The 139,260-nt window shown below is 30.8% G+C and overlaps 17 protein-coding genes and 1 non-coding gene across 18 annotated transcripts in view; 7 read left to right on the top strand and 11 right to left on the bottom strand.

The window, feature by feature from the left end:
- Positions 1 to 7,184: 7,184 nt before the first annotated feature.
- Positions 7,185 to 8,621, bottom strand: LOC137829102 (MLP-like protein 43). The gene is made up of 2 exons (XM_068635900.1): positions 8,366 to 8,621; positions 7,185 to 7,681 (listed from the first exon to the last, which is right to left on the bottom strand). Exons 1-2 carry the CDS (start codon positions 8,550 to 8,552, stop codon positions 7,410 to 7,412), a joined length of 459 nt encoding a protein of 152 aa, XP_068492001.1. The 5' UTR covers positions 8,553 to 8,621; the 3' UTR covers positions 7,185 to 7,409.
- Positions 8,622 to 10,800: 2,179 nt separating this feature from the next.
- LOC137830807 (MLP-like protein 43) lies at positions 10,801 to 12,281 on the bottom strand. Its single transcript, XM_068638287.1, has 2 exons — positions 12,035 to 12,281; positions 10,801 to 11,254 (listed from the first exon to the last, which is right to left on the bottom strand). The coding sequence occupies exons 1-2, from the start codon at positions 12,219 to 12,221 to the stop codon at positions 10,983 to 10,985; spliced, it is 459 nt and encodes a 152-aa protein (XP_068494388.1). The 5' UTR covers positions 12,222 to 12,281; the 3' UTR covers positions 10,801 to 10,982.
- Positions 12,282 to 27,183: 14,902 nt separating this feature from the next.
- On the bottom strand, positions 27,184 to 28,379 carry LOC137811454 (N-terminal acetyltransferase A complex catalytic subunit NAA10-like). The gene is made up of 2 exons (XM_068613222.1): positions 27,959 to 28,379; positions 27,184 to 27,671 (listed from the first exon to the last, which is right to left on the bottom strand). The coding sequence occupies exons 1-2, from the start codon at positions 28,256 to 28,258 to the stop codon at positions 27,396 to 27,398; spliced, it is 576 nt and encodes a 191-aa protein (XP_068469323.1). The 5' UTR covers positions 28,259 to 28,379; the 3' UTR covers positions 27,184 to 27,395.
- A 10,421-nt stretch (positions 28,380 to 38,800) lies between these two features.
- Positions 38,801 to 40,356, top strand: LOC137811446 (MLP-like protein 43). Its single transcript, XM_068613210.1, has 2 exons — positions 38,801 to 39,051; positions 39,943 to 40,356. Exons 1-2 carry the CDS (start codon positions 38,865 to 38,867, stop codon positions 40,212 to 40,214), a joined length of 459 nt encoding a protein of 152 aa, XP_068469311.1. The 5' UTR covers positions 38,801 to 38,864; the 3' UTR covers positions 40,215 to 40,356.
- An 11,663-nt stretch (positions 40,357 to 52,019) lies between these two features.
- LOC137811437 (MLP-like protein 43) lies at positions 52,020 to 54,168 on the top strand. The gene is made up of 2 exons (XM_068613198.1): positions 52,020 to 52,386; positions 53,629 to 54,168. Exons 1-2 carry the CDS (start codon positions 52,200 to 52,202, stop codon positions 53,895 to 53,897), a joined length of 456 nt encoding a protein of 151 aa, XP_068469299.1. The 5' UTR covers positions 52,020 to 52,199; the 3' UTR covers positions 53,898 to 54,168.
- Positions 54,169 to 57,070: 2,902 nt separating this feature from the next.
- LOC137811430 (MLP-like protein 43) lies at positions 57,071 to 59,407 on the top strand. Its single transcript, XM_068613186.1, has 2 exons — positions 57,071 to 57,309; positions 58,767 to 59,407. The coding sequence occupies exons 1-2, from the start codon at positions 57,123 to 57,125 to the stop codon at positions 59,033 to 59,035; spliced, it is 456 nt and encodes a 151-aa protein (XP_068469287.1). The 5' UTR covers positions 57,071 to 57,122; the 3' UTR covers positions 59,036 to 59,407.
- A 9,214-nt stretch (positions 59,408 to 68,621) lies between these two features.
- LOC137809399 (uncharacterized) lies at positions 68,622 to 69,941 on the top strand. The gene has a single exon (XM_068610521.1). It carries the CDS (start codon positions 68,622 to 68,624, stop codon positions 69,939 to 69,941), a length of 1,320 nt encoding a protein of 439 aa, XP_068466622.1.
- A 2,110-nt stretch (positions 69,942 to 72,051) lies between these two features.
- Positions 72,052 to 73,173, top strand: LOC137809391 (uncharacterized). The gene has a single exon (XM_068610513.1). The coding sequence runs from the start codon at positions 72,052 to 72,054 to the stop codon at positions 73,171 to 73,173; it is 1,122 nt and encodes a 373-aa protein (XP_068466614.1).
- A 5,580-nt stretch (positions 73,174 to 78,753) lies between these two features.
- On the bottom strand, positions 78,754 to 80,598 carry LOC137811423 (MLP-like protein 43). The gene is made up of 2 exons (XM_068613173.1): positions 80,372 to 80,598; positions 78,754 to 79,228 (listed from the first exon to the last, which is right to left on the bottom strand). Exons 1-2 carry the CDS (start codon positions 80,556 to 80,558, stop codon positions 78,957 to 78,959), a joined length of 459 nt encoding a protein of 152 aa, XP_068469274.1. The 5' UTR covers positions 80,559 to 80,598; the 3' UTR covers positions 78,754 to 78,956.
- On the bottom strand, positions 78,793 to 78,874 carry TRNAS-GCU (transfer RNA serine (anticodon GCU)). The gene has a single exon. It is a non-coding gene; the product is annotated as a tRNA-Ser (tRNA).
- A 4,978-nt stretch (positions 80,599 to 85,576) lies between the features above and the next one.
- Positions 85,577 to 87,513, bottom strand: LOC137811416 (MLP-like protein 43). Its single transcript, XM_068613159.1, has 2 exons — positions 87,184 to 87,513; positions 85,577 to 86,048 (listed from the first exon to the last, which is right to left on the bottom strand). The coding sequence occupies exons 1-2, from the start codon at positions 87,368 to 87,370 to the stop codon at positions 85,777 to 85,779; spliced, it is 459 nt and encodes a 152-aa protein (XP_068469260.1). The 5' UTR covers positions 87,371 to 87,513; the 3' UTR covers positions 85,577 to 85,776.
- Positions 87,514 to 95,559: 8,046 nt separating this feature from the next.
- On the bottom strand, positions 95,560 to 97,369 carry LOC137811409 (MLP-like protein 43). The gene is made up of 2 exons (XM_068613147.1): positions 97,025 to 97,369; positions 95,560 to 96,048 (listed from the first exon to the last, which is right to left on the bottom strand). Exons 1-2 carry the CDS (start codon positions 97,209 to 97,211, stop codon positions 95,777 to 95,779), a joined length of 459 nt encoding a protein of 152 aa, XP_068469248.1. The 5' UTR covers positions 97,212 to 97,369; the 3' UTR covers positions 95,560 to 95,776.
- A 3,163-nt stretch (positions 97,370 to 100,532) lies between these two features.
- LOC137811401 (MLP-like protein 43) lies at positions 100,533 to 102,914 on the bottom strand. The gene is made up of 2 exons (XM_068613136.1): positions 102,567 to 102,914; positions 100,533 to 101,041 (listed from the first exon to the last, which is right to left on the bottom strand). Exons 1-2 carry the CDS (start codon positions 102,832 to 102,834, stop codon positions 100,770 to 100,772), a joined length of 540 nt encoding a protein of 179 aa, XP_068469237.1. The 5' UTR covers positions 102,835 to 102,914; the 3' UTR covers positions 100,533 to 100,769.
- Positions 102,915 to 106,037: 3,123 nt separating this feature from the next.
- LOC137809379 (uncharacterized) lies at positions 106,038 to 106,639 on the bottom strand. The gene is made up of 2 exons (XM_068610503.1): positions 106,301 to 106,639; positions 106,038 to 106,118 (listed from the first exon to the last, which is right to left on the bottom strand). The coding sequence occupies exons 1-2, from the start codon at positions 106,637 to 106,639 to the stop codon at positions 106,038 to 106,040; spliced, it is 420 nt and encodes a 139-aa protein (XP_068466604.1).
- A 971-nt stretch (positions 106,640 to 107,610) lies between these two features.
- LOC137809373 (uncharacterized) lies at positions 107,611 to 108,701 on the bottom strand. Its single transcript, XM_068610496.1, has 4 exons — positions 108,466 to 108,701; positions 108,194 to 108,378; positions 107,779 to 108,107; positions 107,611 to 107,706 (listed from the first exon to the last, which is right to left on the bottom strand). The coding sequence occupies exons 1-4, from the start codon at positions 108,699 to 108,701 to the stop codon at positions 107,611 to 107,613; spliced, it is 846 nt and encodes a 281-aa protein (XP_068466597.1).
- A 13,230-nt stretch (positions 108,702 to 121,931) lies between these two features.
- On the bottom strand, positions 121,932 to 124,854 carry LOC137824223 (acid phosphatase 1-like). Its single transcript, XM_068629758.1, has 3 exons — positions 124,310 to 124,854; positions 123,717 to 123,926; positions 121,932 to 122,227 (listed from the first exon to the last, which is right to left on the bottom strand). Exons 1-3 carry the CDS (start codon positions 124,729 to 124,731, stop codon positions 122,050 to 122,052), a joined length of 810 nt encoding a protein of 269 aa, XP_068485859.1. The 5' UTR covers positions 124,732 to 124,854; the 3' UTR covers positions 121,932 to 122,049.
- Positions 124,855 to 126,283: 1,429 nt separating this feature from the next.
- LOC137809364 (uncharacterized) lies at positions 126,284 to 126,994 on the top strand. Its single transcript, XM_068610489.1, has one exon. It carries the CDS (start codon positions 126,284 to 126,286, stop codon positions 126,992 to 126,994), a length of 711 nt encoding a protein of 236 aa, XP_068466590.1.
- A 9,438-nt stretch (positions 126,995 to 136,432) lies between these two features.
- The window catches only part of LOC137830899 (MDIS1-interacting receptor like kinase 2-like), a 3,647-nt gene continuing 819 nt past the window's right edge, over positions 136,433 to 139,260 (top strand). Inside the window, exon 1 of the mRNA XM_068638301.1 lies at positions 136,433 to 139,260. This exon is cut by the window's right edge and continues 90 nt beyond it. Within this exon, the coding sequence (XP_068494402.1) occupies positions 136,482 to 139,260 (2,779 nt within the window). The 5' untranslated portion in view covers positions 136,433 to 136,481.

The following is a 139,260-nucleotide window of genomic DNA, read 5'->3' as shown; positions in this document are numbered from 1 at the left end:
AAGGAACATTTGTCCTAGCCGTAAACGCAACACAAACCATAGCAAAATCACATTCCAGTCAGATATTAGTAAGCCTCATCTTTTGAGTTTCCTCCATAGCATGTATAACCCCATAAAACTCAGCAACCATAGTAGTCTAAACTTCAAGAAATGCAAAAAAACACTTCAAATAAATTTCCTCATACTCCTATGAAAAATACCTCCACAAGTAGCAAGACCAGGATATCCCCTAGCAACCCCATCAGTGTTAATTTTAATCCAGTCTGGTGAAGGAAACTCTCATATAACAGGAAGATGACGTAGAACTTTACTAGTACGAGTGTTAATACAAATAAACTTGAGCACATTGAAATCGAACATATCATTCTTCATTGAAGCTTTAGACGAATTACCCACTAGACAAGTTAAATCTTTAATAACCAAAATAGCCCTAGAAACCTCAATCTTATCCTGAAAACGAGCATAATTCCTTATACGCCATATCATGCAAATAGAAAAAGTTATCGCAGCAAGCTTAATCAATTTAACCAACAGGCTACCATCACTCTTAATAAAAGAAAGAAGGTCATCCTTATTAGAGAAATAATAAGTAGGAAAAATGTGTCGAACTCAACTCCAAATACGCAAAACATTAGCACATTCAAAAAATAAATGTTGAATAGATTTATTGTGTTTTTCACAAAGAAGCGTACACATAAAACAAATATGTAAACCTTTATTTTGAATATGTTAATTTGTAGAAAGCCGCCCATGAAAAACTTTCCAAAGGACCAGAGTTTTGGAACGCGAAATATATGAAGACCAAATAAATGTTTCAGATAAGTTTTTTAATATTTTTTATTAGTATTTACATTCACTTACACTATTATAAAATTATTAAATAAAAACTAATTTTAAAGATTAAAAATAATTAGTTGCTATATTGACTAAATTAGATACTATTTTAGACACTAAAAAATTATTAGTTTCTAAATTAGTTTCTATTATTCATAAATTGTTTCTAAATTGGTATCTAATTAGCTACCAAGGTTTTTCTACCAAATTTAGAATTCAAATAATTGGTAGTTAAAATATTGGTAACTAATTAGATACCAATTTAAAAATTATTTATCAATAATATAAACTAATTTAGAAACCAATTATCTTTTGTCTCTAAAATAATATCTAGTTTAATTAATATAGTAACTAATTATTTTTAGTCTCTAAAATTGGTTGTTATTTAATAATTTTTTTTAGTAGTGTTATATTTGTTTATTGAATGTGTTGTTTTTTAAAATTGTAAAATTTTGGGTAATGTAGATTTATATACTCTGTTTTTTATTTTTTTTGTATGGGATACATCTAGTAGCTATTTTTGTATAAGAGTTTAATTATTCAATCTTTATTTGTTATAAAAAATGTAATTTTATTAAGAATTTTTATTTTTATTTGTATGTTTTGTGTTTATTATTGATCTACCATTTTAAAATTTTAGTATGAAATTAATTACTTTATTTTCTTAAAAAAAAACATATAAACAGTTTGTAGGAGTAATGGCCACCGACAAGAGTAGGTTTAGATAAAGATTTTTATGAATACCATTAAATTTTCTAAAATTGTGTATTAAATTAAATTAGTTCGATAAGACGTTTTTCCTTCGTATTTTTTTTTCTAAAATAAAATAATTTAATATGTATGCCAACTTTATTTAATTCAATTATTTAATTGGACTTGAAAAATAAAATATAATGTTTTTAAGAAAAATAAAAAGGAATAAAACTAAGTTGTTAGATAGAGGGAAAAAAGAGTACAAATGAATTGTATTTGATATTTAAAAGAATCCTATATCATTTATGTGTATATAAATAGGATTACACCTTCCATGAAAGTTTTTTATAAAACAAAGAATTACACTCTTTTTTTCTAGACATTTTATGTTTGTTCAATTTCTTATCATGTATATGTTCAATAAAAAAGTAAGATTATTATATTTTTATTTAAGAATAATAAATATATATTTTTCCTACATTTTGAGCTATGGAGGAAGTTCAAAAGATGGGGTTTACTAATGTATGGCTTGAATGTGATTCTGCCTTGGTTTGTGCTGCATTTATTGTTAGTACCAATGTTTCGTAATCGATAGAATACTTGTCTTAATTACGGTGAGAAAATCAGGTTTAGGATTACTCATATTTTTTTCGTGAAGGAAATGCGTGTGCTGATAAGTTGGTTAATTTATGATTTATTCATAGAGAATCATTTCATTGGTATAATAGGTTTTCATCTACTATGTTCTTAGAATTCTTTATGAATAGGTATAATATACCTATGTATCATTTTTGTTAACATATGAGTTTTGGTCTAACCCCCATATTTATTTTAATAATATATTTTCATGTAATAACAAATGATTGTTGTTACTTGAGGTGTCAGCCTAGCTGAGATGTCAGCCTAGTCTCTAAAATTGGTTGGACTCTTTAGGTTGGGCTTAAATTTGGCAAGCTTCTTAAGATGGGGTGAGTTGAATGAACCATTTGGCTTCTCCTCTCGGTCTCTCACAGGTGGGCACCAAAATGTTCCTGTAGAAGGGGCCAAAAACTATTTTCAAGTTGAGTACGTTAACTTCTCTGATCAAACTCTTGAATTGGGCTCTTCAGGCTGGACTCTCGGGATGGGCTCTTCAGGTTGGACTCTCGGGTTTAACTCTTTAGGTTGGGAAAATGTGATGATGATGAGTTCCAATCTCAACTCTTTGAAAAAGTAGTAATTATGAATGCCATTAATAAATTGACGCCTAGCACCTCCATATATTCTTCTCTCACCTCCATAAATTTTTATATTTTCAAAAATACCCCTTTGTAATATTCTGGATTACGTAATTCAGAAGTCTTTTTTCAAATTCATAATTAGCTTCCAGATTACATAATTCTGAAGTATTTTTTAAGATGCATAATTAGTTTTTGGAGTATGTATTCCGGAAGTCTTTTTAACTTCCGGATTACATAATACGAAAATTATTAAGATCAATTATCTTGAGTTGACCATGTTCAATCCTTCAATAAATATATGATAATAATAATTAATAATATTAATAATAATTAATGATTTGAATAATATATATACTAATATAAAAATATTATTATTATTATTATTATTATTGGTATTATTATTAATAATAAAAAAATACTAATAATAATATTAATATCAATAATAATGCTAAAAATATTAATAAAATAATAATAATAATATTAATATTGTTAATAGTAATATTAATAACAATTTTAATAATATTACTAATAGTACTAATAATATTAATAATAATAAATAATGTTAATAATAATTACTAATATTAAAAATAATATTATTATTTCTGTTACTGAATTAGCTTGAAATTAGGATCACTTTTCATATGTTAAATTGGTATCTTTTATTTGGCGTGACCGAACTCTTAACAACAAATAATTTGGTAGCTATTTAACATTGAAATACAAATTTATCACTAACTACTTTGCAACTTGATTTTTTTTCTCCCATATAATTTTGATAACTAATTTAATCACATATATTAACTTTTTTAGTAGGGGTGTTAAAGTGGGGCGGGCCGTGCAAGCCGATCCGTGGTAAAAAACATGGGGTGGGCTGACGTTTTCAACCTGCATTAGCCTGTCCCGCATAACCCGCGGCCGGCGCGGACAAGCAGCGGAGCGAGGTTGACTGGTTTGCTAGCCCGCAAAACAAAAAGTAAAAAATAAAAAAATTAATTGATTTGAGAGAAATGGTCGAGGAGTGACAACAGTTATACTGTTCCAAAAAAAACACACACGACGCAATCTCTTTTGCAGTGTCGTTGCTCGCTATGCTTGCTTCTCCGCGTGGCTTCGCCTGCAACTATCGCGCGCTACTGTTTCACACCGCCCTACTGCCTCCACTCCTCCTCGTTCCAAAAAAAAAGTGGTTGGTCCGCAAGACTGCAGGCCAACCCGCATGCAGGACGGATCATGAAAACCAACCCGCATTTTGTGGGCCTAAACGGGGCAAACTGATCCACTATGCCACTCCTAGTTTTTAAGTTGTTTAGCTACCAATAAACGTTTTCGCTTAAATACATTTTTTATTTATGTAACTACAAATTTGGAAATTTTTTGTTTTCTTAATGGTGATTTTTTAGCAATTCAAGCTATTTGTACCAAATTGGAATTTATTTGGTACCCTCTCTTTTATTCAAGATTTTTTTATAAATGGATTTCTTCTTGTTTTCCTCCTGTTTTTTTTATACTATAATATGTTACAAATGAGTTAAAACGTCTATTAAGAGTGATAATACGAGTTAATCTGTCTCATATTGACCCATGAAATATGGGTTGAGTTGGGTCGTCTTGCTTAAGAATGTAGATTAATTATATTAGTATGTCCTATATATGGGATGTACTACAAGTCAACCCGCATAAGAAAATTAAAATCTTATTAAAAATAAAAAAAATATTAATACACTTGTAATATATATATATATATATATATATAACACTCGTTATCTTGTTTTGTAAATTGCATTATGGTAGTGTTGGCGTAACAATATTCAATTTTACATTCTCCTAATATTCTTACCACACTACAAAATAAAAATTTGTTTAAGGTGAAAGAAATGGCAAGAGTCGAGAGAGCACGTGGGGTGATTGAGGACATGACATTGATGAGAACCAAAAGTTGGAGTAGAAAATTTTGTATTTTTTTATTAAGGTGTTTCTTCCTGCACCCATCAAATTTCCTACTGCACCCCAACTAATTTCCATAACATAAAAGTAAATTTTGAAATATGAAATTCATAAGTGAAAAAAAAATACTCCAAAATAACTTTTTTTGTGACAGAAATTTTACCTTTCAGAATTCGATTTTTAGAATTGATAGGGTGTAGGAAGAAATTTGATGGAATGCAGAAAGAAACACCTTTTTTATTATTATGCAGGCTAGCGAACTGATGTGCCTTGTTCTGTATCTGACCCGCTCGAATTACAAATCATGCGAAACAAACTTAAGTGGGTCAACGAACCAAAATAGTAAGTCTGTCGTATATTTTTCATAACAAACTTGGGTCGACTAGCATAATCCACTTCAAATTATCTCTCCTAGTGTGAACTATATTGATATGTTAAGTAAGTAACTTTAATTGTATGCTATATTAGATAAATTTCTCTTACACCTTCCTCTACCCATGTGCATATCATATCTCCAGATTTTATCAATATTTATATATATTGTGAATAATTTTAACCATAATTTTTATTTAGTGTGAAATTTTTTAAGAAATTAGTTTGAAGGCCAAAATTTTTAAATATATCTATATATGTGTGTGAAAGGATTTTCTTAATTAATATTTAGTAAAAATAATTTAAGAAGAAAGGTACGTGGTATTATATAGTTTGGTAGAAAAATTTAAGTAATTATGTGATAACGGCCACCTACAATCATAAGTACCTTTGACATTTGATGAAAATCATTTATCGATATCCATTTAATTATCATAAGTTTGATTGACCCATTTTAATTAATGTTTGAATGATCTCCGTTATAATATTGATATGAAATATTTAATTATTAATTTAAAATAATTGATTATTTATTTATAAAAAAAATTCAAAATAATTAATTATTATATATCTAATCCATTATATTAAAAATTATATATATATATATATAATCAATTATATTAAAAAAGTTATCAATTATTTTACCTGATACATCAAAGATTTCTCTTCAATCACTCTTGCTCTTTTATCCTCAAGCTACCAATGGAAAAAAAAAAACAAATTATACTTTTATTTAATTATAAAAAATATGTGATGATGATTCCAATCTCAAATCTTTTGAAAAAGTAGTAACTATGAATTCCATTAATAAATGCACTTGTCCCCTACATTATCGGTTTTTTGGAACTTCATATAAAAGAGAATACTTCTAAAACACACAAGTAAAGAAAAATATTTAGAGAAATAAGTTTTTATTTTATTCAAACTTAAAACAAATAACGTTTGTGAATTATTTTATTTTAAATTAACAGTTATTAGAGTTATCGACCTATATAATATAGATACGAACAAGAACACATATACGAAAATATATATATTATTTAAAATGTAAGTTAGGAAAACACGTATTTACATATAATTATATGTAAATTAATAATTATCCAATTATATGTAATTATTTTATGTAATATTGTACGATATTGTACCCAATTATATGCAATTAATTTAATAATGATAGAATATCATGATTAGTATCCTACCTAATTAGATGGTAACTTGGAGAGAGAAACTCCCTATATATTTACTAATGTAATACATAAGAGAATAAGAAACATCTCTTCTTCTTACCATTTTTTATCATTTTCTTATATGGTTCTTATATGGTATCTGAGCAATTTCGAGTTGGTAGCTTCAGCGTGAGGAGTGTGTTGGAGATCCCACATCTTGTTGATTTTGGCTTAATCCAAGTCCCACATCGGTGGGTTCATTGTTTGGGAAGGAGGTTTGAGGGTTATAAATTAAACTCTTCTCTTCACTATTATATATCCCAATTTGTAATATCTTCTCTCATAGTAATAAAAGTGAGTTGTTTTTGCTGTGCTCGGAGATTAGGCTAAACAGGCCGAACTCCGTTAACCATTTTCGGGTGTGTTCTTTCCTCTTATCTCTTTTATTATTCCGCTTTATTTATTCAATATTACAAATAATTTCAAACAACCCAAGACGAACCTTCGGCTCTTGATACCACTTATTGGGACTTGGGATTAAGCCAAAATCAACAAATCTCCACCTTGGCTTAATTTCATGTCCCACATCGGTGGTTCATTGTTTGGGAAGGAGGTTTGAGAGTTTAATTTATAACCCTCAAACCTCCTTCCCAAACAATGAACCCACCGATGTGGGACTTGGGATTAAGCCAAAATCAACAAATCTCCACCTTGGCTTAATTTCAAGTCTCACCTAAAACAAATCTTCTCACAACGACTAGAGATTAAGACATTTCATCGTATATAAGTGGGTGCAACCCTCATCCTATGAACTGGTTTTATGGGGTTGAGTTAGGTTTAAAGCCCACTTCTTAACACTATAAATAAATTATATAAATTGATAATAAATATTTATGTTTCGATAGGTATGTTTTGATGTTTCGATTTTTAAAATCGTGTTAGAAATGTACTAGAATTATCATAAATCTAACATTTTTTTTATTTATATATTTCACCCTTAGAAGTGTCAATATCCAATACAAACACACAATTACACAAACATTTATTTATATGCATCACATGGAACACTACACATTTCAAAGAACAGATACTTTTTGAAGTTTCATTATTTCTTGCAACATTGACCTACATAATAACAACACTTAACTCCATTATTTCTTCTTTTATTTTCTTCTTGGAGTTATTCCTTAAGAAGATGAGCATCAATATCTCTGGTGCATTTGTGGAAGTACTCGACATAGCCATATGGAGGATCCACTTCTTCACCAACCCTCTCATATTCAAAGGTCCATTTTACAATAGCACCACCATTTTCCTTATCAATTGCTTGAAATATGAGCTTAAACACCTTAAAACTGTGCTCTATGTCTTCTCCGAAGAGCTTGTAGTGGATTGTTTTCTTCTCTTCTTCAACAGATTCAATTTTCTCATGAGCCTTTACAACCTTACCATCTGTTCTTTCACAACCAATCAAAAGTTATATGAGTAAAACCAACAGAATTTATAACTTTAAATAGATTTTACTCGCTATATTGACTTAATTATATACTAATTTAAAGACTAAAAATTATTAGTGTATAATGTGGTTTCTATTATTAATCAAATATTATAAAATAGTTTCAAAATTAATATCTAAATTAGTTACCAAAATTTTAGTTAGTAATATTTTAGATTTTAAATTAGTCTCTAAAAAACCAAATTTATAAAGTAGTTTCTAAATCGATATCTAACTATTAATTACTAAGGTTTTAGCTACTGATTACTTATGTTCTAAATTAATCTCTATTAGTATTTTAGAGACTAATTCAGAATCTAAAATATTAGTAGCTAAAACTTTGGTAGTAACTAATTTAGATACCAATTTAGAAACTATTTTATTAACAATAAAAATCACATTTTAGATACTAATAATCTTTTAGTCTTGAAAAATATCTAATTTAGTCAATATAGTAACTAATTATTTTTTGTTTTTAAATTTAATTGTTATTTAATGATTTTCTTGTAGTATTAGATAAACATGATGGTGAAATGTTTTGTTGAAATTTTTTCAATAATCTATTTTTTTTTTAAAGAAAAAAGATATTTAATCTTACAAAAGATGAATATCTCCCCTATAAGTTTTGTTTGCATACTTACCTATGACATAAGTCCAGTGTTTGATAGTCTCATGGTGATGCCAGTCTTCACCCTCATGCAGCCTTGTTTCATGAACATGATCAGTTAGGTGTTGAACCTGATGCAGTTGCGTTAATTGGAAGTTGAACCACTTTGCAGCAGTTGCATGAACTCCAATTTCAGTGCTGATTTTGCCAGAAAGAGTCATGGTGATGAAGAAAGAAGCAAGTGATAATAATGCAAAGAACAAGGATGAGGGATGGTGAAGAATGATAATGCCACCATTTATATAGTAACACAATTCACCTAACTCTTCAAAAATAGTTGAATTGGGACCTCTTTCTCTTAACTTGGAAAAGGATGTGATTTTTTAATTTGAAAACTTGTTATTTATATTAGTTTGAAAGAGAAAAAAGAGTTAATCAATGATATAGTTGGTGACTCATCATCATTATATATGTTTTTTTTAATGGATATATTATTTTTATAGTTTTTATTAGTATTTACGTTTATTTATACTATTAAAAAAATTATTAAATAGAAATTAATTTTAGGAACTAAAAATAATTAGTTGTTATATTGACTAAATTAGATACTGGTTTAGGGATTTAAATTAATTTTTATTATTAATAAATAGTTTATAAATTGGAGGAGAAAATTTTATATTTTTTTATTAGAGTGTTTCTTCCTGCACCCATCAAATTTCCTACTGCACCCAACTAATTTCCATAACATAAAAAGTAAATTTTGAAATTTGAAATTCATAAGTGAAAAAAAAATACTCCAAAATAACTTTATTGTGACAGATATTTTACCATTCAGAAATCAATTTCTAGAATTGACAGGGTGTAGGAAGAAATTTGATGGAATGCAGAAAGAAACACCTTTTTCTTATTATTATGCAGGCTAGCCAACTGATATGCCCTGATCTATATCTGACCCGCTCGAATTACAAATAATGCGAAACAGACTTAAGCGGGTCAATAAACCAAAATAGTGAGTTTGTCCTATGTTTTTCATAACAAACTTGGATCGACCTGCATGATCCACCTCAAATTATCTCTCCCAGTGTGAACTATATTTTAATGTAATTAACTTTAATTATATGCTCTATTAAATAAATTTGTCTTACACCTTCCTCTACCAGTGTGCATATCATATTTATAGATTTTATCAATATTTATATATATTGTGAATAATTTTTATTTACTGTGAAATTTTTTAAGCAATTAGTTTGAAGGCCAAAATTTTTAAATATATCTATATATGTGTGTGAAAGACTTTTATTAATTAATATTTAGTAAAAATAATTTAACAAGAAAGGTACGTGGTATTATATAGTTAGGTAGAAAAATTTGAGTAATTATGTGATAACGGACACCTACAGTCATAAGTACCTTTGACATTTCATGAAAATCATTTATTGATATCCATTTAATTATCATAATTTTGATGGACCCATTTTAATTAATGTTTGAATGATCTCCGTTATAATATTGATATGAAATATTTAATTACTAATTTAAAACAATTGATTATTTATTTATAAAAAAAATAAATAAAAATTCAAAATAATTAATTATTATATATCTAATCGATTATATTAAAAAATTTATATATATATATATAATCAATTATATTAAAAAAAATTATCAATTATTTTGCCTGATACATCAAAGATTTCTCGTCAATCACTCTTGCTCTTTTATCCACAAACCACCAATGAAAAAAAAACAAATTATAATTTTATTTAGTTATAAAAAAATATGTGATAATGATTTCAGTTTCAACTCTTTGAAAAAGTAGTAACTATGAATGCCATTAATAAATTGACTTGTCTCCTACATTATCCTTTTTTGGAACTTCTTATAAAAGAGAATACTTCTAAAACACACCAAGTAAAGAAAAATATTTAGAGAATATTTTTATACTAGTAATTTTGATATAAATATAAATAATTAAAATACTTATGTAACAGCTTTTTCTGTGAAATAAGTTTTTATTTTATTCAAACTTAAAACAAATAACGTTTGTGAATTCTTTTATTTTAAATTAACAGTTATTAGAGTTATCAACCTATATAATATAGATACGGACATATGTAAAAAATATATATAATATTTAAAATGTAGGTTACGAAAACACGGATTGAGATATTATATAACTATGAATTTTATAAATTAATAATAAAGATTTATGTTCATAAATATATTTTAATTTTTTTTAATAAAGAGATGATTTTTATTATTGGTTAAAAAAAATTATTTTTATTTTTATAATTATAATAAAATTTATACAATAAATTTGTATTTTTAGAAAATTAATGTATTTCTCTTTTTAAAATCGTGTTAGAATTGTATTAGAATTATCACAAATCTAATATTTGATTATTATATATTTTACTGATACGTATGTTATAAATACGTATGTTATAAATGTTCAATATCCAATACGTGTAAACACATCAATACACCAACATTCATTTATATGCATCACATGGAACACTACACACTTCAAAGCACATATACTCTTTTGAAGTTCATTATTTCTTGCAACATTGACCTACATAATAATAACAATACTTCTCCTCCAACATCACAAAAACTCCATTATTTCTTCTTTTATTTTCTTCTTGGATTTATACCTTCAGAAGATTACCATCAATATCTCTGGTGCATTTGTGGAAGTACTCAATGTAGCCATATGGAGGATCCACTTTTTCACCAAGCCTCTCATATTCAATGGTCCATTTCACAATAGCACCACCATTTTCCTTATCAATTGCTTGAAATATGAGCTTAAACACCTTAAAACTGTGCTCTATGTCTTCTCCGAAGAGCTTGTAGTTGATTGTTTTCTTCTCTTCTTCAACAGATTCAATTTTCTCATGAGCTTTTACAACCTTACCATCTGTTCTTTCACAACCAATCAAAAGTTATACGAGTGAAACCAACATAATTTATAACTTTAAATAGATTTTACTCTACAAGAAAAACATTAAATAGTAATCAAATTTAGAGAAAAAAAAACAATTTAATCACTATATTGACTAAATTAGATATTAATTTAAAGACTAAAAAATTATTAGTATCTAATGTGGTTTCTATTATTAATAAAATATTATAAAATGGTTTCCAAATTGGTATCTAAATTAACTATCAAAGTTTTAGCTACTAATATTTTAGATTTTAAATTAGTCTCTAAAAAACTAAATTTATAAATTTATAAAGTAGTTTCTAAATTGATATCTAATTATTAATTACTAGGGTTTTAGCTACTAACTACCTATGTTCTAAATTAGTCTCTATATTAGTCTTTTAGAGACTAATTTAGAATATAAAATATTAATAGCTAAAACTTTGGTAGTTAATTTAGATACTAATTTAAAAACTATTTTATAATATTTTATTAATAATCGAAATCACATTTTAGATACTAATAATTTTTTAGTCTTTAAATTAGTATTTAATTTAATCAATATAGTAACTAATTATTATTTTTTTTAAATTTAGTTGTTATTTAATGATTTTCTTGTAGTATTAGACAAACATGACAATGAAGTATGTTTGGTGAACATTTCGAAATATTTTGTTGAACATTTTTCAATAATCTATTTTTGAAAGAAAAAATATATTTAATCTTACAAAAGATGAATATCTTCCCTATAAGTTTTGTTTGCATACTAATTACCTATGACATAAGTCCAGTGCTTGACAGTCTCATGGTGATGCCAGTCTTCACCCTCATGCAGCCTTGTTCCATGAACATGATCAGTTAGGTGTTGAACATCATGGAGTTGAGTTAAGAAGAGGTTGAACCACTTTGCAGCAGTTGCATGAACCCCAATTTCAGTGCTGATTTTGCCAGAAAGAGTCATGATGATGAAGAAAGAAGCAAGTAAAAATAATCCAAAGAGCAAGGATGAGAGATGGTAAAGAATGATAATGCCACCATTTATATAGTAGCATAATTCACCTAACTCTTCAAAAATAATTGAATTGGGATCTCTTTCTTTCAACTTCATAAAAAAATAATTAATTGTTATATTAACTAAATTATATACTATTTTAAAGATTAAAAAAATTATTGGTTTCTAAATTAATTTTTATTATTAATTAATAGTTTATAAATTGGTCTCAAATTAGCGATCACCGTTTTTAGTATTAAATTTAAAATCTAAATAATTGATAGTTAAAACATTGATAACTAATTAGATACCAACTAATTTAGAAACTAATAATTTTTTTAGTCTTTAAAATAATATCTAATTTAGTTAATATAGTAATTAATTATTTTTAATTTTTAAAATTAATTTTTTTAATAATATTTTTTTAGTGTTATATCAGTTTTATTGAATGTGTTGTTTTTTAAAATTGTAAAATTTTGGGTAATGTAGATTTATATTCTCTGTTTTTTTTTTTTATGGGATACATCTAGTAGCTATTTTTTATAAGAGTTTAATTATTCAACTTTTATTTGTTATAAAAAATGTAATTTCATTTATAATTTTTATTTTTATTTGTATGTTTTGTGTTTATTATTGATCTACCATTTTAAAATTTTAATATGAAATTAATTACTTTATTTTCTTAAAAAAAAACATATAAATATGGTTGAATGGAAATATACACTTTAATACTAAGGGAGTGTTGCATAATATCAAGCTATAATGAGTTTGATCCATTTGGAGTTGAAGTTGTTCCAGAAAGATCTTCTTGGAGTAATGGCCACCGACAAAAAAAGTAGGTTTAGATAAAGATTTTTATGAATACCATTCAATATAACAATAAATGAAGTTCAAATTATTCAACTTTTATTAAATTAAATTAGTTGAAATTTTATAAAATTGTGTATTAAATTAAATTAGTTCGAGTAAGATGTTTTTCCTTCGTAAAGTTTTTTCTAAAATAAAATAATTTAATATGTATGTTAACTTTATTTAATTAAATTATTTAATTGGACTTGGAAAATAAAATGATAATGTTTTTAAGAAAAATAAAAAGGAATGAAACTAAGTTGTTAGATAGAGGGAAAAAATAGTACAAATGAATTGTATTTGATATTTAAAAGAATCCTATATCATTTATGTGTATATAAATAGGGTTACACATTTTTTTCTTGTTATTTTAGGTTTGTTCAATTTCTTATCATTTATATGTTTAATAAAAAAACCAAGATTATTATATTTTTATTTAAGAATATAAATATCTTTTTTTTCTTATAATATTTTATTTTAAAATTTGATGGCTAAAATTTTGATAATTAATTAGATATAATTTGAAAAATTATTTATTAATAATATAAATTACTTTAAATATCAATAATTTTTTAAGTTCATAAAATAATATATAATTTAATTAATATAATGAGTAATTATTTTTTATCTCTAAAATTAGTCTTTATTGATAGTGTTAACTTGGATAATATATAACTATTATACTAATAATTGTAATAAAAAAAATGACTTATTTAATAGCTTTTTCTGTGAAAATAAGTTTTTGTTTTTATTAAAACTTAAAACAAATAATTATTGTGAATTATTTTATTTAAATTACCATATATCATAATTATGCAAGTCTTATCATCAAAACAAACTAAAATTCATGCAAAAGTATTTATTATCAATAACAAAAATATATACTTAATAGCAAAATACTATGGTGCTCCAAGTGGTATACAAAGTAAAAGTATATAACCAAAAGAGAAAAGCAAAAAATAGGAAACTAAAGGACTACATTGTAAATCAAACTATGACAAAACCATCACTCCAAAACTAACCTAGCACAAGACAAACTATACCTCTAGCCAAAAAAAAATTATCCATATTTGGGCTACTTACATATATGGCAACATAAAAAAAAAAAACCCTATCTAGTAAAACTTATAATAACATTTAAAAAAGTAAAAGTGCATTGTGATATGTGAAATTTTGGTTCTATTCATGGATATGTATTGCCTCTTTTAAACTTTTTTTTGTTTCATTTGATGGAGAATTTTTTAATGTACTTTGTCCTCTTGTCTTGAAAAGGTTTCACCAAATTTTGTATTTATTTTAATAAATATATATGGACAAGTTCTATTATATTGTTTTGATATGTTTTTATTGCATATAATCACTTCTATTATTTTCATTTTATCAATTCAAATCAATCGTTTTGTTTCATACAATCACAATTAATACTATTGCAATAAACATTGGAAAACATCTCATTCAATAATCAGAGAAAAGACATATTACTTTCATGTTAGACATCACTATGCAATTTAAGATCTCAGCTAGACTAACACCTCAAGTAACAACAATCATTTGCCATCACATGAAAAAAAAGTATTATTAAAAAAAATACAAAAATACGGGAGACTAGACCAAAACTCATATGTTAACAAAAACGATACATAGGTAGACTATACCTATTCATAAAGAATTCTAACATCAGACAAGATGAAAGCATATTATACCAATGAAAAGTTTCTCTATGAATAAATCCTAAATTAGCATACTTATCAACACACGTATTCCCTTCATGAAAAATATGAGTAACCCTAAACCTAATTTTCTCACAGTAATTAAGACAAATATTCCATTGATTACGAAGCATCAAAGAAACATTTGTCCTAACAGTAAACGCAGCACAAATCAAAGCAGAATCACATTTCATCCAGACATTAGTAAGCCACATCTTTTCAGCTTCCTCCATAGCATGTATAACCCCATAAAACTTAGCAACCAGAGTAGTCTGAACTTCAAGAAACGCAGAAAAAGCTCTAAAAGATTCCCCCATACTCCCACGAAAAATACCTCCAAAAGTAGCAAGACCAGGATATTCCCTATCAACCCCATCATTGTTAATTTTAACTCAGGCTCGTGAAGGAAACTCCCATCTAACATGAAAAGGACATAGAACTTTACCAGTACGAGTGTTAATACCAAAAAACTTGAGCACATTGAAATCAAACATATCATTCTTCATTGAAGCTTAGACGAATTACCCACTAAACAAGTTAAATCTTTAATAACCAAAATAGCCCTAGAAACCTCAACCCTATCCTGAAAACGAGCATAATTCCTCATACGCCATATTATCCAAATAGAAAAAGTTATCACAGCTAGCTTAATCAATTTAACCAGCGGACTATCATCACTCTTAATAAAAGAAAGAAGATCATCCTTATTAGAGAAATGATAAGTGGGAAAAATGTGTCGAACCCAACTCCAAATACGCAAAGCATTAGCACATTCAAAAAATAAATGCTAAATAGATTCCTCGGACTTTTCACAAAGCATACACATATAACAAATATGAAGACCTTTATTTTGAATATGCTTATCTGTAGGATATCCTCTACCAAAACTTGTGAAAGTTTGCCCTACTTTCTGCACTTTTTATTCTGCGTCCGTATTTTGCTGAAAAATTTCACGCGAGTACTTTCATATGTTTTTTGTACCCAGGTAAGGAGGCACGTCTATAAACAAATCACAAAAAGAAGATAGGGGAAGAAAAAGACAAGACGTGTTGATTTTGGAAAACCAGTTTTGTTCACTCTCGGTCTGGGACTTACTGCGCCATACTCCTTGGGTGTTCCGGTCTGAAATTTTTACAAGAAGTTCGTCACTGTGTCTATTGAGTTTTGGCTCAAATTTGAGCCCCAGATTCGTCCCACAAGATTGGCAATAAATTTTTTATTGATCACTGTCAGGGCTGAAAGGAAGGTTCGTTTGTGTGTGAAACTGTTTGATTTTTTTCGTGGGTGAATACTCACCCATTTGACCTTAAATTTGTCGCGTTATGTCCCAAATTCAATGGAGATTCTTACGTGCTATTTTTGGAAAAAACTATTTAGGGATAATTTTTCAGAAATTTTCGTGCAAACCAAGTCTATCCGCTACCAACACCTGTGAAATTTCGCCCTACTTTTTACAATATTTATTCTGCATTCGTATTTTGTTGAAAAAATTCAAGTGAGTACTTTCATATGTTGTTTGCACCCAAGTAAGGAGGAACGTCAGTAAACGAATCACAAAAAGAAAAAACAGGGAAGAAAAGGCAGGACGTGCTGTTTTCGGAAAACCAGTTTTGTTCACTCTCGGTCTGGGACTTACTGCGTCTTACTCCTTGGGTGTTTTGTTTGAAATTTTTACCAGACGTTCGTCACTCTGTCTATTAACTTTTGGCTGAGATTTGAGCCCCAGATTCGTCCAACAAGATTGGCAATAAATTTTTTATTGATCACTGCCAAGGCTGAAAGGAAGGTTCGTTTGTGTGTGAAACTGTTTTATTTTTTTCGTGGGTGAATACTCATCCTTTTAACCTGAAATTTGTCGACTTTTGTCCCAAATTCAGTGGAGATTCTTACGTGGAATTTCAGGAAAACACTATTTCTGGAGAATTTTTCAGAAATTTTCGTGCAAATCAAGGCTATCCTCTACCAAAACTTGTGAAATTTCGCCCTACTTTCTACAATTTTTATTCTGCGTCCGTATTTTGCTGAAAAATTCACACGAGTACTTTCATATGTTGTTTTCACCCAGGTAAGGAGGCACATCCATAAACGAATCACAAAAAGAATATACGAGGAACAAAAGGTAGGACATGTTGTTTTCAAAAAACCAATTTTGTTCAGTCTCGGTTTGGGACTTACTGTGCCTTACTCTTTGAGTGTTCTGGTCTGAAATTTTACTAGACGTTCGTCACTGTGTCTATTGAATTTTGGCTGAGATTTGAGCCCCATATTCGTCTCACATGATTGGAAATAAATTTTTTAGTGATCACTGTCAGGGCTGAAAGGAAGGTTCGTTTGTGTGTGAAACTGTTTGATTTTTTGTGGGTGAATACTTATCCGTTTGACCTGAAATTTGTCGCGTTTTGTCCCAAATTCAGTGTAGATTCTTACGTGAAATTTCAGGAAAAAAAATATTTCGGGAGAATTTTTCAGAATTTTTCGTGCAAACCAAGGCATCACCAAAACTTGTGAAATTTCGCCATACTTTCTACAATTTTTATTCTGCGTCCGTATTTTGTGAAAAAATTCACGCGAGTACTTTCATATGTAGTTTGCACCTAGGTAAGGAGGCACGTCCATAAACGAATCACAAAAAGAAGATACGGGGAAGAAAAGGCAGGACGTCTTATTTTCGGAAAACCAGTTTTGTTCACTCTCGGTCTGGGACTTACTGCGTCTTACTCCTTGGGTGTTCTGGTCTGAAATTTTTACCAAACGTTCGTCACTGTGTCTATTGAGTTTTGGCTGAGATTTGAGCCCCAGATTCGTCTCACATGATTGGCAATAAATTTTTTATCCATCACTGCCAGAGCTGAAAGGAAGATTCGTTTGTGTGTGAAACTGTTTGATTTTTTTTCGTAGGTGAATACTCATCTGTTTGACCTAAAATTTGCCGCGTTTTTTCCAAAATTCAATGGAGATTCTTACGTGGAATTTTAGGAAAAAACTATTTCGGGAGAATTTTTCATAAATTTCCGTGCAAACCAAGGCTATCCTCTACCAAAACTTGTGAAATTTCGCCCTACTTTCTGCACTTTTTATTCTACGTCCGTATTTTGTTGAGAAAATTCACACGAGTACTTTCATATGTGTTTTGTACCCAGGTAAGGAGGCACGTCCATAAACGAATCACAAAAGGAAGATACGGGGCAGAAAAGGCAAGACGTGTTGTTTTCGGATAACCAGTTTTGTTCACTCACGGTCTGGGACTTACTGCGCCTTATTCCTTGGGTGTTCTGGTCAGAAATCTTTACCAGATGTTCGTCATTGTGTCTATTGAGTTTTGGCTTAGATTTGAGCCCCAAATTCGTCTCACAAGATTGACAATAAATTTTTTATTCGTCACTGTCAGGGCTGAAAGGAAGCTTCATTCGTGTGTGAAACTGTTTGATTTTTTTGTGCGTGAATACTCATCCGTTTCACCTAAATTTGTCGCGTTTTGTCCCAAATTCAATGGAGATTATTACGTGGAATTTCAGGAAAAAACTATTTCGGGAGAATTTTTCAAAAATTTTCATGCAAACCAAAGTTATCCTCTACCAAAACTTTTGAAATTTCGCCCTACTTTCTACAATATTTATTCTGCGTCCGTATTTTGCTGAAAAAATTAACGCTAGTACTTTCATATGTTGTTTGTACCCACATAAGGAGGCATGCCCATAAATGTAATACAAAAAGAAGATACCGGGAAGAAAAGGCAGGACTTGTTGTTTTCGGAAAACCAGTTTTGTTTACTCTCGGTCTGTGACTTACTGCGCCTTACTCTTAGGGTGTTCTGATCTGAAATTTTTACTAGATGTTCGTCACTGTGTCTATTGAGTTTTGGCTTAGATTTGAGCCCCAGATTCGTCCAACAAGATTGACATTAAATTTTGTATTGATCACTATCAGGGCTGAAAGGAAGGTTCGTTTTTGTGTGAAATTGTTTGATTTTTTTCGTGGGTGAATACTCATCCGTTTCACCTGAAATTTGTCGCGTTTTGTCTCAAATTCAGTGGAGATTCTTACGTGGAATTTCAGGATAAAACTATTTCGGGAGAATTTTTCAGAAATTTTCGTGCAAACCAAGGTGGTACCAAAACTTGTGAAATTTCGCCCTACTTTTTGTACTTTTTATTCTGCGTCCGTATTTTGCTGAAGAAATTTACGCGAGTACTTTCATATGTTGTTTGCTCCCAGGTAAGGATTTACGTCCATAAAGGAATCACAAAAAGAAGATACGGGGAAGAAAAGGCATGACGTGTTGTTTTCGGAAAACTAGTTTTGTTCACTCTCGGTCTGGGACTTACTGCGCCTTACTCCTTGAGTTATCTGGTCTGAAATTTTTACCAGGCGTTCGTCACTGTGTCTATTGAGTTTTGGCTGAGATTTGAGTCCCAGATTCGTCCTACAAGATTGGAAATAAGTTTTTTTTATTGATCACTGCTAGAGCTGAAAGGAAGGTTCGTTTGTGTGAAACTAGTTGATTTTTTTCATGGGTGAATACTCATCCGTTTGACCTAAACTTTGTCGCGTTTTGTCCCAAATTCAGTTAAGATTCTTACATGGAATTTCAGGAAAAAACTATTTCGAGAGAATTTTTCAAAAAATTTCGTGCTAACCAAGGTTATCATCTACCAAAACTTGTGAAATTTCGCCTTACTTTGTGCAGTTTTGCCCATGAATAAAAGGCGTAATATATGAAGACCAAATAATTTTACCCCAACCATAATAAAGTCCTGGCTCCAAGAAAAAAGTATGATTTAAGAGTGAAACGACGAAACTCATCTAGAATCCAATTAGAAATATCTTGTTCTGCCCATATTTGTAATTAATACAATTTCATTTAACTTCCACTTAAAAGGTGATAACATATATTTATTTTTCTAAAAATTTTGTCACTAATTTTTCATCAACTTATTAGCATTCTTCCTAACTAATTTCTTTAACATTTATGAGGCAATAAGACATTGTTCTTATTCTTTTGTATGTGAAATCGGTTCGATCTCAACTTCCACTTCATCAACATAATGAAAATAGTTATAGTGGAATGAGCCTACAATCAAAACAACTAACAATTAACAAAAATAATAACAACTAAAATTAAAACTATATGGACTAAATTCAACAAGAGTTAGATTTTCTTATTCCCCAGTTTTTAAATCGCCAAAATAGTCTTTCTTTTGTTCTTCAAGGTGCTTGCTTTTAGAACCAACAATCTTTTGCCACAACCACACATTTTGTCCTAAATGTGAATATGAAGATGATGTTGTTGTTGAAAATTTTGATTTGCAACTATTTTGTGTAGATTAAGATGAACAAATTTCATTACACAAGTTTAACCTAACACCTTTTCGAGCATGCATGTCAACCTTTTTGTTAGGAAACCCAAGAACAAAAAACAAGAAGAAAAAAAAGAACATGAAAGAAGAAGAACAACAACAAGTTACCACCTCAACAACAAGGACAAATATGTGAAGTAAAAACCTCAGCTAAAGAACACAAAATAGCAAAGTATATGGAGGCACAACTCAACAAGAAGGGGTCAAATCTTTCATTTTAGAAACTATTCTATTTTTTTCAATTTATTAATATGATAGTATTTTAAACTTTTAAGAAAATTAAAATACATTTTATTCCTTTTTTATATTTCATGGTTGTTAATATTTTCTAGAATTAATATTGTAGTTGTTTAAAATTATTGCAGAAATCTTATTAAAAGAAGAAGCAAATATGTGGCCTCTGAACTTTGACTTCACTACAACATCTGTCATATTAAACACTTATTTGCTACCATCCCTTTCACATTAAGATCTCTGTCCCCACATGCTCCCTGAAATATCTACAAATTTTATAGCTATAGTTTTATCTTATATATTAATAATACCTAATTTATAAGATAATTAAATTATATTATAAGATTTTTAGATATGGTTAGGTACATATATAAATTTTAAAAGCATAGAATCGAACGAAAAGCATAAATATATTGTTGGTGTGGTTAAGCTGTGCATTTTTATGATGAAAAGGTTTTAATGTTTTGAAAATTCTTTAGATTTAGCTTGGTTTGAAATTTGAGTTGTTAGGTTTAGTTTATATATTGCTATGAGATGTAAGTTAAGGTGAAGTTCAAGTTTACACTAACTAAGTTTGGAACTTTTGATGTGGTTGATAAAAACTTATTTTATTTGAATGTGTGGAATGACAATATAAAATAAAATAAAAGTGTCAGTAATAAATAAACATTTAAATAATTTATGTTTTTATAGAAAGAAAAATTAAATCACTAAAATATAAACATTAAATATATATCAAATTTAAAGAAAAATAATAATTAATTATATACTATTTTAGAGACTAAAAAATTATTGATATGTAGATTAGTTTATTATTAATAAATAATTTTTAAATTGATTTCTATTTACCTAGATTTTAACAACTAATTATTTAAATTTTCAAGTTGATAACTAAAATCTTAGTAGCTAATTAAAAATTAATTTAAAAATTATTTATTAATAATAGAGATTTTTATTTTTTAAAATATTTCATTCAATATAATAATTAATTATTTTTTATTTTTAAAATTAGTTTTTGTTAATGATTGTCTTCTCGAGAATTTTTATAAAGTATTTGTAGATAAAAGTTATCGTTGTCATTATTATATAATTTTTTAATACTATATTTAGGTCGAATTTTTTATAATGAATAAGTAAGCTTTTTAGTGGAAAATAAAACTTCAACATGTAATAATATACTTCAATAAGTGTTTCTATGTAATTAAGATTTGTAAGAAAATTAAACCTATCTTTAGTTTTCCATGAAATGAGATAAAAGGTGTACTCTGCCAGAATTCAGGTAGCTGGGTGGAAGAACCTAATACGATAAAGGAGATGGTCAAAGAGTTTTACAAGAATAAAATGACTGCTATCGATGACATTGGAGTAAGGTTGGATAATGTGGAGTTCAAGGAGTTATCTCATTATGACAATAGATTCTTGACTGAACCTTTTGATGGAAAAGAAATAAAGGAAGCCATTTGGAATTGTGATAGCCATAAAAGTTCGGGCCCAGATGGTGTAACCTTCAGCTTTATTAAAAACAACTGGGGTCTTCTTGAAAAGGACGTGGAGGGAGCAGTGAACTGCTTTTACAGAGAAGGGAAGATACCGAAGGGTTGTAATGCTTCTTTCTTAACGCTGATCCCAAAGACTGAGAACCCCCAATCTCTAGAGGAGTACATACCCATTTCATTAGTCGGTTGTGTGTACAAGATTCTGACCAAATTGTTAGCAAATAGGTTTAAAAAAGTTATTGGGAAGGTGGTAGATGGGACACAATCAACTTTTTTGTCTAATAGAGGATTATTAGACAGCGTCCTAGTGGTGAATGAGGTTATAAACGAGTTGAGAAGAAGAAAAAAGAGCGGGGTGGTAGTGAAACTTGATTTTGAGAAAGCATACGACTCGGTGAGTTGGGAGTTCTTATTTTACATGATGAGAAGACTAGGGTTCTGTGAAAAATGGATCCAGTGGATTAAAGCTTGCCTAGAATCTGCTACTGTTTCGGTTTTAGTAAACGGTAGCCCAACTAAGGAATTCAAACCTTCTAGAGGTCTTAGACAAGGGGATCCGATGGTACCGTTTCTGTTTTTGATCGTCGCACAAGGATTAGTGGGTCTAGTAAAAGAAGCGACAAGGAAAAATATGCTCTCGGGAATTAAAGTTGGGGGGAAAAAGGTGGATGTGAATTTACTCCAATTCGATGACGACACCCTTTTTGTCTGCGAATCTAAGGTACAGAATATCATTTACATTAAGGTTATTTTGAGATGTTTTGAATTAAGCTCTGGTCTTAGAGTCAATTACCATAAGAGCAAAATTGGCGCAATTGGGGTAGGTAGGTTTGAGATGAATGTGTACTCGAAAATACTTCACTGCAGTCTAATGAATATACCCTTTTACATATTTAGGCCTACCTATAGGAGGTAATCCATCTAGATGCTCGTTTTGGGAGCCGGTGCTTTTAAAGGTTAGAAAGAAACTTTCAGTGTGGAAGGGGAGGAACCTGTCTTTCGCAGGAAGAGTATGTCTTATAAAATCTCTCATCAGTGTCATACCACTCTTCTTCCTATCCTTTTTCAAAGCACCGATTGGAGTGTGTAAGGAGATAACGACACTACAAAGAACTTTCTTGTGGGGTTGGGGAGCGGAAGGGAGGAAAATCGCTTGGACAAGTTGGGAAAATATTTGTAAGGAAAAAGAGGAGGGAGGTTTAGGTATTAGAAGCATTGAGTTGTTCAATAAGGCACTCCTGGAAAAATGGCTATGGAGATTGGGATCTCAAGAGTCTGGACTCTGGAAGGATGTTCTAGAATCAAAGTATGGCCAGTGGGGAACGATGATATCATATGCACCAAATCGAAAGGGGTATACATCTAGATGATGGAGTGATATAGCCAAGGCTAGTCTTTCTGACCAAGGGGCCAATTGGTTCAATCAGAATTTGGGTTGGAAAGTGGGTTCTGGGGAGAAGATCAAATTTTGGGAGGACGAGTTGTTAACCAATAGGCAACTCAAAACAAGATATGAAAGGTTATATAATAACTCTGAGCTCAAAGACAAGTATATTGGTAGTTGTGGAAGCTGGACTATAGAAGGGTGGGAGTGGAAATTCAGTTGGAGAAGAGATTGGTTTGAGTGGGAGAAAAGCATGGTAGAGGACTTCATGGCAATTATATCTCAAGTGATACTACAACAAGAGGTAGATGATATACGAATTTGGATCGATTCTCCGTCATATACATTCACGGTGAAATCAGCCTACAACAGGTTAGTAAAGCATAATACAGGGGGGGTTGTGAAGGTGTTCGAACTACTTTGGAATTTAAAGGTCATGCCATCAGCCAAGTTTTTTTGTGTGGAGGGCACTATCAGATAGATTAGCGACAAAACAGAATTTGCAAAGAAGGGGTGTGATATTGGGGAATATACTATGTGTGTTTTGTGGAAAAGAGGAAGAGACATGTTCACATATCCTTGTTTCATGTGAAGAATCAATTAAAGTATGGAACATGTGCTCTAGTTGGATGGGAGTAAGTTCGGTGAACTATAATGTATTGAATCATCATTTTGAATAATTTCCTGGCATATGTTCTAATCAAGAGGGCAATAGGTTATGGAAAGGTCTTTGGGTATCAGTTGTTCGATGTATATGGAAGCACATAAATAGGATTATCTTCAACCAAGCCAAGTTAGATGTGGAGGAAATTTTCACTTTGGCACAAGTACAATCATGGGTTTGGATGAAACACAAAGAAAGGAAAGTCACTTTTTCATTTTCCGATTGGATTTTATCTCCTATAACGTGCATCAATATGGTTATTAGATAATGTTTTATATTGTTATTTATATCATGCATGTTGGTTGGCTGCTGCAACAATTATAAAATCAAATTGCTTAAGACCTATGGGTTGGATCTGGTTTTGTATATCTAAGTTTTGATTAGGTGGGGAAGGTGTTTTTTCTCTTTATTGCAGGAAAATAGGGAGGATATCAGATAAAAAATCAGCAGATATTCCTATTATGAAGTGGTAAATAAAGTGTGAATGCTTCCTATCTTTGACAATTTTTGCATGCAGGGTCGGTTGTTGCAGCAATTATAAGTAAATTGATTAATACCAATTGGGATGAAACTGTTTTTATTTACCTATGTTACTGGGAAGGTGTTTTTCTTGGTGCAGGTAAACGGGAGGACAACAACTAACATTTCCAGATGTTAGAGGATTATGGGAAGCGGAAGAGTGAAGAATGTTGATGGAAGCTGGGGCATAGGGAGATTATAGAACAATCACAATCTTAAGCAGTTACATATTCGGTTAAAGGAGCTACCTTAGAAGTTAGAATTTTGGAAACCAAAACTGGTTTGTGCAGATGGTGTGAGGTTCTGTAATGCTAGAATGTATAAGTGGCTTGGGGGTTAGATTTATGCAGCTGTCTTGTTTAAGGTTGTGTGGATCTACCTGTTTTGTTAGTTTGCTGTCAGGATTTTATAAGTAGCTGTAAGAAGGTAAGTTTTCTTTTTCTTTCTTTTTTGTTTGATTTTTCCTTTTTCCTAACCCATTTTTAGTGGGTTTGTATAAGAGTGGACATCCCTAAAGTGTTCCATTATTTTATTTAATTCTTTGAAAAAAAAAAGTTAATAATTGTCGACAAAATTAGTTCCAAATATTTGCAACATTCCAAGAATAAATTTGATTTTTTATGCATAACTAATTTACATATACATTTTTAAAATATAGCACTGAACATGCTTTTTATATAACTCATTTTCGGAAACTGTATCATATGATTATTTTTTAATAATTTCCACTGAATGACTGTATTATAAAAATTGATTTTCAAATTATATTTTCTAGCAATATTGATATTTTTTTTATGTAAAATAACCCTTCAAGGCAACAAAATTGAACTAATACTTAAACTACGAGTTCAAACAAAAATAAAGAATTTCAAAATTAAACTAAATATAGTCAACATAATATTCATGATTTCTAAATCTAGTTCATTCAAATTTAACGATAAATTTTTTAAAATTTTGAAGTTTGTGACTATTTTTATAGTTCACACGAATTCCTGTTATAGTAATACAATTGTTTTGACAGGTATAAAATTAAATTATTATTGAATGTATTATTAAAGAGTCTATGCATCACCGCCAAACCTCTGACATACCTTTAATGGAATTAAATTAAAATATAGGTGTGGAAGAAAAAATCAATATTTTTTATCTCCGCAAGACTTAGCTTAAAAATTATCCTCGCAAATGTGAAAATTACCAATATATAAACTTCAATAAATTTATTAAATAACAACTAAATTTAAAAATTAAAATTAATTAATTATTATATTAATTAAATTAAATATTAATTTAAAAATTAAAAAATATTTGTATAAAAATTTAAATAACAACTAAATTTAAAAATTAAAATTAATTAAATTAAATATTAATTCAAAAATTAAAATATATTTGTATATAAAGTGGTTTTTATTATTAATAAAAATTTAAAATATAATTTTTAAATTAATATTTAAATTATTTATGCTAATTTGTAGACAGAAGGTTTCAAAAGTACCCTTTATTTCGGAAATAAAAATCCAAAATAAAAAATAATACATTTCGGTTTCAAACGTGTTTTCTTCTCAATTTGATTTTAGTGAGAGTGGCATTGACTTGATTAAATTTGTTAAGAAAACTACTTGAGGTTTTTTTTTTTTTTGTATTTTTTTATTCTTAGTTTTTTATTATTGTAAATTATTGTTATTTTTTACTCTATATTAATGAGTTTTCTTTGCCAATGTCATGATACTTTTTCTCATATTTGAACTATATTTTTTTATTAATGTTTGTAGTGGTTTATGTAACACTCTAAAATATACAAAAATAAATAAATTAAAAGGGAATAAAATAAAGTCATGTTTATCGTAATTCATACACAAATAACAAAGAGTAAGTTATTAACACATGTAAGCACTTTAATGTCTAATTGAACAACTTTCCCATCAAAATACAAAATTATTTATCTTAATATATTTCCATTCTCCTAATAATTGGTCAAAAAACATTTATCCAAGCTGAACCTATCATAGAACTTTTTAAATTTTAAACGCCTTGTTTGTTCATGAGTTTACCAAGTTTGGTTCAAGCTATCATGAAATTCCACTTGATCAAAGCCAAATTTAGGATATATTTAGCAGAAACCCGAGCAAGCCTATGAAGTAAGAAAAATCAAACAATCTAAGCACTGCAGGGTATCTGCAACCAAAGAAGGAAGAGCTACTAAGTTCAAGAAGACCAAGAATTTCAAAAGGCAAGAAGAATCAGGGGAAGTGCATGTCTACAACTCCAAATTAAATTATGCTATCAAAGTTAAACACTGACACTATCAAAATTCAAGTATTCTCCACCAAAAATTGTGTCCAAGCACTGAAAGCTTAGAACTAGCTTGGAAGTAAAGAAAAACAATAAAAATAAAGTACAATCAAATAAAATAAACTGCAAGGTAATTCAAAACTCCAACACTAATTCAATGAAAACCAAAACACAAAGATCTTGAACCGAATTTTAAAATGATAAAGTGGCACAAAAGATACCTCTTTCCCAGCAAAACTGTTCGACAGTGGTGGTGACCACAACAGGTGCAGCTATGCTAGAACCATGGTGCAACACAAATGAAGCCCCAGTAGAAGATAGATGCCGCTCCACACGGCTTGACACCATTCAACAGTGCCTGCAATTAACTACTCTCCACACAGAAAGTCCTCAAGTGAAAATAAAAGAAATTCCCATGACAAAACAACAAAGACACCGAAAGGCAACAATCTTGTTATTAATTCAAGCATCATGAAGCCGAAGGAGTGTCTATACTCACCAAGCCAGCAAAGCAAAAAAATCTAACAAAAATAAGACAACACAGCCCAATAAATCTACAAGAAGTTTGCACAACACAATTCAACCACAGCCTACTATTTCAAGCCAAAGTCTCGTTTCTTTCCAACACTCGTTAACCCTTCAATCAGGTGGCTTTGGCATTCCCCTTCACATCCCCAGAACAACACCCACCCCCATGCTCATGGTGGTGATGGTGGTGGTGGTGATGGTGATGATGATGATGTTGGTGGTGCTGCTGCTTCCCTTTAAGCTGCTTCCTCATGTCATAAGCATCTTCTCCGTCCGCATAATACTTAGCCTCCACATCATGAATCTGGTACCCCAAGGTCTCGGTGTACAAATTGAAGGCCGCACGGTTGCTCTTGCGCACGTGCAGGGACACATACTCCGCACCAAACACCTGTGTGGGAGAATCCAACATAAGACAGCAAATACAATTGCCTTAATTGTAATATTTTCTCGCAATTCAGTTAATTAAACTCTGGTTCTTCTTTAACGCAATTTCCATCTCTTAATTTTCAACTATCCACAAAATCGTTAAACTTTCAGTTCAATCTTCAGTAACTATTTTGTGAGTTTGATAAGACACTTGAGAAAACACATCATGCTAGCATGTCACAAACCGAGAAATAATTAATTATATCTTTAAAACTAAAAATTGAACAAAATTATTTATTAGCGGCGGACCTGTTCCATGGCGTTCTGGGCGGCGGTCATGAGTTTGGTGGCGAGACCGAGTTTGCGGTGGGTGCGGAGGACGGCGAGGGAGGTGATATGGCCGTGGCAGTCGGTGGTCTCCTCCTCCATCTTGGCGAGGACGTAGCCGACGATGCGACCGTTGTAGTCTTCGGCGACGTAGAGGAGCTGAGGCCAGGAGAGGATGTGGTAGAGGTAGTACTTCATCTGGTAGTTCTCAGGGAGGCAGAAGAGGTTGCACGCCTGCATCGCCAGAAGGTCCTTCACCGTCGCCTTCCTTATGCACACCATTTTCCCCCTTCTCCCTCTCACTCTCACTCCCTGCGCTACCTATGAATCGATTCAATTAGGGTTCCACTATCCCTTCTATTTTATCAATTTTTTAATTTTGGGTTTTTTCTAAATACTTTCATTTACAATTCTTCACCATTATATTTTATTTTCAATTTTTTAAATATATTCAATCTGTACCAAATTTTCATCACAAGTTTTTGGCCTGTTAATTTATTATTTAAAAGTAGAAATTGACTTGATATTAAAATTAAAATTACAAACAGCTAAAACTTGAGAATCAAAATTACTCATAAAAGTTCAGGAATCAAATTAGCATTAATTAAAGTATTAAAATTAAAAATGGAAAAAAAATTCAAAATTATAGATTTTATAAAATTTATAAGATTTAATTGTCTTATTGCTTCCAAGGCATGTCAATGTACTTTTTCCAATTAAATTCATCATAGTGTTATTATACTGACATTTGATTGATGATGTATTATTTATTGTCTCTGTCATTTATTAATATCATAGCGTTGTTATCATTGATTTGATATAAAAGATTACATTAACTAGCTTTTAAAATAAATAAAACAAAATTGAAACAAACCAATATAGGAGAAATAAGAAGATTATTAAACCATTTAAAAATCTAAAAAAAATATTATCTCTACTTTCTTATTTTGGTTAAATAGATTTTTAATTCCTATATTAAGACAATTTTTTTAGTCTCACGGTTTTGAAAAGTCTTAATTTGATCTTAATTTTATATAAAATTAATTAATGTGATTCTTTTAGTTAAATTCACGTTAACTTTCTTAGTTAACTTTCTTAATAAAGTCATGATATGTTACAATAACTATTCAATATGATAGATAACAACGATTTTAAAATGTATAATCTCCCGCAAGATATCGTTTTTTACTCACACAATCTCTTATTTTGAAAATTATTTCAATCTAATTGATTCACCCTTTACATAAGCTTAGTTAGATTCACCCTTTACATAAGCTTAGTTTGTTCAATCGATCTTACTCTCACCACCAATGGTGGATAGCAGGGACGGGGTGAGTCTCGACCCTTCTTCATTGTCGGATCTATTGCTTCTGACATTTCTTCCTCTGAGAGTAAAGACAAATGTTAATGTTGTTGGTGATTAAAGAGAATGTAGTTATTTCGTATCCTTTATTCACATACATGAGTAAGCGTGGTGAAGTACGCATGTGGGAGGACGAGAAGCTCATCCATGCTACCTTTCAACGTGTGAAGAATGAACTGTAGTTGCTTTGGATGAATATTGAACACTTATAAGTGTCATATTTCAATAATATTTCATATTAAAATATAGACACTTATGAATTTTTATTGATAAAATAGCTATAATTTAATCATTGATTTAGGAATTTAAACATTTTTACATATTTTGTTATTATAAGATGAATGAGAACAATTTATTTTCAAATTTGTGTTAATTTTAGGATTTTATGGTAAAATGGAGATGAAAGGGCTAAAGGAGAATAGACAAGATGAAAATGAAAAGTTGGAATATTGGAAACTCACTCAAATCTCATCCAAACTGACCCAAGCAAGATCACTCAAGAGGAACTCGTTCAAGACTCTCCCAAGCGAGTTCACTCAAGTGAAGTTGAATTTTTTCTCGTCAAACTCGCTCAAGCAAGTAATAACTCGCTTAAGTGAGATGTCACTTAGCTCAAGCCCAACTATGTTAAATAGAAGGCATTGAGAGAATAGAAAGAGATAGAAAACCCTAAAGGAGGCAGTCGTCAAGGAGAAACATCCTAGATCTTCTTTTCTTGCTTTCCATGCTTGTAATGATCAACATAAGTGACTAATTCTTTCCTTTGGGATTGAGAGTAATTTATTTAAACTCTTATGTATTGAGGTGATATTTCTTTATAGTATTTAGTTCTTGATTGATGATTGGTATTATCATTTTATTCTCAAAGCTTGAATTATTCATGATTTTGATCCTTAGATTTGACTACAAAGTACTTCTAAGCATTTGATCCAAATGATAATGCTTACCATATTTGAATGCTGGGAATAAATTTGAAATGTTAATTGCTTTATAACATTTGTTCGTAATGATAAGGGGTTTTTATGCGAGAAATTGATATTTAGGAGACTCTCTTAATAATTTTGTATGAGAGGAATCGATATAAATGATTTTTATATGTGCATCAATATCAATCCAAATTGAATCTTATAATCTTTTGAAAAAAATACAAACGAGTGAGAATGATGAACCCTAATCCCAATTTTTCCAATTGACTCACATAAATCTTTTACTTTGCTTTATTTAACTTATTGAAAATTCATCATACACGGAACTTTTCAATAAACTTTCACATATTGTTTTATATTTAGTGAATATTATACTTGAGAATTTAATTGTTCCTTATGGGTTCAATATTTGTTTTTAGGGACATTATTACTTTTGACACGGTTCACTTGCCGTAAAATAGTCTTCAAACACCAAAACTACGTGTAGTTTGAGTATATTATTTTAGTCCCCCTAAAATAATTGGTTAAGATCCACCACTAGCCACCATAACATTTCCCCGTACATGTACTCCCTCATCCTTTGCTCTCTCTTTAGCTACAACTTGTTCTCCTACACCCCCTCCCTCTTCCACTCCATTATGCAAGACAACATTGCTTTCAATTGCCCCTCCATTAACCTCCTCCTCCATTCTTTCGTTCTCTCCTAGAACTTGAATGTAGCTTTCCAATTACTAAATTATATGGAACACTTTCACCTTGATCGCACCACAATCTACAACTCCCCTATCATTACTTTACTCACAAAAATCTAACTTTTTGTTAAGTTATCCATCTTCTTCAAGTTCTTTGACAAGATGGACTCGAAATTCATTACCATCAAGGCCAAGTTCCTCTCTGTCTTTGTCGGCTTTTCCTACCTCTCTTCCTTTTATGCCTCCTTTTTATTATCCTCCATGTCTCTTTGCTACCACTTTTTATCTCTTGATCCTCTAATACTTATTGATCAACCTCTTCTTCTTTTTTGACACCTTCATCCTTTACAACTACCACATTTTTGGACTTTATTTTCTTGATGTCATTTTCATCATCAATCTATGTCATTTTCATTGTCTCTACGATGTTTGATGCTTATTATGCCACATCCCCACTCTCACAATGACGTTAACTTGAATTTAGTAGAAGTTACATTGCCTCATTTTAAATAAAAGTGAAACCAAATTGAGACCTTTCAAAATCACAATAAAATGTCACTTTATACAAGGTATTAAGTGGCAGGTGTAGCGACAATTCGTATAATCGTTATAATATAGTTTGTGACGCCCAAATCTATGGCGGTATACGAAAACGTCACTCACATATCTAACAACATTTGAAAACCACAATATATATAAAAATAATCACCACCACAAACACTATTTTTTTGTAGTGATATTTAATCTTAATCATTCAAATCAATATGTATATATGTATATATGTATATATGTATATATGTGTACTGTTCGGTTAGTTCGATTTTATGGTCAAACTATTGCTTCTTATGATGAGGCTTGTTGTACTTCGGAAAGAGAACTCTTATGATACATGTTATTCTTCGGAAAGAGAACTCTTATAAAACATGTTATTCTTCGGAAAGAGAAATGTAGTGTTCGATTAGGTCAGTTTGGTAATTGATTTAATATTATTCTACCACTTTGGTAAGTGTACCTAACAACATATCAAGTATAACCACTTTTATAAAAAAAATGTCTTGGTTTTAGGGTTCTTTCAGTTAAAAAGGTATTATTATATTTAGGTATTTCAAGTAAGGGAGAACTAAGTAGACGATACTTGAAAGAAGGTGGTGGGTGAATCTATAAAGATTCCACAAAAATAGGATAGGGCAACTCCATAGGAGGAGTGGGTTAGCAATATAAAAGGGGAAAACACACCCTCATAAAGGGGACACATTTTTTAGGAGGGAAAAAGGAGAACAAATAGAGAAAAATAAACACTTTGATGCTCTCGTTAGCTTGATCGTTGTAATGCATAGAGAGAATATTTTTAGGCTTTTGATTGAGAGATTTGGCAAGAACAATATATATATATATATATATATATATATATATATATATATATATATTCCACTTATTCACATCAAACTCACAAACTAAAGCATGGAAAGCCATAGGAACCATCTCTACTAATCTAACTTCAAAACTCAATTTAAGAAACTATATATATACTTTAACATGCCTAATCTAGTCAATATATCAACTTCTCAACAAGAGTATCCAATTCAAAACATTATAAAACAATCATCCATTAACCAAAACTTAATTTGTAACACTTAAACAATTTTCAAACAAAACACAATCCCTGCACAGAAACCAAAATTCTTGTGACTAAGTCACACTCACATCTGAATCATCCATCCTAAAGTTTTATAAGAAACATAATAACTTCTCTTAGCAAAATTTCTAAGCATAACCAAATTTCAGTATAAGGTTAACCAAGTTGAGATGATATTTTTTTAACCAGTCCTAAAAAAATTGATGGAAAATAAAAAAGAAAAGAAAGCAAGTAATTATTTTAATGTAAACAAAAATTTGCCCTGATTAAAAATTTGATAAGTTAGAAATGATTCATTGCTCCTCAAATAGTACAAGTGAACTACAAAGTGATATCACATCCTGAAAGTGATAAGGTTTGGAAGAAAGAATTTAAAGAGAAGAAAAAGAGAATATTTTTGAGAGAGAAAAAAGAAATAAAGGTTGAAGGGGAGAGAGAGGGGGGTTTTACAATATTAAATAAATATTTTATATCATTTATAAAATTAAATTATTTACTTTTTTGTACTATAATAAGAAAATAAATAAATTTCTTAAATTATAAAATAAAATAAAAATAAAAGTTTTTACATCAATAAAATAAAATAAAATATTATTCATAATAATATTTATTAATTCACGATAATGATAGATTAGACATTTTATCTGAGAGACAAATTATAAATTAAATTTCAAACATAAGATTAATAATTTAAAATATATAAATATATAATTTAAAATTTAAAATTATAAAATAATGTAATAGGTTTCTTGTTAGTTTACCAAATGTAATAAAGTATAATGAAAATAAATTTGGTCTGTATAGTTGCTTATTTTAAACTTAAATGACTGAAAGAAATAAATCAAATATATCACCTGTTTATAATATTTTCATAAATATATATATATATATATATATATATATATATATATATATATATATATATATTAAGATATAACAAGATAATAGATAGTCGCAAGAATTATTAAATACAGCGAGACTCTAATTATTTTTCTGTTGAAATCTCATGTAATGGACTCTCCACGGAAAAATGATATTTTAATAACCACGTTTTTCTTAAATAAATATTCAATACACTTTTCAAATAATAAAATATTATTTTTAAATGATAATAATAATAAATATAAATAAAATTAAAATATAAAAAACATCAGCATATCATACCTACCAATTTAAATATGAGATTAGGAGAAATATCTTTTCGAAGAGATGCATCAAGATTTTGGCTATGAAAGTGTTCTTACATAGAAATATTTTATTTAAATATTATGTTAGACATTGCGCCATTGTTATTACATTTTTTTTTTTAACCACTGTTATTACATAAAAAAATATTTTAAACAATAAAAAGAATGCAAAGTAACTATGAAGAATTAGGTCAAATTCGTACATATATAAGAAAAAAAATTTAAATCTAGATCAATAATAACATAGGATTTAAACATCCTTTTAGAAAGAGCTTCAAAGAGAAATGATGAGACAAACAAAAAAATTAAACCAACAACTACATATATACATAAAAACTTACACAAAACTCATTTCTTCTTGGTAGGTTTCTTTCTAGGACACTTAGGCCTTCTAGTAGTTTGAACAACATTGTCTTCATTATCACTAAGAGAGTCTTCCATATTAGCTTTACCCTTCAAATACTTAACAACAATTTCACATTCTTTTAGGAAGTTTTTTTCCAAAAGACCAACAACATCCTTCACCAAAGTCGCAGCTGAAGTTGGGACAACATCAGACTCTAGAGCAATATCTGCATCAGGTGCAATAATCAAAAGAGGAGTAGACTTCTGAGCGACAACTACATCAGACACAACAAGAATAGTAGAATCAGAAAACACCTGTGTTCTCGGACTAGTTGCAACACCCAAAGTAACATCATTTAGATCATGAGATGCAACATTTTTATTCAAAAGCCAACTTAGCTTGAATATTGTAACTAGTCATTGCCACTACATTTTCCAAACCTAAAAGGGATTCAAAACAATGTTGAAAGGCCAGATCATTAGAAACAATTTTAGAAGAAACAACTCGTTTGTCAACAAAAAAATTATTAGTTGCAGACTTAAGTTGAGTGGATCCTTCAATAGATCGCAAATTATCAATAAACAAGATGTCATTTCCTTGTAGCAAATCTTTTTATTCATGGACACTCTCCAACGAGGGCATATCATATTATTATCCTGAGATATAGACTTAGTCCCTATATCATCAATAAGGCTATCAACAATAGATAAATCTTTATTAACTTTATGAACAACAAATCAACAGAAGCAACAAGAGCTACAACAATATCCGTAACAGACACAACAACAGAGATTATAACATTCTCAGCGAATTGTTAAATCAACTTATCCCCCATTTCCCTCTTTTGAGAAAGTTATTCATGTTGGCTATTATAGATGTTAGCTTCCTTAGACTGAGCAATAACAAATTTATATTGAACAACCACAAGTTTAGGCAAAACATTTTTACTTGTGTTATAATTGATCTCCGATCGGGCTCACTATATTGTGTTGGGACTATGGCCTTATGAATTTTTAACATGTCATATATATGCAAGTTTTGGATCTTTTTTTGGATTCTAAACTAGCATATTTTGTTATAGACTAATGATTGGTCCATATTGGTAAGAACGTGTTTTTTCTAGATTTAGCTTTTTTTTATGGATTACGTGCAATAGCTTTTTTGCACAAGGGTTGAGGTATACCTTAAATATTCATTTTTATTCCATTTATTCTTTGTTGATAAAAAATAATAATTGGTCTCCGACTATCTCCTACTGTCTCCTACATTTAGATAAATCATGACCAATCTGAGAAGCAAAATGAAGGCAACTTCTCATATTCAATATTTGCAATAAAAGCAAAGTTTCAATATTGGATTTTGATCCAACCTTTAGTTCCAATATTCCAAAGGAGAACCTTGAATCTTAATCCAATATTGGATTTTGATAAGTTTCAAGGAAGCATAAACAAAACCTTTAGTTCAAACAAAATCTCTCAAAATCTTCAAATTGAGATTCCAAGATCCCAACATGAACTCTTCTCATATCCTCAAGAAAATCAAAATCAAACTTATAAAATCATTTTTCAAAAGGAATGATCCCCACGGACCTAACAAATTCCAAACAATATTAATTTTTTAAAAATATATCTAAATGAATTAGAGGTTTTTTTTTTACCTATAGTTAGAATAATCTTATAATAAAAATGTTTTTTTTCAATATTACAGACCAACCAAATAAATATTTTTAAGAATTTGAACTGCAATTAAATCACTATTAATACACAAATTGACAATTGCAAAAAAAATGGTACAAACATTATTAGATGTTTAGCTACTTATTTAAAAAAGAATATTATTCTTTAAGAAACTCCAAATATTTTAAAATCCCAGAATTGTCGTTACCTATCTTACCACATAACAAAAAAATATTCCACACAAGGCAACCTGTTAACGTTAGCCTACAGCAAGCAAAGTCAACTAAACAGCCACGTGAACTGCGGACTGTAGAAACTGCAGGCAGCACCCAGCAATCCACGTCAACCAACACGCAAGGCCAAGTTCTGCATGAGAGGACTTCTCACCTATCTCACCTATCAAGTTCGGATACGTTTTTTAAATGGTATATCCCTATTAAATATATATATCAAACACGATATTTGTACAACACTCGTAAAACACGTGTTGATAAAATGTATAATTCAAAAAATATTTGTTCAATTTCTGACAATTATAACGTGGTAATTACACAATTTTAAAAATGAGAAATACATTAATTTTTTAAAAACTCAAATTTATTGTATAAATTTTTATTATGATTACAAAAATAAGGAATAAATGTTTTTGAACCTGCCATAAAAAATATCTTTCTGCTAAAAAAAATTGAACATACTTGTACACACAAATCGATATTATCAATTTATATAATTCATAATTATATAATATATAGATCCGTATTCTCATATCCTATATTTTAAATATTATACATATTTTCGTCTTTATATCTATATCATATTAGTGTCTGTGTCAGTGTTACATAGACTCTCACCCAACCCTAAGCGTTGTCCAAACGCACAACACCAAACCTTCCAGCTTATGTAACACAGATACTGACACAGGACACTGATACGACATAGATACAAACACGGAGATACGTATAATTACTAAAATGTAGTTCATGAGAATACGGATGTATATATTATATAATTGTGAATTATATAAATTGACAATAAAGATTTACGTGCACTAAGTATGTTTTAGTTTTTTTTACAGCAGAAGATGTTTTTCATGACTAGTTCAAAAGGAATTGTTCCTTATTTTTATAATCATAATAAAATTTAATACAATAAATTTTGGTTTTTAGAAAATGAATATATTTCTCCTTTTTAAAATTTGGTTAGATCCATGCTAAAATTGTCAGAAATTTAACAAATATTTTTTTGAATTAGACACTTCACTAATATATACCCTAAGAGTGTCATACAAATATCGGTATCCAATACATCTATCTAACATGGAAACGCTATTTAAGAGAAGTGTCCCTGTGGAAGCCTATCAAATCGTAAAAATATTTAGTTATAGTATTAACACGTGGTTAAGGGAAGAAGGTCTTATCTTTATTGTACTAGTTTTTATAGCCACGAGATGCATGATATTTTTTTTTATGTTGCACAACAAATTAATTAATATTTAATTCTCATATTCATATAGTTTAAGAAAAATGACTTTCGTAATCAATATTTCTAATGGAAGTTAAAGAATTAAATATTTTTTTAAGAATTTTGCATTCTAATAAGTATTTCTTGTTTCATACACGCACATATTAATAATTATTTTTTGTCCTGTTAGTTTTTTCATTGTGTTAACCTTTAAAACATTATCTAAAATTTCAATATTTTCATTAAACTTATATTCTTCTACAAATATGAAAATAAGTAAAGAATTATAGTGCGCGTAGTTCGGATTAGAAAAATGTCCCATTAATTAATATGATTCATTACATGAATAAACCAAAATCAAATGCTTAAAGTGCCTCTAGTTTGGATTAGGAAAATGTATTAAAACTTTTGTTCATTATTTTATGTATAAAAAATATAAAATAATTGCTCAAATATTATACATTTTTCTTACTATTGTATTATAATAACAACAAGTTTAATAATGTTGAAAACTAGACAATGATTTTATTATAATTAGTATTAAAAAATGCTCATTTAATTTTTTATATAAAAATAAATATCGTATAATAATAGTGGCACAAAATAAGCATCTTATATCATGCCTGCCTATTAATTTTAATGTAAGCATATTCTAATATATATATATATATATATATATATATAATATTAATATGTTAAATTCCTTTAAAATTAATAGTTGGTATAAAATCTCCCACATTATATTTTCTCCAAAAACAAAAGGCGTAATAAAATAATTCTTCAAAACTACAATTCAAATACTATTATAAAATATAAAACATTAAAATTAACTTGAATACATTGTAATTGTATATATAAAAATAAAAAGTTAAGCTCACATTTAATAATATATCATCACATAATTTTATCTAAAATAAAGTATATCAAAATATAATCATTTAAAATTGTTCTTAAATAATCTCATTCCTAATCATGGATTTACATTAAGCTTCTTCTTCGTTGTTTCTCTTCACAGGATCTTAGTTTTAATAATTGTGAATGATAAATATTATTAAAAAATATAATATTTATTGTCCTAAAGTCAACTTATTTATATATATGCATTATGTCCAGGCAGGAATGGACGTGAATCAATACAAATATTATAATTAAGTTTGTATTAGTTTAATTACAGTATATTAAGTTGATTTAGAATTATTGTAGCAATCTTTTTAATGACTTCAAAGGTTGCTTCTAAAACCATTTTAATTAGTTCTAATTATTATCCACCAGATGTGGACTTCTAGTCTTCCACCATATATGATGAAGAAACAAATTAAAATTAAAAAAAAAAATAACTACCGATAATTTGGAATTCATTACAAAGAATATTAAAAAATATATCACCTTTTAATATGTCATTTTGGAAATTTGTGCCTCACACTACAGATCATTATTACGAATAGTATTTTTAATAAAAAATAATTCTCTTCTCCATGTTTTGAGATTTGGATCCAAAGTTTAATTAAGTTCCTATATAAGTGGGATATGGTGGCATTCTTCTCCATCTCTCACACTTCTTGTTTGTTCCATATATTATACTTTCTTGTTGGTTGATCATAATGTCACTTGCTGGTAAAATCAGCACTGAAATTAGGGTTCATGCAACTGCTGCAAAGTGGTTCAACCTCTTCGCGACACAACTCCATGATGTTCAAAACCTTACAGATAGAGTCCACGGAACCAAACTGCACCATGGTGATGACTGGCACCACAATGAGTCCATCAAACACTGGACTAGTACCATAGGTAAATATTCAATCCTTATATAGAGATAGAGACAAGTAGCATTATATATATACAGTCAAAATACAAATAAATACGTATTTAAAGATGGAGTGATTGATTATTTTGAAAAAAAAAATTAGTTCAGCTAAATGTTTGATCATGTATTACAACAAAATTTGTTTCTGCATGTTTTTCTTTTTATGACTCTTATTTTGATCTGTTGACTTGTTTGTTTATGATCTAGAGTCTTTGATAATTTTGAGTTAGTTGGTTTTGTGGAGTTTTCTTTTTAGTTGTTTTTTATCGGCAATAAGCAATTAAATTAAATAGGTCCACTTAAGAGGTGGTCCAACCCTCATACAGAGAATAAAAGATAAAAGTTTCTTTCTACCTTCGTACCTAAAATTCACAGATTAATCATCTACTTCTTTTCCCAACACTAATGACTGAAGAATAAAACAACGCACCAACATTAAATCGAGTACATACATACCAAGGGTTCAAGACACCATTCAGAGAACGAGAAACTCACTGACGGTATCTTTGAATTGATCCAAGACCAAACCTTGACATGTGTCATAGAAAATACTTCAGTATGATCAACCACTCCTCATTTAAACAAACAGGTTGATTTTGAGTTGACAGTTTTTAGTAAACTTGTAGGATCTCTCTCTTGAAACGAGACGTTTTGTAAAATGGTTGGATCACTCATGATATGGAGCATATTGATTAATTTATTTTTACTAATAAAAAAAGAAATATAATGAACAAACTATTATTAAGGTCAATTTCTTAATGGTTTTAATTAAAGAAATTAACATTGAAGCTAAAAGAACTACCAAAGAGATTAATGTATTTTGTAACTCTTTATGTGTATGTTGTTGGTATTGATTATTGCTTGTAAAACACCAGATGGTAAGGTGACAACATATCACGAGAGTATTGAATCCATTGATGAAGCAAACAAAACAATAACCTACAAGGTCTTCGGTGAAGAATTCGATCACAAGTTTAGGGTTTTAAAGGTAATATTTGAAGCAATTCATAAGGATGAAGGTGGTTCCATCATCAAATGGATCATTGAATACGAAACTACCAGTGAGGAAGTTCATCCTCCATTTGGGTTCCTCGAATATTTGCACAATGGAAGCAGAGATGTTGATGGCAATCTTCTCAAGGCATAGCTCCAAAACTTATGAACAAAATAATAACAAATATCAAATAATTAATGGAGATTGGCTATGGATGAAGTCATTATATATATGTACAATAAATTCATGTGATAGTCCTTTTTATGTGTTGAATAAACATGGATGCATTACGTTATGTTTCTGAATTGTTTTAATTAAGTTTGATTTCGCAAATATCTTTATTGTAATTGGAATGTATTATTATCCAGAAGTTCAGGAATTTAATTAATATACCTTTATCAATCAAAAACCAAATATATAAAAGTTTATCAACTCTTGCTATCCACGAGATGTTTTTTTATATCAAAATAACAACTAATCGTTTTATATAATTTAATAAGTTCAGAATTTGGTTTAGCTCATACGGTTGTGACCTAGTTAATCAAATTTTATTTTAAATCCATCATAGAAAACATTCACTACAAGAAAACGGTGATTTAGCTTTCATATGTATGTGTGTGCTAAGTGTAGGCGCGATTTTCGTGGGCTAAACCCACGCAAAACCGACGCAAAGTATTTTAATATGCGTAGGTTTGGCCAACAAAAATCCGACTCTTATGCGTCCGTTTTTGGCCCATGAAATATTATATTTTTCTTGTAGATCTTTAAACTCAACATCCATTAGATATAATTTTTCGTTGACTCAAGATAATCACTCAAAATTTAGAATTTTTGAGTAAAAGTATTTGTTAAGTAAGTGATTGAGGGGATCTTGACACACACTGTTTAAAGGTTGAAAACGGGTCGACCATCTAAAGACCATTTTGTTGACGTAGTTGAAGTGGTTCTCAAGATATAACAAACATCTCTCAACACAACATGATTAACATAATTCAAGATAACTTGTCCTAATCCAGGACCAGATTGAGGCACTTCTTCTTACACAAGAATTGCAGTTTGAGAAACATGGTTTTTTTTTTATCTCCTTTACAAGCTATTATTACTTTTGGTTCATAGTCTTTGTCAAATCATCAACAAAATCACATTTGCATCAACAACTCTTAAAATAGGGAGGAAAAATGTCTTTTCATTCTAACAATTCTTAATGTTTAATGTGTAATGACATAATTAAAATTGATAATGACTTAGGTATGCTTATCAAACATGTTTGAAATGTTTGCTTTACTATACCACACATGACACGACCTTTTATTTAAATCATTTGTTTCATGTTCTTGAAATTAACAAAATTCTTATCAATGTTTCAAAATTTGCCAAAGATAATAATGTGTATTTTGAATTTTATCATAAGAAATGTTATGTTGAAAATAAGGCCTCCAAGAAAATTGTTTTTCAAGAAAAAATTAAGGATAAGTTGTATATTTTCCATGCGTTTCAACATTTGGGTTTTTATGCTAATAATACTTCTTTAGTGAAATCTTTACCAACTTTTAATCTTTGTCATTCTAGACTTGGTCACTCTTCATTTTAGACTTCGAAACAAATTTTCAATCAATGTAATAAACAATGTGTTAGACAAATTCTTTTTGTTATTCTTATGCTTAAGGCATGTCTCATTAGTTGCATTTTCTATTCTTATGCGCGACTTCCACAGAAGTGTCCGGGTTCAGAATGGAGGAGATAAAGTAAAAGAGAAAGACAGAGGAAACCAATCCACATCCAATCGGTCGGACAGGTTCAAAGAAACACAAGGATCTCAGTTTCATACCTACACCCCATTGAATGCTGTAAGGGGTAAAATTATGGACGAATCCCTACAAGGTGAACTACTCCTGACCTTAAAACAATTGTAAAGTCCGACAAATGCCGATATGTCTAAACATTGTCGGTACCATCGCAACTACGACCACACGACCGAGGGTTTTCACTTATGCACACCAATCCCCACAAAAGGAGAGATATCCTCCCAAGGAACGGAAAAGCAGTATACACGACATGGACGAGAAGGATCATGTCGTTTTGACGATGACCAACACCCTTCTAAGAAAAAAAAAGGAGTGAAAGTCTTGTACATAGGACTCGGTCGCAAAGCGAGAGTTCTCGAAGGAACGATCAATCGAGACGTGGCACCTAGGAGGTCATCAATACTATAGCCAGTACGATCCCGCTCGGAAGCATCAGTCGAAGAAAGGGACGATTACGTAGAAGTCCTTCCCTGGAAAGCAAAAGTCCTAAACACGCTACGGGGAAAGTAAACACTATCGCTGGAGGATTTGTTGGAAGAGGATGTTCCAGTTCCGTCAAGAAGAAGCATCTTCGAACCATTCAGTCAGTCCACTCAATAACCACCAAGGGTTGATCGAGGATTCCACCAATAACTTTTACAGATGGCGACTTCACCACTATTGACCCAACCCAGAATGACCCCTTGGTCATTACCGTGGAGATTGAAAATTTTGCCATCTCTAAGTTTTTGGTGAATCAAGGCAGCTCGGTTGACATCCTGTACTGGAGGACTTTCAAGAAAATGAGGATTCTAGAATTAGAAATTCAGCCCTACAACGACCAGATTGTTGGATTTTCTAGTGAGAGAGCGGACACACAATAATTCATTAACTTGTACACCACATTTGGGGGAAGAAGGGTACATTTGCAATACAATAAAAATCATATATCTCCTGGTAAACGCAAATCCTCTTATAATATATTGCTTGGTCGATCGTCCATTAACCGTCTAAAGGCAATAATGTCCACTCCCCACATTGCAATGAAGTTTCCATCGGTAACAGGTGACATCATTACTGTCCATGTCGATCAGAAGACAACTCACGAATGCTATGTCACAAGTTTAAAGGTTACACCGACTAGTCGGATGTACAAGGCCTCACCGCGTGAGCGGTCCATGGGAAGGAGGGGACACTCGCCAAGATCTAGGGAACCGACCAGGGATCGATTCCGTGATAGAAAGTCAAGAGAACACATGGTCGCCCTGGTTAATCTTGACCATTGGCTCAACGAAGCCCTTATTGAACCAAGCAAGGACCTTCGCCCGCTACCCCTCTAGGATGAAGAGCATGCAACACATATGGAGACTTCCCTGAAACCAGACGACAACAACCTGGTAAGTCAAACGTTAATTGATAATGTTGATTTGTTTGCTTAGACAACTTCGAATTTACCCGGAGTGAGTCCGAACATCATTACACATCGTCTCTCCGTCTATAAAAAGGCTAAACCAATCACTCAAAAGAAACAAAAGATGGGTGAAGAGAAACGTGATGCCGCACGACAATAGGTTGAGAAGTTAGTAAAAATTGGCTTCATAAAAAAAGCACACTACACCTGGTTGGCCAATGTGGCATGGTAAAAAAGTCCAATAGCAAATGGAGAATGTGCACTGATTACATTGACCTCAAAAAAGCTTGTCGAAAGGACTTTTACCCTCTACTAAGCATCGACCACCTCGTCGATGGAGCGACCAGCCACAACATTCTAAGTTTTTTGGATGCATACTCCGGATATAACAAATCCAGATGCACCCAAGAGATAAAGAAAACACGACGTTTATGAAAGATTGTGAATATTTCTATTATGAAGTCATGTTGTTCGACCTCAAAAATTGAGGGGCCACCTATCAAAGGCTAATGGACTACATTTTATAAGGGATGCTCGACCGTAATGTCGAGGTTTATGTAGACGACATTGTAGTCAAATTTGACTCATGCCAACAACACATCCAAGACCTACAGGAGGTGTTTCAAGCTATTCGAAACTACGACATGCAACTCAACCCTGACAAGTGTGCGTTTAGGATAGAAGGAGAAAAGTTTTTAGGTTTTATGCTCACTCATCGTGGCATAGAGGCAAACCTGGAGAAATGTAGGGCAATCACCGACATGGTTAGTCTTGAGAACGTCAAAGAAATTCGAAGATTGGTCGAGCGACTAACAACCTTTCTAGGTTCGTACCAAGGCTAGCAGCATAACCAAGCCCATCGTACAATTTCACGCAATAAGGCTAAGTTCCAATGGACAAGCGAGTGTGAAGGGATTTTTCTTCAATTAAAAGCTTTCTTGGTGTCCCCCAGTTATTCAAAAGTCGAAAGCCACAAAGCCCATAATAAGTTACCTCGTTGTCTCAAAAGACGCGGTTAGTGGAACATTGGTACAAAAAGTTGAAAAGGAAGAGCTACCAATTTATTTTATCAACAAGGTACTTCACGGTGCCGAGATACGTTACCATATGATCGAAAAGGTAGTCCTGGCCTTGGTGATGACAACACGGAGAATGTGCATGTATTTTCAAAATCATTGTATAATAGTCAAGACCGACTATCCGATAATGAAGATACTAGAAAAGTCAGATTTGGTTGGACGGATGATTGGATGGGTCATTGAGTTATCCGAATTTCAGATTCAATATCAGCTCAGGGGGTAATTAAATCTCATGCTTTGGCCAACTTTGCAGTCGAGCTCAACCCTCATCCGACCGAAGAGGAGGACTCACAATGGATCTTGCATGTCGATGGGTCCTATAACAACAGATCATGTAGTGCATAGGTGGTGCTCGAGGGACCAAGCGATCTCCTCCTCGAGCAAGAATTAAAGTTTATGTTCAAAATATCCAATAATGAGGTCGAGTACGAGGCCATTATAGCCTGTCTCAATCTAGCACTAGATATGGAGGCCAAAATACTTATTCAGAAGCCGAAAGCCACAAAGCCCATAATAATTTACCTCGTTGTCTCAGAAGACGCGGTTAATGGAACATTGGTACAAAAAGTGGAAAAGGATGAGCTACCAATTTATTTTATCAGTAGGGTACTTCACAGTGCCGAGATACGTTACAAGATGATCGAAAAAGTAGTCCTGGCCTTGGTGATGACAACACGAAGAATGTGCATGTATTTTCAAAATCATTGTATAATAGTCAAGACCGACTATCCGATAATGAAGATACTAGAAAAGTCGGATTTGGCTGGACGGATGATTGGATGGGTCGTTGAGTTATCCGAATTTCAGATTCAATATTAGCCGAGGGGGTAATTAAATCTCAGGCTTTGGCCAACTTTGCAGCTGAGCTCAACCCTCATCCAACCGAAGAGGAGGACTCACAGTGGATCTTGCATGTCAATGGGTCCTATAACAGCAAATCATGTAGTGCATGGGTGGTGGTCGAGGGACCAGGCGATATCCTCCTCGAGCAAGCCTTAAAGTTCGAGTTCAAAACATCCAATAATCAGGTCGAGTACGAGGCCATTATAGTCGGTCTCAATCTAGCACTAGATATGGAGGCCAAAAAAACTTATTTGAAGAAGTGACTCACAACTTGTTGTCTGTCAATTCAAGGGAGAATTCGAAGTGAAAGAATCGTTGTTCGCTTAAGCTTTTAGGGGAGGTGTTGTACATTTTTGTTGAGTTTTGTACAGGGTTGGACCATCCTTGAAGTGATTTTGTACCGGTCGGTGCGGGACGAGTCAGTCATTCGACCTCAGTGACCGACCGACCCCACCAAAGCACATTTAAAGCACTTAATAAATGATGTCAACGACAATTATGAGAGCCCTTTATGAGTCACATTTATGTCGCGGATTATGCAGGAAATATCTCTGACAAATCAGCTAAATACTGATTAACTGAAAGATGATACAAATATTCTTAAAATATACCAACAAACCTATATACAAGGATATCTCTATATAAATCAGGGATCACGATACACATCGGTAAACAACTGATATTCAACCCATCATAAGGGTCCATGACCAACACTATAAATAAACCATTTGCAGAGGTGTAAGGTATGCTTTAATCAGTTTACAAATATACACTCTTTACATAGAGTACTTACTTGATCGTCGGAGTACCTTTTTCAGGTCAACCCCGACCAAGTGCCGACATTTGAGAAAGGAGACTCGAAGGAAGGAGCGAGGAAATCATCGCCACGTCAACAATTTGTACAACCAGTTTTAGATACTATCTAAACCCTCTTTGCCTATACGGGTACAACTTCATATTTATTTATTTTTCTTTATTGATAAATAATAATTATAACTTAAAAGAGTTATGCAAGAATAAATACAATAATTATTTATTACTTGAAACTGAACTGAATTATAAAAAGGCTGCGTGAGTCGTATTCAACTGAAAAATGAAGTAGAAGATGTTTTCTAAAAGTTCTCTAACAGTTCTAAGTTTCTTCTACTACCAATACCAATACCAATTCATTCAAAGAACAAATCTAATACAAATCATCGTACCAAGACACGAATTTATCATACAACTACTATTAAATGTCATTTCATCCATCCACGTATGCAATACAATCATCAACTTGGAAATAAATGTTATTATCTTTCTTACCTATTTCAACAAATCTTTGAAAACCATCTCCAACAATCCAACGAACCTTCCAAAGCTTAATCCCCCATTATCTTTAATTTTTTACTTCTTTTATAAATTTCATTTGATCACATATCTTTTCCTTTATAGTCTATTATCATTGTGATGACATGATTGATATGATGACACACCCTTTTTTATTAAGCATGTAATTCTAATTCTAATAATAATAATAATAATAATAATAATAATAATTTCACTGCAAAAACCAAAATTATTAATGATTGCACAATTGATATATGACATATTTTTTCAGTGTAATATTGCAAATATTAAGTTATTACATTTTTAGCGACATCGTCAAATTATTATGTCATGACACGATTGACATGACATATTTTTTACAACGGGACACGTTAACACACGTTGTTAATATTAATCATAAAAAAAATGCAATTTATTGGCATGATTTAAAAAATTGTATGGGAATGAAAAACAAAAAAAAAATGATGATGATACAAATTAAATGAAATAAAAATAATATAAAACAGTAAAACAAGATATTTATCATTCATTTATTTATATGAATTAATAATCTTATAAATTAAATAAATAAATAAAAATAAGTTTTTAATTATAATCCAAATCTTGAATTACATGATATGGTGGCATTTGGTCGGTCTTCAAAATTTGAATATTAGATTATAAAATGTAGACCTAATATCAGACATTTTGATTAGAATTAATGGTTAAGTAAGCTATCACTATCTAAAAAGTTGACTTATAATAGCAATTTGTATTTACCTATCATAGTAATAATTATAAATTTAAATATTTCCTATGTTAGGTATTAATTTAATTCGCATAATTTATTAGAATAGTTAAAAGTTAATGTCATAATAAATACTTGTTATATGGATTTAATTAATTATTTAAGAAATTTTTTAGATGTATAAGGATTTAGAAACTAGTCTAAAAATAAAGTGATATTATTTAGATGATACATACACATTTTTATTATTTAGATAAAAAATTATTTTAAATAAAAAACTATTTATTTAAATTTTATTTTAATATAACTACCACTTTATATAAAAACATTTTTCCCTCTATCTTTTCTCTAGATTTTTGACCTCATCCTTTATCAAATTAATTATCAGAGATATAACTATTGAATCATTAGTAGTGATTAGAGTCAAGCTGCCCAATCGAATTTGGTCCCAAAGATTTAGTCGACGAAAGAAATTGTTTGATCTAAAAATCTAAGAGTTTTTGATATTTGGATGATAGAGCCTCACTAAGTGAAACAAGGATTCCCTAAATAGCTTGCTAGGCAAGCCTCTTACTCGTTGAGCGAGAATGCATGTTCTTCACTTTTAAAATTTCACGTTTAAGTAACTTTTAAAACTTTTTGAGTGATGTTCCTTGTAATTGGATGTTGTCATGATACATGTATTGCTTGAATCTTTTATGAATTGTTGATTTTATATATATTATATATATGTGAACATTGTTGTGAGAAATTTCATGAATTAAGAAGAAAATACTTATTTATGTTTACTAATTCATAGTATGTGTTATGATGTGGACATAGGTTTTTTCACGGAGAGGGTACTGTGTCGAGATGTTAAGAGGGTGTATTGATTTTGGGACTCTGTGGAATAGATTGTCCTAACTCTCCTGATATACTGGTATCACATAGAAAAAGGTGTTTAGGCGTTGAAGGAAGTTTCTATGACCTATCGGGGGTGTGAAAAAAATTGTATTGAGTATGTCACAAGGAAATTACCCTCTCATAAAAGAATAAATTTCTTGATGTTAAGACATGTGCATATATATTTAATTTGGATGCATAAGTCTTCCTAAAATAAAGTCAAATGTTTGTTGTTATAGGTTAATGAATTTTTAACATGAATAGTGAATGTTATATGAGAATTGAGAATAAACACTTGATTATCGATTAATATATTGTAATGTAAATTATGAGATGATTATTCAATGTTTACTTGCTATATAATTGCATTGAAAGTTTTAAAAACTCTACTTTTACTGTACATTTTTGCTTATGTTTGTTCTTATAATTTGTAATGCTTGTATTATACGGAAATAAGACTATAGGAGTTAGTATAGAAAATTGAGAAATCTTTTTATCTTACCATGTATATATTTAAAATTTTAAAAAATATACTTTATAATATTATGATAATATAAATTATATATATATATATCATTATAAAAAAATCATTAAATAGAAATTAATTTTAGAGACCATAATAATTAATTATTATATTTTAGACTAAATTAAAGACTATTTTATAAAATAAAAAATTATTGATATTTAAAGTAATTTTTATTACTAATAAAAATTTATAAAGGCCGTTTTGTAAATTGGTCAGACTAAGATTTTAATACTAACTATTTTATATTACAAATTAATTTTATTAATTTTTTAAAAATAAATTTAAAATTTAAAATATTAATAAAATTTTGATAGTTAATTTAGATATAATTTAAAAATTATTTTATAAATTTAATTATTATTTAATGATTTTTATATATAATATAATATTTATCAAAATTAAAATGTGAATATGTCTCGATTTTTTAGTATCCTGATTCTTTTTCTTGTCATTGTGTCCTATCAAAATCAAAATGTGAATATGTCTGGACTTGTTTAGTATTCATATTTTTTTTTCTCGTCATTGTGTCCTACATTTTTTTTATATGTTGTCGTCCTCAGTCCCAATCTAGAGGTCTGTTTCACCTTTGTTCCATGCTTTTACTCTCTGTTCCATTTTTTTTTTTTTTTGGCCAGCATTTTCTTGTTTAAAACATAATATAAAATAAAATAATTTAAATTTTATATTTATATTTTATGAAGTAATTCATTTAATATATTATTATTTTAAATATAATTTTTTTATTTACTAAGATTTAATAATAAATTTTATTTTAATTAATTTTTTTAATTTTAATTTCTATGTTAAAACGTATTTCTATATTAAATTATTTTTAAAAATTAGTTTAAAATTTATTTTAAAATATATACTAAAAATTTATTTTATTACACCAACCTCAACTTTTTAGATTTTTTTCACTCACCATTTCTTTTCCTCAATCTAAATAATTTCATTTTTTATTTTTTATTTTTCATTTTTCATTTTGCTTTTCTAGCATTAAAAAGCATAACCCTAAACATATTGCATTAGTGTGACATGCAAAAGTTAATAAGAAGTCATTATTATGGCTGGCATACGTAAGACTTATTACCATGGTTTAACAAAATGATAGAATTACTTTCATCACATAAAAAAAATTATATAAAAGAATTAATAAGAAAGGAGAGTGCAAACATGGTCTGTAGTAAAAAAACTAATACTGACAATGTTAATTTCTCTATTGTGTAATCGTTGTCCTCTCTGCGGTGTGGAAGAGGAGTCGGTAAGTCATCTCTTCTTTGAATATAGGGTTTCTTAGAAAATTTGGAGGCTTTGTTTCGAGTGGTTGGGGTTCTCTTCAGTATTTCATTGTGATGCACAAATGTACTTTAAGATGTTTAAACCTACAAGTTTGAAACATACTACTATTAGGTGTTGGGGGGATTTGGGTTGGTATTATAGGTGAAATTTAGAATCATAGGAATATGGTTGTTTTTAAGAATGGATGAGTTGATGTAGTTGAGGTTTTTACTGTGGTACAAAGGAATACCTGGTATTGGGCTACGATAAAGGAACGATTGGTTGATTTCTCTTACTCGGATTGATGTTTGGAACCTTTATGTTATATGAGGTATTTGAGAAATTGATGTTAGGTAATTTATGTTTAAGGTCTTGACTAGGTTTGGAAGTTTTTGTGTGATTTAGTGTAGGTTTTTGGCTTCTGTAGTTTTCTTACAGGTTTGGTTTGATATTTATAACTCTTGGGTGTTTGAGTTACTTCTACTTGTTGGCAAAGATCGTATTCAATTGTTGAAGAAAGGTGTTTGGTGGTATTTATTTTTTCTTATTTTGTGAGAACGTGTCTCATTTGGAGGGATGATGTAATTGTATTTTGATGTGATCATACCTATATCAGTCTTGTCATGTCTATATCACCCTGGTTGATGTTTCGTAGAGTATGTTAGATTCCCAGTTGGTTGAATGTTAAGAAGTTTAGTATAGGTTATTTTTGTATAAGGATTGAGACACCCTGAAAGTGTCTTATTTTATTTTATTTATTCTTTACTGATAAAAGAGAGAGAAGATTAATTCAAAAAAATGTTTTGGTATGTGGGGCTACTAATGAGATTGAATGGGTGGACAACATGGGAGCTTAAAATAATGTTTTGGGTATCATTTGTATGTGCAGAAAGAAAGGATAAATTTGATCTAATTGGATATAGAAATTGAAGGGGTATGGAGAAAAAGTTGAATATACCAGTCACTTTAGAACCTCTACTTCCTAAGTAAGTTGACAGAAAAATTAGTTATGTGGGGGCAAATTAGCAATGAGAGAAGTGCACAAAATACTAGGGCATGGTTTCAAAACACGTTCTATTGAAGACATATTTTATTGAACTGTACAAAATATTATAAAAAATATTAAATAATAATTAAATTCAAAGATTAAAAATAATTAATTATAATATTAATTAAATTAGATAATTATTTAAAAATTAAAAAATTATTTTTATATATAATATTTTTTATTATTAATAAATATTTACAATAATTTTTAAATTGATATTCTAGATTTTAAATTATCTTAAAAAACTAATTTAAAATATAAAATAATAAATAGTTAAAATATTAATAACTAATCATTAAATACCAATTTAAAAACTATTTTATAAATTTTTAATAATGATAAAAATTATTTATATACTTATAAATTTTTTAATTTATAAAATAATTTTTAATTTAATCAAACAATAATTAATTATTTTAATTTTAAAATTAAGTTTTATTTAATATATTTTTTTTAGTGAAACAGAATTTCAAAGCACGTTCTATGTGGAGGCATATTTTTTTATATAAATGTACAAAAAAGGGGATTTCAAAATCAGAGCACGTTTTATATTTTATATAAGGGTGATGCTACTTCACTTTACACCCAAAAAACATTAATATTTATAATAAAAGAAATAAGAAAATCTTTTAGTGAAAATATAATGTAAAATGTAAAATGTTAAAATAATTTTTAAAATTAAAAGAATTAAAAATGATTAAAATATTAATATTTAATAAAATGTAGAGTGAAGTGTGAGTTGTCTAAAAAGCAATTTTCCCTTTAATAGCAAGTATAAAAAGCATTTAAATTTATCAAAATTTAATAATCTATAGTGATGACAATAATGACTCACACCACCTAATTTTCTGTGAATGACAAGACCCTGAATAAGTGCTTTATTGTTTTTTATATAGAACAGCCTTACGTAGACATGCATGTGAGAGGGTTTTAAGCGGGAAAAACGATATTCTCATGTGGTTTTGAAAGCCTTGTGATTGTGGTTTATAGTAAATAAAATAATAATAGATATATGGTATTAGATATGGATCTAGATTCTCACACAAAATCTGATTAGGTATTTTCTTTATTGTAGGGTATGAAAATGAACCACAAAATTTAATGAATTGGTTGATTGGTATGGGTGGCACTGTGTTGTTGCTATATATAAGTGGATAAGGGGCAATGTTATTCTTCACCATCTCCCACCCTTCTCTGTCTGCTTCATATTCTTGCTTCTTTCTTTATCACCATGTCACTTTCTGGTAGAATCAGCTCTGAAACTGGGGTTCATGCAACTGCTGCAAAGATGTTCAGCTTCTTCACTAAGCAACTGCATCATGTTCAGAACATTACTGATAGAATCCACAAAGCCAAACTGCATGATGGCCATGACTGGCACCACAATGAGTCCATCAAACAATGGACTTATATCATAGGTAAATTCAACTATGTTTTTACCCTAACTTTTAACATAGTTTGCCTCCACAATTCTCTCTGTTCTAGTGATTGTTTTCTTAAATACCTGAATTCCTAATATTAATGAACATGAATTGTTTGTATAAAATAATATTACATCGTCTTCAACCTAAAACTTTGAAACTAATCAGTGTTTTTGTTAGTTTTTTTAATATATATTACTTAACTTTTTTATTTTTATAAAATGTAAGATTTTTACCATCAATGAGTTAGAGTCAACTCATAAAAAATTATCGCACAACTTTCAATCAAAAACTTTAAGAGTAATATTTTTGTGAATTTTTTAGACATGCTTGTCTCTACTTATCTCGACACATTTTTCCTTAACTCTTGTTAGGTTTTTATGAGAACATGCTTAAAGAGACTAGGAAGACCATCAATAACTTAGAGTCAATCCATACAAGAGACTATGAAAATATCTTCAACCCAAATTCTTATAGCTTAATATTTATATAAATATTTTCTTTTTATATGTCAATCAACTTTTTTATTCCTACTTTCAACTCATACTTGAATTTTCACATATAAAATATATATTAAAACAAAATCAAGATTAGACATCAAGGTTAAAGTTTAAAAAAAAAAATTATAGCTGAAAATATTGTTATTAGAGATTGAAGTAATGACCACTAAGTTTAAGGAATTAATATAACTTAAATAATTAAAAGTTAATTAAAAATAAATAAAATTTTGTTTACTATTTTTAAATAACTATTTAACTAGTTAAAAAGCTTATTCATTGCAAAAAAACATAATTTGAAAACTAATTATTTTTAAATTGTAAAATAATTTTTAAATTAGTTATTGATATTGTTTTAATAAGTTCGACAGCGAATCACGAAATCTTGGTGATCTTCTCTATCTAATGAATGGGTAATCTGTTTTGAAATCGTCCGCCCTACACCCTACCCTCCCCGAGGAGTATATGCTTCAACAAGAATCACACAGGGGTAGATTGATACAATAAAAACCTCTGGGAAAATACCCACTCATAGCCCAGCGGGCGGATAAACTACATGAAATAGTTCGTTTTAGAAATTAGCGACTTACCCATTCAATGACTTTGGCACCGGACGTTCCCAGAATGGATAGTGTACTTTCGGGTCGGGTGAATTCAAAATATAGGCTAGAAATTTAGATTGATCATTGTCTAATTTTGCAAGAATGTTTATGTTATTTGTTTTGATTTGTTAAAAAAACAGATGGTAAGGTTACGACATGTCAGGAGAGTATGGAATATGATGAAGCAAAGAAAACAATCATCTTCAAGCTCTTCGGTGGAGACCTGGATCACCAATACAAGCTCCTCAATCTGATATTTGAAGCTACTGATAAGGAGAATGGTGGTGCTGTCATCAAATGGATTGTTGAATATGAGAGGCTTCGTGAAGATGTTGATCCTCCATATGGCTACATAGAGTACCTCCACAAATGCACCACAGATATCGATGCTCATCTTCTTAAGGCATAGCTCCAAAAAGCTATGTGTAAAATAAAAAGAAGAAGAAGAAGAAGAAGAAATAATGAGCTTTGCTTAAGGTCAAGTTCTTATCTGAATAATAAGAATAATAATATATCTGTGTGAAGTTTGAGTAGAGGGATATGTTTATCTTGATCCTTCCTTTGGGTGCAATAATGTTGGATATGCATGTCAGTGATGTCTTGAAGTTTGTTGAATTATTATATGTTAAAATGTTTCATGTTATGTATATGGATATGAATGAATATTTATGATTTGTGTAGGGTTCTGTCCTTTTCTATTCATTGAATTAAGTGATTTTGGAAAAATCTTTACCACCCATTATTGAAAATTTCACTAGTTTAATGTACCTCTTTGAATGTAATAACAAGTCATGGAATTCGTAATAGCTCAATAAAATTTATAACTATGATGCGTATACGGTTCTATAAGACTTTTTATAACATTCTGATGATGGTGATATAGAATATAGAAACTTTGCATTTTGTATGTAAGAACTTTTATAATAAGTTGAATTTATTATTCAAACAAAACTTTTTAAGATTAATATAGTCATAGAAAATATAACTTTTTACGTAGGTTTTCATCAGAACTATCTATTATAGTAAACCAGACTTTTTATGTTAAATATTATAATAATCATCATAGATTTTTTTTAAAAATAAATATTTACATTATTATTTATTTATTGTAAAATCCACTAATCTTCACACACATAAATGTAACAATGTGTATTTTTCTAATTATACGAAGCATTAATATTAAATTATATTATTTTTAAAAATTATAAAATAAAATAAAAATATATTAATAATTTATCTTTACATTTATGTAATGATAAAAATATTTAATAAGATATATTAAAAAATAAGCATACAATATCATTAATTTTCTTTTCAAGTTAATAATAATAGCAATTAAAAAAAGTTCAATTACAGTTTCATCAAAATGACAAAAAACATCTCAGGTAGAACTCAACGACAATTTCATAAGTTTGAAGGAGCGAGAATCATCAAACCAACACTCCAGGAAACTGGAACCGTCAGGATTTAAACTCAAGTCCTTCCAGTGATTTAGGAAGCATTAACCACTAGACCAGACAAATTCTTTGATCATATTATCATTTATATTTTAGTTATTATTAATATAATTTATACATATTAATATAATTAACATTAATAATAATAAAATAAATTATACTCATATTATTAAATTATTATTAACATTATAATTACTATTATAATCAACATTATAATTACTATTATAATCAACATTATAATTAATATTATAATCAACATTATAATTAATATTATAATCAACATTATAATTAATATTATAATCAACATTATAATTAATATTATAATCAACATTATAATTAATATTATAATCAACATTATAATTACTATTATAATCAACATTATAATTAATATTATAATTAACATTATTATTAATATTATTAGTATTAATATTAATATTTAATAAATTTAATATTATTATCATCTATTTAATAAATTTAATTTAACTAATTTATATCATAATTTCAAAAATAAAATAGTTATGACAATATATAAATAAAATAAATTTAAAATAAACAAATATTTTATATAACATTTAAATAATTTAAATATATATTTTATTTTACTCAATTAATTTTAAATCAAACGCTTATTTAATTTAATAAATCTAATTTAATTAATTTATATTCAAAATTGATAAATTTAAATAATTTATTATAACATTAAAGAAATAATTCTAAAATAAATATAATAAAGAATTCAAAATTAAAATATTTATTATACATTAAAAATATTTAAATTTTAAAACTCTAAACATGAGTGGGCTATAGCGGACGCATATGCGTGGATTCCACGCAAAACCGACGCCTATGCGTGGAGCGCGGTCGACGCAAATTTAAAAAAAATAAAAAAAAATTAAATCAATATATGCGTCTGTTTTGCGTCCAATGTAAATCTTGCGTGAGCTTTTACTCATCTTGGCCGATGAGAGTAGCGTCCGCAAATGGTCCACACAAAAATTTGAAAGCTAAATCAAGTTTTTCTTGTAGTGTATTTTCCCCTTTTATTTTCAGGAGCACTTATGAATGCTGAGAAAACACTATTAACATTATTGGCAGGCATATTTAAGACAGTTAATTCACGTTTTCCTTTAGTGGACCAACCTCACCTAATAATTTGTGAATGACAAGACCGTGAATAAATGTTTAATTTTTTCTTTCATAAACAAAATAAATAAATAAATATCACTACAAGAAAAAATTAAAATAAAAGTCAATTTTAGATAAAAAATTAATTAATTATTATAATAACTAAATTAAAAATTATTTTAAAAATTAAAAAACATTAATTTTAAATTAATTTTTATTATTGTTAAATGATTTTTAAATTGGTTTTTATATAGCTATCCAGGTTTAACTACCAATTATTTAATTTCTAAATTTGGTAGCAAAAACTTTGGTTGTTAATTAGATGCCAATTTCAAAATCATTTATTAATAATAGAAATTAATTTAAAAACCAAAATTTTTTTAGTCTCTAAAATAGTCTCTAATTTAGTTATTATAGCAACTAATTATTTTTTATCTCTAAAAATTAGTTTATGAACGAAATAATTTAATTTTATTACAAATCAAATTAAAAATAATTAATTATTTTAATTAACTAAACTTAAAAAAAATATAATAATACATATAAATGTTCTATTCAAACTCGTAAAATTAAATTTTTTTAATCATAAACAAACATATCAAAGATTCTAGATACTATTTCCATCGGAATGGAAATAAAAAAACATACGTAATTTTAATTCAATAACAGACTTTTTAGCTGGAGAAAAAAAAAGTTAGATCATTAAAAAATGTTAGAATGATCTATCATTTTATTCATGTAAAAGGGTTTTAAGGGAAAAACATTATATTGTGAGGTGTGGTTTAGAAGGTGTTGATTGTGTTTTTATAGTAAATAAAATAATAAAAGATACATGGTATATTAGATAGATCTGTATTTTGACACAAAATCTGATTATGTATATTTTCTTTATTGTAGGGTATAAAAAAGGACAACAAAATTTAATTTTCGTTTATTGTTAGGTATAGCTAAGTGTTGTTGGTCTATAAGTAGGTATATGGCAATGTTCTTCACCATCTCTCACCCTTCTCTGTCTGTTTCATATAGTTTTTGCTTCGTTCTTTATCATCATCATGTCACTTGCTGGTAGAATCATCTCTGAAATTGGGGTTCATGCAACTGCTGCAAAGTTGTTCAACATCTTCGCAACGCAACTCCATGATGTTCAAAACCTTACTGATAGAGTCCACGGAACCAAACTGCACCATGGTGATGACTGGCACCACAATGAGTCCATCAAACACTGGACTTATATCATAGGTAATTCATCAATTTTGTTACCCTAAGTTTCAATATAGTTTTCCGTTCTCACCTAAACCCTAAACTCTAAACCCTAAGTTTTAATATAGTTTTCCGTTGTGACACTTTGATAGTATCTTATTTTTAATTTTTTTTATCAACAATAAATAATATATACATAAGAATCATTTTAAGGTGATTCAACCCATATATAAAAATCTAAGACATTCTTAGAACACACACCTTCCAACCAATGACTCAAAACTAACCTATAAAAAATCACAACCGCAAAATAAGCTAAAGCGAAACAAGACAATCCAGAAGAACAAGATGTCAATTAGAATAAGACAAACAAGTAGAGGAAAATTAAGAAGAAATCCAAGACCAAATCTTCAATTGAGTCAAATAAAAGATGTCAGAGTAGTTCCGTCCACCTTTGAATAAAATCTTGTTCCTATGACTTTAAATCTTACTAACCACCGCAATCCAAATACTCCTCGTTCCTAAATTGATCGACTCAGGAGCATTACACAACCTAAACTGCAGAAAATGAGAGTAAGAACAACAATTAATCCATTTAATTCTTTACTAATAAAAAATAAAAATAAAACATTATATTTGAGCTGGTTATCTAAACAAATATTATTATATGTCACTTAACTTTATCATACTACTATCACATCACTTTCCATCCAAAATTCTAAGACTCTGATACTTGTGGATTTTTTTTTTCAAAATTCTAAGACTCAATACTTGTGGATCTTTTTGTTGTGTTTAAGATCTCAACACATTTTCCCTTAACTATTCTTATGTTTTTACCACGACATGCTTAAAAAGACTGGAAAGATTAATCCAATCGTGTTTTTTATATACTAGTTAAGGCACTTCTTTGAACTTCTATTTATTTCATTTTGTTGATAAAAAAAAGCAATAACCTAGCATCAATTTATATAAATGAAAACACCTTCACCCTGCATTCTTAAAATTCAATATTTATAAATCTTGTTTCTTTATACGTCAAATAACTTTCTTGTTTTTACTTACTCAATACTAAACTTTCAACTCATACTTGAATTCTAAAATAAATACATATTGAAACACAAAATCAAATCTTGAAGAATAGATATCAAGTTCAAAACAAAATTATAGCTGAAAAAATATTTTTTAGAAATTAAAGAATTAATAACTTAAACAATTAAAAAACTAAATAAAAAGATTAATTCAAAATAACTAAAACTTTGTTTAATAATTTTAAATAAAAATTTAATTACTAGTTCAAAAATTTACTTCACTGAAAAAAAGCATAATTTGAAAACTAATTATTTTTTAAATTGTAAAATAATTTCTAAATTAGTAATTGATATTGTTTTTCTTCAAATTAGTTTCTATATACAAAATTTCTAGCCATGAAATTTAGTTCTATCATTGTCTAATTTTCCAAGAATGTTTATGTTTGTTTTGATTGCTTAAAAAAACAGATGGTAAGGTTGTGACATGTCAGGAGAGTATGGAATACGATGAAGCAAACAAAACAATCATCTTCAAGCTCTTTGGTGAAGAGATCGATAACCAATTCAAGCTCCTCAATATCAGATTTGAAGCAACTGATAAGAACAATGGTGATGCTATCATCACATGGACTGTTGAATATGAGAGGGTTAGGGAAGAAGTTGATCCTCCATATGGTTACATCGAGTACCTCCACAAATGCACTGCAGATATCGATGCTCATCTTCTTAAGCCATAAAATTAAAAAGAAGAAGAAGAAATAACGAGCTTAGCTTAAGGTTAAGTGATTATCTGAATAATAATAATAATATATGTGTGTGAAGTTTGAGGAGAAAGATGGTTATCTAAATCCTTCTTTGGGTGGAATAAACTTGGATGAAAATGGATACTTTCACATGAAGTTGTATACAACTTTTGATGTGATGAGTTTAAAAAATAAGTTTGAAATTAAATAATATGAAAAATTATTAAAATTATTGTATCAAATGTTGTAACTTGATTCTATGAAAAATGTAGGTTGCTAATGTACTTTCTTTAAGTTTGTTGAATTATTGAATGTTAAAATGTTCCATGTGATGCATATTTATGAATATTTATGATTTGTATAGTATCTTTTGGGTGATGTCCTTTTATATTGATTGAATTAAGTGATTTTGTAAAAGTATTTAGCATATATTAATGAATATTTATGATTTTTGCAGTATCTTGTCTGTTCTTTCCTTTTTCATTGATTGAATTATGTGATTTTGTAAAAGTGTTTACCAGTGCATGGAAACCCATTATTGGGATTTCAGTAATTTAATGTACCTGTATGAATGTAATAGAAAGTCATGGAACTGGCCATGGTTGAATAAGCTTTTCTTCTTTCTGTTTTTTTATTTTTTATTTTTATTTAGAATGATAATATATAAATTAAGAAATTTAATAAATAATTTGTATTCTTATTAAATTATTTATAATTCTTTTTACCATGTTCTCTAGTGTTAATCGTTTTGTTGGTATAAAATTCGATCAAATGAATGACATTTGGTCTGTGGTACTCTTTTTGGTCTTTTTCTCTTCTTTAATAAAGCTTCTCAGAACCAATGTTCAGGCGTCTCATGCACCAAGGGACTTCTAACACCAAAACTTTGCAAAAGAAAATAAAAGTAACAAAAGTTAAATTTAAAATTGTTAAACTCAAGGAAAATTAATGAGACAAACAGCACATGAAAGCTAAGAATGATAAGCAACAATTAAAGTTAAAATAAAAGGCTACACCACAAAATGATCCCAAATATAGCTATAGAATAGATGAAGAAAACAAAATTCTTGAATGGCTATGAAACGACCTTTCGCTCCTTAGACCATTGGTTCCAACTTCCACATCCTTCATTGCATTCCTTAGGCTTCTTCATCTTATGGTTGAATGAAAATACTTTGAGTTGGAATCCCTTCTTTAAACCATTTAGACCTAGCTTTTTTGTCTGGATAGGGATTCAAGCTTTTTGTTAGAAACTCTTAACTGGATTGTGCGCATCGTCTTGATTATCTAAATCTTCAATCTCCTTTAAAATACGCTTCTTATTTGTACCCAAACACATCACGGTTCCAAACTTGAAGATCAGATTTTAGGAACTTCAGCTTGTCTCTGAACCTGAATATACTATTACCTCGAACATCATAAGATTCTCATTTCCCTCATACCATCTCCTTGAAACCACACTCCATCTGCCAAGCATGAATAGACCTGAAAGGTCTTGACCCCCAATTTTTATGCACAAATTTCACCACTAGAGCACAATGATCTGAGACCTCTCTGAGTTGTACATATTGTTTATAGTTTGGTCAGATTTGTAACCATCCATCAGATACGAACACTCTATCAAGTCTGCTTTTATCTTAACCATTTGCTTTAAATCACGTAAACTTCTTTCCCAGAATCGGGAGCTCCACCAGAAAGTTCTTATCAATGAAGGAATTGAAGCTTCTAATCTCATTCTTCCGACTTCCCCTTTCAGTTGCACCTTTCCTTTCACTAGCTCTTCTAACTACATTAAAATTGTTGCAAAAGCACCAAATCAAATTCTGATTCGCACTTCTAATACTAGATAAATCCTTCGACATAACAACATTGTCATTCAGGTGTCACGCTGCATAAACATTGACTATGCACACAAGTTTAGATTCAAGAAATGGTTCTTGTGATTTATCTGGGTCAGATAATCTTCGTTCATTTGCTAACTTGTTCCTAATTTTGCCCAACTACCTAAATGCAATGTGGATTTAGTATTAGAACATAGACCAACCCTTTTTGTACCTAAAGAAGTTATTTTCAAATTTTTGCTTCGCCACTTTCAGGAAATACAGTAAAAAATCATTAAATTAAATTAATTTTAAAAATAAAAAATAATTAATTACTATATTAATTAAATTAAATATTATTTTATAAATTAAAAAATTATTAGTATCTAAATTAATTTTTATTATTAATAAAAATTTGTAAATTAGTTTTTAAATTAATATCTAACATTACTAAGATTTTAGCCATTAAACATTCCAGTTTTAAATTAATCTTTACACCGACTAATTTGATATTTAAAGTAGTATTTAACATTTTGATAACTAATGTTAGAACTAATTTATAATTTTTAATTAATAATATAAATTATTTTAAATATTAATAAATTTTTAATTTATAAAATAGTAATAATTTAGGTAATATACTAATCAATTATTTTTTATTTTTAAAATTAATTTTAATTAATAATATTTTTTAGTGTTATTGGACAACAACATACAATTTTTTTTCGAACACTTGCTTCAAAACAAAAGGAAAGAAACACAAATGACAAAAGACGAAGATATTGAACAGGTGTTAGCAAATAAATACAAGTATTAAGATAAAATGAACAATATCAAAGACTAAAATCCAAGATTTTAAACACTTGCCAGTAAAATAAGTATTGATATATAATAGGATAATTTTTTTTAAAGTTTATAGTAGATTCCATACATGAAGGTCGTTTATATTTCGCCCCATTTTAAGTAACTACTATAATAAAGATTATTGAAGATTGTTTAGCTCAAAATGGAATCAAACATTTTTGTACAGTAATTCTACATTTATTGGGATGGTTGCACCCACTATAGTTAATGATTGAAACATGCACCCTACTTATGGAAACATATATAATTGTATTATAAAGATTTTGTGGATAAGAAATGTAGCACCACTCGTTTAAAGTACTTATTTTATAAGCCCATTTTTAATTAAATTGAATTTTTATTTTATAAAAGTTTTTATGTTAGATATCCTATGCAATTTTACATCTCATTAAGTTGATACCTTAAGTAATAATCATATGTTATCATATTAAAAAAAATAAAAAATAAAATAAAATATGGGGGACGAGACAAAAATCCATATGTTAACAAAAGTGACACATAGGTAGACTATACCTATTCATAAAGAATTCTAAGAACAAACTAGATGAAAGCCTATTATACCAATGAAATGATTCTCTATGAGTAAATCCTAAATTAACCAACTTATCTGCACACGCATTCCCTTCACGAAAAATATGAGTAACCATAAACCTGATTTTTCTCACAGTAATTAGGACAAGTATTCAATCGATTACGAAACATCCACGGAATATTAGTTCTAGCATTAAACGCAACACAAACCAAGGCAGTATCACATTCCAGTCATTCATTAGTAAGCCCCATCTTTTGAGCTTCCTTCATAGCATATATAACTCTATAAAACTCAACAACCATAATAGGATATCCCCTAGCAACCCCATCAGTGTTAATTTAAACTCAGTCTGATAAAGGGAACTCCCATCTAATAGGAAGAGGACGAAGAACTTTACCAGTACGAATATTAATACTAAAAAACTTAATCACGTTGAAATCCAATATATTATTCTTCATTGAAGCTTCAGAAAATTTCCTACTAGAAAAGTTAAATCTTTAACTATCGAAATAGCTTAAACATCAATCTTATCTTGAAATCTAGCATAATTCCTCATACGCCATATCATCTAAATAGAAAAAGTTATCACAACAAGCTTAATCAATTTAACCAAAGGACTACCCTCACTCTTAATAAAAGAAAGAAGATCATCTTTATTAGAGAAATGTGAAGTAAGAAAAATCTGTCGAACCCAACTCCAAATATGCAAAGCATTAGAACATTCAAAAAATAAATGCTAAATAGATTTCTCGTGCTTTTCACAAATTGTACACATAAAACATATATGAAAACCTTTATTCTGGATATGTTGATCTATAGGAAGCCGTCCATGAAAAACTTTCTAGAGTACTATTGTTTTAAAAGGGAGAATATATGAAGACTAAATGAATTTACCCCAACCACAGGGAACTCCTGGTTGCAAGAAAAAAGTCCTAGCCGATTTAAGAGTGAAATGACCAGACTCATCTAGATTCAAATTAGGAATATCGTGTTCCTCCCTAACCATGATATGATTAAAAAAAATGAGACATTTGCCGTAAAGACAAATGAATATTCCAATCACAACCAGTCCAAAACCGAGAGACTGTATCCAAAATTCTAGCACCATTAGATAACCCTACAATATTTGCTAAAGAAGTAGTAGAACACCATTTATCATTCCAGAAATTAATAGAAGTACTTGTACCAACAGTTCAAGAAGTATAATCAAGTAGAATAAAACTATTTAATTCCAAGCCAAAGAGACGAGGATCTATAAACCATTCTAAACTCGTATTTTGATTTAAGAACTCTAACTTTCAGAAGAAAAGTCCAAGGCTTGTTGCTATAAGAAAAGTTTCAAGCAAGCTTAAGAAGATACACACTATTTTCATGATGAAGATTAATAATCTTCAAACCTTCATTTTCAAGAGGAGAACAGATAAGAGTCCAATATTGGTAGCTATGCCTTTTTTAAGAATATCACCAGTCCAAATAAATTTTCGACACCACTACTCAACTTGCTTAAGAAGTGAACATGTCATTTATACGTATTAAAGCTATAAGCTAAAAATCCAGAAATCACCGTATTAACTAACTGAATTCTATCCATCATGTTACAAGAGATCTACCTTTCTAAGATGTTAGCTTCAATTTCACCCGTCAAAAACTTAGGAACTCAATCAAACTAATTTAAAAAGCAACTTTTTAATCAATTTATCTAAAATGCCGATTTTTTAAATATTTTTTATTCAACTAATTTTTAGATGTTTTCTTGAATCGGTTTGCAGGGTATCGATTTTAAAAGTGATTTAATCAGTTTTTTAATTAGACACCTTTTGTTATAATATTTTCACGTGTTGCAGAAGGTCTTCATTTATTTTATAGTAAATAAAATAGTATTTAGACAGCTTGCGAATTTTGCACGAGAAGTGATTAGGTATTTTCTTTTTTTTTTTGTAGGGTATCGAAATGGCCCCAAACTTTAATTAATTAATTAATTAATTAGCCGTACTGATCAGATAAGTTTTTTATTTTTTAGCAAAAAGAATATATAACAATATTTACAGACATATTTAGGTGTTTCACAGCTGAGCCACTTACAGAAAATATTAATCAACAAACCTACTAACACTACTGAATGTTTTTTTCTGTTCAGAATTTGATATTAAATAAATCATCTGAATATTGTCTCTCTGGTTTTGAAGGATATTGGAGTTGGTACCATCAAGATTTTAGGTCTATCTGCTATGATCACCCCTTAATCAGAAAGGCTTTGTTAAGGGAAGAAATATTAATGATTGTGTCTGCATTACTTTAGAAGGCATTAACTTCTTGTCAAAAAAAAATTAAGGGATGCAATATTGCTATCAAAATTGATATTAAAAAAAAAATCTATTACTATTAAATGAAGCTTTCTTTTCTAGATATGTTTTAACTCCATTTTTTTTTTACTAATTTGATTCATTAGAGTGTAATTTGACATCTCATGACACTTTAAGTAATAATAATTATTTGTCATTACACAAAAAAAATATTATTAAAAATAAAAGAAAATACAAAAAAAATATGGAAGGACTAGATCAAAACTCATATGTTAACAAAAACGATACATAGGTAGACTATACTTATTCATAAAGAATTCTAAAAACAGACTAGAAGGAATTCTCTATGAATAAATCTTAAATTAGCCAACTTATCAGTACACACATTCTCTTCATGAAAAATATGAGTAAACTTAAACCTGATTTTATCATAGTAATTAAGACAAGTATGACAAACCTTCTATTCTTAAATATGCTATTTTTTTATCTTTTATGAGTACTTTTTCTGTAGCAAAGGTGTTAGATAAGGAGATTCATTATCTCTTCTCCTTTTTAGTTTGGCTAAAGAGGTTCTTAATAGGAGTCTCTCTTTCGGTCTTGAATCAAAAGATTCTCCCATGGTTGGCCCTAAAGGGTTGTCTTTGTCTTGTTTGTAGATGATACTTTTTTTTAGGATTAACAAAAAAATTTATCCAATCTTGTGGCTTTTTCCCATGCTAATAGTTCTATTTTTGGTCAATGGATGAATGCTTCTAAACATTTCTTCTTTCTTGTTGATAATTCTGCATTTAATAGGAGAATTAAAAGTGTTATTGGATAATTAAAAGTGTTATTGGATGTAATAGAGGGTATGTTCCTTTCAAATACCTTAATGTTCCAATTTTTGTAGGTGTTTCTAAGTCTAGATATCTCTAGCCTTTAGCATTTAAATTGACTTCTTGGAAAAGAAAAATACTAAGTATGATTGGGGAGGGTTCAACTTGCTAATCTGGTTATTTATAGTTTTATGACTTATAACTTTTAGATATATAAATGGCCTATAAATATGCTTAAAGACGTTGATAAATAAGTTAGAATTTCAAATGGATGGAGATATTTCTAAGGCTGGTATGGTTAATGTTATTAGAATACTATTTGCAATTCTTAATAAGAAGGTTTGCAGGTTATTATATTTAATTTAATCAAAATGTTTTTTATTTTGTAGCAATACCATCAGAAACCAAGTCCACAAAGAAATAAGTAACCGATTTACATCGACGATCCTATATCCACATTATTAGAGATGACACTATTTTTTAAAGAAATAGTTACATACCTTTATGCATACACATGTCAAGTGTATTAGAGGTTGCACCTTGCAACCATGAGTTGAATATATTTGTCATTCAATTTTGGATGATGTAAGTCTCTTCCATCCATAAATCATTTTAGTTTATATAATTAAATCATTGATTATGTTTTAACTAATTATACTAGGTACTTGTCTGGAGTTTGCATTAACAAGGGAAACATGATGTATAAAGGAAAAACATGAATCCCTAATTAATTAATTCAATGGGAAATGCAGGGGGAATATAAAGGGGGAAACATATATATTTTGTCCCTTATATTAATGAGTAAATACAGTTTTTAAGTTGTCAATTATTAGTATTTCATCCTTTTTATGTTTTACTAATTGTTTTCATGGATGATGTAGGCATCAATGACAATTACTTGTGATATCCATAAATGATAATATCTCAAGTAAATAGTGGACTGATAATTACATTATCAATTTACTTATGTATATTACTTAAATGTCTTCTACCAAGCCTTTTTATTTTAATTAATTAGTCAATAGACTGGATATAGAATACTCAGAAGTTGACCAAGTGCAAAGTCTCAAAAGCTGATATGGTTGAACCTAAGGTTGGTATTTTCATTAATTATTTTTTGTCTTCCTTGTTTGTCAAATAAATATCAATATTAACTCTTCATTAATATTGGATTGTAGTATAATAAACAACCGGAAGGGTATGAGTATGGGTATTATGTAAAAGTTGACATTAATAGAGGTTGAGAGTCATATTTAAATTATTGTTTATAATAAATTTTGTACTTTAAATACTAATTTAAACTTATTATGTGTTGCAATATGTTATGGATGTTCAACCACTAAATTCAGAATCAATAAAGTTTGTGAAGAACGCTTGGACACATATTTCATTATGTTATATAAAACTCTAGGATATATGATGAAGAATATAGTGTTATTTTATTTTACATATTTTAAATGTATACGAATTTTAACAATATATATTAGTTTATAGGTAGATGTACTATTTTAAATTATTTATATATATATATAATTATTATGAGAATCTGGATGGGATTTTAAAATGTACAAGTTAACGAAATTTTAGTAAACAGAATAAATAAACTGAACTAAAAAAAATTCATTTTAGACTATATAGTAGTCCATGCACTAAAATAGGCTACAATTCTATATAACACAAATTAAGAAAGACTCAAAGGTATAAGCAACAATTCAGGTGAGAACCATCGCATATATCTTTTTCTACGCTTCTTTTATTTTGTGTTCACTAAAAACACTGGATTTACCCACAATAATGCAAAAAAATTCGTTGATAATGACAAAAGTACTATTAATATTATTATTATTAGTATTATTAATAATATTACTATATGTATTGATATTGTTAATATTAACATTATTATTATTATTAATTTTATTATTATTATTATTATAATTATAGGTATTATTAATTTTATCAATATTAATATTATTATTATTTTAATTATTAATGTTATTATTATTATATTAACATTATTATTAATATTACTAGTATTATTATTATTTTATTGGTAATAATATTATTATTGACATTAATATTATTATCATTATTTTTATTGTAATTATTAATATTGTTGTAGCCATTATTAATTAATATTAACATTATTATAATTATTATTAACATTATTATAATTGTTAATAAATTTACTAACAAAATTTATCAACAAAATATACTAACGCTAAACTATCGACAAATTTTACAGACTAATATTGATTTACCTTTAATTTCTTTTTTAATTTTCATATTGGTCAGTATAAGCGGTTGGTAATGATCGACAGACAAAAAATCTTTCATTAAAATCCATCTGTAGTTATCAATGGACAAAAATCCATCGTAAAATCTGTCGATGAAACCATATATTGGTAAAATCCGGGATGAACACAACTTTATCAATAAATTTTTGTCGATAAATAGTGATGGTTATAACATAAATGTACTCTATAGTCTAATAGATTATGATATTTTGGAAAATCATTCTCTAGATCCTAAGTCAAACTTTGCTCAATTTAGGATGAATACGTTTTCTGATTTGATTAATGAAGTGTGGAATATAATTTGGGTGGGGTCGTGGGGAAAATATGGAATCACATCAATTCTATTATTTTCAATAGGAGCGCGACTAACGCATCTGAAGTTTGTACTTTGATGCAAGCAAATGTCTAGTTTTGGATTTCTGCAAAATTGCACACTGCTTCTGTACCGCTCGGCTCCGTACGACCGAACATGGATGTTAAATAAAACGAACAAAATAAATACGTGGCAGAACAGCAGTTATAACTGTAGTTGAATGGGTCAAGGACATTTTCAGGTACACTCCCTTAATACCCAAACTACCTACTCATGACCCAAACACCACTAAACACGATTTCAACAACTACCTATTTGGCCCACACGTACCAAAGCACAGGTCAACCTATAAGGAAAACTGTTGAAAGGGGGAAAAGGTACGTTTTTAATCTTCTGGAAACACTGAGAAAGGAGGAGAACTGACTTGAGCGTCGGAGTGCAATCGCAGGTACCCCCGCCGACCGGACGAGCATACGCGCAGAGGAGAAAGGACTAGGAGGATTAAGCAGCTGCTGGATAACAACAATTAGGTACTGACGTGGAACAATATCACTCTGGCCCTGACATCCACACAGGTACAATTGGCGCCCACCGTGGGGCCCGAATAATCTCTGGTCCCCCACAAGGATTTCGGCAACAATGGTGTCTACAACAGATAACAACAACTCTACGGAGAGTCAAATGGCGGTGTTACAAATTCTTCAAGCTCAAATGCAGGAACTACTGAAGAAAGGGACTGCAGACCAGATACGCTATGAGGAAGAACGACGCCAACAAGCAGAAGAAATGGCTCAACTGAAAGAACAGAACAAGAGGTTGCTCCAACAACTCGAAGACTCTGAGAGGGAAGGACATTCCCACGCTCCAACTCTGCCCCCTCATCCATCTGGAACAAAGATAACTACCCCACAAAATCGGACCCAAGTGGTCCATCACACTTCACCCACACAGCACACTCATCAAAGTGTCAAAAGTGTCACACCCCGCAGGTCGGCAAATCCAAGAGGTCATCCCTTTTCGGACGATATCATCGCAACACCTCTTCCCGACAAATGGAGGGGTTTAACGATGAACCTATACGATGGCTCCACTGATCCAAACGAACACTTGAACATTTTCAGGACGCAAATGACGTTGTACCCTGTGGACCAGACGGTATGGTGTAAGGGATTCCCCACTTCACTCAAAGAAGGACCTCTCGGATGGTTTACCGGACTCCCACCAAACTCCATGGACAGCTTTGAAATGTTGGAGACAAAATTTATAACTCAATACGCCACCAGCAGGCCCCATCGGACGTCATCCATGTCTCTCCTCCACGTCAGACAGGAAAGGGGAGAGTCATTAAGAACCTTCATGGATAGATTCAGCAGGGTGTGTATGGGGATCAGGAACTTAAACCCTGAGATTGCAATGCATCACCTGATCTCGGCCATACTTCCAGGCCGATTCACCGATAGCTTGATAAAGCGATCGCCGCACAATATGGATGAATTAAGAACCAGAGCCACCAAATTCATGCAAATAGAAGAGCATATAGACTATCACAGGAAGACACTGGCGGAAAATATGGAAAAAAGTAGAGATGTCCGCATCCATCCGAGGACGAACGAACGAGGGCCTCGTTTCCAGAACAGAGGCCCCCATTTTCATAACTACACCCCGCTGACTGTACCTAGAGGGAAGATACTGGACGAAGCCTTACAAACTGACTTAATCCCAATGTTAAAGCAAGCACAGACACCTCCCAACGCTGATACAGCTAAACGTTGTCAATACCACCGTAATTACGGCCATTCGACCGAAGGCTGTCAAGCGTTGAAAGATAAGATAGAAGAACTTGTCCAAGCCGGCCACCTCCGCAAATTTGTGAAAACAGTGGCACCTACACCACGATCACCCCAACGTGATGAGAACTTCACTAAGGACAGAGCACGATCTGGGCGACGAGACGACTGAAATGATCGAAACCGCACGAGCCGCAGAAGAAGAAGTGAAAGTCCGGTCAGACGGACAAGGCCTCGAAGTGAAAGCCCAGATCGCAGAAGCCGAACTAAACAGAAAATTCGGGAAGTCATTAACACAATTGTTGGGCCTATGTTGCTCGGCGCTCCTCCTCAGGAGATCAATTACATTGCGGGCGGATTCGCAGGAGGAGGATGTTCTAATTCAGCCAGGAAGAGACATTTAAGGGCAATTCAATCAGTTCATTCGGCATCCCTACACCGCCGACCGCATATCCCACCTATCACCTTCACGGACGCTGACTTCACCGCAATTGATCCCGCTCAAGATGACCCCATGGTCATTACGGTGGAAATCGATAAGTTCGCAATTGCTAAGGTCCTTGTCGACCAAGGAAGCTCGGTCGACATCTTGTACTGGGAAACTTTTAAAAAAATGAACATTTCAGAATCAGAGATACAGCCTTACGACGAACAAATAGTCGGGTTTTCAGGGGAACGTGTAGATACTAGAGGGTATATTGACCTATTCACCACTTTTGGTGATGATTATCTCAGCAAAACCATCAATATCCGATACTTGCTGGTCAATGCTAATACGTCCTACAATATACTCCTCGGTCGTCCCTCCATAAATAGGTTAAAGGCTATCGTTTCCACTCCTCATTTGGCTATGAAGTTTCCTTCCGTAAACGGAGATATTACAACGATACACGTAGACCAAAAAACAGCACGAGAATGCTATGTAGCCAGTCTGAAAGTCGAGCCAACCCGAAGGTTATATAAGACAACGACCGATCGCTCCCCAGACAGAAGAGGTCGGTCGCCAGAGAGGCGCCCCAGAAGAATGAGCTCCCGAAGGCACTTGGTGGCCCTTGTGGACCTAGATCCCCGATTGGACGACCCTCGTATGGAGGTAGACGAGGACTTACAACCTATATTCCTACGCGATAAGGACTGCAAAACTTACATGGGCACTTCCCTCAAGCCGAACGATCGAGATGTGATCAATAGAACATTGATGAAGAACGTTGACCTATTCGCCTGGACTGCTGCAGATATGCCCGGGGTGAAACCCGATGTTATTACTCATCGTCTATCCGTATACAAAGAAGCTAGGCCAGTCTCCCAGAAGAAAAGGAAGTTGGGGGAGGAACGACGTAAAGCCGCCTGAGACGAAACCGAAAAGCTTGTACAAGCTGGCTTTATTCAAAAGGCCCATTACACCACGTGGTTAGCCAATGTGGTAATGGTTAGAAAGGCAAATGGAAAGTGGCGAATGTGTGTCGACTACACAGACCTTAACAAAGCTTGTCCAAAGGATTCGTACCCCTTACCGACTATCGATCGGCTGGTAGACGGAGCGGCCGGCCATCAGATGCTCAGCTTTTTAGACTCATATTCCGGATATAATCAAATCCAGATGCACCCGAAAGACAAGGAGAAAACAACCTTTCGCACAGACTCCAACAATTTTTATTATGAGGTTATGCCGTTCGGCCTGAAAAACGCTGGAGCCACTTACCAGCGCTTGATGGACCATGTCTTCCATGACATGATTGGACAGAATGTCGAAGTATACGTCGATGATATCGTAGTTAAGTCGAACTCCTGTGACCAACACATTGCAGATTTGAAAGAAGTCTTTCAAGCTTTGCGAAAATACCATATGCGTCTGAATCCTGAAAAATGTGCGTTCGGCGTGGAAGGAGGAAAATTCTTAGGGTTCATGCTCACTCACCGGGGCATAGAGGCAAATCCTGAAAAGTGTAAAGCCATCGCAGAAATGCGGAGTCCCAACAGTCTCAAAGAGATCCAACGACTCATCGGTCGTCTTACATCTCTGTCTCGTTTCGTACCTAAACTTGCCGAACGAACGAGACCCATCATTAAACTATTAAAAAAGACAACCAAATTTGAATGGACGGCCGAATGTGAGCAAAACTTCCTCCAGCTAAAGACATTTTTAGCTTCTCCACCGGTCATCCAAAAACCAAACACACGAGAGCCCATCATAGTCTACCTGGCTGTCTCCAGCGAAGCAGTAAGAACGACCGGTGTATTTTGTGAGCCGTGTGCTACACGGCGCAGAAGTCAGATACCAAATGGTTGAGAAGGTGGCATTGGCCCTAATCATCACCGCACGACGAATGCGGATGTATTTTCAGAATCATCGCATCATAGTTAGAACGAACTATCCTATTATGAAGATTTTGACTAAACCTGACCTGGCCGGACGTATGATAGGATGGGCTATCGAACTATCAGAATTTCATGTCGAATACCAGCCGAGGGGCGCAATCAAGTCCCAAGCCCTCGCAGACTTTGCATCAGAACTCACTCCGCAACCGACCGAGGAAGAGGAATCTATATGGGTGTTGTATGTGGACGGTTCTTCAAACAACCGCTCATGTGGAGCAGGAGTGGTGTTGGAAGGGCCAGGCGAGATTGTCGTTGAACAGGCAATGAAGTTTGAATTCAAGACTTCGAACAATCAGGCAGAATATGAAGCTATCATTGCCGGCCTACACCTGGCTATGGAGTTAGAAATAACCAAATTGATTTGCAAAAGTGACTCTCGGCTGGTCATCGGGCAGCTCACAGAAGAGTATGATGTAAGGGAAAATTTACTTCAGCAGTATTACCATTTTGTGAAAAACCTCTTAAATAGGTTCGGGGAAGTATCATTCCAACACGTCCGGAGAGAAAACAACACTCGAGCAGACACTCTCTCACGATTGGCCACTGTCAAGCAAAAGGGAGTCCACCGGTCGGTCATACATGTGACCCTGAATAAACCAAGTGTCGGCGTGGAGGAATGCCTAACGACCAACACTCAACCTAACTGGATGACCCCCATCAAACAATACCTGACAGAAGGAATATGTGGCCCGCACTTGGAGAAAACAATGAAACAGCAGGCTGCCAGGTATATTCTTATTGATCAAGACCTCTACAGGAGAGGTTATTCTCGTCCTCTACTAAAATGTCTGAATCCTGACCAAATTACATATGTGATGACCGAGTTACATGAAGGAGTATGTGGAACTCACCCAGGAGCACGAACCATGGCTGCTAAAGTGCTCAGGGCCGGATACTACTGGCCGACCGTGCAAGGAGACTGCACAGAATTCGTTCGGAAATGCTTGAAATGTCAGGAATACGGGAATATATCGCATGAAAAACCAGAAAACTTGCATTACATTCTATCTCCTGGCCGTTCGTGAAATGGGGGATGGATATCATCGGACCCTTTTCACCTGGCAAGGGACAATGCAAATTCCTGTTAGTCGGCATTGACTACTTCACTAAGTGGATCGAGGCCGAACCCTTGACAGCCATCACTGCTCGTAACGTCCAAAATTTTGTATGGAAGAATATCATCTGCAGGTTCGGCCTACCTCAAATTATTATAACAGACAATCGCCGACAGTTCACCGACCGAGGGTTAGCAGAGTTTTACGAGAAACTCCATGTCAAACACATCACAAGCTCGGTGGAGCATCCGCAAACCAACGGTCAAGCCGAGGCCGCCAACAAAGTCATTCTTAACGAACATAAAAAGAGACTCGGCCCAGCTAAGGGAAATTGGACTGAAGAACGTTTGGAAGTCCTCTGGGCCTATCGTTGTACACCGCAATCAACAACTCAGGAAACACCTTATAGCCTGACGTACGGCATCGAAGCCATGATTCCGGTCGAGATAGGCGAGCCTTCCCTACGCCGACAGACATTAGACCTGGACTTGAATAAGGAAAGTCTACTGGTCGGCCTCGACCTCATTAATAAATTAAGAGACAAGTGCAGAATACGAGAAGAGGCATGCAAGATACGTGCGGCACGACGATATAACTCAAAGGTGAAGCCACGAAATTTTCAGAAAGGAGATTTAGTTTGGCGCATGCGCAGTGATGCCCGGAAAGACGGAGGGAAATTTGCAAGTAACTGGGAAGGACCATTCCGCATCGCCGACACAGCAGCCGGAGGAGCATATCGCTTAGATCATTTATCAGGAAAATCTGTACCGAGAACGTGGAATGCCACGCATCTCAAATTCTATTACAGTTGATAAATGAAAATCAGTGTACTCTTTCCTCGCTCGGTCGTTTTATCCCTAAAGTAGGGTTTTCGACCGAGAAGGTTTTAACGAGGCACTTTAAAAACTATACATCTCTCTACTTGACGTCTTTTTAACCGTTCGTTCGGTCAAGATCATATTTACAACCTAAACGTTATTCACCTATCGTTGGTCAGAAATTAATAATCCTAAGTTATTAATTAACTGTTCATTCGGTCAGAATCATATTTACAACCTAAACGATTGTTCACTTATCGTTGGTTAGAAATTAATAATCTTACGTTATTAATTAACCGTTCGTTCGGTCAGAATCATATTTACAACCTAAACGATTGTTCACTTATCGTTGGTTAGAAATTAATAATCTTACGTTATTAATTAACCGTTCGTTCGGTCAGAATCATATCTACAACCTAAAGGTTATTCACCTATCGCTGATCAAAAATTAATAATCTTGTTATTAATTAACCGATCGATCGGTTAGAATCGTACTAATAGTCTTACGACGGTCAGAATCAAATGATGTTAATAAACCATTCGTTCGGTCAGTGGATAACCAGATGTCGAGAAAATTATTCGCTTGGAAGCAGGTATAAACAAGCATGCATATAAAATCAAACGCGAACGCATACATACATATGGTCGAGAGTATACAAACAACTGTTCAAGCGTACATTCAAGTACTAAAGCATAAAAAGATAAATTGTTTTTAACCCACAGCCCGGGTCCAGACATATTCCGAATTAGATAATGTCGATGGTCTCGTCCGGTTGTGCACTGTCAGTCGGCGGTTCCCCCATGACCTGACCGACGTCATCAGCATCTTCTCCAAGCGATACAAGGCGACCGTTCACAACATCCTTGCCAAGATCGTACCGTGAGTCATCGGCCGGTATACCATGAAAAAAGGCCGCTTGGCGAAGACCTTGATTGAAGCTTTCTTCGTTGATACGCAAAATGAAACCTTGACACTTCTCAATTTCAACATTGAGTGACTCCTTCTCGGTCGTTAGATCAGCTTTCTCTTGGAAAAGCTCATCCCGTTCGGCCGTCAACTTCGTAACCATGGCCTTCAACGTTTCTTTTTCTTCTTTAATCATCTGCACCTCCCTCTCTTTCTCCTTCTGACAGGCATCGATATCCTGCAATGCCTTTTTTAAAGCTTGGGATGATTCGTCCAGTTTGGCCCTTAGTCTCGGAATCACGATCGACTCAGCTCTCTTCAGCTCATCCCCAATGGCTCGACTCACCACAGCCGCCCGACATTGGAGTTCCACCATCTCTTCGATCAGGTGTAATGTAGGTACAGCAGCCAGTATACCTTCATCCTTGGGTAGAAGATCAAACTGCATGGTCAGAGCAACCCTAAGGCCTAGTCCGAACATGCTAACCGGTTTGCCACCAGATGAGGTACCCACCTCCAATTTTTGAACCTTGGACGGACGTCCTCTCTTCTTGTTCGCAGGTGGCGCAACAGCAATCTTGGGCGACACCACCTCTACAGCAGCTGGCTTCAGTACAATACCAGCGGCAGAAGAAACCTTACGATCCTCGGCCTGCTTCTTCAGATCCTTCATGAACTTGCTCAGACTCGGATCCATCCTTAAAATAATGCCTACATAAAACAAACCGTCAAAACGCAATCCCACAACAAAGCGACCGACAACAATTGAATACACATACCAGTTAAATCTGCCCACTTTTTGGACGACCCATACAAGGCTATCAGCTCTCGGGTGGGCAGCCTACAAGGTAACCGGTCGATAACTAATATAACCTCCTTATCAAAAGGTGTTAATGAATGCAACAACTGGTTATCGAGCCGGAAAGGTTTCTCCGTCCAATGGAAAGGAAACTTAGTTGTTCCATCAGCATTATAAAAGAGGTCACGGCCATCAGGCTCCACAAAAATCTTGAAGTAATTATCTTTAAAAAATTTATACGACGTGGTGTATGGAGCAAACCGAACATTACCCGACCGACTGACCAACGACAACCAACTCACAGGGGTGCTCGGATACGTATTATAATAATACAAAAACGACTGCGGGGTAGGATTAAGCCTGAAAACTCAACATATAACGCGAAAAGCTTGGAGAATCGCCCACGAGTTGGGATGCAACTGCGTGGGCGCAACATTGAGAGTCCGAAGGACTCCCATGGTAACATCATCAAAAGGAAAGGTCATGCGTAAATTAGAAAAGAAGGTACTATATACAAAAAAGAAATCATGCGGCGCGTTCTCCCGACCGTGGCAGACACGGTCGGTCACACCGCAGACGTCTGCAGTTAACGCCTCATTCGGACAATCAGACTCTACAAAACCAGGGTTGGCAGAAAAGAACTTATCTAAGTCATCAGCCGTTTTAATTTTCGTGGAAATATTAAGGACGGACGGATCGACCCAATCGTAACTCGGGCCTTCCGAAAACTCACTCGCGCCACTAGAAGCGGTGCGAGTCAAAGACGAATCTACACTACAAGAAGACTCTACAGAAGAGGGCATCACTAACCTTAGGGGCGGATGAAACTGAAGCAAACTCGACAACCGCAATAGACTCGACGCTCGGAGCAGAAAGCACAAGATCTAGGAAGCAAAAAGAGTGCGTAAACCCTTTCCCAACAAATGAAATGCTATTTATAGGCAATGAAGTGAGAGAAGAACCCCCTCATCAAACGTCCAGCACCATTGGATCTCATTTGATCCAACGGGTACAATCACTCGGCATTCGAAACGACACTCAATCGCCACCGTTGAAAACGTCAGATGAAACAGTACACGCCTAAACGGCGGCTCTGGCAAACGTCACATCTCTGCGACACATTTAAGAGGAACCAGCTGTAAAGCACCATCTTGAAACCCCATCCATCTTGTACGACTCTTCGGCCAATCATACCCTCGAGCTTGGGGGGCAAGTGTACCGCTCGGCTCCGTACGACCGAACATGGATGTTAAATAAAACGAACAAAATAAATACGTGGCAGAACAGCAGTTATAACTATAGTTGAATGGGTCAAGGACATTTTCAGGTACACTCCCTTAATATCAGGAAGCCACTACTCATGACCCAAACACCACTAAGCACGATTTCAGCAACTACCTATTTGGCCCACACGTACCAAAGCCCAGGTCAACCTATAAGGAAAACTGCTGAAAGGGGGAAAAGGTACGTTTTTAATCTTCTGGAAACACTGAGAAAGGAGGAGAACTGACTTGAGCGTCGGAGTGCAATCGCAGGTACCCCCGCCGACCGGACGAGCATACGCGCAGAGGAGAAAGGACTAGGACGATTAAGCAGCTGCTGGACAACAACAATTAGGTACTGACGTGGAACAATATCACTCTGGCCCTGACATCCACACAGGTACAGCTTCGGTTTCCTTTTCCAGTTGGTGTTTGAAACCTTTGGAATGTATGCGTTTGGTTATGTGATGCTTTTTAGGTTTTTAAGTTCTTAGTGTGGACTGTGCTTTTTCCTGTTTGGTTTGGAGGATCCTGTTAGACGTTGAATTATGTATTTTTTGTATAAGGGTCGATCCACCCCTGAAGTGGTTCACATTTATATATTTGTTATTGCTGATAAAAAAGAAGAAGACCAGAGTTGTGATAAGTATTGAATAACTTTAGATAATATTTATATAAATTGTAATTTTAAAACCGTTCTCTAAAAACTTTAATAACTGTTCCTTAAAAATATTTTTACATTCATTACCATAATTTTTTTTATACACAAACGCAATAATAACTTGTGTTAAAATTTAATAACCAAACAAAATAACAACGAAATATGAAATATAGTTCATAAAACAACTATTAACACTACATAAAACAATTGCCTTACTTAATCTCACATCATCACCACTTAATGTTGTTTATGTAAAAAGTTACCCGAATGGACAAAATTCATACTTTTATATAAACCTTCGGATCAAAATGATTTTTTTAAAATCATTAGATAAAATTGATTTTCTTAAAATTAATTAGACCAAATTAACTATTATTCCTTAATATAAGGATAAAAAATAATTAAGCCAATAATAAAATAAAACTATAGTATATCCATCTATAATTTTAAAACACAAGCTATAATATTTTTATAAAAATTAAATAACTTTAATTACTAGAATCTTATTTAAAAGGGTTACTTCTTCTCTGAATCCTTTGACAAATAGAATTGAGATGTAATAAATTGTTATTCATTTTATACACTATGTACTATAAATTGTAATTGACTTGTTATTCTTCTGCTATGTTTTATGAAATACTATTTTTTGTCTTGTTGTAGACAAGACCGTGGTTTATTTTTCTTCTTGTAGGTTGTTGAATGTGAAAGGATTTTGGTTTGTGCTTAGTTGGTTGGAGGAACTTCATTTCTTCGATTTGTGATTTGCAAAATATTGTCAAATGTTTTTTTGGAGCATAAATGATGTACACTGTAAGTAGGGTCAAAGTTCTTGAGTTGGTCTGCTAGGTGATAAGAGTTACTATGAAAGAAAGAAACCTTGTTAAAATTCAAAAGTAAAAGGTTGAAGAAAACGTAAAGCGCAGATGGTAGCGTCAGTGACTATGATTCGAACTTTAGCATGAGAATATTTTGATTTTTTTTTAAAACTTTTCAATTAAGCAAAGTAAACTTTTGAATGTCACCTAATGTCTTTACAAAATATTAGATTTGGCAAATGAAGTTCACTTTAAAGAATTAAAAAAACATATAAGAAGCACAAAATATATATAAAAATGTGTTCTTTTCTATTGGCTAAAAAGAAACGTCGCCTGAGAGATTCGAACTCTCGCGGGGAAACCCCATGTACTTAGCAGGCACACGCCTTAACCACTCGGCCAAAGCGACACTACATAAGAAAATATCTATATAATTATTGTGTTGATCAAACACTTCCATTATTTATTTTTTTATTCACAAGTTTTTGGAGCTATGCCTTGAGAAGATGGGCATCAATATCTGAAGTGCATTTGTGCACGTACTCCACGTAGCCATATGGAGGATCAACTTCTTCATCAACCCTCTCATATTCAATGGTCCATTTTGCAATAGCACCACCATTCTCCTTATCAATTGCTTCAAATATGAGATTAAACACCTTAAACTTATGGTCGATCTCTTCACCAAAGAGTTTGCACTTGATTGTTTTGTTCTCTTCATCAAGGGATTCAATACTCTCATGACATGTTCTAACCTTACCATCTATTCTTTCACAAACAATAAAGAATCATTGTATAAGAATAGAGATAAGAAAAAATTCATTTATACATAACATTTTATTTCAATTGTAATATATATGTATAGTTTTTTTTTAAGAAGTAAATCTTTAAATGTGCAATTTCAACTTTAGTCACTCATATTTTTTTTATCAGCAAAAATAAATAAATAAATAAAAATCACTTCATGGGTGATTCAACCTTTATACAGATCCAACAAACAAATATATCACGTCCAATAATCTCAAAGAAACTAATACCTAACAACTAAACTCAAAACACCAAAAGAAGCTACCAAATCAAAAAAGGTAAAACAAACACCAAATAAAAAGAAAAACAAGAATTTAAAACCTAAAACAGATCAACTCAAAAAAGAACAACACAAAAAAAAAAACCAAAGAACTCGTGAAATCTCAAATCATTCTAAAGTTTATGGATGTAAGATGCAAATCATATCTTACTACCCAATGTTTTAGAGTCTAGATAAGTTTAAACTCATTCTAAAATAGTATTTTGTCTACTTTAATAATTATTATTGAACGTTTATCATTCAGTATCAATTCGTGACTATTTATTAACATTTACTTACACACTCAACATCTTCAACTCTTCTTTGATAGACGAGAAAAAGATGTATGTTATTTAATACATATAATGTGCTCAAAGATACCGTCAGCTAATTTCTCATTTTCTGATTGGTGTCTTGAATCCTTGGTATGTATGTATTCTGTTTAGTTTTTATGTAAAAGGTTGTTTCTTGGGTTTCTTTTATTATTGATTGAGATAGGAAAGAGAGTAGGAGGTCTTTTGCTTGATATGTAGATGAAAAGGCTCTTTGAGAAAATCTGTTTTGTTGTATAAGAGTTGGACCACCCCTGAAGTGGTCTCATTTAATTTCATTGCTATTTGCTGATAAAAAAAAATACATATAATGTGCTAATATTACCTTATAATTTAATTTTTGAAATTAAATTAAGTCAAAACTCATCTTCTATAACTAACCAACTCCAAATATATACAACTTTTGAAAGATAAGAAGTAAATCCGAGGGAATTACAGAAAGTATAAGAGTGTATTAAAACTTAGGAAGAAAATAATCTGCAGAGTTATATATTAGAAGTTTAATTACCTACGACATAAGTCCAGTGCTTGATGGAGTCATTGTGATGCCAGTCTTCACCATGGTGCAGCTTGGTTTCGTGAACACTCTCAGCAATGTTTTGAACATCATGGAGTTGCGTTGAGAAGATTTTGAACAACCTTTCAGCAGTTGCATGAACCCCAATTTCAATGCTGATTTTGCCAAAAAGTGCCATGGTGATGAAAAAATAAGCAATTACAGAAGCAAGAAATGGAAAGAACAAGATGAGGATTTATGAAGAATAATAATAATGGGATCCCCCACTTATATAGAACATAATTTACCCACCCATAATTCAATTGTGGGATCTCTATACCCCACAATAAAGGTAAACGGCTAATATTTTTTTCTTTTAAGTTACTCATATGTTACTCAATTTTTATTTATTATTTATTATTTATCAATTATTTTAAATTTTAATATGAATCAATTATAATATTAAAGCAAAGAGGGATAATTAACAATATGTAAAATGTCAAACTAATAGATAAGCCATGAGAACATAACATGAAGTAATATCTAATATAAATAAGAGGAAGTTTTAAAATATGTAATTGAATTTTTTTTAATATGCTCTAGTTAAAGGAAGTGCTGAAAGTCATCCTATTAATTATTGGGTCAATGCAAATAGGCTCTTTTTTTTTTTTTTTTTACTATTTATTTTGCTTGTGTAAGAAGAAATGATAACACGTCTCTTCAATATAAAGAGGGAAAAAACTTGACAAGATAATATTACCTAACACATTCGATTTTTATATTGTTTGATTCATATGTTTCATACGATTGTTTCAAAAATGTGTTTTTGCTTGAAAACTAAAGGAATGTTTCTTTTTTAAAATAACATAAGATTTAACAGGGTTTCCATATGCATCTGTGAGTTCAATAGGGTTTCCATGTTCATCTCGCAGTTCCACTTGTTGTGCCATCTTCGAACTTTTCTTTGCACGTAAACCAAATTCCATGTTAATTATATCTGTGATAAAAAGAAAGCGATATAGGTATGAATAAGGGTTAATATCCTATGCCAGAATGGTATACTCAGATGAGGGATGTAGAAGGGAACAATGCTATCAGAACCTCAAGCTACTATGCAACTTTTTTCTTTTCTAGTTTCTCCGATGGCTATGGAGAGTATGAATTGTTCAAAATATTTTAAAGGTGGGGAAGAGTGAAGGAGGTATTTATATCTAGAAAGCTTAATAGGTGAGAGAGGAGAAAGGTTTAGTCCAGTTTTATGACATTAAAAACGTTGAGCAGCTAGATAAGGAAATGGATTCATATAGGAATATCAAACTTCGTATCAGTCGTCGTAGGTTTAGTCCAGTTGTCGTTGACGAAGCAACAAAATCTTGGGACAATATTGAGTTTTGTGTTCCTAAATACTCTTTACTCCAGCCACCCACAAACCCGTCTACACCTTATTCTGCGTAGGGCTCAAGTGCACTAAATAAATATTCTCAAAGTGGCACCTCAGGTCCTTATGTTGGACGGAGAAAATACATTTCCATCTCAAGCACAGGGACCAAACACATTGAGCAACAACACATCCCAGGAAAACATGTTGGGTACTCTCTTCTGGTGCTTGACACAGAAGGAGAACTAATCAGTATCCCTCTCCTGATCAAGCTACTTCTAGTAGGTAATTTGTCCAACAAAATCCTCCAAGTTGTTGCTAGAGCACTAGGGAATGCTTTAGCCTGCAACAACTGGTTGAAAATACCCGTTTGGACCCCGTTAGTAGAAGAACCTAAGCCTTTATAAGCTGATTTCATAGAAAACTCCCCACACCTGAAGGTCATGTGCCTCCCTATTAAGATAACCTGTGGAAATAAACCTTAACATTTATTCTTCTTGTAAGGACTTCCACTCGTATCTGATTCTCCTCCATCTAAGTCGCCATTTCCATACAGAGTCTTCCTACTCTCCAACCTCACTCACCTTCTGCCCCTGATCCAAAGAAATAGAATGCAACCTCGGGTATATAAGGAGATAAACTTGTAATTACCTACCCAAACATCCTTCCAGAATCTGACTTTATCCTCAGTGCCCACTTTCCAGACCAGAGCTTCTTTAAATCAACCTTCTGCAATGCCCTCTCCCCATACTTTAGACAGATGCCTCCACCACCAAGCTTGACTGGTACTTCTTAGGTATTTGACTTCGACTTGATTCAACACCATATTAGAAATTAAATATCCTTCCACTTTTTTTGTTCTTCACTCACCAGACGCCATTTCCATTTGGTCAGAAGAGTTTTATTAAACTTTCGAATGTCTTTAATCTCCAACCCACCATCCTCCAGAGGTTTGCATACATTGTTCCAACTGACTCATGATATGATATGACTCTTTTCATATATTTTTTTGAAGATTGGTTTGTTAATCTATAAAGTTTGATGATGCTAAATTAGTATTTTCTATATAAGATTTGAAACACCCCTAAATTTTTATTTTATTTTATTTATTTTTTATTAATAAAAAAATATAATAATATAACTCACAATAGTTAAGAATAGCACATGCAATGTAATTATCTTGGACTTGGTATTGTCAACATCACAAGTTCATGTGATTTTCTTACTAATTATGTCTCTCCATGTTACTGAATTATATAATCTCTTTCCTTTAATACAAGTCTGCCCCCACCACTAACTGCACTTTCCACTCACAAAATTATTACCGCAATTGACAAATTTGCTTTGCTGTTAGGGTTACACACTTTCCAAATGACAACACAGGAACGAAAGTGACTTTACGTATATATTATCAAAATAAATCATTTTTTTATTATAAATACTATAAAAATTCATTAAATAAAAAAATAATTTTAAAAACTAAAATAAAAAATTATTATCTAATTATTTTATAAATTAAAAAATTATTAGTATTTAAAATAATTTTTATTGTTAATAAAAAATTTAAAATAATTTTTAAATTAGTATCTAATTATTAGCTATCAAGATTTTATTACTTACTATTTTATATTTTAAATTGATCTATGTTAGGTTTTTAGAGATCAATTTAAAATTTAAAATATTAGTCGTTAAAATTTAAGTAACTAATTTAGGTACAAATTTAAAAACTATTTTATAAATTTTTATTAATAATAGAAATCACTTTAAATATGACTAATTTTTTAGTCTTTAAATTAGTATATAATTTAGTTAATAAAATGACTAAATAATTTTTAAATTTATTTATTATTTAATAATTTTCTTGTAGTGAAATGGAGGTAAGTTATATAAAGATGATACAAATTTATTATATTATAAGTCGTTTTAAAGTTAGACGACTTTGTTTAAATGAGGTTGAAGTTATGTGTTAATACATTACTTTAGTTTTCATGATGAAGTTGTACTAATTTTAGATAACATTGTTTATTTGAAGAACTTGTTTTTTTGCATGTTAATTGAAGTCATGTCTACCATTAATGATTTTGGTTGTTGAGGTTTGAATTGAAATTGTGGTTCATATGTGTACTTAAAAATAGTTGTTCTTATTTGGAAAAAAAGATAAATGAAATGTTGTCGATGTATCATGTGAAATATGGTCTGATCATTATGCTCCAAGTTCATTGAAGTCAAAGTCTTCCTTAAATCATTTTAGTAACAAGGGTAAAAGTGTAGAAGATTCTATTTGGGAAACTAAAAGTATTCAAACCAGAACTCTATATTCTATATGGGTCGTTGCAATCAAGAGGACTGAAGTTGCTTCTAATCCATAATAGTTTGGTGGCTACAGGGAAAATGTTGGAAGCAGTAGGGGTGAGGTGAAACATAAAATTGGAAGTGTGGTGATGACAATCATAAAAACAATTTTTTTTAATCAACAATAAGGAATAATATAAATGGGAATACTTGGGGTACTCCAACCCGCATACAATAAGCCCAGTTCTTAGCCAAAATTTGTACATATACAACTTACTATAATACAAAAAATAACGCAACAACATAACCCATGTCAAGGATATAAGGCATGACATCTCCACAAAGGTATGTTGGTTCCTTGCTCCTCCCCAGCATTTGAGGTTGAATCACACTCAGCAACATGTGCTCTCATCCAAAATAGAACCCACCATAAAAGAGGAGGGAGATCGTTAACCATCAATGTAGTGATTTCAAACATTAATATACATCAAAACACCAATCAGAATAAGAGAAATTTGATTTTAGGAATTTATAAGTTATCCATGCCCACACCTTTACTTGTGCCATAGCAAAAATTTCAATAGGATTTACCACTCCATTATTAAAAATAATCCTATTTCTATGATTCCAAATTCCCCAAATAATGCTATTCACATGCATATCATAAAAGCAATTTGAATAAAGAATAGTAAAGGTTTAAGTTTGAGGGAAGAATTTGTTAAGCCTTAAAGTCGTCGTCAATTTTATTTTAAAATTTGAATTGTCAATATTTATTATCTTTAATTATAGTTTTGAATGTCATTTATACCATGATTTTAAATGTAATTTATAATATAAGAAAATATGAGAATTTGAAAAATTTATTGTTTTTTATAACAATAAATAAATATAATTAAATAAGACCCTTAAAGGATGTCTAAACTTTTTTTTTTTTTTCAAAGAAAACCAATTCAAACCAAACCTAAGTACAAATTTCCAACCTAAGAAACAAAGAGAATGATTTCCTATAATCCATAAAAACAACTATTTAAAGAGATTGTAGTCTCCATTCCAAAAAAGTAGTGAAATAAAATATAATTTTTTTCACGTTTTTTCTCCCACTCAAACTAGTCCTTCTCCAGAGCATTATCCACTGTCATATCTTATCATTCCAAATCTCAAAATTTTCCAAAAGTACCATTGTCTAACATTATATTTTTATACATTCTGGAGAACCTCGTGTTCAGTGAGTTGTCTTCTAACTATTATTATCCCAATCTTATTTTATTTCGTTTACCTATATCCATCTATAATTTTTAAACACATGTCTATAATATTTTTATAAAACAATTTAATTACTTTAGTTACTAGAATCTTATACAAAAGTGTTACTTCTCTGAATCAGGTGACAAATACAACTGGGAAGTCATAAATTGTTATTATTTTATATACCATATTTGCCTTTTCAATTGGTTAACGCATTAAAATACATAACTTATCGTTAACGCGTTTCCACGTGTTGGTGAAGGTTTGGCAAATTAAGTTAAGTTTAAACAATTCAAAAACCCTAAACCCACATCACAATGAAAACTTTATAACATGAAATTTAGCACACTTGAAATCACTGATTACATATGCACATCCAAATTTATTCAATGCAAAGGAAGGATCTATATAAGCATCCTTCTGGTGCTGAGCAAAAAACAAAGAAAAAAGCATCCTTCTGGTGAAACACACATCCATTATTTTTATTCATAAGTTTTTGGAACTATGCCTTGAGAAGATTACCATCAATATCTGAGGTGCATTTGTGCAGGTACTCGATGTAGCCATATGGAGGTTCAACTTCTGCATCAAGCTTCTCATATTCAATGGTCCATTTTATAATAACACCATGATTCTCCTTATCAATGGCTTGAAATATGAGCTTAAACACCTTAAACCTGTGGTCTATGTCTTCGCCGAAGAGTTTGTAGTAGATTGTGTTGTTCTCTTCATCAACGGATTCAATACTCTCGTGACATGTTGTAACCTTACCATCTACATATTATTTCACAAACAATAAAGAATCATTCTATAAGAATTATAAATAAGAGAACAATTCATTTATATATGTATATAACATTATTTTCAATAGTAACTTAGATAATCTTGTATAGTTTATCTTTTTGAGAAATAAATATTTAAATGTGCAAATCTGGACTTTAGTCCATGTCCTAAGAAGTCATAGAATCTCACATCATTCTAAATTAAAGTTTATGGATGTGAGATGCAAATCATATCTTACTATCCAACTTTAGAGTCTAGATAACTTTAGAGTCACATTCTAAAATAGTATTAATGTCTATTTTAATAACTATTATAGAACTTTTTATCATTTAGTATCAACTCCTTATTGTACTATCTATTAACATTTACTTACACTATCAAGATGTTCATATTATAAGAAAATCACGAAATAGAAACCAATTTTAGAAAAAAAAAATAGAGTTGCTATAGTGACTAAATTAGAGACCATTTTAGAGACTAAATAAATTTTTAGTTTCTAAATTAGTTTCTATTATTGTTAAATGGTTTTTAAATTTGTATCTAATTAGCAACCAAAGATTTTGCTACAAAATTTAGAATCTAAATAATTGGTAGTTAAAACTTTAGTTGCTAATTAGATACCAATTTAGAAACTATTTAACAATAATAGACACTAATTTAGAAACCAATTTTTTTAGTTTCTATAATGGTCTCTTATTTAGTTACTATTGCAACTAATTATTTTGGTCTCTATTGATGATTTTCTTTTAGTCAATTTTTTTTATATGAGAAAGAGGCCTGTTATTTAATATATCATGTGCTAATACTACTTACAATTTATTTTTTTGAAATTAAATCACGTTAAAAGTCCATATATTTCTTTATATATATATATATATATATATATATATATATATATATATATCATGTGGTTATTGTTATTTTTATGTCAGATTAAGTGAACATATGCTATATATTTATTGAGATCCAACACAACTTATGGAGGATTTGTCTCCCATCTAAATTTTTGTAATGAGAAAAGCACAATAATATAGATATTAAAGTAGTTTTTATTATTAATATAAAAGTGTATTAAAAAAGATAGGGAGAAAAATAATGTGCATAGAGTTATTAGAAGTTTAATTACCTATGACATAAGTCCAGTGCTTGATGGTGTCATTGTGATGCCAGTCTTCACCCTGGTGCAGCTTGGTTCCATGAACCCTCTCAGCAAGGTGTTGAACATCATGGAGTTGCTTTGCAAAGAGGTTGAACCACTTTTCAGCAGTTGCATGAACCCCAATTTCAGTGCTGATTTTGCCCAAAAGTACCATGGTGATGAAGAAAGAACCAAGTTATAGAAGAAAGAAGAAAGATGAGTGATGGTGAAGAATAATGCCACCATATCCCCCTCTTATATAGCACATAATTTACCCACACCCCTCACAACTTAACTCAATTGTGGGGTCTCTATACCCTACAACATAGGTAAGCACCTAATAATTTCTTCTTTAAAAAATATTCAGTTCAGTTACTCAATTTTTATTTATTATTTATTATTTATTATATATCCACTGGTTGAAATTTAAAAATGAATCAATATTTTTGATAAGCAATAAAAATATAATATGTAAAATGTCAAACTAATAGATAATAACATGGAGATAACGTGAAGTTGTATCCAAAATAAATATGAAGTTAGTTTTGAGATTTGTAATTGACAAAAAAAATATTATTATGCATTCTCTTGTTAAAGGAAGTGCCCAAAGTCATCCCATCAATTATTGAATCATGCAAATAGTTTTGTTTTTTTTAGGGTTTTTTTTTTCTTGTTTGAGAAGAAATGGTAACACGTGTCTTCAATAATATTGTCGGTTTTAAGAGGGGAACTTTTTTGACAATATAATAATATTACCTAATATATTGTTTTGGATTCATATGTTTCATAAGATTCTTTAAAAAAGGTGTTTTGTTTGAAAACTGGAGAGCAATATTTGTTTCTTAAAATAATGTATAAGATTTGATTGTCATTATTATGATGATAATTACAACGAGTGCCCTAGAATTATTGGTTACTCCACATTTTCATACATTTTATTACGAATATCTTTTGTTTGCTTCTCTTTCTAATTAATCATAGTGTATTTCTAATAAATAAATAAATTATTCTTTAACCAAAGTTTAAAGAATGTTGATTAACTAATAGCCAATAGAGTTCCCTTATACACTCTATTGGATATAAATGTCAAGTTGAATACATGAGATCTGTTTTTGGGTTCTTTATATATGACCTAAGCTTTTGGGAGAATATCTCTTTATCTTTAATCTAAGTGTAAACCCTAAATATTTTTATTTATTTTTTTTTATTATAGATAAAAAAAATTCAATTTTACCATTCCTATAATTTGTTCTTATAATTCTACACATTTTATTTATTTATTTTTATTATAGATAAAAAAAGTTCAATTTTACCATTCCTATAATTTGTTCTTATAATTCTACACATTTCAAATAAATAAGACTTACTCTAATATCCTTCTAAACTCTATCTTCAATGCTATTAAGTTCTATTAGATAGAATTGTTGGAAGTTATCTTTAGTTTAGTTGATTATGGTACATTATCAACCTTGGGAACTTAGTCCTCAAAGAAAAAAAAAACCCTTGAGAACTTAGTCTTCAAGTTCATTACCGACCCACTAGTCTTTCCAGAACTTGATAGTTCTCGTTGTCAATTTCCTAATTTAAACCGTCTTCGAAGTTATTATTTCACTTCTCCAACTTTCAGATTATCTTGAAATCTTTACAACAAAGAAAAATATTGTAAATACATCTGTCAACCTTCAGATTAGTGAAGTGTACACCTGTCAACCTTCAGATTAGTCGAGTATAGTCATGCATATATATAAAATTAAAGAATTATTAAAACGTGTTATTTTTTGAAAAAATTATGTAATAAATAGATTTTAAGTATGAAATTAAATATTAAAATATTTTATGTTAACTTATTAATAATGTGAATGTTATAATATTATATATTAAAATTTTATTTATTAAATAAAAATACGATAAATATTTAAAAGGCTTAAAGCTGATAAAAAAAAATTAAAAGGCTTAAAATTTGAACTTAAAAAAATATCAGTTTTATATGTTATATAAAACGGAGAGTGTCTTTGAAAAGATTAACAAGAAATATAGATCATGTTAAAAATAATTTAATAAAAATATAAATATTAATTACATTTCTTAATCTATATTATCATTCTCCATATATATTACTCAACCATGATGTGATTCCTATGACTTTCTATTCAGATAATTTATATTATATATATTACATTCATGATTAATTCTCTTAAAAAAAAGAAGAACAAGTACATTAAATTACTGAAATATGTTCATTAATACGATTCCATATATATTTACAGAAATCATAAATAATATGCATCACATTCAACACTTCAACATATAATAATTCAACAAGCTTCCAGACATCACCACATGCATATTCAGATTTATTCAACACAAAGGAAGGATCTGCATAACCATGATCCTTCTTCAAACTCCACACAGATATATTATTACACAGAAAATCACTTAAAATAAGGTCAAGGATTGTTTCTTATTTATTTATTTTTAATTTTCTGCATAACTTTTTGAGCTACATAATCACTCTCTCCTAAAATTGATAATTTAATTTTAAAACATATAACAATTAAATAAGTTAAATAAATCTGAATTTATATTTATCCTATATAATAAGCTTCAATTTTATTCAAATTAAATTAATATAAATTTAAATTTAATAAACTGAATTGTTATTTCAAAAACAAATGGCGGTGCAGAGATTTGTTCAGAAGTTCAGTCATATCATGTGCTATATAACTGCTACAACTTTATAGCTAAATAAAAAAAATTACAGAATGTCTAAGATTCAAAAGAATAACGACAAGTAAAGATCAAGTTAAAAATAATTTAATAAAAATAAAAATATTAATTATATTTCTTAATCTATTATCATTCTCAATAACAAAAGTTTTACCGTACATCGGACGACCGAAAATATAAATTAAAAATATAACATAATAAATACGTGGTAAGAAAGTAGTTACAACTAATGTTGAATTAGTCAAGGACATACCAAAAGACACCTCCGTGGTATCAGGAAGCCACTACACACCATTACTCATGTTTTAGTGAACCAATTACTTGCCCGAAAAAGACTTTACCTATAAATGAGACTTCTAAAGGAGGAAAAAGTACATTTTTAATATCCTAAGATAACAGACTAATCACTAGCACTGACTTAAGCGTCGGAGTGTAATCGTAGGTACCTCACCGATCGACGGAGTCCGTGCCCGAGAGGAGAAGAATTTTAAAGAATTCAGAAAATATTAGTACGAGAACAAATTGTATATCGAGTGAATCAATATTACTCAGACCTCGTCGTCCACACAGTTTCAAAATGAAAAAGAAAAGGAAGAATATAGCTCATTCAACCATGGTGGGTTCTGTGACTTTCTATTTGATAATTTATATTATATTACATTCATGCTCAAGATATATTTTGACAAAATCACTTAATTCAATAACATAAAAGCAGGGTCTACAGATAATATATATTTACACAAATCATAAATGATATGCATCACATTCACATGAACATATAATACTATGCACACGCCAGCATGCTCGTGGTGGGTAGCTTTATAATGAGTTCTGAAATTGTTATGTTTACTATAAAAAGTAAACTGGATTTTTTTTTTTTTTAAACTAGTAGCTACGAATTTCTATTATTATCCTGTTTTTGTACGTGATATGTTGATTCCGGGTGTAGAGAAAATTAAAATAATATTACTAACATGTGTTAGTATTATTTTTTTTATCATAAAATATAATAAATAAATAAGGATCACTTAAGGATTATCTAACTCTTAAAAAAAGATATGACTTCAGACCCTAACTTATTTCAAATCTAAACAAAAACCGTGAAGTAACCCTTATCCCAAAAACAATATAGAGAGAAACAAATTTTAAACCCTAAACCCTAAACTTCGTAATAAAAATATAAACAAACCACAAGTTCCTCTTTACAATAACACTACATATGAAGTTACCAAAAACTTGATGACTTTTTACGGCAAGTGCACGGCGTTTGTCAGAAGTAATAATTGTCCCTAAGGACGGATATCGATCCCACAAAGAACAGTGAATTATCGAGTATAATATTCGCTAAATATAACAACATAACAATAAAAAAGAGAGTTTGAAGTGATTATGTTGGCACTGATCAATAAGAAAACAAACAAAGAATTAGTTGCTTCAATTGGAAAAATTGGGATTAAGTTTCATCTCTCTCACTCTCATGTATTTTGATTATTAGCATGTTAATATTAAGTTCTTTAATTGAAATTGATGCCCGTATAAAAATCATTTATATCGATTCCTCGCATATAAAATCCTTAAGAATGTTCCCTAACTATCGATCCCTCGCATACTTATAAGAACAACTTAGAACGAAGCTCAGACGTTTAATAGCAATTAACATTTCAAGTCTATTCCTAGCACTCAAATATGTTAAGTATTGTTGTTTAGGTCCGAACCCTAAAAATACCTCCCGATCAGATTTAAGATTAATTCTCAATTTGTCACGGAGAATTAAAAGTAAAACAACAATACCAATAATCAATCAAGAACTGAATATTAATATATAAAATATCACCTCAATACATAAGAGTTTGAGCAGATTACTCCCAATCCCAAAGGGTAGAATTAGCCACGCATACTTCTATCACCTTCCATTCTCCCAATTGGGTTACAATTCACTCTATGGTGTTTTCCTCTCAATCTGGCACACTAAGTTTGAGCCTCTAGCCCTCTATTTATCCTAGTTTTCTAGGGTTAGGTTGTTTATTGTGTCGCGCTAATGGGCTAAATGATAAAACATAAAAAAAAGCCAAATCTTTCTTTGCATCTTTTCCATTCTGGGACCTTCTATCTTTATCTTTTTAGCTCAAATCATTCATCTTTAATCCAAATCTCCAATCTTCCTTAGAAATCTGCAATTAACACCAAATTTGGGAATAAAATACTCTTATTCAAATAAAGATCATAAAAAATGTAAAACGGTATAAATTCATAAATTAGGGATTATTTTATATGTAAATTAGCAATAAATCCTCATAAGTGCCTATATTTTAATATGAAATATTACTGAAATTAGACACTTATCACGCCCGCCGTTTGTTTGCCGACCAGCAGTAGGGGGCCTTGGCCCCCCATAGGCACGTGTCGTTGGTGACCCTCGTAAGGTGAATCAGCCTTGCGAGACGCCTTGAAGCGCAATTTCCATCGAGCGACGGGTAGAATCCTTTGCAGACGACTTAAATACGCGAGAGTGGCCTTCCTGCCACGATCCACTGAGATTCAGCCCTTGTCGCTTTGATTCGTCCCTCCCCTTCAACCACTCAAACAAATATCCTTAGAACCTTTATACTCTAAAGAAAGAAACATATTCTCCTAGTGCATAACATCCCCTTACTCTACTCAGGGGGACAAACTACTTGAAATCATCCTGCAAAACATGCAAATTCTTCCTTTCTGAAACAAGGAGTTAGTAATACAAACCAAACTAAGGGCTATTTAATAAATTTCATACATACGAAAGGTTCCAAGCACCATTGAGAATAAGTGAACTTTGCATCTTTTTCTTTACTAGTAATCTAAGTCAAGAATTTTCTTTGTGTCACCGCAAAAACCTTTATATGATCAATTCTCTCATTCTTAAAAACATACCTATTCCAATGTTTTCAAATTTCACTTACAATTTCAATCCACACACCTTCCCAAATTCTGGACATCTGACCGTTCACATTAGTTTCACTAGTGTGAAAATATTCATATAGACAACAATTTTTTAAACATTAAGCGTCGATTCTAAAATCGTAGTTTATGAACAATTCTTCTATAATTTTGACTTATAGATATCGATTTAAAAATCGACGTCTATTAAGCCATTATAAACACTGATTGTTTGAGTAAACAATACTTAAGGACATTGGCGAGTTGAAAGATTGATTCCCTTTTCAAATTTTCTTTGTTTGAATGTAGCAGACATTAAATTCTATCATTATTTTGTTTTTTTTGGTAAATGTTATGTTGATGGGAGAGGATGAGATGAAAATTGAAGTAATAATGTAATATGTGTTCGTTGTATGATTCTACTCTTTAGAGTAATAGGTTCTTTGTGATAATAATTTGACACAAGAGACTGAGTTTTTTATTTATTTTTATAAGAGTTATTCCTACTATTTGATATTAGAATATGTAAGGATCGAGAAAAATAGTCTTAAAGTATAAATGGTACAATTAAAATGGCACCTGAATATTTTATTATTAAAGTGAAAAGGCTATATAGATAGAAATTTAGTTATTCAGGTTTCATTTTAGAAGAACCATCATCTCTCTAAAAACTCATTTTCCTTTCCTCTGCCTTCTCTCTAAGATTCTGATCTCCTCGCTTATCAGTTTGGCGATCGGAGTCTGTCGTTGGACTCCTGGCAGCAAAGACTACAAGACTGCCCGATCAGAATCTTTTATAGAGTAAGTTCAGTTTTGTTCCTCTTTTTCCTTTTCTCTCCTTTCTCTCTAAGATTATGATCTCCTTGCTTATCAGTTTGGGGATCAGAGTCTGCCATTGGACTCCTAGCAGTGAATCCTATAAGATTGCCCGATCAGAATCTCTGATAAAGTAAGTTCAATTTTTACCCTTCTCTGAGTCCAATTTTGAACTTGTAGGTCTATCTCAATTTAAGTGTATGCATGTGCCTATTTTAGTTTTAGCATTAGTCTTTAGTAGATCAGAGTCTTAGAGATATAGTTAGATTTTTTTATCAGGACTCTTTGGTGCAGGTTAAGCTACTTTTGAAGATTTTGGTAGGTTTGGAGCTCTTTGTGAGCATATGCTCAAGTAAAGGTAAGGGAAGCTAGTTTAAAATCTTCAATAGAATCCTAGGTTAGAAGATTTGAATGTGAGTGTGACGGGGTCACCAATTCTAGATTTTGTTGCAAGATTTCTTGTTCTGAGTAGATGGTAGTTTGTTTGAAATTGAAAGTGTTGTGATTGAGAATTGGTTGTTTGATTTAAATGGTTTTGGAATTAGAAATCATATATATGTATAAATGGACATAATAACTCAATGATTCAATGAGAGTGATTGTATCATGCTGAACAGGAACTGTCAATGTAATGTGTAGATTTATAATTTATGAATTGAATGAGATATTGATTTATAATCTAATAGGTATATTAAGTTATGCAAAAAATTTCTGCATATTTCGCTCAAGCTAGCAAGTGCTAGCTCAAGCTAAAAATTCTGGGTGCTATCTGGAGGATTTTAGCCCAAGCTAGCGAATTTTAGCTCAAGCTAAAAATTCTGGGTGCTATCTGGAGGATTTTAGCCCAAGCTAGCGAATTTTAGCTCAAGCTAAAATTATGGATACTCTCTGGAGGATTTTAGCTCAAGCTAGCGAATTCTAGCTCAAGCTAAAGTAAAATAAAATAAAATAAAAATATTAAACTAATTTTTATTCGCTTTTAAAAGATTGATTTATTTATTTCTATATAGTTTTTCTTATAAAGTATGTAAACTTTTATTTCATGTATAGTTAATTGAAAATCTCTTTAATTAGACATTTATATAATTAGTCAATGAATTGTTGTGTATTTTGGAAATTCTAAACATTGGTATGATTTGATTGTTTGATGTTGGATATTGTGAGGTTGAAAATATGAATTCTAATCAAGACATAGTATTTTCAGGAAAAAGAATACCGTGTTGAGATTGTTATTAGGGTGTATTGATTTGTGAGTGTCCTGTGAATGAGACCTACTGATATAATGAAATCACATAAATGAAGTTATTCAGTTGGTGAGAGTTGAAGGAGGTCCATTTGGCTGAGTCTGAGGTTTGAAAGAACTGATCAGAGCAGATCAAATGGATTTACCCTGTCATATGAAGATGATGAGGAGATATTGAGATAATTATGTGCATGGCTGTGTGGGTTTCACAGTAGTAGTATGACAGGTGCAGGTCTCTGGATGCTAATTTCAATACACGAGTCTTCCGGAAGTAGAGTCAAGTGTCTATGTGTTATGAGTCAATAGAAGTCTGACATGAGAAAGATGAATATTGAAATTGTTGACAGACACGTGATGGTTGTGTGAAATGCATGAGAAAGGATGGATTTATGTGGATGTTTAAAGCTATATTTGTGTTATAAGTTTTAAAAATAACTAGCTTACCATTTGTTTTGTTTTGTGGTTGTTTTTCTTTAATCTGTGATGATCGTGTATTCTACACGGAAGCGTATAATGTTTATTAGTCTTATGAAGAGAGAGATAATTTGAAACATTAAACTAATGAAATTTTAGATATATTTATATTATGTTTATATATTTATTTTAATATTTCATACAGATTATGATTATTAGATATGAGAAAATATATGTATGTTACAGAATACTTCACATTAAACACTTGAACATATAATAATTCAACAAGCTCCACATCTTCACAGGCATATCCAGATTTATTCCACACAAAGGAAGGATCTGCATAACTATCTATCCTTCTGTCAAACTCCAGACAGATATATTAATATATAGAAAAGCACTTAACCTAAGGTCAATGCCACTGTTTCTTATTTATTTAGTTTTAATTTTCTGCATAAGTTTTTGGAGCTATGCCTTGAGAAGATGAGCATCGATGTCTCTGGTGCATTTGTGCAGGAACTCGATGTAGCCATAAGGAGGATCAACTTCCTTATCAAGCCTCTCATATTCAACTGTCCATTTTATAATAGAGCCACCACTGTTGTTATCAATTGCTTGAAATACGAACTTGAAGAGCTTGAAATGGAGATCGATGTCTCCATCGAAGAGCTTGTAGATCACTGTTTTATTTGCTTCATCAATGGATTCAATACTCTCCTGACATGTTGTAACCTTACCATCTGTTCTTTCTCAAGTAATCAAACCCAAGATCAGAATCATACAAAGATAAACAAATCGACTTAGACTAAAAAAAAATCATTCAAAAATATTGAATTAGAGATATTTGAAAAATTAAGATTGATTAGTTTTTATATTATGTTTTATTATTATTAAATAAGTTTCTAAACTAATTATTAAATCAGTTTTCAAATTCCAGAATCTAACAACAGGGAACAAATTCCAGAATCAAGAGAATTTATAGCTAGAAACTGATAATTAAACTAATTAAGCCCGTTTGTTAAATTTGCATAAAGAAATGTAGTTTTTAGTTTAGTATGCGTTTTTCTAACTGCTTAAAATAAGCACAAAAGCTTAAAGAAAATTACCTGTTTTTGAATAAGTTGGAATGAATTCAGCTATTCCATTTAAAAATAATAATTTTTTTTTATAAATAAGAAAAAATAAATAAATATAACTTATTTAAGAATGGTTCAATCTTTATATAAAACATAGAAACATACACACCTCTCTAAACATAACGAATCTCACATTTGTATCTCTACTATCTACACTAACAATAGTTAAAACGTCTTATCACTCTTGACTACCTCAAAAGCTAGCACCTTTCAAACACACTAAGAATTATTATCATCATAATGTCAGTCTAAAAACATCATAAATATTTAATCAAGAATATACATATCATAGATTCTAAACATTAATAAAAAAGGAAAAATTCAGAAAAAACAATTTTGAGGCAATTTAGAAATATCAGTAACTTTTATGATTGCAAACAGATAGAATTTAGTTTCTACTTTTTAAAATTTTTAAAGAGGTAAACACTAAATTATCTTACATCAAAATCAATATGCAATGAACTGGACCTAAACCTAAAACTGAGAGAACTGTAGACAGGCAAAACATATTCAAACTTAGGTTAAAAGAAAACTCAACCTTTGGGTTGCATATTGACAGAGTTATTAGAAGTTTAATTACCTATGGTATAAGTCCAGTGTTTAATGGACTCATTGTGGTGAAAGTCTTCACCACGATGCAGCTTGGTTCCATGGACTCTATCAGTAAGGTTTTGAATATGATGGAGTTGCTTTGCAAAGAGGTTGAACCACTTTGCAGCCGCTGCATGAACCCCAATTTCAGTGCTGATTTTACCAGCAAGTGACATTATGATGATAATAAAGAAGCAAGTAGTAGAAGGAAGAAAGGAACAAAGATGAAGATGATGATGATGAAGAGTATTTCCACCATGTTCCTCTTATATAGAACATATTTTACCAACTGCTCCCAACAAATTGAACTATGGGGTCCATTTTGATAACCTACTCAAACAAGAAGGAATAACCTAATCAAATTTTACATTGAAAAACTCCAAATATAGTAATAGATATATATTCCATGCCAATTAACCAATATTGTAATTTTGGTATCTTAGTTGGTATAATTTGTCTTTAGCAATAAGTCTAATTATTTAATTAAAAAATCACTTATCTTTTCCAAAATCGTACTTACTTTTTCTTTGGTTTTAAAATTAGCATCCATCTGTTTAGTAAAGTAATAACAATTTTTTTTCTAATTTTTAAATTGATATTTATCTCTATTATGTTTTTAATAATTGATACTCATTTTTTCATGCTTTTTAATAAAATGACACGTAATTTTATTTAAAAATATCATATTAGGTATAATTGCAAAACAATATGAAAATTAAAATTTAAAATATAAACGGTATTATTTTGATCAATAAAATAAGGAGATGGAATATTATTAAAAACTAAAGTTGATATACTTTCAAAAAAGAAGAAAATGAATATTCATTTAAAAAATATAAAGTACAAATATTATTTTACAAAATAAATAAAAACAAATATTTATTTTAAAATTAAAGGGGATATTAAATGCCATTTGGTATAACTTTTTGAGAAGTGATTATAATTTCTATTTTCATTAATAATTTTTATCACTCCGAATGTAATACTTAATATTATCTTGGTTTCTTTGCATTTTGTTACTTTTATAGAAAAATGTTGCTTAAGAAGGAGGAACAGAAATAATTTGTGAAATGGTAAAATAATAACAAATAAGAAATAAGGATCATGCTATAAAATTGTTAATATTTTAATAAAATATTTTTAATAAATTCTTTTAACCTAAAAAAGAGTATGAAACTATGTAAAAAAATAGAAGTTGATGCATCATCTTCCTAAAGAGAAAGTACTCAAATGGACCATCAATTATTGAATCATTACAAAATATGTTTGGTTTATGAAAAGAAAGAAGAGAACTTTTATAAGATGTCTTAAAAATAACTAGACAATGTGCATGTGAATCTGACCTAATATCTACACACCACACATGAGGGAGAATGTACTTAGAACCGTAAATAATTCTTGTATAAATACGAAGGTAATACGCCATATTCGTAAGCATAGTTAATTAAACTCATTTACTAACGTAGCAATTTGAAAAAAAATTGACACTTAATTCTCAATTAAAATTAAAAATTGAAATCAAGTAGCATACCCACTTGTTATTGCTATATTTTAATGATGTTTCATTATTCACGGGACATTATCAACACACATCAAGGAAATGTGATGACTAGTAACTATTTTATTGATGTAAATATTTTATCCTGATGAATTTTGCTTTGATAAAAGCTCTTTTTTTAGACATTAGTTAGACTAACAATTCAAGTATCAATAATCATTTGTCACCACTTAAAAAAAGTATTACTAAAAATAGAAAAAAGAAAGGAAATAAAAACAAATATGAGAGGATTAAACTCATATATAAAAAACCTAAGAAAATCGATACTTAGGTAATTTCTACCTATTAATAAAGAATTTTAAGAAAAGACTAGATGGAAACCTATTATACCAATGAAATTGTTCTTATGAATAAACCCTAAATCAGCAAGTTGGTCAGAATATGCATTACCTTCACGAAAAATGTGAGAAATATTAAACCTGATTTTCCCAAAGAAATCAAGACAAGTGTTCTACCAATTACGAAGGATCCAAGGAACGTTAGTCCTAACAATAAATGAAACACAATCTAAGATAGAATCACATTCAAGTCATAAACTAGTAAGACCCATCTTTTTAGCTTATTCAATGACATGTATGACTCCATTAAACTCAACAACCAAAGTAGTCTAAATATCAAGGAAAGTAGAGAAACCACTAATAAACTCTCTCATACTCCCACAAAAAATACCACCACAAGTAGTAAGACCAGGAGAACCCCAAGCAACACCATTAGTATTAATTTTAACAGAAAAGAATGAAGAACTTTTCCAGTACGAGTATTAATATCAACGAATTGAAGCACATTGAAGTCAAACATATCATTCATCATAGAGCTTTTAGACGAATTACCCACTAGGCAAGTGAAATCCTTAATGGTGGAAATGGCCCTGGAAAGATCAATCTTAACCTGAAATCTAGCATAATTCCTCATACGCCATATTATCCAAATAGAGAAGGTAATCACAACAAGTTTAATCAAATTAACCAAAGAACTACCATCGTTCTTAATAAAAGAAAGGAGATCATACACATTAGAGAAGTGAGAATTAAGAAAAATTTGACGAACATAGTTCCAAATATGCAAAGCATTAGGGTATTCAACAAATAGATGTTGAATAGATTTTTCCTACTTTTCACAAATAGTACACATAGAAAATAAATGCAAACATCTGTGCTGAATGTGTTGATCCGTAGGAAGCTGCCCATGAAAAACTTTCCAAAGTACACCAGAGTTTTGGGAGGAGGAATATATTGAGACCAAATTATGTTACCCCATCCACAAGGAACTCCTGGATCTAAGAAAAATTTCCTAGCACATTTAAGAGTGAAAGGACTAGAGTCTTCTAAAGTCCAATTAGGAGTATTCGGTTCCTGCCTAATCATGATATGTTCAAAAAAATGATTGACCTATTGTAAAGTCGATGGAATAATCCAATCACTATCATTCTAGAATTGGGAAACTGTAGTCGCCAAGGTTTCAAAATCATCTAGGTACCCTGCAATGTTTGATAAACAAGTAGAAGAACACTATTTATTATTCCAGAAATTAATAATAGTACTTGTACCAACAGTCCAAGAGGTATGTTCAAAATGGTGTCATAAAACTGTTTAATCTCATGCCAAATAGAAGAGGATTTATAAGTCAATCTTAGTTGGTACTTAGATTTAAGAACTCTAGCTTTCAAGAGAAAGCAAAGTTCCAGGATGCTTGATGATGTAAGCATTATTTTTTAAAGGTTATTAATCTTCAATCCTCCATTCTCAAAAGGAGAACAAATCTTAGTCCAATTAATCGTAGAACAAGTCTTTTGTTAATAATAGAAACTACTTTAAACACACACAAAAATTTTAATATCTAAAATAGTATCTAATTTAAAAAATACAATAACTATTATTTTTTATCTCTGAAATTAGTTTTTATTGTTTTTCTAGTAATTATAGATACGATATATTTACACAAATCATAAATAATATGCATCACATGCAACACTTAACCATATAATAATTCAAAAAAGCTTCCAGACATAATCACATACATGCATATATAGGTTTATTCACCATAAGAAGGGTCTACATATTGATCCTTCTGTGAAACCCCACACATATATATTATTATACAGAAAAGCACTTAACCTAAGGTCAAGGCCATTGTTTCTTATTGTTATTTTTTTAACTTTCTGCATAACTTTTTGGAGCTATGCCTTGAGAAGATGAGCATCGATATCTGCAGTGCATTTGTGGAGGTACTCGATGTAGCCATATGGAGGATCAACTTCCTCAGCAAGCCTCTCATATTCAACAGTCCATTTTATAATAGCAGCACCATTGTTGTTATCAATTGCTTGAAATACCAACTTGAAGAGCTTGTACTGGTGATCAATGTCTCCATCGAAGAGCTTGTAGATGATTGTTTTATTTGCTTCATCAACAGATTCAATACTCTCCTGGCATGTTGTAACCTTACCATCTGTTTTTCTCATAATCAAAACCAAGATCAGAATTATAAAAAAACACTAAAAAAAAATCATGAAATAAAAACTAATTTTAGAAAAAAAATAATAATTAGTTTTTTTTATCAGCAATAAAAAATAAATAAATGGGAACCACTTCAACCCTTATACATAAATAGTTAGCGCCTTATCAACCTCCAACTAAAGAAACACCTTTAGATGGTTTCTAAATTGGTATCTAATTAGCTACCAAGATTTTTGCTACCAAATTTAGAATCTAAATAATTAATAGTTAAAACTTTGGTAGCTAATTAGATACCAATTTAGAGACTATTTAACAATAATAAAAACTAATTTAGAAACCAAAATATTTCTAGTTTCTAAAATGACCTCTAATTTAGTCATTGTAACAACTAATTATTTTTAGTTTCTAAAATTAGTTTCTATTTCATGATTTTCTTCTAGTAAAATTGACTTACACTAAAAAAAAAACATTAAAAAACATAATTCAAAAATATTCATTTAGAGACTATTTCAAAAAGTTAAGATTTATTGGTTTTTATATTATGTTTTATTATTATTAAATAAGTTTCTAAACATATCATTAAATCAGTTTTCAAAATTAATGATCAATATTTTAGTTTAGATTCATTTATTCTTTAATTATTTTTGTTCAAAAGTAATTTTTCTTGTTTCGTTATATTTTTCAATTATAATCTTGATTATATCTCCTTCAAAAATTTGATTTTGAGTTTCGGTATGTATTGTTTCTTGTCGTTAAAAAACTAATATAAAATTCCAGAATCAGAAGAATTTATAGCTAGAAACATAATTAAACTAATTAAGCCCGTTTATTAATTTTTCATAAAAAAATGCAGTTTTTAGTTTAGTATGCGTTTGTCTCAAAATAATCACCAAAGGCTGAAAGGAAATTCACATTTGTTGTTTTGAATAAGTTCTCATTAAATCAGCTACTGCATTTAGAAATATCAGTAACTTTTTTTCAGTTTCCACTTTTTAAAATTATTAAAGAGGTAAATTTTTTATTTTATCAAAATCAATATGTAATGAACAGGACCTAACTTAAACTAAGACAACTGTATAGGAAAAGGTTTTTTTTTTTTTTTTTCCTTTTCCACTTTATATCAGGGTTAGATTACTCTTTAGATAAAAAAAATTGTAAAAATTTAGAGAGACAAAACATATTTAAACGTTAGTTAAAATAAAAATCTACTTAGATGGGTGTCTTGAGTCTTTGATTTTGTATGAAGTTAATTAATGTTTTTAGGAGATAACTATATCTGTTTGTAGGTTTCTCAGTTTTAGGTTAGAAGACGAGATCCTCAAATCGTATTTTTTATAAGGATTGAAGTATCCTAAAATATCTCTTATTTATTCATTCATTTTTCGTCTAAAAAAAGACATAATAAAAAAAATTTATAAAAAATAAATAAATAAATAAGTAAAGGGTATCTTAACCTTATTATATATGTGATTTTGAAACTTAAGGCATATTAACAGAGTTGTTAGAAGTTTAATTACCTATGGTATAAGTCCAGTGTTTAATGGACTCACTGTGGTGCCAGTCTTGGCCATGATGCAGCTTAGTTCCATGGATTCTATCACTAATGTTTTGAAGATGATGGAGTTTCGTTGCAAGGAGGTTGAACCACTTTGCAGCAGTTGCATGAACTCCAATTTCAGTGCTGATTTTGCCAGAAAGAGTCATGGTGATGAAGAAAGAAGCAAGTAATAGAAGGAAGAAAGGAACAAAGATGGAGATGATGATGATGAAGAGTATTTCCACCATGTCCCTCTTATATAGAACATAATTTACCAACTCCACCCAACTAATTACACTATGGGCTCCATTTTCATACCCTACTTCAAAAAAGAAGAATAACCTAATCAAATTTTACTTTGAAAACTCCAAATACAGTAATAGATATATATATTCCAAATACAGTAACCAATACTGTAATTTTTGTATCTTAGTTGGTATAATTTGTCTTTAGCAATAAGTCTAATTATTTAATTTAAAAAATCTCTTATCCTTTCTAAATCGTACTTACTTTTTTCTTTGGTTTTAAAACTAGCATCCATTTGTTTAGTAAAGTAATCTTAATTTATTTTCTAATTTTTAAATAACATTTATCTCTATTATTACTATTAAAATTTTATTAAATAAAAATAAATATTAGAGATAAAATATAATTACGACTAAACTATATACTATTTTATAGAATAAAAGAATTACTGATATTTAAAGGATTTTTTTATTAATAAATAATTTCTAAATTGATTTTAGTTACAAATTTTTAAATCTATAGTAGTTCATATCTAAAACTTTGATAAATTACTTAAATATAAATTTATAAATTTTATTAAATATAAAAATTATTTTAGATACTATTAATTTTGTTAGCTTCTAAAATAGTATATAATTTAGTTAATATAATAATTAATTATTTTTTAGTCTAAAATCAATTTTTATTTAATGATTTTGTGATAGTTGGTAGTGTATGTTTTTAATAAAATGACACATATTTTTATTTAAAAATATCATATTAATTATAATTGCTAAAAAATATGAAAATTAAAATTTAAAATGTAAAACGGTATTATTTTGATAAATAAAATAAGGAGTTGGTATCACATTATTAAAAACATAAAGATGATATACTTTAAAAAGTGAGGAAAATGAATATTCATTTACAAAAATATAAAAAGTACGAATATTATTTTATAAAAACATACAAAAAAAGTTAAATTAAAGGAGATATACATTTTTTAGAAGTGATTATAATTTCTATTTTCATTTATAAGTTTTATCTCTCCGAATATAATACTTAATATTATCTTGGTTTCTTTGTGTTTGTTACTTTTTATAGAAAATGTTTCTTCAGGAGGGAGAGAAATAATTTGTGAAATGGTAAAATAATAAGAAATAAGAATCATGCTAAAAAATTGTTAATATTTTAATAAAATATTGTGGAGATTAATAAATTATTTTAACTTAAAAAAGGAGTATGAAAACATGTAACAAAATAATAAAAGCAGATGAATAATCTTCCTAAAGAAAAAGTAATCAAATGGGCCCATCAATTATTGAATCATTACAAAATATGCTCTATTTATGAAAAGAAGATGAGAAACTTTATAAGACGTCTTAAAAATCACTAGACAATTTGCATGTGAGTCTAGCCTAATCCTACGACACATGTATCACATGTATATAGATACGTAAATAATTCTTGAATAAATACGAAGGTAACACGGCGGAAGATATTTGTAAGATTTGGACACTCCTCTTAAATGACATGTTGGTGTTGGACATATATATCGGTCATCGACATTAGTACGATATTCATAAAATATATATCGGTGAAGTGTCAAATTCAAAAATATTTGTTGAATTTTTTATAATTCTAACACAATTTTAAAAAAGAGAAATACATTAAATTTCTAAATATTCAAATTTATTGTATAAATTTTGATTATGATTATAAAAATAAGAAACAAACCATTTTGAACCAATAATGAAAAACATCTTTCTGCTTAAAAAACAATTAAAACATACTTATATACATAAATCTTTATTATCAATTTATATAATTCATAATTATAGAATATATATATATATATATATATATATTTATGTATTCGTGTTCTACATTTTAAAAATTATACATATATCTGTGTTCGTGTCGTATCAGTGTCCATGTTAGTATCTGTGTTATATAGTTCGTAAACATAGTTAATTAAACTCATTTATGAAATAGAATAAATAATAATATAGCATTTTGAAGAAAAAAAGGAGACATAATTCTCATTTAAAATTAAAAAATTGAAATCAAGTAGCATACCCACTTGTTATTGCTATATTTTAATGATATGTTTCATTGTTCACGGGATATTATCAACGTACATCAAGGAAATGTGTGATGACTAGTAATTATTTTACTTTATAATGTAATTAAATACTTTATTTTAATGTAAATGTTTTATAATAAAGAAATTTGATTATCACACTAACTTATTTATATATATATACTAATTTTATTTATTTTTAACATTTATTTAAATTAAGGTTGATTAAGCTTTTTTTATAAAAAAAAAATTAATTTAATTAAAAAAAATACTTCAAAAATATCTCAATCTTTATAAAAAAACCACCAACCCGTCCACCATACTTATCAAACAGAAAAAAAAAAAAAAAAACTCAAACTGCATAAAAAGAGATAAGCATGGGTACATGGCTTAGCTGGTTGCATTAAGGATTCCTACTTCCATCTTTACCCAATGCAATTCCATATTCCCTTCCAGCAAACCTATTTCTTCTTGATTAAGTTAACACTAATATTATTTTTTTTTATCAGTAATAAAAAATTAATAAATAGGAATCACGTTAGGAGTGGTCCAACCCTTATACATAGTTAACATTATCATTCTCCTTGCTAAAGCCGCCTACCAGAATCCAAAAAAAACATTAACGGATCATCCTCATACGGTCCAAAGGATTCAAAACCCAATTTGAGTAAGGAAAGGGATCTAGAATTTGCATAAATCCATGACCAAATCTTTACTTGCGCCAAAGCAAACACTTCTACCGCATCTGCCAGTCCCCTATTGAAGATGACAAAGTTCCTATGTTTCCAAATTTCGCTCACTACACCGACCCAAATTGTACCTCAAACAACGTCCTTCGAAGTAGAAATCTGACATCTCCTGAATTGAAAAAAGTTTGTCTTAGAATCCTTGTGAAATACAAACGGCACACCAAGCCATGTAAAGCAAAGACTTCAGACTTGTCAAGAAAAGTCACAAACGAAAAATAAATGACTGGAAGACTCTTTCTCCTTCCCACACAAACAACATAAAGAATTTTCAACCACCATCTTGAGTAAGGAAAGGGATCTAGAATTTGCATAAATCCATGACCAAATCTTTACTTGCGCCAAAGCAAACACTTCTACCGCATCTGCCAGTCCCCTATTGAAGATGACAAAGTTCCTATGTTTCCAAATTTCGCTCACTACACCGACCCAAATTGTACCTCAAACAACGTCCTTCGAAGTAGAAATCTGACATCTCCTGAATTGAAAAAAGTTTGTCTTAGAATCCTTGTGAAATACAAACGGCACACCAAGCCATGTAAAGCAAAGACTTCAGACTTGTCAAGAAAAGTCACAAACGAAAAATAAATGACTGGAAGACTCTTTCTCCTTCCCACACAAACAACATAAAGAATTTTCAACCACCACCCCACGCCTTACCAAGCTACCCCTGGTAGCAATCTTATTCTCCATCACCCTCCAAGCAATGAACAAAGCAGATGACAAGGCTTTACACCTCCACAACATGCTATAGACTGAAGAAAACTCTCCTACTCGGTCCCTCCTTAACTGAACATAGACAAAGTTAACTGTAAAAGATTGACATCCCCCAGCCTTCCAAACCCAATTATCCGCCTCTCCCAGGACCAACTTCACCTCTTGTAGTGACTGAACCAACTGCTCCACCAAAGACTTCTCCCAAACAAAAAAGGGTCTACGCCAGTCAAAATGCCACACCCAAACACCATTAGCCCAATACCCAAACTCAGCCACCATCATTGCCCGAATTGATAGAGAACAATCGCGGAAAAACTCCCTTCAGAGCACCGCAACTCAACCAACTATCCTCCCAGAAAGAAATCTCCTTACCATTACCAACATACCACTTGAACCCATCTTCAAAACTTCTTCCCCAACCCTCTGACGCTCACACCTCCTTCAAATCTTTCCACCAAAGAGAGCCCATCTTAAAATTACCTTCTCCTCTCAAACTTCTCCAACCTCCATATTTAGAAACAAAAATGTCCTTCCATAAACCTCCCTTATCCGTGCCCAACCTCCAAATCCACTTACCTAACAAAGCCAATTTAAACACCCTTAAGTCAATAATACCAAGACCCCCATCATCACGAGACTCACACACCTTATTCCAAGAGGCCCAGACAATCTTCCTCCCTTTGGAACCCCATCCCCACAGAAAATTCCTTTGTATCCGAATTAACTTATCAGCCACCACTAAAGGCAATCTGAATAATGACATGAAGAATAAAAAAATTGAAGAGAGAACATACTTGATCAAACAAACTGTCCCTGCCAACGATAAACATTTTCCTTTCCACCTTGAGAGTTTACCCTGAACTCTTTCTACCACCCCATTCCAAAAATCTCCACGCTTATGACACCCTCCTACCGGCAACCCCAAGTAGACAAAAGGAATTATCATCGCTTTGAAATTAAGAATAATCGCAAAACGCAGAAGCGAGCTCTGATCCAACCCCGTCCACTAATTCTACTTTTCAAGAAATTCACCTTAAGCCCAGAAGCAAGCTCGAAGCATATTAGGATTGCCTTAATATTGAAAACGCTTTTCGTATTAGCTTCACAGAAGAATAAAGTATCATCAACATATTGTAACATACTTACCTTCACTTTAGACCTTCTTACCTCCAAATTGTCTATCAACTTCTTCTCTTCTGCCATCCTAGACACCCCGACCAACCCTTCCGCTACTATAAGAAACAGAAACAGAGCTAGAGGATCACCTTGATAGAGTCCTTCCTAGGAGTAAACTCCCTAGTAGGACTACCATTCACAAGCATAGAGACAGAAGCAGATTCTAAGCAACACTTTATCCAACGTATCCATAGATCACAAAAACCCAACCTGTCTAACATATAATAAATAAACTCCCAACTTACCGAGTCATACGCCTTCTCATAATCAACTTTGAAGAAAACACAACTCTTCCTTTTTCTTTTGTATTCTTCCAACACCTCATTAGCAACTAGCACACTTTCCAACAAAACCCTTCCTTCAAGGAAAGCCGACTGTCTAATATCGATGACCTTGCTAATCACCTTTTTCAAGCGTAAGGACAATGCTTTTGAGATAATTTTATATAAGCATCTGACTAACAAAATTGGTCTAAACTCGCCGAATTTTTGAGGATTTTCTACTTTTGGAACAAGACATATGAAAGAAGCATTTGTACCTCTAGGCCAATTGCTCTTAGACGCAAAGTCTTTCACTGCGACAGCACATCCGTTTTTAGAATATCCCAATTTATGAAACCAAAATTAAATCGATCGGGACCAGGACTCTTTGAACTATCACAATTCCATACCGCTGCTCTAATTTCTTCTTCAGAGAAATCTCCAACCAATAACTCATTATCTTCTACTGAAATAGAATTGAACCTAACATTGTCCAACCTAACCTGACAATCTTCTTTCTTGGCAAACTTGTCCTCAAAGAAAACACAGACTTTGTCCTTGATCACATCCTTATCCTCACACCACCTACCGTCAACATACACCCCATGCAACTCATTCCTCGCCCTTCTTCACTTAACTGACGAGTGGAAGAACTTTGTATTAAGATCTCACTGTTTCAACCATTTTTCTCTTGCTTTTTGATGCATAACCGCCTCTTGTTTAAACTTAATATTATTAAGATCAGCTAATAGAAACCTTCTTTCCTCCCTTTCTGCCTCTTCTAAGCCTCTTTCATCATCTCGTGCATCTAACTCGTTAATCCTTTTTTGCAACTCCTCACTAGCAAGGTTGACATCCCCGAAGACCTCTTTGTTCCAGACTTTTAAATCCACTTTAAGTTTTTTCATTTTTTCTTTGAAAATGTAAATTCCTCTTCCTTGAACATCATAGCTGACCCATTTCAACCTCACAAAATCTTTAAATCTTCTTTCTCTTTAAATCGGCAAACACTTCTTTAAGCACAACTGCACAGTGGTCAGAGACAGATCTGTTTAGAACAAACTGTTGGCAACAAGGCCAAGCTTCGAGCCATTCCTTTGATACAAGAACCCTATCAATTCTGCTCTTCACCATTCCATTAGGCTTATACCAAGTAAACTTCCTTCCTATCAACGAAATATCCACCAACTATGACTTTTCAATAAAATCATTAAAGCCTTTTATTTCTCTAGAATAGTCTGACACCAAGATCAGACTCTTCCTCTCCTCTTGACGTCTAATTGAGTTAAAATCTCCAAGAACACTCTATGCCTTTGAAAGTTGGTTCAACCTATATTCGTTGATCTCATCCCATACCTCTTTCTTTTCCTGCAAAGTACCAGAGCAATAAACGTTCACAATTGTTACAAGTAACCCATTACCAACTTTCCACAAACCTTCCATAATAGTGAAATTCTTTCCATTAACAAAGCTAAACATCTGAAAAGACTTGTTACACCACATCGTAAGGACCCCACCAGCTCTATTAATCACTTTGTTTTCAATCCAATCAACTTCGTTATTCCCCCAAAGAAGACAAACTTTCTCCCTACTAAATTATGTACATTTCGTCTCTTGTAAACACAACATATCCACATGTTCCTTCCTAACCAGATCACTTAAATATTTTCCTTTCAAAGTGCCTCCTACCCCTCTAGCACTAATATTATAATTTGTATCTTTGTGTTAAATTAAGAATTGTGGATAAATTTTCCTTTAAAGTATAAAAGACACCAACTTTGGTGTGTGCATGGGATGATTATAAAATTGTATTTCATTAATTTTGTATTTCTTATTTATAAAATATTTTGTCTTTTATAAAAAAAATTATGATTTATCCATCTTTTGAAATATTAAACTCTAAGTGTTAGGAAAGACCCAATACTATAGACAGGCTTAAGCTCAATCACCTATTTAGATGATAGGATTTCTCTGAATAAAAAAAAAGAATTTGATAATCCTAGTTTTAGTAGTCTTAGTATTCCTTAAGCTTAGTTTTTAGTATAGGTAGTCGCTTTCTATCACTTTAAGTGTTTCCAGCTTTATGCTAACCCCCTAAAAATAGCCAAAGCATGAACTCCTTCACTCTCTTCAATCCATGATGTCTTACTTCACTTTTCTCATTTTGTGATCTTGTTAAGAAAGTGTTTTATACTTGGATCCATCGAGTGACTTACCTTTCTTTCCTCATGATCTTGTCAAGAAACAAGTATTGGAAGATTTTTTTTTTAGAGTAAGTTGTGGATATTTCTTGTTATATTAGATAAAAAATGGTGTAGAAAATCCTTTTAAGTTACTCATGTGTGTGAATATGTTTTAATATAAACTAAAATTTTTATCATACAAGGTAGCCAATACTATCTAGAACACATGTTGTAAGAATCAAAAGCAAAATTTGGTTTGGAAATAAGTATGGATAACAACTATTTGGAGTGTTAGGGAGCCTAGGAATAGAGTGGTGTTTAAAGAAAGAAGGGTAGATAGGGATGAATTGCTGAAAGCATAAATCTAGATGAAAAATAAAATTCTTGCTTTTTTCTTTCTCATCATTTGAGTGGATCTTGTGTCCAATATAGTGCCTTATAACTATTAGGTAATTCTAGTCTATATGGTTGTTTAAATATTTGGTGATGTATTTTTAAGCTTACTAGATGTATGTCTGATGTTATGTTTCCTTAACAAGACTTAATTGATTTCCCATTGGTGGGAAAGGTTCTGTGTGTGCTTGTGTAAGGAGTTAGTGGGATGAGAGATAAGGAAGGCAACAAATGTAACTAGAAGTTGTGAGTTTGTATCTTTGCAAATTTTGCTATCTTAGTTGCACATATCATCAACAAGATGCTATATCTATGTGGTACACTGTTTGGATTGATATTGTATGGTTAATTTGGATTGTTATTGCTATTGTGTTGTCAACTTAGGTCTCATAGAAATGAGAAAAATTTTCAAAAATCAGAAACCAGATGGTATTCAAATCTTTGCTTTGGTTCAGATAAAATCTTGGTATCGAAATTGATTATCACCTAGTTCGTAAAAAACTTAATACGGATCTCCTCAAACTGCTGCCCATTACTTTTGCCATGCAAGTTGCTAACATATTCACCAAGCCCCTTGCTTCCGCACAATTCTCTATTCTCAAATCCAAGCTGGGACTGACGAATATCTACTCCCCAGTTTGAGGGATGTTAACATATTTAGTTTTTATGTTTTAAGTTATTGTGCTTTGTTTGTTTGTTTTCTTTTTTTGCCCCAAATTTCCTTTTCTATTTCAGTTAGGTCTTATTCTTTTTCTTATATATACACCATGTATTTTACTCTCTAATACACAAGTGAATAAGAGTTTCTTTTGTATTTTTTTTTCTCTATTTTTTTCTCTTTTATGCTTGAGTCATTGTTTCCTTTTCATTTGCAATTAAGGTTCATTAGAACCTCCCTTTTTCCATTGCGATTACGTGCGCTCCATTGAAGCACCACATCAGGCAAGGAATATTCATCTTCATTGACTTTAATATGGTATGAGAGTTCTTCGAATGAAGAGTTTTGCAACGCTTCTCTCCCCCTTTGTTGTTCTTGGTTATATTTTCTTTTCTCTTTCAAAATCTTGATTGGGTTTCAAAATCTCTTATTCAATGTATAATGAAAATTCTAATCTTCATAGTTTTTACAGTAGTCGCACTATTACATGCAATTTATATAATAAATACGGTCATCCTGAGGTGAACTCCATGATTATATTACACATCTTAATTCTTATAAAAGGATTTCACTTAATTTATATACTTAATATCATTTCAAGTTTTAGTATCTATACGAAAAAATTATAAATTTTAGTTCATGATATGCATAAAACTTAAGTTTAAATCTATGATGCTGATGTTGGACAAAAATAAATACAAAAACAAAACATTGTAAGAATTAAAACTAATTAACATCTTTTTAATACATAGATTGAAACTTAAAAGAGAAAAGACGTTATAATCATTAGTTAAACTAAAGCATTTCATCAACTTCTGAATATTCTAAAATTATATGCTCAGCACTTCACTGGGAAAGGGACATGTGCTACATCAATAGATACGCGATCTTATTACAATTATAAATTTGCAAAATTATAAGAATGTGTTTCTGTTTCTTAGGGGAATGTATTTCCTATGTGATGTCATATTTAACATGTAAATATAATAATCTTAGGGAAATATGATATAGTCAAGGTATAATTAGCAAGAAAGCACAAATATTATTTCATTACTTGATTGGAATATAAAAGTTCAAACATTTTTATTAGCAAAATAATTAGTAAAGAGAAGGGACAATGATATAAACCCTAATTATTTTTTAAGGCGTTTACAAAAAGAATGATATAAATTAAATGGTACAACATGATCTTCGAGATTTAATTTTAAAATGTTATACATCTCTTAGTCAAATTGAAATAAAGTATTTATATTATTATCAATTTTTTATTGACAAAGAATCAAATAAATTAATTGGAGTATTTAAGAGTAAAAATTAATAATAACTTGTTTTCATAAAATCTTGTAACATATTTTTAATGAATATTATTTATTCTTAAATTATGAATCCAAATCATCATTTTTAATGATGATATTTTTACGAGTTCTTTATATATATATATATATATATATATATATATATATATATATATATATATATATATATATATATATAAAAGTTTCTTACATGAGAGTACTTTTAAGGAATTAATATCATTCGTATCCTGATATCATATACTAAGCATGAAATTTAATTTTTAAGTTCTTTAAAATATACCTATTAGTTTTACTTTCAAATTTATTTTAATTTAACAAATAACTAAAAAGAATTTCCCTACCATTTGTTTCATAAAAAATTCTAAGAACATACTAGATGGAAACCAAGTGTTTCGTGGTTTAAAAATGCTGAATCCCGTCTCAATCATCATTTGTCAGGACTATTCAGAGTAAGTTCCTTGGCTTGGACAGGACATTTAGTCCATGTCGCTATTCCGGGGTCCAGGGGGAATACGTTCGATGGAATAATTTATTAGGTATATTGCCGCATCCCGAAGGATTAGGTCCTATTATACCAATGAAATGATTCTCTATAAATACCTCCATAAGTAGCAAGACCAAGATACTCCTAACAAACAAAGAACTTTACCACTACAAGTATTAATACCAAAAAATTTAATCACGTTAAATTCCCTACCTTTTTTTTATACTTATCATATTCTTAATTTTGTTAGATACTTACTTATTATTTATATTTATTTTAAAATCAAATATGATGATAAATCAAATTTGTATGAGATGTCTATCGTTATGATATTATGAAGCTTGTATAGTCTAAAATAGTAAGCTTTTTAGTTAGTTAGACTGAGAAGTGTTGTGTAATAGTAAACTTTTTTAGTTAGTGTGAGAAGTCCACGGCTCGAGACATGGAATGTTTGTTGGAGTGATTGGTAACATGATTTATAAAATTTGTTACAATTATTTTTTATAAAGTGTGTATACATAGAGATCTTATGTAAATCATTGGCCCATTGTATGAGAAAGTAATTATAATATTAAATTTTTCTATGTTACTCTATAGAAACCTCTTGTATAGTTTTTTTTTCATAAAATAATATATATATATATATATATATATATGATAAACATTATATCTATCTAACATATTACTCTTTCGGTACATTCAATGGTTCTACATTACTTAAAAGTCTAGACTAATGACTATTTAAATATACATTCCTTTCTTAATCTTCTTGTGTGTCTTTTAAGGATAAAACTATGATAGAGGTCAAAAGTTAACGATATTTCTAATGTGATGATTGATTATAACAATATTTTCTTAATAGACTTGAGTTGAGAATATTGACATTATCTATAAGTAAGAATAAAAAAGGGATTCTAAAGATAAAAACTAGAATAGTGTTATTATTATTGTATGTTGATGATATCTTGATAATTAAAAAAATATTATTTCTAAAATTGAAATTATTATATTTTTCATCGACTAAGATAGACTCTAAATGGTTTTGATAGCCTATTGAAAAGTGGACTTTAAATCTAACTCAACCTCATACAACCGGTTTATTACATCCACTTATAAACTATAAAATGTTTTAATCTTTATTCGATGTGAGATTTTCAACTGAAATAAGGAGAATTTGAAAGGAAGAATCTTAGTTGCTAAGAAGATTTTACATATTGAGATTATGTGAATGAATAAGCAGAAACTTCTATACCAATCAGAGGAGACATGCCTCAACATGCATGTCTTGTGTTGTTATTAAAAAATATTATTATTAGTTGGGTATGCACAATCCACAAACTAAAGTATAAGTTTAGTTATTATTGAAAATTAATTAGTTAAAAATCTTCACGATGTGATTATTTAAATAAAGAATAATTATTCATGCTGTGCTGTTTTGATGTAAGCATATATGTAATACGTGTGTGTGGCCATTTTAAAAACAAATTATTGGCCAAATTAGTTTAAATGAGTGAGATCCTAATCGTCATCTTTAATCTATTTTAAATAAATTAATTAAAAATTAACGATCTCGATCTTTGGATCTTGTGAACTTAAAGATCGCATTATATTTATTTGGTCAAAAACATATATTCATCACAGAACCTTCTAAAAGTATTTTTTATAGTATCAAAATATTTGAAGAATACGTACATTTGGGACGTATCAGATTCAGATCTTATGACAACTTTATTATTATTCTTCTTATTATTATTCATTGAAGTCAAAATAATTTAAATAGTGTACAGTTACAACTAATCGAGTTGCATTTCCCTGATATTAGATCATGCCATTTTAATATTTTACATTAAAGTATATTTTTCTTTAATTTATTATTAATAAACTTCTCTCTAATCTTTGATAATTTCTCAAATTTAAGTTAATTTTATTCTTTTGGAATAGGGATTGTTTTTTAATTTTTAACACAAATTTAAATGACATTTTATTTATTGAAGACGTAAGATTTATTCTACTACATTCATTTAGATAAAAAATATAAACCTAATGAGTGTTTATATAATCGAGGGGACTTTGATAACTTAAAAAATAAATTTTAAAGTATAATTAAAATGACATTTAAGTATTTTATTATTAAAGTAAAAATATATATATAAATATAAAATTAGTTATTCAATATTTATTTTAAAATAATTACTATATTTATAAAAAGATTTTTTTTACTCCGTCTTTTCTATATATTTCTAATCTCATTCTTACAATTGAGATCATCTTTAGACTCCTGACAATGAGTAGAGTAAGATTGTGTGATCAGAATTTTAATCAGAGTAATTTCAATTCTATTCATTTTTTCTTTGAGTTAGTTTTGAGTTTTCATATTTACCTCAAAGTCCTAGTGATATGTTTGGATCATTTATCAGGATTGTGTTGAGTAGGTTAGACTATACATGCTCTCTATATAAGTTGGAACTCTTTGTGAGTACATCTACTTCTAATCACATAAGGTAATCTAGTTTTACCTTTCAATAAAACCTTATGTTAGATGATTTGGATGTGAATGTGACATGATGACAAGTTCCAAATTTCTCTTGCAAGGTTTGTCGCTAATTAAAATAGATGTTGATTAATTGATATTGGTTTTGAAAATATAGAGATAGTTTGGTAATTTAAATATTAAGTCTGATGTTGAAAGGATTTTTGAATGTTATTGAGTTATGTTATGAATTGCTTGATGTGTAAATAATAATGTGTGCGTGTGTGTGTTGGTGTGTATGTGCGTGTGTGTGTGCGGGTGTATGCGTGTGTGTGTGTGCGTGTCTGAGTGTGTGTATCTGTTATCATTTAAATTGAATGAAAGTAAAAATCAAAATTTGAGTAAGATAGTATGCAAGGGAATTTTTACTCAAGCAAAAATAGTACTCGAACTAACCCTGGTCTTAGCCTCATTTTGATTAAAGCGAGACCATTTTTGCTCAAGCTAAAAAAAACTTTTTCTAATTTTGTTTGTTTAGTTATTGTGTAATGGTTTTTTGTTAATTTATAATGAATGTTTATTTATATATATAATTAAAAATTAAATATTTGATCTTCAATAAGTGATGATGTGTGAAATGAATGATGAATCAAGTGAAAGTATGATTAAGACATAATATTTTTAGGAAAGGAAATAAAGTATTGAGATGTTTAGAATAGTGTATTGATTTTGGGAATTTTTTATAGGGACAATCCCGAGTTTACTATAGTATATTGGAATCATATAGATAAAGATTATTAGGTAGTGAGAGTCGAAGAATGTTCATAAACTAAGTCTGAGGTTTGCAAAATACATATCACATAAATTAAACCATGTCATATTGGTTTCATGGATCCATGTGTATAAGTAGATGTGTGGATTTCAAAGTGGGAATAGTATAACAAGTGCAAGTCTCTGAGTCTAATTTCAATACACAGAGTCAAGTGTCCATGTATGGATGTTAGTGGATTTTTTGCATGCATGATGTTGAACATAAGATATTTGTAGACACTTAGTTGTTTAGTACATAGAAATGGATGAAATATGATGTTCACAAATTTATGATTGTATTCATTGAATTGGATGAAGTGTGTTGATTAATGTGTTGTGATGGTATCATGTGATATAAAAATTGGAAATAGACACCGATTATTGAGTAATGTGTTTGGTGTGAATTATGATATATGAGAACATTTTTTTAATAATGATCCGTTATAGAATTATATTGAAAGTTTTAAAAATATTAACTTATTTTGTTTTCTTCTAAACTTGGGTTGATTGTATTTTATACAAAAATAGAAGCTACAAGTCACCATTGAGGAATTGAGAAGTTAGTATAGAAATAGAAGCTACAAGTGAGGAATTGAGAAGTTAGGTAGAAAATAGGGAATTTTTTTTGTTTTTTGGTATATATATATATATATATATATATTATAAATTCCAATAAAAAAGATACTATTTTGTAATATGATATTATGAGCATATTATCACTACAAGAAAATCATCTAATAGAAACCAAATTTTTAGATACCAAAATAATTAGTTGCAATAGTAACTAAATTAGAGACCATTTTAGGAACTAAAAAAAAATGGTTTCTAAATTAGTTTTTATTATTGTTAAATGGTTTCTAATCTAATTAGCAACCAAGGTTTTAACTACCAATTATTTAGATTCTAAATCTGGTAGCAAAAACTTTGGTTTCTAATTAGATACCAATTTAGAAATCATTTAACAATAATAGAAACGAATTTAGAAACCAAAAATTTATTTAGTCCCTAAAATGGTTTCTAATTTAGTCACTATAACAACTAATTATTTTTTGCTTCTGAAATTGGTTTCTATTTCATGAATTTCTTGTAGTGTATATACTTATATATTAAATTCTTAAGTATAATTTTTTAAATATTATATATGCCCTAATTTTTTAAAATATTATTTTATTTTATTTATAACTACTCATTATTTGAATATTAGTCGGTTTTCATATTTTTAATGTTATTAATTGAATGGAATATATTTTTATGTCCTAAATCAATTAGAAATATAGTTCTTAGTCATACTCCAAAATTAAAAATTATCATTATTTAAAAAAATGCTAACTTAATCTGAAGTTAAAGGAAAAATAAATAAATTTTGTAACAAGATAAAAGATTAAACACATGTCAGTAAAAAAATAAAAAATAAAAAAATATTTTTATGTTAGTTTAGGTTTGAACAATCTTTAATATTTAACTATAATTGATACTAAATCAATAAGTTGACTAAAAATATTAAACAATAATAAAATACAATTTAAAAACAGTAAAATACATTTTTTAAACACAAAAATATTTTAATAATAATAATGACGATGATAAGTCTGTGTAAATAGTATTTTTACGTCGTTATTAAATTATGTCACATCAAATATAAATGCACTACAATGGGGATAAGCACTTACGAATAAAACAAAAAACAAATATTAAATATTATATAGCTAGAGTAGTGAAATTCAAAGTAGAAAATAGAAGTAGGTATAGATAATCCTTATTGCGGGTAGGTTTTATGTCTCTTACTTTTTCTTTATAATTACATTTTTTTACTTTAATATTTCGACATTATTTATAATATAATATGGTTATATAAAATAGACAAACACATGTTTTTATTAAATATAAATATTAAATTTTATAATTAAATTGAATAAATTCATATTTTCTTTACATATTTCTATCATGTCGTATTAAAAACATTAAATTCAGAAAATAAAAATAATTAATCATTATATTGATTAAAAAAGTTTAGTATCTAAAATATTTTTATTATTAATAAAAATTTATAAAATTATTTTTAATTGATTAATTAACAAAATTTTAACTATTAAAAAATTATATTCTAAATTAATTTTTAAAAATTAATAGAAATTAATTAAAATATAAAGTAATAACTAAAATTTTAATAAATAAAAAATAGAAACTAATTTATAAATTTTTATTAATAATAAAAATTATTTTAAATATCAATCATTTTTAATTTATAAAAAATAACTAATCGATAGTTAATGAGATATCAAACTATTTAGGTAAAATAATTTAAATATCAATAATTTTTTAATTTTTAAAATAATATCTAATTTAGTTAAGCCACTAATTAATTTTTATTTTAAAAGCATAATTTTTGTTTAATATTTTTCTAAATAGTGATGTTTAGTTTTGAACATAATAACTTCAAATCTAGTTTTCTAAATCATTTAGTGATTGAAATAAACACTTAAAAAGTTATTAGTGATTATACACATATTCCAAACTTAAATGCAGCAATATATATATAATCTAAACTTATAATTTGTGATTAGTTAATATAATCAAATTAAATATAGTTTTAATGAATTAAAGTTTATTTTTTACATATTATAAGATAAGATAAAATCATTAAATCATATATATATTTCTTAGGGTTGTTGAGTATATTGAAGAAAGAAGACAATACAATCAAAGTTGGAAAGATTTGTCTCAAGTTGATAAGAATATAAAAATTCAGCATGCATTTGCTCCTACTTATATCTTAATTATAATTCTTCTACGCAGACACGTGTTTCTTCATAATATTTTACATAAAAAAATATTTAATTTTTTAGTTCCTAGTTATCTATCTAGGATATGAAGGTGGAGTTCCCTTATGAAGAGTTCATGAATGGAGATAAACAAAATGAACAAATGTGTGTAATTATAAAAAGAAGAACAAGAAACATGATAAGACAAAATACTTTTACTCCCAAAAATAGTGAAAAAAAACTTTGAAATTTTATCAAAGATGTGTTAAGCAACATGGATTTCTAACTCCCAATACTTGATTTAATAAACAAATTATTCTAATTGTTGGATAAACATTTGTGATGTAATAATTTATTCGATTATATATTAATCTTTTGTATATGATAGATTGTCCTAGAATCAAGTGAAAAAAAGAGTTATTAAGAAAAGAAAATAGTACACTCTCACATGATAAATACATATAACTTGTATTGAAAAAACAAATTTTAATAACTATTAAAATGGGGTTGATTCTCCCGCACCCAATCAAATTAGATCTATATCCAATTGTGTTTGTGAAAGTACCGAATTGTCCTTAATGAAAATGAAATTAGAGTCAAGTGATTTCTACACCCAATCACACCTCCAAGGGTTTCTCCCATTCTGCACCCATCATTCTCCCATTCTGCACCCAACGTTCCCCTATTCTCGCATCCAATCACACATCGAAGAGTTTCGTTTCCCCATTGTCGCACCCAACTCGCATCCTCGCACCCAACAGCGAAAACCAACCCAGGAGTGCTGCGTGAGGCATCATCTGTGAGGACAACGACGGTGAAGGAAGGCACCGGAGAAGACAAGGTGAGTTTTAACATGCGTATGCGTTGTGGATTGTTTTAGGTGGAATTGATTTTTGACTTGCGAATGTTTTGATGCGGCTCGTAGTGGTGTGTTGCGGATGACTTCTCTGCGGCTCAAATCATCACCAACTCAAACCAAGTTTCTCTGCACCACACCCTACACGCTTTTTCAAAATAAAGATGACAAGGGTACAATAGAGTTTTAGAAAGTTCGTGGGTGCCACTCACAATTGATTGGGTGGAGGAATAAATTACCTTAAAATGGGTGCAAAGACACACTCCAAATACAAAACCTTTTACAAATATTTAGATTAAAAAAAACAATGCATTTCCTGGTTTTCCAAATATTCGGGAGCTTGATCATTTTGGTTGGCTATTGATTTCCGAGCCCAATAAACTTTGGGTGCCGCTTCCTTGAACTTATATAGAGACAATTTCTTTTTCCACCTTCATAGTTTGTTTTAGCACCCCATATTTTAAATCAAAATTGTTCGTTTTGAATTTTAAAATTTTGAATACAAATTTAGTATTCTAACTCTATAATTCAAAATAAAAAAATTTATATTTTAAATTGTAAAATTTGAAATAAAATATTTGTATTTTGAATTGTAAATCTAAAATACAAATTTGTATTTAAAATTGTAAAATTCTAAACTATACTTTCCAAATTTTACAATTCAAAATACAATTTTATGCTCGTAGAAAATACTTATATAATTCAAAATATAATAATTTTATATTCAGATTTGTAGAGTTCTCAAAAATATTTTACATTCTACAATTCGAAAAAGTAAATTAGACTTTTTACAAAAAGTATGGAAATGTAAAAAGAAAGTATGGAGGTGCAGGAAGAAAACGTCATCTATACATGTGTAATGGATCTCAAACCATTCCAGTTAAGTGTAACTTTTTATGTGGAGGTAGAAAACTTAAGAGATTAAATTAGAATTATTCATTTGATTTCATTTGTTTGGATAAGATAATTTAAATTATATATTTTTTAATTACTATTAAATGCAAATTATTTTAATATTATATAGTATTGTTGGAACTAGGTCAAAGTTATTTTTGGATTATTTTTAAAGTAATATTATTTAAAAAAAATCTTTAACTAATATCAATAAAAAGTAACTCAAATTAATATTAACAAAAATGAACATCACTGTTGTTATATAAGAAAATTTCCATTAACCTCGTTAAAAAATAATATTAACCAACGTCTTTGAAAAATAACCACAATAATGATTGATAGTTACCACAAATTCCACATTAAAAAAAAAACAAATTCCACATTAAAGAAATCTCGTTTGTCATTAGTTGAAAAAACAAGTCAACATCAGCTGAAATCCCTTCTTTATATCTTCAAGTTTATTGGGACTCTGAAAATGCCCAAGATTCTTGTACAAGCAGTTATTATATTTGATTGCAAACAAACAAGTAACTTTTGCCAATTATTTATCAAAGTTTGAGTTCTCTAAGGATCAGCTAGCTCTATGTATCTCTTCAACAAGACATTTCCAAATTGGATTCCAAAGTTGTGGTTAAAATAGTATCATTAAATTGGATTCCAACATTGTCTTTGAATGTGGTTGCAGACTTGAGGTTTTTGATCCTGAAAACTTTCTGAGAAATTTAACCATTGGGTGAAGAATGGTGTAGCTTCAGCCATAGAATCCAGTTTAAAGTTCTATGAAAGATGTTCTGAATCTAGGATTTAAAGTTATTCTGCTCATTGAGGGAGTGAAAGACACATGAGTATTACTTACTATTGATAATTTGGTTAATGTTGGGTTTAAAGAATGGGACCAACTGTAACTATTGAAACATATTTGCTAGTCTTATGTGGAAAGATTGAAATCAATGGATTGATTGTATTGTAAAAGAATTGTTTAAACTAACAAAATAAGGCACATTTGGCAGTCCAATTCCAAACATTACATATGCAAACAGTTTGTTGGAAAAACAAAATCTAATTCAGTAAAGTATTAATCTCTGTATGGAATATAATATATTATTAAGATACCAAATTCTTCCAAGAGGTGAACCAAGATTTCTTGATTTTCAAGGAATTGAATATGTAATTGAAGGCTATACCAAGTGATAGTTTATAATCATTTGTATTATTAGCTTGTGTGTTTCTCAGGTTTTAAATATTTAGATTCTGTTTTAAATTGAGAAGCACGCTATAGTGTATTAACACAAATATTATGACTATTCAATACAAGTTTAATTGAGTCGGAGTGTATGAATTATTTGCAATGATATTGAGCATATGAATTGAGTCAGTCTCGTTATGTACAGAGTTCAGATAGCAGTTATTCGCAAATAAATGAGGGTGTACTAAGAGATGTAATACATGGGATTTGGAAGCTTGAAGGATCGAACAGATAGTGAAGAACCTATCAAATCGCTCCACTGGTCACCAGAGTTCCCAAGAATCCTGTATCCATCTTTCTCCATCTCACTCCTCTTCTCTGATTTGAAGACTACAGCACGTTTCCCTTGATCATCTGAGCTTCTGAACATTGTAAAATAACAGATTCAAATTCAGCATAAATAAAAGTGACATAGCTTCAGATGCAAAATAGGAGCACGATGACCTTAAAACTGCACACGATTATATGTACATAGAAAACTTCTCAGGTAGAAGCTTTTACTTTTACCTTGCAGATGCACAGAAGTTGCAGAAAAGGAACAGTGAAAGCAAGGTGTGAATAGACATAGTAACAACAAGTCAAAATTAATGACATAATATGATAACAGAAAAGATGTTAGAATATTTGAATATAAACAAACATAAAAAAAAGGCTACAACTAGGTATTCATTAGTATAATTGCTATTGCCACTGTCAAGATATGAACAAGACTCTAGAATACGTGTGGACTGTGATGTAATTGTTACTGGGAACAGACAACCATCAATTACATTACATTGTGTACCCTATAAACTGTCTACATTATATAGAACCATGATGGGGAGTTTGGGGCATCTAATCTCCATTTCCAATCGTTTGTTAACAGTGTAAATTAATCGAATGCTATGATTAAGATTTAATTAAAATATAGTCATCCAACCTACTCTATATAGAGGTACAAAACAAAGAACATATATTAAAGGCATATGATTCAAATAAAAAGGAAAATGAGGAGCATTTATCATGAAATGCTGAAGAGAAAATGAAACACAAGACTTGCCACATTTGTGGTCATTCACTTTATAACAAGTTTAATAGATGAAATTAACAGCTTCAAAACTTATAATGCTTTCTAACATATACAAGATTTGTACTGTAAGCATCCTGGCCCAAAAATATAATATGTACGAAAACACAAATAGGCAGAGAAAAAATGGATAATATGACTAGGAGACAATTTGTTTTACTTAAAACGATAGAGACTATCAATTAATTAATAAATTTTAACATTGATAAGATATTAAGAAGACAAACATATCATCATCTAACTCAAAAACAATAGCAATAAAATAGTTTTCTGTAATGCTATCTAACAACAGCATCTAGTCATTAACAAGATATGCCAATATTGATGCTGACATGATATTCTCAAATGAACTCAAGACAAAAACTATACGACCTTATCATGTGCTCTTCGTGACTCATTAAATTTTTCTATGATAGAACCGTAGAAGTACTTCAACTGTAGGTTGCTAATGAGCCAAAATCATTTTATAAAACTAAATTATGTTCATCTATCGCCATTAACTAGGCTAGGCTGCTTGAAATCTATATGCAAGCTCAATTTGAAGTTTAGAACATTGTTAATAAGGTTTCTTCCTCCATTTTGAGGAACCTTTTAGTCATGATGACAGATTGACACCTGAGGCTTTCTAAATTTTGACCACCCGGCTTGAATGAAAGATTCAAAATACTTAAAAACTAATGGCACAACATACTAAAAGATTCCAATCTTTTCACATTTATTTAATCTATTGAATAAATATACAACATTTTATGTCTTAAGGTTAGCAAATATGTTTCGGGAATTACCTTAATATGAGATGGTCCCATTCCTTAAAACCAGCATTGATCAAATTATCAACTGTAACACTCCTGTGTCTCTCACTTCGCCCAGTGAGCAAAATCACCTTGAACCCCAGCTTCAGAACATCTTCATATAGTTTTAGACTGGGTTGTAATGATGGAGCTACACCTTCCTCTACCCAATCGTTGAATTTCTCATGGTCAAAAATCTCAAGTCTGCAAGCACATTCAAACACGAGAAATGTGAACAAGACATTGTAAACATTTTGTCCAACTAACAGAGAAAAAAAAAATGAAAATCAGATATTAAGTCTATATTAACAGAAACACACACAAGAAAAGAAAATTGAAAAATGAAAACCACAAATTAAAATTGATTTATGCATAAATTAAAAATCAATTTTTAAAAAAAGTTTACTGAAAACAGTTTATCACAAGCTAATAAACTAATTCTAAACCACCTTCAATTTTTTTCTTATTAAAAAAAATTAATATTAACAAAGAAATTTATCCAAAACCTGATATCATATCCACAAAATCCAATTTACCTACTTTTTTTTACTTTAAAGTAAAACTAAACCAAAATGCACAACCATTACCCATATCCATGTGCGGCATAATAGGGGAGATTGGAGAGCAACGTCTCATCAATGTCGAAAATCCACGCGTCTTTGCCATCGTCACTGAGTTTCACACTCTTGGCAAACTCTTCTGCCTCCTTGGACACCATTTCCAGATCCACCAAGTACCCTTTCCCTGTCATGTACTCCTTCACGTAATCCGCGCACTCCTCCGGCACCGTCCTCCACGCGCCCAGGTTGTTCGCCTCCCCAGCCACGCGCCACGCGCCACATCGCAGGCGGACCTCCTCTGACATCTCCGCCACCCCCGCGTACTCCACTATCAGCGGCCGCGGAAACACGCGGTGCTGGTGCGCACTCGGAGAATCGGAATCGGAGAAGGAAAAGGAGAAGAGGGAAAATACGAAGAAAATCCGAAGCAACGGAAATGGAATCGCCATGTTGTAGGAAAAATGGAGAGAAAAAGAATGAGATAAGGAAACAAAGGGAAAATCAGAGAATGAAAATGAAGAGAAAAGAACAAGAAGAAGAAAATGGAGAAGGACGCATACATATATATGCGTTTCTGAGAGGAACAGTGACGTGTGCAGAGAAACTTAACGACGTGACGTGAGGGTTTAAGTTGGGGTTGGAAAGTGACGGAGTTTTGGAATATTCCGTCCATTTGGGCGGCAGAAAACGTGAATGGGTTGGTGAGAGAGGGTTGGACGGTAGATGACGTGGACTTAGGTGGGACCCACTGGGAGGTATCACGAGTTTCTCATTCGTTCACATATTCTTTTTGTTATAAAATAATATCTTATTTAATACTAAATTTTACTGCTACATTGTCTTTAAAATTTAAATCATAATATATAAATAAACATAATGTCACAAATAATAAAAACACAAACCAGGGGAAAAAGTGTGTTACTAATAACTAATCTCTAATGTCACAGGAAATCATTAATAAATACTTTCTTTTGCTTTTATGTTTTTTTATTTATATAAAAATATAAAATGTTGTTTAAATATTTGATCTTAGTTTTATTTAAACTAAAGACAAGTTAATAGCTAAAGAGGTTTCTTTAAAATATGTATTAACATTTTTTGAAAATTTAATTAAATATATATATTAGCTGTTTAAAAAGTTTTTATATTTCAATTAATTATAGCGAGTCATATAATTTAACAAGTTAAAATTTTCTTAAGCTATGTTATTAATTAATTAAAATAGGTTGACAAAACTTGGTGGACAAGAAATTGTACTACCTTGTTTAGTTCTGTGAAAGTTGAAGTTTTAAAAAGCGATCACGTTTAAAGTTTTATAATAAATAATTAAGTGGTTGAGTTTGAACACATCCCTTAGTTGACTAAAGGTTTACATTTTCTTACAGTTTTAAATCGAATTTAAGTAGTGAAGTTATCTATCAGAACTCAGAACGTATTTCTCTTTCGCAGATAGTTTCCCTGAATCATGTGGTGGCTCTCGCGGTGGTTTTCTTGATGATTCAGACGGCGACGGTCATCGTGGTGGTGACAAGTTTCTGGCTACCACCGGAGAGGGAATGTCACGTCTTTTTAGTTTTATAAATTAAATAATAAAATAAATGTAAAGTGAAATATGATGTTTAATACGGAAAGCATTTATATATTAATTAATTATGTGTAATACTTCCACCCTGTTTTTAGTGTTAAGATTATAGACGTTGGGTTTTTACCATTAAGTCAACAATAAATACCTATTATTATGGGATTTAATTCAGTTTTACAGTTTTAGGATTTGATTAGTCATGACCAGTTTTGTTACTATTACTAGTGGGTAGTTATAATATTGTTTAAGCTATTATGTAAAGGCTATATAATAGCCATTTATTATTCAATAAAAGTCAGCACTTTCTCTTATTATATCCACTCTAAAAAGGGTTTCTCTGTTTTTTAACATTTGGTATCAGAGCTCCATTACGGGGCCTGATTAAACCTAGAAGCAGTAGTCTTCTACGAGAGAAAATCATGTCAGAAAATTCATTTGTGCAACCAGCAGTTCCGAAATTTGATGGGCATTATGATCATTGGGCAATGCTCATGGAAAATTTTATGCGTTCTAAAGAGTACTGGGGCGTGGTTGAAAATGAGGTTCCTACAACAGCAGAAGGTGTTGGCCTCACAGATGCCCAAAGAAAACACATTGACGATCAGAAGTTGAAAGATTTGAAAGCAAAGAACTATCTATTTCAAGCATTAGATCGTTCTATCTTGGAGACGATCATTCATAAGGATACAACAAAGAACATATGGGATTCTTTGAAGCAAAAATGTCAAGGTTCATCCCGGGTTAAGCGTGCACACTTACAAGCTCTTCGAAAGGAGTTTGAAATTCTTCACATGAAGGATGGAGAATCCGTGAATGAGTATTTTGCTCGGACCCTTACCATAGCCAACAAGATGAAAGTAAATGGTAAGAAGAAGGGGGACGTTGCTGTAGTTGAAAAGATTTTAAGATCCTTGACTCCCAAATTTGATTATGTTGTGTGTTCCATTGAGGAGTTTAAGGATACTGACACCTTGACCATTGACGAGTTGCAAAGCAGCCTACTCGTGCATGAACAACGCATGAGTTATCATATAGAAGAAGAACATGCTTTGAAGATTACTTACGCAACACAATCTGGAGGAAGGGGTCGAGGTCGTGGCAGAGGAAGAGGACGAGGACGAGGTAGATAAAGCCTCGACAAGGCCACAGTAGAGTGCTATCATTGTCACAAGCTAGGCCATTTTCAATGGGAATGTCCAAACAAGGAGGAGGCCAACTATGCAGAAACTGAAGATGCAATGTTACTGATGGCTTACATGGATATGAATAAAGCCCATACAACAGATGTGTGGTTTCTTGACTCAGGGTGCAGTAATCATATGTGTGGGAAGAAGGAATATTTCTCAGATTTTGATGAAAGTTTCAGAGAATCAATGAAGCTGGGTAACAACACAAGCATGGTCGTATTAGGTAAGGGTAATATACGACTTCAAGTAAATGGAATAGCACAGATAATTACAGGGGTATTCTATGTTCCAGAACTGAAGAACAATTTGTTGAGTATTGGGCAATTACAAGAAAAAGGGCTTACAATTTTGTTTCAAAACGAAAAATGTAAGGTGTTTCACAGTGTGAGAGAGGCTTAATCATGGAGACCAAGATGACTTCAAATCGAATGTTTATACTCCATGCTATATCACAACCTATAGCATCTACTTGTTTTAATACAATTACAGAAGATATGGGGCAACTTTGGCACTGTAGATATGGCCACTTGAGCTTTAAAGGCTTGAATACTCTACAACAGAAGAAGATGGTGAATGGATTACCACAACTTAAGTCTTCCTCAAGACTTTGTAAAGATTGCCTGGTGGGTAAGCAACAACGACACTCATTTCCAAGGAAGAGCACCTAGCGAGCTTCACAACTTCTCCAATTGGTGCATGCTGACATTTGTGGACCGATCACACCCATTTCTAACAGCAAAAAACGGTATTTGATTACTTTCACTGATGATTTTAGTAGAAAAACATGGGTCTATTTTTTAATAGAGAAATCAGAAGCCTTTGCTGTTTTTAAAAATTTTAAGGCTCATGTTGAGAAGGAAACAAACTCATTTATTAAAGCCTTGCGTACTGATCGAGGAGGAGAGTTTACATCACAAGAATTCAATAACTTTTGTGAAGTAAATGGTATTCGCAGACAATTGACAGCTGCTTACACACCACAACAGAACAGAGTTGCGGAACGAAAGAATAGAACTATTATGAATATGGTTCGTAGTATGATTTCTGCAAAGAAACTTCCAAAGAGTTTTTGGCCTGAAGCAGTCAACTGGACCGTGCATGTATTGAATTGCAGCCCAACATTGGCTGTTAAAAATAAAACCCCAGAAGAAGCTTGGAGTGGAGTTAAGCCTTCCGTGGAGCCTTTTAGAGTTTTTGGTTGTATTGCTCATGTTCATGTGCCTAACAGTAATAGAACCAAGCTAGATGATAAGAGCTTAAGTTGTGTTTTATAGGGAGTTAGTGAAGAATCAAAGGCTTATCGACTTTATGATCCAACTTCTCAAAGGATCATTATAAGTCGAGATGTTGTATTCGAGGAAGACATGAATTGGGATTGGGATAAGATCTATGAAGGATCCATTATGTGTGAATTGGAATGGGGTGATGGTGAGGAGGATACAGTTGCATTTGATGAAAATGAAGAGGGGAGTGAATCTGATCTTGAAGCTAATATAGAAGGGGAGAACTTTTCCTCTGAATCTTTGGCGGACATTTGCTCTCCTAGCTCAACTGAAGAAAGGAATAGAAGACCACCAGTCTGGATGAGAGACTATACAACAGGGGAAGGTCTTTCTGAAGAAGATAATGAAGCTCATTTAGCCATACATGCAGGTATTGATCCTATTCACTATGAAGATGCCTTGAAAAGTGAGAAATGGAGGCACGCCATGGATCTGGAAATAGAAGCAATAAACAAAAATGGCACATGGGAATTGACGGAATTACCCGAAGGAGGAAAGAAGGTTGGAGTAAAATGGATCTATAAGACTAAATTCAATGAAAATGGAGATGTCGACAAATGCAAGGCCAGGGTTGTAGCAAAGGGGTATACCCAACAACATGGGGTAGACTATACTGAAGTATTTGCACCTGTGGCACGTATGGAGACAATTCGTTTGGTAGTAGCTCAAAAAGGATGGTCCATCCACCAGCTAGACGTAAAATCTGCATTTTTACATGGAGAGTTAAATGAAGAGGTCTTTGTGGAGCAACCCTGCGGTTATGTGCAAAAGGGACATGAACATAAGGTTTACAAATTAAAAAAGGCACTCTACGGACATAAGCAAGCCCCACGTGCTTGGTATAGCCGTATAGAAGCCTATTTCATGAAGGAAGGTTTTGAGAAGTATTTTAAAGCTTCCATGAAGCATGAGTTTGATATGGCAGATCTTGGTAAGATGAGGTATTTTCTTGGTCTTGAAGTCCTGCAAAGATCTGATGGGGTTTTTATTAGTCAGAAGAAGTATGCATTGGAGGTGCTAAAACGGTTTGGAATGGAGAACAGTAACTCTGTTCATAATCCTATTGTTCCTGGCTATAAACTCATGAAAGATGAAGATGGATTAAAGGTGGACAAGACTTACTATAAACAGGTTGTGGGTAGTCTCATGTACCTCACAGCAACTCGACCAGACATGATGTTTGTGGTAAGTCTTATTAGTAGGTATATGGAGAATCCTACTAAACTTCATTTACAAGCAGCAAAAAGGGTCCTGAGATATTTGAAGGGAACAACTGGGTTGGGTATTTTTTATAGGAAGGAAGGAGATGATAAATTTGTTGCTTACACTGACAATGATTATGCTAGAGATTTGGATGAGAGGAAAAGTACTTCAGGTTATGTGTTCTTATTAAGTTCAAGAGTACTTTTCATGGTCATAAAAAAACAACCAATAGTAAGTTTATCTTCCACCGAGGCAGAATTTATTGCTGCAGCTTCATGTGCATGTCAGGCATTATGGTTAAGGAGTGTTGGAAAAGTTGGGTCAGAATCAAGCCAATCCAACTATTATTTACTGTGATAGCACTTCTGCAATCAAACTCTCAAAGAACCCAGTTATGCATGGTCGCAGTAAGCACATAGATGTGCGGTTTCATTTCCTTCGAGAGCTCACAAAGGCAGGTTCTGTGGAATTGGTACATTGTGGCACAAAGGAACAGTTGGCTGATGTAATGACTAAACCGTTGAAGTTGGTTGGTTTCTTGAAGCTAAGAGGACTATTAGGAATTTGTTATGAGAAAGAAATAAATTGAATATTAGCATTCAATTTAAGGGAAGAATTGTTAAGATTATAGAAGTTGGGTTTTTACCATTAAGTCAACAATAAATACCTATTATTATGGGATTTAATTCAGTTTTATAGTTTTAGGATTTGATTAGTCATGAGCAGTTTTGTTACTGTTACTAGTGGGTAGTTATAATATTGTTTAAGCTATTATGTAAAGGCTATATAATAGTCATCTATTATTAAATAAAAGTGAGCACTTTCTCTTATTATATCCACTCTAAAAAGGCTTCTCTGTTTTTTAACATTTAGGTGTGGAATTTTTTACAAAAAAATTATTTTTTAATATGTAAATTTTTAAATTTTAGATTATGCAATTTTTTAATTATATTCTTAATTTAACTCATTCAAAGGAAAAAAAAATAGTTGTAATAATAGTAAAATAATATCATAATCCATAAATATATTTTGAAATAAAAAAATAAAAATATATAACATACTAGCACATTTTGTTTAAGCAATACTTGATATGAAATAATTTTTCACGTTAAGAATTTGATACTTGATCTCAGGATTGGAAATCATTGTAGTAGGAGGGTTAGAGGAAGAAATGTTCATAGGAGAAGAACAAGAAGTGGTTGAAGAATGAGAAGAAAGAGAAAGAAAGTAGAAGTAGGATAAGTAACAAGTGGGTCAACAAAAAGAATTTTTTCTACGTGAGGAAACAAGAGGTCGAGATGAATGATGTTTTGTTTTTTTTAAGTTGATGACATAAATTCTTGATATCTTTTAGATCTTTTGTATTTTTATCTAATACCACATTTATGTAAGAATAATCCATACTGAAAAGTTTTTTTTTTTTTTAAACAAAATATTTTCAAGAAAAGAGATTTTTTTTTTAAGCTATAAGTAAAGGAATATAAGGTGAGAAATGTTCAAGTTCACTTCCAGGAAAGCTAGGTGAGATGTAAGAACTTCTTAAGTACCAAAACTTTCAAAACTAGAGCTTACCTAAAAGATATATCTCACAAAAGTTTTCAAAAGAAAACTTCAACACAATTTGAAAAACAATAAAATATATGTATGTATGTGAATGATCTTAAAACCAAATAAAGGTTATCTAATCACAAGAAAAGGAAAAAATTCCTAAAGTATCACGTAAAAGCAAGGAAATGTAATGATAGACAAGCCTTATTGTGATAGTGCAATGAACAATGAGAGGTGACTGACACATTATCACTGTAATGCACGAAAACTATTACAAAGTTTTATTGAGATTATTGTTGGAGCCCTTTCCCATACAACTAAAAAAAAAAATAAAGGCAAGTACAAAAGAAAAAATAAAGTACACAAAAGTATGTGATACTAAAAAGAAAATTACAGGCTTTATTATGAGGTGTTTGGTGAAAGCTCTAAAAGTGTTTGATTTGCTTCTTGAAGTGAAGTAGACCTAATTTGTTTCTCTTTGAGTCCTCTTTATCCTCTTGATAGAAAGTCTTGAAGATCAAAGTACGACCCAAAAAACTTGTTGAGGCAAATCAATTCTTGATGTACCACTTCTAGCACCACCAACTCACCAAAATTGTGTAACTAAGGAATCCAAAGAACAAAACAAGAAAAGCTAAAATTCGGAAAGCTAAACTCAAAGGCAATAATGCGTGACAAACAAAAATGGAGGGTAAAGAAAAGACAATAAAAAATTAAAGCAATCAAGAAAAGAAAGCACAAGCAAAAGGACCTAAGAAATGCTCTAGAAAAGATTACAAAACAAAAATTCTAGAGGGGACTGACACAAACGGTTCCAAAATTTATATGAATTTTATTAACAAAGCTTTTGAATCTGAATTTTTTTTCTGGTATATTATGCACTCAATAAGGGATAATATGCAAAAAATTTGAGGCAATTTAGTTTTGTATTCATAGAGAAATAAATGCAACAAGTTTGATACAACCACAAGGAATTTGGAGTATTATGCAAGCGAGGTTTAGCACTGGAGTGTAAAATTTATGGTAACAACGAATTTTAAGCTGAAATTTTAACTTGATACATGTAACATATGAAACAACATATGGTAAAAGTTTTAGGCTAAATCAACAATGGAACTAGATGCAGCAAAATGAAAACTGAGAGCTATAAGGGCATTGAAAAATGCTTGATACAATAAAAACGCCTTGACTTTTGTGATTTTTAATTCTTTTTTGTTGTTTACATTAGGACGTTCATTTTTTATTGGATGTTGTATACATGTTAAGGTTCACACAGAAAAAATTTGTAAAAAATTTGGATGCAGAACAAGATTAGAATAAATTTTTGAAACAAAGTGTAAATCATACAATTATGAAAACAAAAACCTAAAGAAGCAAATAATAGGTAAACAAAACTTCAAGAAAATAAGTGGAAAGTGATTAAAGAAATCACTAATGAAATAGTAGAAATTTAAAAGACTCAATAACAAGTAAAAAATGAAAAAAAAAGCACAAACTCAAAGGACTTTAAACAAACACTAGGTGTGCATGAACACAAATTAACAAACACCTAGCATGCAACGACAACACTAGAACAAATTAAGCAAAACTAATAAAGAATTGAAAGTGAAACTGTGAATGAAAAAGGTAGAAACACTAAACAAGACCTCAATGCACACATACATGGATTGAAACGCATAAAAACAACAAAGAATTAAGCATGATCAAAGGAAATCTGAAGAACAAAAACTGTTTTGGTAAGGTTTTGTTGCGGATGCTATCGAAAACATAAAGAATCAAAATGCACTGAAAAAAATCATGAATTTAACTGATTAAACTGTAAAACAAAGAGTTTAAACGGTGGAATATGACCTAAAACAACAATTGAACCGATTGAAAGCAATAAAAAGTTATAAACAACTTAGAATCATAAGCAACAAATGAGGATGTGCAATGGACAACAAGGCAAAATGTTTATTGAATGTTTGAGTGAGTTTAAACGATGGAAAAAAATTACAATCGATGATCAATGAATATAAATGATGGAAAACAAAGATTTATGGAAGAACAAGCAAGAACCATGAAGAACAAGGTTCACAAAAAAAAATTGTGAAAATTTACTTAGCTTGATGAGTCTTGGCCATGAGATCTTGGTGTGCTCTAATCCACCTTATGTAATCCAAGCTTGAGGTTGGATGAATGATTGGATTGACAGAGTAGGAATTGGAGGTGCAATGAAGGGAAAAAGGTGTGGTAAACTTTCCTTGGGTTTATTAGGCCAATTAGACTCTCTAGAAAGGGAGATTTGGGAGAGAATTAGGTTTCAAATCTTAACTCTGCATTCAATAATGACAAATCTGAATACATGAGCTTTGTTTTAGGTATTTATATACGAGGATAACTTGCTCCTTAAGCTACCATAACCCTAGTTAAGTAGACTTATCTATGGTGAGTTGTGGTGACTTAAGGAGGCCATGTATGACCTCTTTGAGATATTCCAAAGGCCCTTACTTGTATGACAAGTTAGGGTTTCTATAGTGTCTTTGTTTCATCGACAAAGTACTATTGAGAAGAATTCAAAATACAATACCTATACATGAATATTTTTACTATTTACATTTTATGTATGACTAGAAGTCATAATGAATCACATGATAAGAGTCTTCAGACTAATGTCTCATTTCTCCATTCTTGTAGTCATGGCACGAGTCAGAGGTCCGATATGAAAGGTGTTGGATGGTCCTCCACCAGATGCTTTGAGTAACAATCGCTATTTAGGATCATAAACCTCTATATAATTTTGTTGCATATTCATGGTGTGTAACCTTTTTCAAGTAATTGGCCAATGCATATAGGTTGTCTTACCATCCTTTATAGTGTAATTAGCATTTAGCCAATCCCTTTTATTGCAATGGTGCTATTATAAACAAATCTCACACTACTATTGACACTAAAACCAAGATCTATCAACCATTCTTTATTTTCAGTCATGTGATTGGAACACCCGGTATCAAGATACCAAGAAGAACATTTTTCGTCACAATAGTAGAACATGATCTGAATAAGAACTTTCATCATCTTATACTAAGTGTGTTTCATCACCTTTCTTGCTTTTCTTTTGTGTATTGCTATCGTGGCAACACTCATAAAAGTAATGACCAAACTTGTCACAGTTGTACCACTGCACCTTCCTTTTAAAATTCTTCTCCCCTTTGCCTCTGTATTAATTTCCACCTCGAAAACACTAATTGTCTTTATGCTCAATGTTGTTGCCATCATTCACATTGTTCTGAGAATTGAAATCTCTAATTCTACCACCACCCCTTCCTCCTCTTGACTTGTCTCTTGATCTTTTACTGAGTCATCCACACCTTTTATATTTATTTTTGACTTGTTCTAGTTTGAAAGGCTTGTTCAACAATCTTTTCAGCATTCTTTTTTTTTTTCATCACACGATCCAAAGAATTTTGTAATTATTCAACATTCATGTTTTCTAAATCTTTGATTCTTCAATTGTAATTACAATATGATCAAATTGAAGAGTTAGAGTTCGAAACACCTTTTCAAAAATCTTGTTGTCTCTTATACTTTCATCACATGCTCACATCAGATTCAACAAGACTTGGAGCCTGCTAAAGTAATTTGATATATTTTCTTGATCATTCATTGAAAGAAGCTCATACTGCCTTCTAAGTGTTTGCAATTTCACCTTCTTTATTCTTCCAGAACTTCCATAAACCTGTTTCAAAGTGTCCCACGCTTGCTTGGATGTAGCAACTTTTGAAATTTTCTAGAAGATTGTTGCTAAAACACATTGGTGCAGCAGTACCCTTGCCTTATAATCTAGCCTTTTGTTTTCTTTAAAAACTGTCTTCTACTCTTCTGTAGCATTCTTGGGCAATTCTTGAAACCCATTATTAACAATTTCATCAACTTCTTGAAAGTCAAGAATTGCCTCCATCTTAACACACCAATCATCATAATCTTTTCCATAAGTCAAGAATTGCATCCATCTTAACACATCAATCATCATAATCTTTTCCATAAGTCAAGAATTGCATCCATCTTAACACACCAATCATCATAATCTTTTCCATAAAGTCAAGAATTGCATCCATCTTAACACACCAATCATCATAATCTTTTCCATCAAATATGGCCAAATGTCTCATTAGCCATGAAACACACCGTAACAATATTTGATCAATCACTCTAAATACCAATTTGTTGGATTAAGGCACAATACTCACACACCCTCACTCAAATATGTTACACAGGAACACACACGATTTTAGAGAAAATAAGACAAGAATTTTTTCATTAATTCTAAATATACATCAAACAAGTATTTATAGGTTATATTTATAAGTTAAAGCAGTTACAATTACTTTGATTATTACAACAACCAGAAGATAACTTCATCTTGAAATCATCTTACTATGCATGAAAGGAGCATCATATAGTAAGATATATTGATAAACTATTCATTATAGTTGTGTATTTTCTAACATTATAAAAATTAAGTGATATTTTTGTTTGTTTTATTATGATATGACTAAGGGATATAAACATGAAAGGTTTCTCCTTCCTGTAACAAAATTTATCTATTTAAATTAGATCTAATCACAACTTAGATATTTGAAGCAAGAAAATATGAAAATCTTTATACCCAAATACATAAAATTAATTAAAAAAATTAACAAAAAAGTTTGAAAAAAAAATGTAAAAAGTACAAAGTTATTATAGTTTGATTTGTTTTATGTAATAAGTTATAATTAAATCTATTTTTAACTAAAACTTGAACATTTAGTACCAATATCGATAAGGTGTTTTTTTTTATGGCTGGTCCACTGCAACTATTATTGCTTCTGTAGTTTAGTTTTTTTAAGATGTTGGAGCTGCTACTTCTCACATATGGCTTAAGAAGAACTTTGTTCTGTCTCCTGCATGCTATTTACTATAAGAAATGTCCTAGATTGAATTCATGCAGAAGAATAAAATTATTTTCTTCATACAATTAATTTTGAAAAATATTTATTTTAATAAATATTACACTATCTACTGTTAAAAGAAAGTATATAAATATAATTTTATTTTATTAACTAATTTTATCAAACATTTTGAATTTAATAGGTAATGAACATTGGTCTCTTATAAACATGTGTTTCACTTCATCCTTAAGGCACCATGTGTTTCATATTCACTCCACAAATCACGTCCAACTTCAGATTCGGTCCACAAATTTCAAATAATAATCAAAATTTTCATTTTTATTAAATAATGATAATAATAAGAATACTGAATATGAATTTTCTCATAAACCTTATATAAACCTCTGAAAATTGAAGCATCTTCAATTCATCCAAACTTGAGTTCTGTTAGAGAATCAGTGGTTGAAGAATCAATCCATAGCAGCCATGGTGTTCTTATTTCCAACGTTTCAATCCATGAAACTCCTATCATTATGGCTGCTTCTACTTGCAATGGCCAATTCTGTCCATGCAGCAGTGTCTTCCTCACTCTCATCACTTCAACACACTGAAGCAAACGCTCTCTTGAAGTGGAAAGCAAGCCTTGACAACCCAAGTCAGACATTGCTATCTTCATGGCATGGCAACAGTTCATGCAACTGGCATGGAATTTCTTGTGACTACTCAGGATCAGTCTCCAACATTAATCTTACAGACATTGGATTATCTGGTACGCTTCAAACTCTCAATTTTTCAACACTTCCAAACATCCTCACTCTAGATATGAGTCATAACTCCTTGAGTGGAAGCATTCCTCCTCAAATTGGAGTGTTATCCAAACTCACTCATCTTGATCTAAAACACAATCATCTCACTGGATCTATTCCAAAATCTATTGGAAATTTGAGCAGACTGTTAAGTCTAGATTTTTCCTTGAACAACCTTTACGGACTTATTCCCCAAGAAATAGGTAAGTTGCGGAACCTAAATGCTATATATATGAATGAAAACAATTTATCTGGTAATATTCCCGTGGAAATTGGGAAGTTGGTCAACTTGATCAAGTTATGGGTTTTCAATAATAGTCTTTCGGGTTCTATTCCTCAAGAAATTGGAATGATGGCAAACTTGGAAGAACTTGATTTGTCCCATAACTCTTTATCAGGTACAATTCCTTCTACAATTGGAAATTTGAACAAGTTAGTCTATTTGTACATGTATGACAACTATCTATCTGGATCTATTCCTAATGAAGTGGGAAAACTCCATTTTCTTGTGACAATCCAATTGTTAGATAATAATCTTTCTGGGCCAATTCCATCTTCCATCGGTAACTTGGTTAATTCAGAATCTATTCTCCTTAGTGACAACAAACTTTCCGGAATAATTCCTTCGACTATTGGTCACTTGACAAAGCTTACCACACTTGATTTGTCCCTTAACTCTTTGTCAGGTACAATCCCCTCTACAATTGGAAATTTGACAAAGCTCACCATACTTGATTTGTCCCTTAATTCTTTGATAGGTACAATCCCCTCTACAATTGGAAATTTGACAAATCTCACCGAACTTGGTTTATTTTCAAATAAGCTTGGTGGATACATTCCAATAGGAATGAATATGCTACACAGCTGGGAAATTTTGCACTTATATGACAATAATTTCATTGGTCATTTGCCGCACAACATTTGCATAAGTGGAAAGTTGACAAAATTTAGTGCTGGCAGAAACTATTTCACAGGTCCAATACCTAAGAGTTTGAAGAATTGCTCCAATCTCATAAGAGTTTTGCTACAGCAAAACCATTTAACAGGAAACATAACAAAGGATTTGGGTGTATACCCAAACTTGGATTACATAGACCTGAGTGAAAACAACTTTTATGGCCATCTTTCTCCAAATTGGGGAAAATGCCATAATCTCACAAGCCTCAAAATCTCCAACAACAATTTATCAGGTAGCATTCCAACAGAACTAAGTCAAGCTACCAATTTACACGTACTTCAATTGTCTTCAAATCACCTCACAGGAAACATTCCTGAAGATTTAGGTAATTTGACCTACTTGATCAAACTTTCTCTCAATATGAATAATCTTTCAGGAAATGTTCCTATCCAAATAGCATCATTGCAAAGTCTTGACACCTTAGAGCTCGGAGCAAATAACTTTTCTGGCTTAATTCCAAATCAACTTGGAAATTTGGTCAATTTATTAAATTTGAATTTGAGCCAAAATAAATTTATGGGAAATATTCCATCCGAGTTTGGTAAATTAAAATATCTTCGAAGTCTTGATTTGAGCATGAACATTTTGAGTGGAAAAATACCACCAATGTTGGGAGAGTTGAGAAGCTTAGAAATATTAAATCTCTCACACAATCATCTTTCAGGCGATCTCTCTAGCCTTGATGAGATGATAAGCTTGACATCTATTGATATATCATACAACCAATTACAGGGTCCACTTCCAGACATTTCAGGCTTCCGTACGGCTACCATTGAAGCATTGAGAAATAATAAAGGCTTGTGTGGTAATGTCTCGGGCTTGAAACCATGCCCAACATCACGTGACAAATCTCAAGATCAGAAGATTAACAGTGTCATATTGGTACTTTTACCCACTGGTTTGGGCATTTTCATGCTAGCATTATTTGTCTTTGGAGTCTCATATCATCTTTGTAGAAGGTCAAAGACAAAAGAACATCCGGATATAGAATCATCAAGCCAAAATCTTTTTGCGATATGGAGTTTTGATGGAAAGATGGTGTATGAGAACATAATTGAAGCCACAGAAGAGTTTGACACTAAACATCTCATTGGAGTTGGAGGACAAGGAAGTGTTTACAAAGCTGAATTGCAAACAAATCAAATTGTAGCTGTTAAGAAATTCCATTCAGTACAAAATGGAGAAATGTCCAATGTTAAAGCTTTCAAAAGTGAAATTCAAGCTTTGACAGAGATTCGACATCGTAACATTGTGAGGCTATATGGATTTTGTTCTCATTCCCGATTCTCATTTTTGGTGTATGAGTTCTTGGAAAAGGGGAGCATAGATAATATTTTAAAAGACGATGAACAGGCAATTGCATTTAATTGGAATAGGAGGGTTGATGCCATTAAAGGTGTAGCAAATGCTTTATGCTATATGCATCATGATTGTTCACCCCGAATCGTTCATCGAGATATATCAAGCAAGAATGTTCTTTTGAATTTGGAGTATGTGGCTC

Source organism: Phaseolus vulgaris, chromosome 11 (assembly GCF_000499845.2).
Source record: "Phaseolus vulgaris cultivar G19833 chromosome 11, P. vulgaris v2.0, whole genome shotgun sequence".
Classification (NCBI taxonomy): domain Eukaryota; kingdom Viridiplantae; phylum Streptophyta; class Magnoliopsida; order Fabales; family Fabaceae; genus Phaseolus; species Phaseolus vulgaris.
Note: the sequence above shows the minus strand (reverse complement) of the source record. Positions and strands in the feature narration are given on the sequence as shown.

What these genes read in the sequence shown, in the direction of transcription:
- LOC137811454 (XM_068613222.1), bottom strand. Translation starts at nt 28,258, where the DNA reads ATGGTGTGCATAAGGAAGGCGACGGTGAAGGACCTTCTGGCGATGCAG. An exon ending in CCCAGAACGCCATGGAACAG is followed by an intron (nt 27,672 to 27,958) that starts GTCCGCCGCTAA and finishes TCTCCCACACAG; the next exon opens with GTGTTTGGTGCGGAGTATGT.
- LOC137811430 (XM_068613186.1), top strand. Translation starts at nt 57,123, where the DNA reads ATGTCACTTGCTGGTAGAATCATCTCTGAAATTGGGGTTCATGCAACT. An exon ending in ACACTGGACTTATATCATAG is followed by an intron (nt 57,310 to 58,766) that starts GTAATTCATCAA and finishes TTAAAAAAACAG; the next exon opens with ATGGTAAGGTTGTGACATGT.
- LOC137829102 (XM_068635900.1), bottom strand. Translation starts at nt 8,552, where the DNA reads ATGACTCTTTCTGGCAAAATCAGCACTGAAATTGGAGTTCATGCAACT. An exon ending in ACACTGGACTTATGTCATAG is followed by an intron (nt 7,682 to 8,365) that starts GTAAGTATGCAA and finishes GTGAAAGAACAG; the next exon opens with ATGGTAAGGTTGTAAAGGCT.
- LOC137811401 (XM_068613136.1), bottom strand. Translation starts at nt 102,834, where the DNA reads ATGGTGGAAATACTCTTCATCATCATCATCTCCATCTTTGTTCCTTTC. An exon ending in ACACTGGACTTATACCATAG is followed by an intron (nt 101,042 to 102,566) that starts GTAATTAAACTT and finishes TGAGAAAAACAG; the next exon opens with ATGGTAAGGTTACAACATGC.
- LOC137824223 (XM_068629758.1), bottom strand. Translation starts at nt 124,731, where the DNA reads ATGGCGATTCCATTTCCGTTGCTTCGGATTTTCTTCGTATTTTCCCTC. An exon ending in TATGCCGCACATGGATATGG is followed by an intron (nt 123,927 to 124,309) that starts GTAATGGTTGTG and finishes ATGTGCTTGCAG; the next exon opens with ACTTGAGATTTTTGACCATG. An exon ending in TGGGACCATCTCATATTAAG is followed by an intron (nt 122,228 to 123,716) that starts GTAATTCCCGAA and finishes TACAATGTTCAG; the next exon opens with AAGCTCAGATGATCAAGGGA.
- LOC137809379 (XM_068610503.1), bottom strand. Translation starts at nt 106,639, where the DNA reads ATGATGGTGGCTGAGTTTGGGTATTGGGCTAATGGTGTTTGGGTGTGG. An exon ending in TTGCTACCAGGGGTAGCTTG is followed by an intron (nt 106,119 to 106,300) that starts GTAAGGCGTGGG and finishes TTTTCAATTCAG; the next exon opens with GAGATGTCAGATTTCTACTT.
- LOC137811416 (XM_068613159.1), bottom strand. Translation starts at nt 87,370, where the DNA reads ATGGTACTTTTGGGCAAAATCAGCACTGAAATTGGGGTTCATGCAACT. An exon ending in GCACTGGACTTATGTCATAG is followed by an intron (nt 86,049 to 87,183) that starts GTAATTAAACTT and finishes AATAATATGTAG; the next exon opens with ATGGTAAGGTTACAACATGT.
- LOC137811446 (XM_068613210.1), top strand. Translation starts at nt 38,865, where the DNA reads ATGTCACTTGCTGGTAAAATCAGCACTGAAATTAGGGTTCATGCAACT. An exon ending in ACACTGGACTAGTACCATAG is followed by an intron (nt 39,052 to 39,942) that starts GTAAATATTCAA and finishes GTAAAACACCAG; the next exon opens with ATGGTAAGGTGACAACATAT.
- LOC137811437 (XM_068613198.1), top strand. Translation starts at nt 52,200, where the DNA reads ATGTCACTTTCTGGTAGAATCAGCTCTGAAACTGGGGTTCATGCAACT. An exon ending in ACAATGGACTTATATCATAG is followed by an intron (nt 52,387 to 53,628) that starts GTAAATTCAACT and finishes TTAAAAAAACAG; the next exon opens with ATGGTAAGGTTACGACATGT.
- LOC137809391 (XM_068610513.1), top strand. Translation starts at nt 72,052, where the DNA reads ATGGTTGAGAAGGTGGCATTGGCCCTAATCATCACCGCACGACGAATG.
- LOC137809364 (XM_068610489.1), top strand. Translation starts at nt 126,284, where the DNA reads ATGTCAGAAAATTCATTTGTGCAACCAGCAGTTCCGAAATTTGATGGG.
- LOC137809373 (XM_068610496.1), bottom strand. Translation starts at nt 108,701, where the DNA reads ATGAAAAAACTTAAAGTGGATTTAAAAGTCTGGAACAAAGAGGTCTTC. An exon ending in AGAGAAAAATGGTTGAAACA is followed by an intron (nt 108,379 to 108,465) that starts GTGAGATCTTAA and finishes TGTTGACGGTAG; the next exon opens with GTGGTGTGAGGATAAGGATG. An exon ending in TAGAGCAGCGGTATGGAATT is followed by an intron (nt 108,108 to 108,193) that starts GTGATAGTTCAA and finishes GTGCTGTCGCAG; the next exon opens with TGAAAGACTTTGCGTCTAAG.
- LOC137830807 (XM_068638287.1), bottom strand. Translation starts at nt 12,221, where the DNA reads ATGACTCTTTCTGGCAAAATCAGCACTGAAATTGGGGTTCATGCAACT. An exon ending in GCACTGGACTTATGTCATAG is followed by an intron (nt 11,255 to 12,034) that starts GTAATTAGTATG and finishes GTGAAAGAACAG; the next exon opens with ATGGTAAGGTTGTAAAAGCT.
- LOC137811409 (XM_068613147.1), bottom strand. Translation starts at nt 97,211, where the DNA reads ATGTCACTTGCTGGTAAAATCAGCACTGAAATTGGGGTTCATGCAGCG. An exon ending in ACACTGGACTTATACCATAG is followed by an intron (nt 96,049 to 97,024) that starts GTAATTAAACTT and finishes GAGAAAGAACAG; the next exon opens with ATGGTAAGGTTACAACATGT.
- LOC137811423 (XM_068613173.1), bottom strand. Translation starts at nt 80,558, where the DNA reads ATGGCACTTTTTGGCAAAATCAGCATTGAAATTGGGGTTCATGCAACT. An exon ending in GCACTGGACTTATGTCGTAG is followed by an intron (nt 79,229 to 80,371) that starts GTAATTAAACTT and finishes GTGAAAGAATAG; the next exon opens with ATGGTAAGGTTAGAACATGT.
- LOC137809399 (XM_068610521.1), top strand. Translation starts at nt 68,622, where the DNA reads ATGGTGTCTACAACAGATAACAACAACTCTACGGAGAGTCAAATGGCG.